The sequence below is a fragment of the Parasteatoda tepidariorum genome, chromosome 9 (genome assembly GCF_982258835.1).
Source record: "Parasteatoda tepidariorum strain Cologne lab strain chromosome 9, Ptep-v5.0, whole genome shotgun sequence".
NCBI classification, from domain to species: Eukaryota; Metazoa; Arthropoda; class Arachnida; order Araneae; family Theridiidae; genus Parasteatoda; species Parasteatoda tepidariorum.
This window is the reverse complement of record NC_141763.1, coordinates 78,945,662-79,089,840: the sequence shown is the minus strand read 5'-3', so window position 1 is coordinate 79,089,840 and position 144,179 is coordinate 78,945,662. Positions and strand designations below refer to the sequence as shown.

Sequence of the window (144,179 nt, the reverse complement as noted above, 5' to 3'; positions counted from 1 at the left end):
TCAGTTCAGTACAATACTTAGTGGAACACCACTTCCGTGTAAAGTAGTTGCCACTTTTTTTGATGCTTAGATACACGGACATTTTTTACAGTTTTTCTTAATATAATGATTATTAATTTATTGTATTGAAAAATTAATTTTACTGACTCTTATGTGTATCTTTAATTATTGTAATTTTAAATTTTAATGTTATTAAATAACAAAAATAGCGACGGCTACTTTACACCAGGTAGTGTAGAAGAACATTGTACTGAACAACTAGATCCAAGAGTTAGATATGGCGCTTTTCTACACCACTTTGGCACAGTGAAACACTACCAATTTGGCTTGAGTTGCACTTTAATACTCTATTATGCAAAGAACTACAGAAAAGCATTTGAAAACTATGCAATGTAAAATAATTTGGTATATAGTTGCTACTTCTTTTGGTGTTGAGGTAAACTAAATATATTTTTAAGTACAGAATAGTAGTTATCGTGCAAAAAATTTTATGAAACTTACAAAATAAGAATTGTTTGAAATACTTAGTATGAATGTGTAAATGAAAATGTGGTAGCTTTTTAAACGAAATGTGTTTGCAATTAAACTATAAATTAATTTTAAGGCACATGAAATTATGTGTTGCCAATAAATACTCAAACGAAAAATTTATTAATAAATAAATAAAACTATATCAGTGAAAATGTAAATGGAAAATGTGTAAATATTTTCATAAACATCAACATCAGAAAAAGCAATGGCAACTATACACCGAAACTTTTTGTAGAGTAGAAAATGTTATTGTAGTTAATTTACGTCGCACTAGGGCACGATGGGCTATTGGAGACGGTCTGGGAAACACCTCTGAGGATGATCCGAAGACATGCCATCCCAATTTTGATCACCTGCTGAGGGGATGGCACCCCCGCTTCGGTAGCCCGACGACCTGCATGCGAAGTCGAGCAATTTACGGTAGGACAGTTTAACGAGGACCAATACCGCACACCCTCGGTCCCTACGCAGACTGATCGTGTAGAAAATGAAAACATTTAATAATTTTAACTAAAAGTTATCAAAATAATAGTATCAAGAATCATAATAAAAATATTTTTGTATCCGCAATAATTTTTGACTGAATTTTGAGTGAGATATGATACATCTAAGAATCAGTCAGTTACTTTTACGATACACCGTAAAGCAAGAATAATAAATTTTAGAGATACATATACACTATATTTCTTAAAATAAAATTAGCTTGTTAATGAAATATTCAAAGACAGAATATTAATGTAAATCTGTGAATCACTGCTAAATATTATAAAATAACTAGGAGGCTTAGCCCCCTGCTCGCTAACGCTCGCCAACCCCCGAGAATTGCTACGCAATCCTACGTGGTTCACGCCGTGAACCATGGCTCGCTGCGCTCGCTCGCCAATGAACACAATGTTCTAGCACAAAGACATAGTATATTATCATCAAGGACATAGTATTTTATCATCAAAGACATAGTATTGTGCTTATGATTTTCAAGAACGCAAAAATTTGTTTTATCGCCAAATGAAATATTTTTTGGTGATCAGCATTATTGAAATCAATTTCTATATTAATTAACATTTGCGATAAAGTGCATAACATTTTAGAACAAAATAAGGCTGTTTTACATACAATAAATTAAAATGCGTGGCTGTTAGCCACGTGGAGGTCACCATGCTGCATTTCTAATCGGGGAGTTTTGATTTTGGCAGTTCCCCTTGCCTACTGCCAATAGAAGTTTCAATTAAATTTTTTCCAAAAAACATTTTCTTCTGTAAAGCTCTAAGAAATTAACACTAAGCATTTAGAATTTCTTTGAAAACACAATTATAGATTTGGCATCTTGGAGCAATTACTGAAAGCCTGTCAAATGACTTAACTCTTGACAGGCCAACATAAAGTTGTCCATGACTAAAAACTTGTTTAGTCAATACTAAACTGATTTTCTCAAAAATCTGACCTTGTGACTTATTTATAGTCATGGAGAAGGCCAGCCTAATTAATTCCTAATTGAGTTTAAATTAAATATTATCATGTTTTTAGGACATGAATCTGAATTGAACAACCTGATAATGCTCACTCCGGTTATTGTTTCCGTTTTTAAAAGCGCTATATGTTGAGCCACCTCATGTGCCATTTGCCATGTGACATTTTTAGCAGCAATCATTGGTCGATTTTCTAGCATTGCCATTCGGGGAGTTGTAATGAGGTTTTTTTTTTTTGGTGCCGTGTAAGAGAAATATATATATAGATTTTAAACAATAGACAGATTTATGAAAATCTTATGAGAACATTATTATTTTTACCATGCAACTAAAAATTACAGTTTATATAAGTTGCTTGACAAATCAATCTGACAAGAAGATTGAAATTACTTGGCAAATAATCAATTACAATTAATCATTTTTATCAATCATTAACGAGGATTGGAGATTAATTGATATTACACTTTACCAGTACACAACCAATGATAGCGACCAGTTAACATGACACCACATTGTCACTATCTGGAAAGGGCACAATTACTCGCCTTCAAACTTCTACTAATTACCAAAAAGCATTTGCTATACGTTTTAAACATACCATACCATCATGTCATACAAGCATTTATTTAAATAGTTTAAATATACAATAATTAATCGCCAAATTTACGGTTCTCAGAGAAACATGACCAATGAATTGTTGATAGATATAAGTTTAATCAATTATTTGTGTTAAAATTTAACTACAATTATTGAAGTGCGCAAGAACGCTTGATTCTGTATTAACTTGAAATGAAACAATCATTTGCGCAAAATATAGAGTTTTTCAACACCAAATTCGGACAAGTATTACACCAAAGTTTTTACAGTTTATTTTAGAATAAATAAATAAAAAGTTAGTATGAGCCTTTTATTTAGAAATCGCCCATAAACATGCGAACTAAATTCGATCTATAACCCTATGTTAAATCAAAATGAATGGAATAGTGTTACGATTCGAAAACAAAAATCATAAGAACTAGGTTAGATCAAATGGCTTAAGCTGCAACTCGCATGGCCCCAAAAAAAGATTACTCGTAATCTCTTCTGCAGGCAATACTGTCAAGCTTCGTTTATTGTTTGGTGTCTTTTTAGATTCTATGATCAGATCAGCTTTGCGTTCTTCTCCGGACCAAAACTTTAAATGTAGCGTAAACCCGGGTTATTTGGACCCAGTTTTCTTGATTTTGTATATATTTCCTTAAAAAACTAATTTATCTAATATCCATTTATTAAAACTGTTTTTCTTTTATTTTATTTCAGTCATTACATTTCTTTTTTGTATTTAATAGTACATAAAATTTAATCTATTCAAGTAGACTTCAGGTTAACCCCTTAACGATCGGTATATTTTAAAGAAAATGGTCATAAAAGTGCCTATTTTTTTATTAGTGCTGCTTGATTAGTGCTGTCATCTAGTTTAAAATAATTTAACTCGCTACAATTACTTTAAAAATATCCTGGTACTGCCTTCTGGTGTGTAAAAAGAGAAATAAAATGTTTTCCGGGCAAAAGAAATGAATTCGTTTTATTCTTATTATCGCATTGCTATTGCGCACTACAGCCCGGAAATATAACGGGAGCGAGAAATAGAGGGCGAAACTTCACCCCGTCATTTTCACGGGAGCGAGAAGGAAGGGGTTAAATAACTTGAACTTATATTTAATTTGCTATTATTAATACAATAAAATTTAGATCGAAGAATAAATTTCCCCTTAATGAATGTCCTAAAGGGAAAAATCCTGTGATTCGCTATATGATTTGAGGTTTGGGCATTATTCAAATTATTTATCAAAAATTTAATTATACGTAAAAATTTACTAAATATCACAAAACTGCATTTTGACAAACAAAATTATGCATTTAATTTTAAAAATAGAATTTTCTGCTCGAACAAAAATTTTGCTAGACACTGTAGACCAGGCAAGTTGAAGAGTGTTACTCTAACCTTCACTAAACTCTGGTGGTGCCCTATAGAACTACATTTATTGCTCTAAAACCTGCAGAATGCTTATGCTTTAAGAAAAATTAAAAAACCATGTCTATTACTTCAACAAACTATTGTCAGAAGCAACTTGAATAATTTTATCTGTTTTGTTTAAGATGACGACCCTAGTGAATAAATGACCCTGAATTAATGTACTTTTGAGATTAATATTGTACCATAATAATAACACAAGTCGTCTAAAAGAGCTTTTTTAGGAGTACGCCATGGTCCATAAATAATCATTATAAAAGCAGTGACTTGTTAATTCTTCTCGTCAATGAAAACTAAGTTTATTGTATGCCCTAAAGAAAAATAAACTGCAGAAAATTTATTTAAAAAAATGCAGTTTGAAGACTGTAATGATTTTGCCAATTCCGCTACAGACTTTTTGAGGCCAATAAATTGTTAAATTATTTCAGTTCGTAAACTACAGTGACTTTGTAGTAGGATCAACTACTACAAAAATTGTACTATAGAAGAAATATTAGACATTTTATGGGGACATCTATCGTGAGCGATGGGAAATACTAGACGTTTTTGCTATTAAGCATCTCTGTGGTATCTATTCCATTAGTGTTAAGCATCTCTGTGGTATCTATTCCATTATTGTTAAGCATCTCTGTGGTATCTATTCCATTAGTGTTAAGCATCTCTGTGGTATCTATTCCATTAGTGTTAAGCATCTCTGTGGTATCTATTCCATTATTGTTAAGCTTCTCTGTGGTATCCATTCCATTAGTCTTAAGCATCTCTGTAGTAGCTATTCCATTAGTCAGGGGCTTCAATTGCAGAGTTCAGGATACTGGAAGCTCTTCATATGTTGAAGAAATGAAAGAAATATAAACGTGTCTGAGCTGAGAATTAATATAACCCTATAACTGAGGTTTAAAATGGCTAAAGGAATGAAAACTTGAAAATAAATGTTGTTGTTTGATGTAGTCGTGACAATGAATTAATTAAGAGGAAAATAAATTATTTCTATTCGCGATCGCAACGAACTATAGGGGGCGTTGTTGTATGAGACGCTTACCTGCGATTTCCATATGAACCGTCATTCAGTTACTCTGGAGACGTCGTTAATGTAGCGTGTAGCATTGCAACGTTCCTTCTTTAATGTGGCTTATTAAATTTAAAAAAGAAAAATGCTTGATATTCTTTCTTGTACAACCGAAAACAAAATGGTATCTCTTTTTATTAGAGAAGGAATATTCAAAACACATCGGAAAAATATTTGTACATTAACAGAAAAAAATATGTATATTCTTATAAGAGTTAAAACCTAATGCCCGAGAAATAGTATTACTTAATGTAATGATATAACATGAAAGGCCCATTTAAACTTTACATTCTATGTTTTAAGAATCATATTAGTTCAAAAATTAAAATGAACAAAAAGTATACATAAGCCTCATAATTTTATGAAATTTAATTTTGTAAACAACGTTTTTTGACAACAATTTTTATCAAAAAATTTCAAGTTTCAATAAAAATCATTATTTAGAAACTAAGAAACGTAAAATAAAGAATGCTGACGAAACAAAAACAAAAAACAATTCTTTTTTGTCGCCATTTTTAGTGCTACGAATATTCGTCTTTGGGATTTGCCAAAAACAAAACAAGATGCAATTTTATTTTTTCAGGAGGGAAATATTTTACCGAAAAAACGAAAATGTACCAATTCCCACAACATAAAACTTTATCTTGGCAAACGTACGTTTTGGAAATGTTATTTCATTTGGAATCTTATTCATCAGAGTTCATATGGCGATATGATTGTTTTGAATCTATGCTAAACTCTATATCGGCTCATTTTCCACCGAAATCCAATTAACTATTTTGATTTTAAATAAAGTGTTTTATTTTATGAACTGTCGCAAAAATTTTAAGTGTAGATTGGCGGCACTTAAAAACCGCCAAACCTGTAGCGGCGGTGGCGTTAATACGTCGTAAGTACCGAATTTTTATTCCATACTTTTCTGAATCATATTATTTCAAACATTGGAGTATACAAGAAGTATACATAAACACAAAATGTTATACCATTTAATTTTTCAAAAGTATTTTGAGAACAATTTTTATCAAAAAATTATAAACTAAAAAACGGAAAATAAAGAATTCTTAGGATAAAAAAAACGATTTTAAGAATTATTAACATTGAAATAAAAACTTTCATATTGTTTCTTTTTTTATTATTCTTATAGTTCTTAATCAGACGTAAAAAACCATTCTGTAGAGAACCATCATCAAATGAAAAAAAAATATTTACAAGCAAATTTTTTATTGTAAAAATCATTGCACTTACCTGATTTATGATTCCCGGAGAATTCCAAAATGATAAGTTCCTTGTTTCTTTTTTTATTATTCTTATAGTTCTTAATCAGACGTAAAAAACCATTCTGTAGAGAACCATCATCAAATGAAAAAAAAATATTTACAAGCAAATTTTTTATTGTAAAAATCATTGCACTTACCTGATTTATGATTCCCGGAGAATTCCAAAATGATAAGTTCCTTGTTTGAAAACTTTATTCTCAAATAATAGATACATAGTTTATACCTTCATTACTTTTAGATAACATACTACACAGCAAAATTTTATAATTGATATGAATTTGAATATGTAGCTAAAAACAGAATAGCTGAATTCTAGTTGAACTTATTCTTTCAAAATTAAAAAAAAACTTACCAAGAAAACGATTTAAATTAATTAAGAATCAGCACAAATGGCACTATTTCAAGTAACTTGGATAATTTTTTATTGTTGTTTTCCGAATTATATGGATACAGAAATATATACTATTCTATAACGAAGAAGAATATGCTATAACTATTACAATTCTGTATGTTCTGAATTCATATTTATTCACTGGAATGACGAAAGCAATGTTGACTTCACTTGAATTCGTAATGAATTGAAGACAGAAGAAATGCATTTTACCTTAATACACACATCTGTAACAGTATCCGAAATCGGAAGTCATCAGTTGCAAGTTTGTTGATAATAGAAATTAAAAATTATTGCGGAATTTTTCTTCAAATGTTTGGCGTGTTCTGTTCCTGAAAGATTTACTAATATTCTGGAGATTTTTTTCAAGTTCTTCGGCCTTTTCCTTAGGGAAATTTTGTTTCTTATTTGCTGCTAAAAAATGGCGTCTGATTCAGTCAATGACTTTGATGGAACTAAATGAAAACGTGATAAATTAATGTCCGATATTTACAGGCTCCCGCTAGACGGCGTACTCGAGCGTTGCGATCGCGAATTGGTTTGTTTTTTTTTTAAAATATAATAAAAAGAAAGTAATTGATTTAGTTTAATTAAAAAAAAGATTAAGAATGATTAAGGATATAAATTTATGAAATTAAAGAAATTTTAAAGGCTAGGAAATATGTAATGCCAATCATGGCATCAAAACATTAAACATGAATTAGTGAAAATTTTTTGAATATCTTTGTATAACGTAAAAACAAAATGATCTAACAAAATTTTCCATTATTGTCGTTGCATTTTTATTGGCCAGAAAATCGCATGGTGAGATCCAGTTTACCCACAATAATTTTTATATTGATTTGCTTGTCATCAGCATAAAATTGATCTAAATCATGAGGGTATTTTTTTCCCATAAATATTTTTAATATTTATATTAATATTAAGATAAATATTTAAAGGTATTCTACCATTACTGTTATTATTGCGGTTTTTATTTTGTTTGTTTTCGAAATTAAGAGTTTAAGATGACTGTTTTTCTTCTAATTATTGTTAGAATAACGTAATTTTACGTTTTATGTTAAGATAAAGTAATTTAAATCGGTGGGATAGACTATATTTGAGGGTGCTCCTTGATTCTTGCCAAGTTGCGATCGCCAAGCTGGGCGATGTTGAAACCCAATCGTGATCCTGATTGGTTTAGATTGTAGCGTTATTTTTAAATGTTCAACGGTATACGTAATTTCAGAGGTCTGTTAGTTCTACGTTAGATACCGGCTGGTAAGGTTACTTTTGCTTCTGGTCAATAAGATCGAAGGTATGTGGGCAGTTATAAAAAGGGACTTTAGATAAAAATGTCACCTACAGTCCGGTACCACAGACGCCATTTTCGTTTCGTATTTCGCCAAATTTATGTAGCGATGGAGGTACACAGATTCCATTCATGATAAATTTAGACAGTATCTAACTGCTATTAGGGAATTCTGTGCCTAAGGATATTCAAGCTTAATGAAGAAGTGAGTTGTTGTTTTTTTCTTTTTTCTTTCTGTGCTTACTTCATTAATTTTTGTTTCGATTCAAAATGCATTTTATTGGGCTTATTAATTTTTCTTATATTGGGTTCATTTCAATTTTATAAAATTTTGGCCGATGTTTTGTTGAAATTTTCCAATGTTTTATTGAAATATCATGTTGTTTTGGCCGTCATTCCTGTTACCACGGTGTTCCGCGCAAACAGGAACTGCGCCAAACATAAGTCGCCGATTTCGCCAAGGGGCACCCTCAAGTATATTTTACCAAATCGGTGTCTGATCTCATTAACCGTTTTACAATTATTATTATTTTTTCAAATTACATTAATATACTATTATGAATTACGGTTAATGAGTGTCATTTAATGATTTAGAAGTTAACTTTCAGCTTGATGCATAAGTTATGAATGAAAAAATTGTATTTAAAATATACATCAGCTCGTTTGGAAAGCAAAAATAATAAATTACTGTTGTGAATTCACCAGATTTGTTATAACAATATACTTTTAATTTTAAAGGTTATTTCAAAAAATTATTACTTAGAAAAATGATTTATGTTCACTAATAGATCTCAATAGTATGATAAGGGAAATATTTAGATGAGGGAAGAGACAGGACAAGTGCTCTTTTTAATACATATATTTTTAGTTGAATAATTTCAACTGTTTTATGGCAAGACAGTAATTATTGAGAAGCAATCATCAGGTTTGGTGAACGATAGCGAACAGGGGGCTTAACTCCCTAGTTATAGTTTAATTTTCCATTTGACTAAACTATTAAAAAGTGAAGCATCAAAGTTAAAGAAGAACTATTAAATTTATTAGAACCTTCAAACAGTTTAGAAATAAATTCTCAAAGTCCTTTTCGAGAAACTCTAGAGAATAAAAGGTGGGAAAAACAGTTTCTATCTGCGAATAATTTAAAGAAAGAACCTAATTGAATTGCTCTATACTAAAGCTCCTTTATTTTTCCCTACGGTGTGTTATTTTTCCCTTTCCCGAAGTTCGGAAACATATTTTTTGTTCCATTCTTAAGACACAAGAAATCTAGAAAGAATTGTGACTTTCGGTAGAAAAAAGGAAAGGAGAACTGTTGTTATATGCAGCATTTCTTTGTCTTTCTAATCAACATATTGTTAGCACATACTTAATTAGAAAAACTACAGAAAACTTGCAGAGTACAACAGAGTTCCGCAAAAAGCGTGAATTTATTATACCTGTAGGCTATTAAAGATCACATTATTTTTTAAGAAGTTTTTTATATAGTAATGAATGTTCTGTTTAAACTAGAAACTTATTAAAAAATATGCATAAATTTATATTTTAATAAATAAACTGTATATTTAATGAGACACATGATATTAGTAAATTTCATAATTAAAACCCTTTTTTAAAAATACTTGTATTTACTCTTTTAAAAACAGAAGACTTTTATATAAATATTGCAATATGGTGTTATGTAAGCAAGTAATCCTTTTTGAGCATTTAAAATAAAATTGCATTCCTAGTAAATGAATTTAGTCTTAACAAATTAGTATTAGCAAGTGTTAAGTAAATAATCTCAAAGATCTAAAGCTGTAGAATATTATTAAATTAAAAACTTCATACATTTCAAAAATATGCAAATTGGAAATAACAGTGGACACGTTTCAAGCGCTCAAACACGGGCACCCATTTTCGCAACTTGCCAGGCGTGAATGAAAAGAAAAAAAGGGATTTGAAAAGTAAAGCAAATTTTCAAATTACTTTTGTTTCTTCTTATTCACATGAGGCAAGTCCTGGAAATGCGTGCCTGCTCTTGAGCGGTTGAAACATGTAGACTATAATATCTCTGATATATTTTTGTGTATTTCTGAAGCAAAAGAAATTTTTAATCTAGTAGTACGAGCTAGTATGTTTCTTTATTTAATATATAATAGAACATATTTGTCATCTTTAATTTGAAAAATTTTTATTTGGAAATTTTAATGAATTTACTAGTTGAAAAAGTGTTTCATCTCAGTTTTTTTTTTTTTTTTGTAATACTATCTCTATGAGAAAATTAGAAACTCCTGGTATGTCTCAAAAAGGTTTAAGTTCTACTTCGATTCTATTTTTTTACAATGCCTAAATTCTAACGCCGTAGGAAAATTGCTGATTCTAAATTTACCACTTACTTTTTTAGATTAGATTTTGCTTCTGTAGTGTATCTACCACGACAAAAATATATTTCCAATTCACGTGTATATGAGACATGTTAACTCGATTCTATGGTGAGGTACCTTTTCATAGATGAAGGTTGACGTTGTCGATCTGACTCACTCCCACATTGGTGACCCGGACGTGATGTTAACATGCCTACCTTGGCAGTAACATCCACAACGATTTGAACAAGCCTATTTTGATGGATGATACACACATTGAACCGTTGACTTGCTATTTGTGACTGCGACATTGACCTCCCCACGCTGTTTTTCTCAGTCCCGATCACAGACAACGTGCAAACGTTGTCTGTGACCGGGACTCTCTGTGATACACTCGACTACTAAAGGCAACTCAGGAGCGACCACGACTGTGAACTTAATGAACTCTAAACTATTGTGATCTTAATACAGCTCTCCTGGCTTTTCACAAAACAGCAATGAATCAACTAGTGGTATCCATTCATCACGAATTCTATCACAGATATAATTCTGGTGGGGGAGTACTGTTGGGTATCTACCACTACAAGAATATATTTCCAATTCACTAGTATATAAGACATTCTAACTCGATTCTATTGTGGGGTATCTTTTTTATAGATGAAGGTTGACGTTGTCGATATGACTCACTCCCACAGATTCTATTTTTCTACGATGCTTTCTTGCTAAACTACTGATTCCTGGACTCAGTAAGTTTAGGATCCATCTTGATTATTTTTTAAACAATGCCTTAATTCTAACTCTGGTGGAAAATTAGAGATTGTTCGTATATTTCATAAAACTGTAATTTGGTTTTGATGTTATTTTTATTATTGAATTATAAGCATAAGCCAGCAATTATCACTGATGTTATCTCTAGAGTATGTGAAAAATTAAATCGCTAAATTTAAAACGATGGCTAACGCTTAACCAAGCAGTGAATTCCATTTAGTTCTCCGCTCATCCCGCTCGAACGGTTTGTTGTAGAATATTCAAATGTCAACAGTCACCTTCCTCGTGGTTTGAACTATTAATATGTCAAGTTTCATAGCTTTCGATAGGATGATTTCTGAATCTATAAGGGACACGCACCTCCGCAGACAATCTTTTTTTATTTATGTAAATTATAATTCTGCTTTTTAAACAATGTCTTAATGCAATACAATTCTTTAATACCCAATGCGAATGATCTCCAGTCCAGGTCAGAACATTTGGAATTAAATTTGATTCTATTTTGTATACAACTCATATTTTAAAATTATATGAAACTTTTTCAATTCAACTGCAACTGCATATTATATAGATTAACAAACCACACAATGTCTATGAAAAATAGTAATAGCTAACCTCTTTCTAAGTGTTTTATAAATCATTTTTGTGCGTTATAGTTTTTCATTCCTTTTTTTTCTTGCAATAAACAAGAGTATATTTGTATTTAAAACCTAATTAATGAGTTAAACTTGAAGTAATGCCATTTCCTTTACGACAATCTTTCAATTTTCTTTTAGAATTTCTTAGAGATTTCTAGGGGCAGAATAATGTGTTTATTATGTTGAAAATGTAAAAGTATCGAAAGCAAAAGTATTTGAGATTTATTATTTTTTTTAAATTTTAAAACATTTTTTAAAAAGATTTTTTTTTTCAAAAATGATATATTCTGATGATCATGTAATGCTCTTGAACTCAAATTTTTTATTTTCAAATCTGCTTTTTTGGAACTTAACTTCAACTTATAATTTAAGCATTAAATTTTGTTTTTGTAGCTATGAAATTTAACCTATCGATATATTATACAATAACAATATAACTAAATACAATATCAATATAATAACAATTCCGAATCATTAATAGTAGTTAGCATCTTTTGAAAATTAATTTCAATACGTTTTGAAAAATATTTATTACGTTTTATTTTTTAAGAAAATGTTTTAATATGTCTTTGAATCTATGTTATTTCATGTTTATTTGAAATATCTTGATACTTAGTGCTTTATAAGTTACGTAAATATATAAAATTATGTGACAAGGATGCGGCAATATATCTTTCAACAGATCGGAAAGATTACAGATCACATTGAAAACTATTACAACTAACTTATCTGTTTCAAAAATCTCATTTTTCCTTTCTTTTCATGTTTTAATTACAATATTTGAATTATTACAATAAAAAATTAAACATATATACGTATTTAAATCAGAGCAATTATTAAAGTTAGCTTAAATGTTAAATTATAAAGTTAATTTTTAATGTTGTTTCTTAACATAATATAGCTCTTACACAGTCCAATGAATTTTTAAAAAAAAGTATTTTTTTTTCTTCTTCTTTCTGATTTATGACAATCTTAATATAAAACAAATTAGATTTGTATTAATTTAATTTCGTGTTTAGATTTTTTTTATTACGTTATAAAACTTCAAAAATAAAATGAATTCATTAAACTAATTAGTAAAATAATAGGAAAGTTATTTGAACTTTATTAATGTTATCTTAAAACTGCTGTGGGGATTCTGAAAACTATCAAAAAATAATGTAACTGTAAAATTGTATGGTACACTGCGAATCAAAAATCTAATGACGCAAATGAACCATTCCTAATTAAATTGAGTTTTAGGAAAAAATAAGAAATCTAACTATGTCCAAGTCGAAAAAATTAAATTGAAACTTTCGCTTTTAGCTGAATTATTCATAAAAGTATTTTTTTTATCATTTTTTTAAAGAAAAAATAGCATGCTCTTTTCTTACAGCTGTTGCACATGGGGATTTTTTTACCAGGTACTGAAGCATGATAATTTTACCATTTTATATTAAAGACGCATTTTCTGATCGAGCCACTGCGTCAGAATATATATTGCTTTTTTTTTAAAGTAGGAATTTAAAATTAAAAGAGATTTCTTTAAGAAAATACGCATGTACTTAATTTTAATTTAGGTTTCATTTACACTTTTAATTAAAAAAGAGTACAATATGATTGGAATATTTTTTTACAAAATTATTTCCGTGTAATAATAAATATTAAGTTACCATCGACGTAACAGAGATTGTTAAAAATATATTTATATCTGCAACAGGACCACATATCTTTACAACAGCATACACTGGATCTATTATTTACTAAAAAAATTAAACCAATCATCTTTACGTGCAAAATTATTTTTGTGTGATAATAAATAGTAAGTTATTGTCGCCGTAGAGATAGTTATGATTACCTATGTATTAACAATAAGACCACATATTTTTACTACTGCATACAACCGATTTATTCTTTACTCAAAATATAAGGTGATCAACCCAACAAAAATTCGAACCTTCAATTTCAGGAAAAAAAAATCAGATGATAAAGTTTTTTTTGCTGTTGATGAATTAATGTACACAGTAACTTATAAAACAAATTAGGTAACTAAGATCTCTTGCTTTTAAACTTTGATTACCCTTGCCTTTTTACTGAAAATAATTCGCTTTGCTTAATTCGCTGAAAATTTTCGCGCCCTACGCTTTGAAAAATATCAACAAAAAAAAGCTCAAATCCAACTAAGTTCTCTCAACATATATATAAGGTACTGTTTGCAGCCATAATTTTTGTCGCAACCGAAACGGAAATGCGTTATTGTGCGTTATATTGGTTGAAGTCGTATTCTTGGCCATAGAAGGTGCCACTGAAAAACAAGAAACGCACCCTCTGCCTTAAATTCGCTTGGTTCCACCAAGAATTGGCAAATGACATTAGAAACAACAAGACATATGTTATTATGACTCAAATCTTATTGCTATTCGTGTATAATACTTCTGAAATTTTTTCATTATTCATTAACTACCAGAATGTATTAAAATTTGTATGTTTCTGGCTTTTTGGAAAAACACAATTTTTTTTAATTTTTTCCGAAGCACTAAGACAATGATTTTGATAAAATTATCAATAAACTATGGTTTTAAAATATGCGATGAATTTCGGTAATGTTATCATGAAAACCTAAATCATGGCAAAGAAGTCCTTAAATGCCTTAAATTTAATCATTAGTTTTTTAACTTTTACTTTTACTAAATGAATGGTAATAAGAACTGAAATTTTGAATATCAGAATTTCCAGTAAACCGTTATCATAAGAGCGAAAATTGAATGGCTTAAATACCGTATAAGGGGGTTTTTATTACCAGAATTAAAGTTTTTTTTTTACCGGAAATGTCATTATTAACATAACTTACAGTAGTTTTACCAGATTTTTTTAATCTGTGTAGAAAAACTATTTTCTCATATAATTTAAATAAAGCAGTGCGTTATAGTAACCATGTAAACAGATAGCAAATAAACTAAAGTAATTTACATACTTTACATACATACTTTTTGTCTTAAATATTTTAAAGAATGAAATGATAATTAATGCCTTATAAAAACTAAAATTTAAGAAAATGAAATTGGAATAAACGGACATTTTAAATTTTATTAGCTTTAATTGGTTTCTGTTACACAATATCTAAGATAATATTTTGCTACACAATATCAGTTAACGTATAATGCATATAAAATAGCAGAAACTGCATAAAAATGGTAATTATTGCAATGAATTTTATTATAATTTTTGATCATGAATAATCTTGACAATTTGAATGATAAGGTATTGAAAAATTGTGGTCAGGCTTAATAAATGGTGTTAATAGGGAGCCGTGAAGAATTTGCCCTTCAAAAAAGAATTTCGAACTTTTAAATGGAGTGCCATTTGATTTTTCTTCTGCGTGAAGAAAAAGAAAATAGAATTATGGTTAGTTTAAGCTGTAAATAAGACATGAATGTATAAACATTCGTGAAAATATTATTATTCATCAATATTCTATACAGATAATTTAATAATCGCTAATCAACCAATCAATAAGTATTAAAATTGATGATATGAATCACCAGATTTTGTTCTGTATTACAGGTTTTAAATTATAATCTGTCTAAACCTAAAATTTACAGGTTATTTACAGATTAGAATCTAAAAAAATTATGATTTGCAATCAATAGACCTGACTATGAAATCTATAGACATTCTTCTACGGATCTGAAGTTAATTTTTTTATTGTTACATCCTCTTGAAAGTGTCTTTTAAATTAAGACTATATTTTTATTCCACTTTTGTGTTTTTAATTAATTTAAAAATATTTCTTAACGTATAAAATTGTTCAAGTTACGAAAATAAAAAAAATATTAAATTCTCTTATTATGAAAAATTTAAATTCTGGAATGTAAGAAAAACAATAAATTAAACTGCTATGATCATTACGTTAACGATGAAAGCAAGAAAAATTCTGATATCATTAGCATGTTGTATGGTAGTAATACTTCTGAAAAAAAAGCATAATTCTATTTACTGAAACCAAAATAAATGGTATTTATACCATTCATTTGATAATTTTTCCGCTCATTTGGTACTGGTTTTCAAAATTATAGTTCGTATTACCACACAATTAATAATAATAAAAAATATAAAACTGAAAAGTAAATTTTACCGAAAACATAGTTTTTATGGCGTGTTCCACCATGATAAACCAAATTTTAAATCATTTAACTAACCGAAACTAATTTTTTAAAAATAATTTTAAGAAAATCGTTTCCAAAATCGTTACCAAACCATTACAAAAGATACCTAGCTTGAACACGAGTCAGATACACGGTAAATTTAACCGTTTCCTTGACATGTGACCATATTTTTTTCTTAGAGTTATTATTTATTTAGTTTTCAAGATAAGCACTCTGTAAATAAGTGTCTTTGCCATAACAATCAAACACCACAAATATAAATAATTTATGTCATTAAAATAAGTATTGTTGTTGGGTTAAAATTGTCCCGAATTGAATATTTTTAATTGAATATTTTAATTAAATGCTTCGCAAACCATTGTTTCTTAAAGCTATAATAAAAAAGAATGCAAACAGTACTACATAAACTGATATTCCACAGTTTTAGTTCAAAAATAAAAAGCATTCGTTGCGTCAAAACACTAAATAAAAGAATCAAACTTTAAGATGTTTTAGAAACTTGCAAACAATTCACAACTAGAGAAAAAGGGAGTTGATCAAATTCCCAACATTCTTCTGCATGTCTGTGTTCTCCCTTTTATTCTATGTTTTAGCATTTATAAAGTTTCATCTTTAAGGAATTGAAGCTATTCACTGTAAAATGTATATGAACATCTGCTGGAAATCATGTATCATACGTCGCGAGGTATCAACAATTAGATGAGTTTCTACAGAGAAGCATTGTTAGATATTTCTCGAGCTGGTAAAATAACCATTTATTTAAATTTTTATTTCGTCATATTGAAGTAAAATAGTCGAATAACCATAAATACGTTGGTATTCAAACTGTTAAATGTGAGACAAACAGCCTATTAACTACTTTCACCTAATACGGTTAAGCAACCAGAATCTGTCAATCTCATAAAAAGAATGTGGTTCAGAGTTCCAGCGTTGGCACTAAAATATTTCCTTCATTCTTTTCAGTACATGAAGAATTTTCAGTGTCCTGCTCTCCCCAATTTGTGACCCTGTGCTATTAGAATATGATAGTCTTATTCACGCATATATAGCAGCTTCATAACGCTGTTGGCTATCTCTAGTGTCCAGTTAAATTTCTTTCTTACTGTATTGAAACAACTCTGTTTGTTAATTGTAAAAAAAAACCGTGTAGTTTTGTTTTTAGTTTTGTTAACCATGCTAGTTGTAAACGTTTTCACGTTTTCAAAACTGTCAAGGTAAAAACTGTTCTTCACCGCAAACTTTACGATTAATTGGATGGACAAACTGATGTCGGTTATTTTATCTTAATTTTAGAACAAAAATTCAAACAGTGAATTAGAGAGATTTAATATCTGATTGGAGAAAATAAGGAAATGAAAATAAAAAAATATCGAAAAATATTCACATGTGACTCGATAATTTTACCGAAATAAACTAATTAAACTTCGTAAACTAGTTTCGGTTTCTTAAATGGCAGGATTCCTAAAACCGGCAATTTTGGTAAGCCATTACCATATAGGAACAAAAGAGTTGCCAAATTAATGGTTTAAATACCGTTTATTTTGGTTTTATTAACCATAATTAGATTTTTTTCAGAGTGGTAGTTTTACCTCAGTTTTTTTTTATCCGTGCATCAAGTGATTCCTACTTCCATTTCGATCATTTTCAATATTATCTTTTTTTTTTTTTTTTTACATTTTTGACAAAATGATTGTGTACAGGAATTCTGAAATTCCTGTAAGTCTATATATGAATGAAAAAATTGCCAAATGAATGTGTTAAATACCTAATATTTTTGGTTTCAGTTAAAACAATTGGTTAAAAGACTTTCAACAGTAGTACCTTTACCATACAGTACTGTAATTTTACCCAAAATTCTCTTCTCCGTGGCATAATTTTGCAAAAAATTGCAAATTTTTTTATTAGCATTGTTTAGTGTTATTTTTACATTCCATAAAGTTATCTCTTTCTACAATCTAACTTCTTTTTTATTTACTAAGCAGTCTTCGTCTTTTAATTTCTTGGCAAAAGTCAGAGTCACATGAACTACAACGAATGTCGTAGGAAAGAGAGGGAAAGGAAAAGATTATTTTTTTACTTGCTGTTCTTTCATAAACACTTCTTTTTTAATATTGTTCTAAGAACAGAAGCTTTTAATCGCAACATAATAAAAAATACACATGTTCTAGAATTACTTTGTTCCATCCCGCTTATCTCTAGAGATTTTCTTACAGCTTACGCCCTTGTAAACTTATGCTAATCTTGAAGAGCAAGTTCTTAACTCATTAAGAGAGAATTCCGTAGAAAAAAGATGAAATTTTTAATTTCGTAATTTCATCCGAGTTAAGTGGATTGAGGATTGGGATTTAAAATGTTTGCTTTATTGAAGAAATAAATAAATAAAAGTATTTTACGAATCTTTCTTGCACCTTTGACAGTAGCAAGCTATAGTAAATCGCGTTAGTAATTGTGTTTTTTGAGTTAACTTACTACTTTCGCTAATAATCATTGATTTTTAAAATTTATCTTAAAAATTTCGAATATAAGAAACACAATTTTTATCCTTTTTTTAAGAAAATACCGTATATTCTCTACTTGTTTTTAAAATAACTGTTAAAATGCTTATTTACTGCGTTTTAGAGTAAACATTCATTAAATCTTTGCATTTTTGAGCTGAGTCTCAGTTTTTACAGGCTATTTTGCCTGCCGCAGGCGTATATATACGATTCGTTAAGCCGATGCGTTAACTGCCCGTAGCATGTATATACGGTTTTCCGAAGTACACGTTGCGCAATGCGCTTTGACATGCGCTTGCTGTAAGTAAAACTACTCCCACACCTTTGGAGTGCAATAGTGAGTGTTTTTTAGAGGATTTCAGGCAAGAAAATAAATTACAGTTGTGCAGTTATTCCTTGTATTTCTCTGAGTAGTACGCGCTTTTTTACATTCCTTTCGCTTTCGTGTCGCTCCGTGCGTTATAGATTAAAAGTTTTTATTTTTATTATTTTTTTTTCTACTGTGTAATGTAATGAAAGTTTAATATTTATCTAAGAGTGGATTAGATAATTATTTCCCTTCACATTCGAGGTCAGAAAGATTGGAAAATGACGTTGCTTTTTTGCATTTATTGCAAAAAAAAATTTTTATTACACTGTTAAACTTCAAATTTTGTATTTCGTTATTTCCTTTTTTTGTGAAAGTCAACAGCTTTTAGATTGTAAAGTGCGCATCTTCCTTTTCTACTGTGCTGACCAAAACTACGTGCGCCTCTGTAAAAACTGGTCTCACTTGGGAGGTGAAACTCGAAATTTTCCTCAGCAGGCTGGGGATTAAGGAACAAAAATTGTGTAATATTTCTTTATTTTTATGTGAAAATATAATATAAAAACTATAATTTTCAATTTCATGGGGAAATATGCCCATAAAAACCATACTTCAAATTGCAAATAAAAAAAGCAATGCTTAGAATATTTAAGTAAGAATACTCTATTAAGAATTAAAATTCCCTTTTTTGTATGGGAAAACTAGATAAAAAATATATTCTTTTAGTTTTCATATAGGGATATACTATTAAACACTGTTTACTTTTGCACAATGAAGTACTTGATGAAAAAAACTATGCTTTTAGTTTTCACGAAGTAGTAATATTTTATTTAAAATATAATTTGTCTTTTCATGTCGAAATATTGCAAAAAGTATACTTATTCCTTTCTTGAAGGAACATACATTCAAAAACTGTAATTTTTCTTGTCTAATATACTTTACAAAATTCTGGAACAAATTACGGTTACAAGTAATAGTACACAGTAATAGCCATTTTTAATACAACATATTGCGGAGCAAAAACTCTGGCAAAGCTTAGTTTTTACAGTAATAATTACCGTAAAATCACTGTATCACTGATTTAAATAATTATTACAGTGAAAATTAATTTCTTATGGTGTTGAGATTTTGAATAAAAAATTTAAAAACCCCCTTTTCATTTTTATGACGATTGCATGATTGTTATTTCTCGTCTAAATTAGAAAAAAATTTGCTCTTTATTTCAATGCAAAAATGCAAAATTAGAAATTATACTTGTCCTTTACAAGCAGGAAAATTATACAAAAAATAAACTTTTTAATTTTAATGAAATAATAGTCTATTGGAAATATATTTTATATATTTCTTTTTATGTAGGAATATGCTATTAAGGCTGTTAAATCCTCTTTTTCGGTCTTGAATATTACAGAAAACACATCATTTCATTTTATTTAAGATTATTAAATCAAAAAATATTTCCTTTCATTTAGGAATACTATATAAAAATTTTTTTTTTTTATTTTGACTTAGGAATATACCAGGTGTGGCCTAGCTCCTTGATAGTCGAGCCATTTTTCAAAATTTAAAGTTTTTCGCCAGCCGCAATTAAATACTTATTTAAAAGGTATTATTTTTTTTGACATAAATTATATTTATTGAAAACATATTAGTAAAAGTACAAAATATGTGCATTGAATTTAAATATTAAAAATTAAACACACTTATTTTACTTCTCCTGATAATTCTTTAAAATTTGGTGAATAATTGGTGACAGCACTTCTCAGTATTTCTTTGAGATGCTGATTAGTTAATACTGATCCTTGTTTGGATTTCGCGAATTTTAAAGTGGAATAAAATGAGTCACATAAGTACGTTGTTCCGAATGTTGAAATAATTTGACAAGCATCCTTTTTTAATTCAGGATACTTCGATTCTGGTACAAATTTCCAAAATTCAGTAATCGACGTCGACTTATATTTTAATTGTAGAGCTTAATACTCTTGCATCTCTATCAATTCTAATTCTCCGGAAGCTTTTCGTGTCATAATTATATTGGAGATGGAAATCTCACCTTAAATTGAACAACGTTGCACTTAGTCTTTCATATTTGTTCTCAGTAATTTAAAAGACATTTTGAAACACATACGGAACGATAATAATTTTTTGAAATATAATTGCACAAAAATGAAAAGGGAATTGGGTATAATATAGCCTACGTCACAGGTTGTGTTGTTCCTACTAAATTTAACCCATGAACGGCATTTTCTGCGAGCCTAACTTCAAGCCACAAATAAACAAACGAAGTGTTCGATCGTTTAAATAGCTGCTCGCCAGATTTTATTGCATTATAAAGAAAAGTTATTGAAACTAAATACAACTAAATAAACAACAACAACTAAAACAAGTAACAACAACTACTAATAACAATAACTAAAAAAACAACAACTAAATTCCATTCGTTTAGCATTGCGTCATATGTTGTTCCTACTAAATCGAAGTAGTTGTGTTTTTTTCATATTATACCCAATTCGGGTACATTTATCGTGAGCCACCAAATAATCCTTCAAAGAGCCGCATGTGGCTCGCGAGCAGCAGGGTGGCAATCCCTGGAATATACCATTAAAACTAAAAGCCGGGATTAAAACGTTGCGTATTTTAGTTTAATGGTATAATGCTACGTAAAAATCTTTGCTTTTCATTTCCTTGTAAGAATATCCCAATAAAAACTATGATTTTTCTTTTTAGGGTGAGACTATTACTTAAAGCAATAGGTGTTTCCTTTTTATGTGGGACTAAGAAATTAAAAACTTAATAAATTTTCTTATGTAGAAATACTACATAAAAAATTTTGCTTCTTGTTTCTTTGCTTAGAAATTGCTTCTTAGGAACTACAATTTTCCTTTTTGTGTAAGAACACTACTTGTTGGACATTATTTTTATGAGGGACAATAAAATCAAAAACTTCAATAATTTTAACGTGGAAATATTGTGTAAAATACAATGTTTTTCATTTTCATGTAAGAATATGCCATTGAAAATTTTTCTTTCTCTTTTCGCGTAAGAATATTACTTAAAATATAATACATTTCATTTTTATATAGGATCACGAAATTAAAAATTATATTAATTTTCATGTAATAGTACAACATAAAAAGTATAATTTTCATTTTTTGTAGGAATATGCCATTAAAAACTATAGTTCCCTTTTATGTGTAGGAATACTGCTTAAGCACTAAGCGATTTATTTTCTTGCGAGACTATAAATTAAAAACTACAATAATATATTTGTGTAGGTATATTACATAAAAACAATGTTTTTCCTTTTCACGTAGGAACAAGCCATTAACAAAGACAAAAAAAAAATTGAAAGCATTCAACAGAAGATGAACTTCTTTCATCTCTTTCAAGAACTTTTACGTGAATTATTCTCCAGAGATAGTATTACAACAAATGTTAACAACGAAATAATCATGAAAAAAAAATAAGCAAAGGGTAAAAAACAGATATATCTAAAGAAGAAACAATTCTTTTGTAAGTCAAATAGCTCCAACATTTTTTGCATTCACCAAGGATACTTTTCTTGGATTATATTGATCTTGAGATATTGGAAAAGTATTTGAATTTTGCAGTCCAAAAAGTTTAGACTGTGTTTGCACTTTATATAAACGTACCATGCGTGACTGAAAAATGGAATAAAAATTGAAACTACAAGTTGACTAGATATTTAAGTAAAGTTTAAGTCATATTTTTAAAAAAATGCATGATATGTGACATTTTTAATAAAATGTGATATCAATATATGATGAAATTTAAAATAAATCATTAAACCAGAAAAAAAATTATTATTTTTTTTCTTCAAAATAATGTTTAACTTTTAAAACTTAATGAATGGGGCACACAGTTAAAAATATTTTGAAAAAAATGGTTATATAACAATTTATTAAATTACTATTTTACCATATTTAATTCAAACAAACAAACAAATAACCATAAAATGATGTTATTCAAACTATCAACCGTAATAAAAATAGTTAATTAACTGTCTTCACCTAATATGGTTAAACAACTAGAATTTTTTCCGAGCCAGAAAAGTCCAGAATATGAAGCCATTTAATTCCATTCATCTGGAAACTTACTGTAGTCGAAAAGGCTAATCTGCCAGTCTTATGTCCGATTACGCAGGGGTTCGAATCCCAGTATCGACGCAATATCCATTCCTTCAACAAATGAAAAGTTTCCAGTGTCCTCTTCCTAATTGGTGACCCTTGACTATTAGGAAATTAAACTCAAAGATGGCAACCCCACTGAATTGATTAAGAGAAAAAGTATAATTTACCCTAATTTTTCCGATAGATGGCGCAACCAGAAAACTCTAACTAAACCGCATTCCACGGCTCATTTGGCAATACACAACTCCCCCACAACTTAACTCCAATGTCCATTACCTAACGAAAAGCCTAGCATAACTTAAATTTCATGTCTAGTTAAATTTCCTTTTTAGGGTTTTTTAACCATACCAGTTGTTAACGGCTTCAAAATTCTAAAGGTAAGAAATATTTTTAGCTGTAAACTTTGCGGTTAATTTGATGCTGTCGGTTATTTTGCCGCAATTATAAAATGAAAGTTTTAACATTGTTTTCAAATCGATAGTTCTCTTTTTCAATTTAACTTTCATAGACTGGCTATCGATTATTCTATGCATAACCTTAGTTTAGTATGTCAAAACTTTACTCATGGGTTAGTTTTCCTCTTATGAAATGCTTTCATCATTAGTTATAAACTTAATTAAATTGATGTTAGTGATTAATGATTAAGTTATTAATAAAATTATTCCTTTTAAATATTCCCCTTTAAAATGATTGAATAGTTTAACTTGTGACTTGCTACTTGACTATTTTATTAAAAGAATTACCTAGTTTTATTGATGAAAAGCATCGAAAATAGGTAACAAGCTCTTTTTTTAATACCTATCAAAAATAAAATTAAAATAACGCAAAGATGATTATTCTTGCAAGAATATCCTTTACTCTTTCTGAACATTTGTGAATGATGGATTTAGACTTAGTCTAATTAAAAAGACATGTTTACTAATTGTGAAATAAGTACTATACAGCTACATACTTCTAGTGCACTACTTTAACATTATAGTACTTTTCTAAATCATAGGTTAATTAAAAGAGATCTACTATTTCATACTTTACTATCCTAACATGAATGTAGTTCCGCTACATACTTAGCTACCATAACAATAACATATTTGATGTTGAGTACTTTAGCTGAGCATTAGAATATCGAAAAAAGTAGTTTAACTTACAGAAAATGTCAAATGGAGTTTTGTTAATAATCATGAATCTTAAAATTAGAAAAAAAAAGATCATTTTGCATTATGTTTGACAAATATATTTAAATTTTAAGTTTTAGTGAATTTATTTTATTTTTTGATGAAAGAAAAAATTCTTTTACGCGTTTATATCGTAAAATATAAACGCATAATCTTTTATATCGTAATATGAAAGAATATTGTGAAAACTTATCCCGTGTATGTATTACCTTAACCAATTATTTGAACATCCTCTCATTTTTAAGCTTATAATTCTCAAAAGAAAGGATAAGTAACTACCGAAATACAGTCATATGGGTAGACTATATTTGAGGGTGCCCCTTGATTCTTGCCAAGTAGTGATCGCGGGTGATCGCCAAGCTGGGCGATCTTGAAACCCAACCGTGATTCTGATTGGTTTAGATTTTAGCGTTATTTTTAAATTTTCAACGGTATATGTAATTTCAGAGGTCCGTTAGTTCTACGTTGGATACCAGCTGCTAAGGCTACTTTTGCTTCTGTTCCTAAAAATTATTACAGTAAATAAGATAAATCTTAAGTTTCTGTACGATTTGAATAACAATAGAAAAAAAGCAGTGATTGACTGGTGTATGAATAAAGGTTTAATTAAGATATTCAAAGAAACAATAAAAGCAGGAAAAAGTAATAAAAAGCAATAAAATAAAAGAAATGTGTTTTTGCAAGACAGGTTTAATTAGTAATAGATATAGATATCCTGTTTATGGGAGTTGTTTTTTTCCTTTTCTTTCCCTGCTTACTCCATTAATTTTTGGTTTGATTCAAAATGGATTTTATTGGGTTTATTACTTTTTCTTATATTGGGTGCATTGCAATTTTATAAAGTTTTGGCCGATGTTTTGTTGAAATTTTCCAATGTTTTATTGAAATATCATTATGTTTTGGCCGCCATTCCTGTTACCACTGTGTTCCCCGCAAACAGGAATGGCGCCAAACATAAGTCACCAATTTCGCCAAGGGGCTCTTTCAAGTATATTTTTACCCAGTATTTTAATTAAAAATAAGTAAGCCTGAAATGGTGTCTGCGGAGTTTGATTATTACCATAAAATCATATGTCACAATATCTAACATTATAGCGTTCCTCTTTAGCAATAAACCATGTTTGTCATCATTATTGCTAGAATTTCTTTAAAAAAAAAGTTTCATATTTTATAAAAATGAGATAAGACAGAAATTTTTCAAGCAGTTTTCAATGACTGGAACATAATTAGCTTATGTTTCACGAGGGGGTTCCAATGATGTAATAAGGAAACAGCAATTTTAGTATTTAGTATTTAATTTTGAATGATAATCAAGATTGAAATGTTTCTAATAATAGATTGTTGCTTTTTTTTTAATTTGAGGAAAAATATGATAAACTTTCTTAGGAATATCGAGTCTCATAACAATTGAAAAATTTAAAGTAAACTCAAGAACTTATCAAATCTAGAATTAGCTTGTAAATAAAGAAATATTAAAAAAATAATAGCTTAATAATAAAATAAGGAATTAATTTGTTTAACTATTAAAAATTTCATCCAAAATTAACGCCATTCATGCGAAAAAATTTCATTTAACTAAAATATTCCAAAATTAGATGAAAGCTTTGTTTACAGAAACCTTTTAGCTATAGACATGTTTCAAATAGCATTTATAAATATTTAATCGTATGAAAATTAAAAATTTAAAAATATTTTGGCATTTGTTTTTTTATTTTTCACAAAATGACCTAATGTCATATTAATATCATTAAAATGCACAAAAACATTAAAATTGTGCTTTTTAAAGTTTCTTGTGCGGATGTTTCTTATTCAATTCATAGGAACTTATTTTAAAATAATTATTTCATCTTCTATTTTTTACCAACCGGAAGAGTATAGTGACAAAATATGTTTCAACTCAATTTTTTTCTAAAAAATTTTATAAAATAGGTTAAGAATATTAAGTTATAAGGTAATAAAAGCTTATAAAATATAAGAATGAATTTTAGACCAGTTAACTGTCGCAATACTTTTCAATGATATTCATTTTGATGATAACCAAAGATATCTAGATCTTTAAATGAAAATATTATATATATTTTTTAATGAGAATGCTCAGACCATAATGACATTAGGACAAATATTTTTTCACGTTACTTATATAGAGAAATATACAACCCAATTTTTTATTAGGCCAGCAAATTAGTTTAAAGCTAATTCAGTTATTATGTTATTAATTGCTTAATATTTCCCATTGGCAGCAAACAAGCTACCAAAACATAGTATGTCCCGTATTTTCGTTCACCTTCACAACCTTGTAATGAGATAGCCAAGAAAGGCGGACTCCTTAAATGTCTTATTACTTAGTTTCGTATTGTTTGGAACAAAGTACTAGTAGAGCTTAGTTTACAATGTTTATGTGCTTTAACACTAAATAAACCTTTTATATTTTAATTCAAAAACATACAGAGAAAAAAAATTCTGAAAAAATTACCGTACTGCATGGTAATGATATTTCTGGTTAAAAGAAAAATCATAATACGGTTAATAAAAACCAAAATATTTAAACCAATCATTTAGTAACAATTTACCGGAAATTCCAGTATTCAAAATTATAGTTCTTTTTACTTCATATTTAGTAAAAGATACGAAACTGAATGGTAAATTTAACAGAATAAATAGTTTTTAAGTCACGTATCATGGTTAAACTACCGACTTTTACTACAATTACAAATTTTATCATTTATTATAAAACTCCATTTCAATATTAATTTGGCCAAAGTCATTACCGAAGCATTTAGTTAAAAATTACCGAGCCTTTTGGTGTTCACATAGAGCTTGAAATATTTATACCTCGTTACCATAGTTACCGCCACGGATCCAGACGAATGGCCAGAGGAGTTCTTACTTTAAACAAACTATAGAAAAACAAACGAAAACTATAGTTTAAAATAATGTGTTAATTGAAATCATGTATCATTTCATGCTGAACTTTAGTCCTTTTTCAAGAGAGCGCCAAAAAGTTTAAAACACTTAATGTTAATTTTACTTTTCGCGTATTTCGCTATATCTCGAGAACTTTGTAAGAAAATTGAAAAAAATACTCACAATTATAAAATTTGTTTATCCATTAATTGTAAGACATACAAATTTTGCATCATTTTAAAGAATGCAATTTTGTATAGCAAAATACAAAATTTGAGCTAAATCGGTCGAATAGTTCCTGAGAAATTGAATTTCAAAAACATTAGATATTTAAAATTATGTTTATTCAGAGGTATGTTTGTAAAGGCATGTTTCTTCTGAGAAAGTATACATTTTTGCGTTTGATTTCGTAACTTAAAATATCGTCTGTATTTATTTTTTAGCCATTAAGTTTGAATTAAAATCAAATAAAATCTAAACATTGCATCAAAAGTTATTCAGAATGGTTTATTTTTCATGCACACTGTATATTACTGTTTAAACTGTTTATACTTTTTTTTACATTCATTTTGAAAATAAATATTTTACCATCAAGCAAGGACTAAAATAACAAAGAGTTTTTGGATTTTATTTGTTATCGAATTATGAAATTGAAAAAAATTATAAATTGCGGCAAAAAAAATTGTTTTGAATTCTGTAAATTGAAGGTTCTCACTTAAAGAATAACTTTATTTAGATATATTTTTCCTTTTTTTTTCTTTCATAGTAAATAGTTAATTTCTTAATTTATTAGAAAAGCATTCACTATTTTTAAGTGATTTGAAAGTAAATCAAGTATTTGTTTGTAATCGTTAAGAAATGTTACCAATATTTTTAATTCAATTTCTGAAAGCTACATGAAGTGAGTTGTTTTTAAGGAAAGTATGCAAGGAATAAGAAAAAAGTAAATAAATTTTTAAAATTATGCACGGAATAAAAATTTAGTAGCTTTCTTTTCTTCGTAATTTTAAAATTGCTTATTATAAGATATATTAATTGACTTTCAAACAGATTTTGAAAAAAGTAGAAAACGTTAATTGAAATTGAAAAAATAGAGAATATTAGTCTTTTTCTGGTGATACTTTTAATATTGGGTGATTTTTTTTCTTTTAAAGAAATTTCGTTTCATAAATAGATTTTTTTTGAGTTTGAATACATTTGGGGATACCAAATGTAATTTTATGTTCCAAACTTTATTTCCAAACTTTTTAAATTTTAATTCAAACTTTTAGCAAATTATAATATATCTCAATGAAAGAAACCTAAAAAACTTCAAACTTTATGGAAAAAATTACTAAAACAACTTTTTGTGTTTATTTCTTGATTTGCTTAATATTAAACATATTAAGTATTAAATGTCTCCTTAAACTGCTATCCTAACTTTCTAATTATTATTCCAACAATTTATCTAATTTATTCATAAAATAAATAAGCTAAATCAAACTAATGTTTTATACATTTTAGACTTTTACTGAAGAATTACATAAAATGTAACGAAATAGACAAAAAGAGGAATTCGTATGTATTTATTTTACTGCGTTCTTTTTTAATTTCACTTTTTTATTTAATAACTGATTCTGTTTTTTTTGTTGTTATTATTTTATTGCTCTATTAATTCTTATTGTTCGAACTCTCCTCATATTGTTTTATAATTTTGTATTTTTTTTTATTCTCCCCCACACAATGAAATTAATAAATTCTTCGTGTATAACAACGTATAATTTAATGATATTAATAAAACTTTTAATTTCTTGGTAAGTTACAAATGTTAAAAATAATATTTTAATTTTAAAACGATATCTTTTGCGAGTGAAAAAAAATTTCAAACGTGATGACAGCGCCCTCAAGCTGAAAACAAAGTAGTCAACAAAAAAGTAATTCACACTTGTTCTATTGACTCTTAGGAGAAGTTGACAAACGCAGACTCTATTGGGACGAGCACTGAAAGATTCTGAATTTAAGTACCAATCCAGATTTCCAATTTTAGCTGAAATGTGTGAGGACTAGTTTCAGCACAATTTAATGAAAGCGCATTTTTTTGCAATTTTTGTTGGATATTCAAAGCAGTAAGTTACTTTAAGTTACTGATTCTAAAAATAATTTGTATCAAGTCATTTTGTTACAAACTTTTATGCGAAAATAAAATTTAAAAAAGATTTCCTAAAGGAATTGACATTGAATTAAAATTAATAATATATTTATTGCGTTGGGAAATCAATTTAATTACATTTACTAATAATAAATTTTTTATACTAAAGATGTACATGTGAAATCCAATTATATATTGTAAAATCCAACTTAAATTATTTTGCGCATAGAAAATACATTAAGATTAATCAAGACAATTAGTGCCAGTATTAAAATAATATGCTAATTAATATTAATATATTTAACTCATCAGATGCAATCTTTCATTATATTAAACATATTTCTTATCATCCAAAAAACCATATAAAATAATATTTTATTTCGTTTTTATTTTGCTCCTTTGCAATCATTATTTATCTCTATATCACAAAAATATAAAGAAAAAATAAATAAATGCTTAAAGTGCTGCCAAATTAACTGTTGAAAAATGTCTAGTTTGTTTATCTCATTCACTCTTAGAAAGAGCTTGATGTTCAATGCTAACCAACAACAAATTAAAGTAAATAATTTCAAAATTCATTTATATAAATTGTTTTACTAGAGCTAAACTAAAACTATTTTGACAATTCTGCTTTTTTTTAATTACCCTGCCTCTCAAAGCGTTAATTAAAGTGTTATATTTTTTTTATATCTATGTAATATATCTCTATGAAAGAATATGTATCTTTAATCAAACTTCATACGTGTTTACCAGAGAACTTTATAAACATTTATAATGTGATTCGTAAAATATTTATATAATAAATGTTTTTTTCTACTTATGAAAACTGCTGTTTAAATGAAATTATTGATTTGAATGATGAATTAATTCCATATTCATAAAGCAAATGTGAAAAACTTAGCATCTTTCATTGAAGAATTATTGTTCCCTTTTCGCATGAAATTGTTGATTATGCTATATTTATTGACCATGTTGAGTTGAAATTCCGAATCTGAATAAGCTAAAAAAAGTTTCCTTTGATCGAGAGTTACGTGATTTAAAAAAAAATTGTCCTTAAATATTATTATCTGTTCATGTTTTTATTTTATTTATTTAAACTTTTGAAATATGTAGTGCCTTCATATTTATAAACCTGATTATAATCAATCAAATATTGCAAAATCTTAATTATATCTGGTACATTCATCTGCGTCTAAATTCATACATGGAGACAAAACTCCTGGTAAAAATACGGTTCTGTACAGTTTTGACATATCTGATAAAAAAAAACATAAATCTGGTTAATAAAACCAAAATATACGGTATTTAAACTATTCATTTGGTAATTTATTCATTCATATAGTAACGTTACCGGAAATTCTCGTTTTTAAAATTATAGTTCTTATTATCACAAATTTAGTAAAAAATAGAAGAAAATTAAATTTATGGTTATTTTTACCACACATTTAGAGGGGCCGGGATAGCCTGGTCGGTAGGGCGCTGGGCTCATGTCCGAGAGTTCGTGGGTTCGAACCCCACCGGCCGAAGATTCAACGTGCAGTAAAGTGACTGATGCACGTTGAATCTGTCGAGTTGCAAAAATCCTCCATGTTCCCATAACAAACCAATACCTCTGGGGGCACTGGATTGTAGATCGATCGTTCTCTGATTCAAGTCAAAATTACGATCTGTGGATGAATGAATGGGTCCGCCCTATAAACGGGTGAGACGTACGGTGTGGCAGAAGTCGAATTCTTGACCATAGATGGCGCCACTTTTCGGTATGATAAAATTACTAAATTTTACCACATTTCTCAAATTTGTAAGAAATACCGTCATTCAGAGTTCCTGTATTTTCTTACTATAAAATTCATTCTTACCGGAGCATGTTACAGAAAGAAACTGATATATATCGTAATTTTTACTGTAATAATTACCTCAAAATCGCCGTAAATCAACAGTTATAAAAAAATACATATTACTATAATTTAATCTATATTGAATGTTGTTACTAAATCTTGCAATATATTGTATCGTAATAATAGCATTAGGGGCTATATATATATGTATCGTAAAGTGTAGAGTTACTGAATGAGAAACATGTTGGTGGTTGCTTCATTTCATGTAGTGTGAAAGAACATTTTAGATGTTTCACTATACCAGGAACAAATTTTGGTTCTTGGTGCAGAAAAATCCTAGGCCCAACACTGTAAATAAGTAGTCACCACTAATTTTAGTGTTGAGATGAATTAATTTTGGTTCTTGGTGCAGAAAAAATTCCAACCCAACACTGTAAATAAGTAGTCACCACTATTTTTGGCGTTGAGAAGTTTTACAGTGCATGTAATCACATTTTTATTTAATTTTTCCCTGTTATAATTTTTTTCATTATTTTTTAACGCATTTGCTTATTAACAACACATTTTTTCATGGGCTTTATAATGAATATAATAGCTTTATTGCAAACACATTTCATTTTATAAAAAAAGAACACTTTTAGCGATATATTTGCACTAATTATGTCAAACAATTCATTTTTTGTCAATTTTCTATAACTACAGTTCATTGCTAAAAATTTTATTTGTAACTAAAAGATTAATCTGTTACAAATACATTTTGAAATATGAGGAAAATAAATTTTAGTGTACTGATATGTAGTTATCGCTCAAAAAATTAATAAAAATTGACAAAATATCGAATGTCTGTAGTTAATGCGAGTATATCACTAAAAATGAGTTTGTTTTTAATGAAATATTTTTGCAATGAAGCAATTAAATTGATTATAAAGCACATTAAAATATATGTTGACAGTAAAAAAACACTCTCAAAAATGAGTAAATAATTCAAAATAACTACAAGAGTGTCAAAGAAAAAAAATGTGAATACATGAAATCTAATGAAAAAAAATAGTTCACCTCAACGCAAAAAAAAAATATGCAACTAATTTTTTTACTGTGTAAGAGTTATCTGTGATGTTTTACTTAAGAGTGAAGTAATTGCAGCCATTTTTGCTGTTAAAATCCACGGAAACTTTTTACTGTGTAGGGGAGAGTGGGGTCAATTGTAACATTTTTTACTTAACTATTTTTAACTAACAAAAAATCCAATACATTATTAGTATTTATTGACAGACGTGTAAAGTAGACTATCCCCTACTAGAAGAAAAATAAATACCTGATTTTAAATATTATTATATTAGTTATTAACAATTTTTGACAGTCGTGCACTTGTTACAATTGTCCCCACTTACGGGGTCAATTGTAACAGTTCATAAATTCAACTAAAACATAGTTCATAAATTCAACTAATACATATTATCATAGTTGTGATATATTTTTTTATTGATCAAAATAGTAGTGATATTTTAGGAGTAAAAATAATAATGAGCAGAGACTTAAAGGGTTAAACTTTTAACTTTAAGGGGTTAAAAATTTTAATTTATTCTGTGAAAGGCGACAAATAAAATAATGCACATGCAACATAATATAAATGCTATAGGAAACTATTGGTGGTTCTTAAAGAGTTAAGTAATGGTTTGTAAACATAAGATTATTTATTTTCAACTGTTACAATCGTCCCTTTACTTATTGTTACAATTGTCCCCAAGACGCCATTTCAGCTTCATTTGTTAAAAACAATGCTAATTAATTAGCAAAACTAATCTTTTTTTATTGAAATGTTAATTAAGGTGTCCATCTACATATTCGGTTACTAATTTTTATTTGTTTAAACAAAACTACTTTGTTACAATATAGTATTCTAATACCAAAAAAAGTACTTGCGTGGCGTGAAAATATCTTTTGCGATGTAACTCTTTCAAAAGTGCATAAAAATGGTTGCCACCAGGGGTGTACATGTAGATTTGTTAAATGCACCTTGTGCGCCACCTAGGAACCAAATCTAGAACCCGACACTCGAAATTTTTGCTCTGTTACAATCGTACACTGTTACATTTGACCCCACTCTCCCCTACTATTTTGCATACAGTTCAGTTGTTGGCCATGCAACCACTAATCAGGTTATTAATTTAAAATTTATCAAATTATTAGTTTAGATGAAGATGTTCAAAAACATATTTAGAAAAAAAATAAAAATAGTTATAAATATGCGATATTAGTCATTTCAAAATTATTGAAAAACATTTAAATAGTTAAAAACCTTGCCATGAGTAGCCGTAAAAAAATTTAAAAAAAAAATCAATAAACAAGTAAACAAAAATATATGATTTTATTTTAAGAAAAACTCTTTTCTGGAATGATACAGAATTATCATTACTGGAACATTGTTCAAAAATTATCTTTCCAACAAAGTCAAAACTGCTGAATAAATTTTTGAATCCATGAGAAAAAAATATTTTTATTTTCTTTATTAAAAGTGTTAACAAATTTAACGCATTTATTTCGTAAGTATCGATTCTAAAGAAAAGAAATAGCTAAAAAGTTATGCTAATTTTCAAATATAATTCAGATATATTCCATTTAAAAAATAACTTAATATAAATGTTTGCCACTACTTATCATAAGAAGACAACAGCTCAGAAGACAGAAGTTTGAGCAAATCCTAGATTTGCTCAAACAGCTTTGTCAAGACTTAGAACCTGCCATATAAAGTGTTTGACCTTCAGAGCGAAAGAAAAGACTTATGCCTATTCTCATTGCTCGGCAATCGTTTCTCCATCTCATCTTTTGGATTGCATGGGTGCCTCTGTGAGGCAACTGATGAGTGATGGAGAGACTGTCCATGACTTGCTGATGCGACATGATCTTCTGAACTTGGTCTAGGGCTCTAGACCAAGGGGATAAACAACAGCAACAACAACAGCTCTTACAAGAACTAAATGGACAATAATCTTTAATTTACTTAAAAAATCTCCAATAACTTAACATTCCAGACAATGCCAATATTACGAACGTATTGTTTGTAGACTTTAAACATGAATTACTCAGTTAAAAATACCGATAATTATGTATTTTATTGTTCTTTAATAAATAGATTTTAGTGTTATTTAGATTTGCTTTATTTTTTATTAACTTTTATAGGTTGAGAAATGTTTCATAAAAACTAAAGACAAATTTTTACGAGAGCTGCGTATTGCAGTACGAGCATAACAGCCAGTTTTTAAGATTTCTTTCTCTGCTAGTCCTGAATATAAATAAAAAAGGGAATAAGATTATTATTACATTATTATTTTAATAAGAATCATAAATATTGATAAATTTTTTAAACCAAATTTATTATGTATTTAAATTCCGTAAATGTTATATCCGCAGTCTTTGAATTGTTCCTTCATATTAAACTTTTAATTGTTTTTTTTTTCAAATCATGAATCTTAATAAAAAAGGAGGAAGATTATTATGACACAATTATTTTAATAAGAATCATAAAAATTGTTCCATTCTTTAAACTAAATTTATTGTGTATTTAAATTCTTTAAATGTTACGTCAGAAGTGATGGTATTGTTCTTTCATATTAAACTTTTAATTGTTTTTTAACCTATACAAGATTTATTAAGTGATTTTTGTAAACTATTGCCATTTTAAATGAAAGGCAATCGGGTATTTTTTTGATCCCATAGAGTGAATAGTAAATCTTAACCAAAACACATCTCTGATGATTGGAAGCTCTTTTCATTCTGACCAAACTATTCATTCTATTCTTCTTCTATACATAATATTCCCTTTAGAAAAGAATAAAAGAAGAGAATAAAACGGAAAAAGCATTCGAACACAAAAGAAATTATTTTTCCTAGTCTAGTCAAATTCATGAGAAATGATTCATCATAGCAAATGGATTATTTCAGAATTTAATAATTGACAACAGTAAAAAAGAAAGATGATAAATTAAGGAAAAGTTTAAATTTTCCTTTTTACTGATTACAATTTAAATATAAAATTAGCCGTAGCTGTAAGTCAGCATATTTGAGAGCTAGAGATTTTGTCCAGCACAACTTGAAGCATAACCAAAAATAAATTAATGTAAAAGAATTCATAAAATGTTTTTATTTGCTCTTTACAATGTAAAATTATCCTTTATTAATTCCTTTAAATTTCTGAAACGCATAGAGAAAACAATCCAAACACAATTTACTAAAAATATTTCACCACCATCTATTTATTAAAAAAAATATATAATTCGAAGCAAACTCCAGGAAGGGATTATAAATTATCAGTACATAATCTCTGTAACTTAATATTTCGTACTTTATTACTTAAATAAATTAGTTCTAAGTATCTTCCCACCTAAATGTACTCTACCAACGGTTACTGAGCTGCAGGTAAAAGTTGCAACTATTTAACCATTTAAGTTCCAAAAAGGTTTTTATTATACATTTCTGTTTATTATGCAATAAGTGTTGTTATACAACATCTGACTAAATTCTAATAATACCAATAAATAATTATGTCATTAATATTTTTATACAACATCTGGCACATTTGACTAAATGACTAAAACATATAATAAAGCATTCTCAAAAGATTTTTTTTTAATTTTATTTATTTATTATTTTTTTTTTATACTACAATTTTATATTTCCAAGACAGTATCACAGAAATAGTTTTAAAAGGATATTGCAGCGAAGCTAATTTACATTTTGAGGTTCGGTTACCACTTTGTTTGCAATACATCAGTTACAGATTTATTTTTGTCGTCAAAATATGTGCTCAGAAAAGATGCTGTTGTTGTTTCATGTTCCCTTGATCCAAGAACGCTAGATCAGCTCCATGTCACTCTAACAGATCCACTAGTCCTCCCAACTCTACAGCACAGGAGCTGTATATATGAGCAGGAGACTCAGGACAAGATAAAAGGCAAGGTGAATAGGCATTTTCCCTGTCGTCGACATTCTTTCAAATTGTAGACAAAACCGGACAATTTCCAATGCACCAATCGTGTACGGCAGGAACTCTCCACGCAGCGTTTGCTTTACCCCTGTGGATCGAAAACATTTTAGGTACATAGAGTCCACGAGAGGTATTTTACAACCGTCGCTGAACAGCCGAACCAATTTTCTGGTTTACGACTACTAATAACAAGCTTAAGCCTGTCCCTCCCCCGTAAGGGGGCATCCGGGGGCACTCCGAAAGTTCGAAGTGAGCGTAACAGTTCAATTACGTAAGCAAACATATTCAAAATTTTCAAATTAGAGTTTTAACAAATAGGTGGAATATTAAATATGAAATCCAGAAAACAGTGCTACTTAGAAATAAACTAAGGAAACAAACATTACAAAGAAAATAAACAGTAACAATCAGAAGAGATATTGACGTCGCATCTTCAGTAGGGGTGCAAAGTTAATAAAAGTAAACAATTTCACATGGAAAATGTAGGATGTTTGTAGCTCAGAAAATAATTATGGCTGGCACAACAGTACTAAAGTTATCAAATTCCAGTAATTATTATTATTTTTTTTAAACAGAAAGGACATGTATATACCATATATAAAAACTCTAGGAACACAAGTGATTAAAATTTTCAAAATGAGGAATCACATAGGGGCAGAGATTTACAAAGCATGAGATTAAAGCTCCAAAAAAAACATTTTAAGAGAAAATTCAAGTAATAATCAAACCATAACAGGTAAATTAATAAGCCGTGATTTAGATGTATTTTTCCTAACAAGAGGCAGCAAAAGGCCATCAGGATTCAGGGAGGTGCCTTGTTACTAAACAATTTTCTTATTATTTCCTCTATTCCCTTTTTTAATTTAGGGTTTGACCAATGCTGCTTTATAAACTCGTAGGTGGTTTTTGAATGAAAAAAATTTCTCTCTAATGTGCTTAAAATTTGTACACTGGATTAAAATATGTTCCCAATACTCAACAAGCTGACAGGTACTGCACAGCTGAGCTCCCCCAAAAAACCTGGCTTGATGTTGTCCATGACAGCCGTGATTAGTTAGGAATTGATTTAGAAAGAAATTCCCCATGATTTTCCTCGTTTGAACTTTCGGGAGGAGCTCGAATGTGTGTCTTTCCTTTGTGAAGCTGTCACTCCATCTCTCCTGCCATTCAATCACTTTTTCGCGTTCCAAAGTTTTTCTTGCAGTCCGCCTGCTAGGATCTTCAAACAGGTCGACCGTTGATCTCTCACAGGCTAATTTGGCTAACCTATCAGCTTCTTCGTTGCCCTTATGGCCTGCATGTGCTTTTATCCAATGTAAAGCGATATTAATTGTGAATTCTTGTTTTATTAAGTGGACTAAATACTCTTTAGAGTTGCTGTTTTCCAAAGCTTGCAGGCTAGACAGGGAATCCGTATAAATTGAGATATTGTCTGTAATTCTTTGATCTTTAATCCAACGAATCGACTGGAGAATGGCCCATAATTCAGCCTTAAACACGGAAACGTGATCAGAGATGCGAAAGGTTTTTCTTTCAACAGGTTCTCCCTCCAGATAGGCCACGAAAGCGCATCCTGTCTTAAATTCATTGTTAACTAAAATTTTTGATCCATCTGTAAATAATTCTAGTCCTTTATAAGTAGGTAAATGCAGTTGATATTTAAGTAAAATTTCTTCAGCCGGATGATAAGTATAAGGTGTAGATTTGGTTTATAGATTATATGTTCTTCTTCATGTTGAAAAATATTATTAAGTTGAGCTTCTATGTTTACTGCCATATCTAGAGGAATTGTTCCAGCAAGTACTTGGAGAGAGTCAGTAGATGCAGTCTTGTATGCCTTAGTGATAGATAGTAAAGAAGTTCTTTCCATTTTTTTCAATCTATTAATGATTCTTACCTGTTGGGAAAACCAAATTTCTGCTCCATATAAGTTGCTGTTTAGGTAGATGAATTTCCGAACATCAGGGCAAACCCCCAGTCGACCCCAGAGATTCTATTTAGTTTAGCTTGAAATTTAGTAACTTTGCTATAGATAAAGTCAAGGTGAGGCAACCAGGAAAGCTGATAATGCAATCTAAATCCCAAATAATCTATGGTTTCCCTCGTTGCAATGTTAGCCCCGCAGAGTTTTATAGTTGGTCGTCTTGAGACCCGATTGGCTTTGGAAAATACAATCGCGACAGTTTTCTTGGTACTGAATTGAAGATTGTGGGACGTAGCCCAATTTTCAAATTTCGTCAAAATCATAGTGGCTTGGGGTCCAAGTCTATCAAGAAATGTTCCGTTGAGAAGTAAAAGGAAGTCATCAGCGTATGCGATTATTTGCTCATTAGATTCCCTTTTCATATTTAAAAGAGTGTTCGCTATAAGTAGCCATAAGATCGGTCCCAGACTTGAACCCTGTGGGACTCCTCTTGCTAGAGGTCTCTCCAACTTCTCATTCTGGATATCAAACAGGATCCTTCTGTTGTCCAAAAAACTTGAAATCAACTTAACTAAGTCATAGGAGCAGTTGCAGGAATTTAATTCTTCTATAATTTTGTTCCATAGGACGCTATCAAAGGCACCTTTGATGTCAAGGGAAATACCCAGTGCGTGATGTTCATTATCCTTTATTTTCTTAGTTTTCTCAAGTAAGGACTTCATAGCTGTGATAGTCGATCTACATCTCCGAAAACCGTGTTGATCTGCATGTAGAATGTTATTAGATTCAAGGTGAAAGACTAATCGATTTGTTATTAATTTATCCAACATTTTCCCCCAAACCGGAAGAAGAGAAATGGGACGATAGTTTTCAGGTTGGTGTAAATCCTTTCCAGGTTTAGGGAGAAGAACTAAAGAACTTTACGACTACTAATGTTCAACTCCGTAGCTTTGTAATTTTGATCCTGATTCAGAAGACAAGGAAACTCTTGGATCAAATATTGAGAAAATTTTGACCTCGTGGAAGACTTTCAGATGGAACTAACCCCCATTTGCGTTACATGGAGACCCAACACGGTTACCCTGATGGCAAAGGAACTCTAACCCATGATCCCTCAACCACTGAGGATATTCCACGTCCGCACTGTGGTCGTTGCAAGCCGGATGAGTACTCGTATATACCAGCCATCGCTGTGAATCGAATCCGGCTCACCTCATTGGAAGGCGAACGCTTGAGCCATCGCGACTCCCACGAGAAGTATTAGAAGGAATGAATAGCACTCAGGCCGGGATAGCCTGGTCGATAGGGCACTGGGCCCATGTCCGAGAGTTCGTGAGATCGAATCCCGCCGGCCGAAGACTCCCCGTATAGTAAAGTGACTGATGCACGTTAAATCTGTCGAGTAGCCGGTCGAGTCGTGTCTGTCGTGTCGATCTGTCGAGTCCTCCATGTTCCCATAACAAATCAATACCTCTGGGGGTACTGGATTGGAGATCAATCGTTCTCTGATTCAGGTCAGAATTACGATCTGTGGATGCATGAATGGGTTCGACGTATGGTGTGGCAGAAGTCGAATTCTTGGCCATTGATGGCGCCACTGAAAAACAAGAAATGCACACTCTGTCTTAAATTTGCTCGGTTTCACCAAGCAGGCTTGCCCTTGTGGCAAGTGGCATTAGAAACAACAACAACAACATTTCTCTTTTCCGCAAGCAAGTCCACCTCCTGGTCATTAAAATAAAAATGACAATAATTTCAGAACGGTGAAGGAATTTCAAAGCCTCTCTGTTGGCAAGAATTTCTAAACTAAAAACCAAACAGGTTGCAAAAGCTGCGACAAAAATTCAAATCAACCACAGATTTAATGTAGACAACGCAATTAAATAATGGAATGTAAATGATTACTTAACAAACCTTCTAAATAACATAGGCTGATAGAAAATACTTCTGAAATATAAATAGAAATTTTGTTCGTTATGGAGTACTTCAAAACAGTTCAATAGTTTGAAGACTGGTTGTAATGTTTTCTATATTTTTTATTTAAATTAGTTATATTTTAATCTGTAAATGTATGTAACTCTCTATGTAAATGTATATACAAAGTTTAGAACACATTCAATTTATAACTTGCATACTAAAGTGATAAACTAAACTATTTTTAAAAAAATTATTAAAAAAAATATATTTTCAGAATATTAAAAATTTATTTATCTTAAATGTAAAGCATCTGATCTTGAAAGCAAAAATTCTAAATAAAAAGGTATTATAAAGATAATTAATTATACTTAATCAAATTGAATTGATGACTGAATTGAACTAATTCACCATATTTTTTGCCATTTGCAACATTTTTCACGAATTTAAAACTGCTTAAAAGCATTTTTTAAACCTCAATACAACTAGTAATTTAAAGAAATATCCTTTAATCTATTTGACTTGTTGGTTTATGTATAATGCAATTTTTTTTTTTTTAAATTAACGAGTTCTAAGCTTTTTATTATGAATACAAACTTTTAACTCTCTTGAAAAGAATGCGAGTTATCTAATTAAATATGATGAAATATTTTTATATTGGCCATAGTCGTGGTAGTTATTTTAAACCTTTTTTTACGTGAATTGCAAAATTGTAAAAAAATATATGAATTGAAATTTCTTATCTCTCTAGAGATCTCATATCTAAATTCGCCAAGGAACTTCAACGCGTGCAGAAAAATATAGTTTTTTATAACCCTAAGAAATCAATATTACATTCTAAGATACATGGAAGCAACAAAGCGTACCTAACTTATACTTTTATTGGTTTTTATTGCACGTAAAAGCCTGAAAAATACACTTGATTTAACCTATTTAAATTTGTTTATCTCGCATTAAAATTTAATATTTTAACTTAAATCCAATAAAGAAATGTGTTAAAAGAATCTTTCAAGATATAAAACGTGTATGTATAGTTTCTAAAACATGATTAATTTAATTAAGTCACCAATAATCTGTATATTGTAGTATATGCAACAAACAATGCACGCCTAACATAAATCGTATCATTATGTACTGCATTAAAAGAGTGGATGAATTTTTATGCTTTTTTTGAAGTTTGGGTTTAACAATGGGAAAGCTTGGGTTTGACAATGGGTTTGAAATTTTAACAATGGGAAAGCTTGGGTTTGACAATGGGTTTGAAATTTTAACAATGGGAAAGTTTGGGTTTGAAATTTTAACAATGGGAAAGCTTGGGTTTGAAATTTTAACAATGGGAAAGCTTGGGTTTGAAATTTTAACAATGGGAAAGCTTGGGTTTGAAATTTTAACAATGGGAAAGCTTGGGTTTGACAATGGGTTTGAAATTTTAACAATGTGAAAAACTCATATAAAATGAAGGATAATGTAATATATTTTATTTGTCCGTAATATTATTTAAATATGCTTTTTTTTGTCTTGTTATGTCACTTGGTACACGGAGGAAAAAATTCTGTTGAAATCACCGTATTATAATGACGTTTCTGGTAATAAAAAAAAACACAATTCTGGTTATGAAAACCATAATACACGGCATTTAAACGATTCGTTTGGTGAATTTTTCCATTCGTATGGTAACGGTTTACCGAAAAGTCTGATTTTTAGAGTTATAGTTCTTGTTACGACACATTTGGTAAAAAATGCAAAACTGTATTGTAAACTTGAAGGAACGAATTGATTTTATGCCATGATCTAAGGTATCATGATAAAATTACCAAATTGTATCTGAATTATCAAATTTCATCTCATATTATAAAACCATATTTTATTGCTAATTTTAATAAAATGACTGCCGAAGAGCTATGGTAAATATTATCGAGCTTATCATTGTTCACATAGAGGAAGGAAATTGAAATTTGTTCGCATATTCGATTAGCTTTGACAGCACTTTTTTTCTCAGTGTGAAACTGAATCTGAAACAAAATCTAATTAGTTCAATTAGTTATCAATCTTGTTTTTTCCTTCTTCTTTACTTAAAAAAATATTTAATTGAATTTAAATTAAGTTTTATCCAACATTGATGGTCTTTTTTTAAAAATTATCCTACTCATTGAAATATTTTTATTGCACTCAATTCGGTCCACGAATTGGTCTGGTTACCCAGTAGTTAGAGAATCAGATAGCAGTCCAGAGGGGACGAGGTTTGATCCTTGACTTTACTAAAACGTACAGAGTACATGTAATACACGTACTCGTAAAATCTGTGGAATCGAAAGTCCTGTGATAGGTTGCTGATGAGTAGGGAAGAGTGGGGTCAATTGTAACAGGGTACGATTGTAACAGAGCAAAAGTTTCGAGTGTCGGGATCTAGATTTGGTTCCTAGGTGGCGCACAAGGTGTATTTAATAAATCTACATGTACATCCCTGATGGCAACCATTTTTATGTACTTTTGAAAGAGTTACATCACAAAAGATATTTTCACGCCACGCAAGTACTTTTTTTGGTATTAGAATATTATATTGTAACAAAGTAATTTTGTTTAAACAAATAAAAATTAGTAACCGAATAAGTAAGTGGACACCTTAATTAACATTTCAATAAAAAAAATTTGTTTTGTTTGTTAACTAGCATTGTTTTTAACAAATGAAGCTGAAATGACGTCATGGGGACGATTGTAACAATAAGTAAAGGGACGATTGTAACAGCTGAAAATAAATAATCTTACGTTTACAAACCATTACTTAACTCTTTAAGAACCACCAATAGTTTCCTGTATCATTTATATTATGTTGCATGTGCATTATTTTATTTGTCGCCTTTCACAGCACAAATTAAAATTTTTAACGCCTTAAAGTTATAAGTGTAACCCTTTAGGTCTCTGCTCATTATTATTTTTACTCCTGAAATATCACTACTATTTTGATCAATAAAAAATGTATCACAACTATGATAATATGTATAATTAACTATGTTTTAGTTGAATTTATGAACTGTTACAATTGACCCCGTAAGTGGGGACAATTGTAACAAGTGCACGACTGTCAAAAATTGTTAATAACTAATGTAATAATATTTAAAATCAGGTATTTATTTTTTTTCTAGTAGAGGATAGTCTATTTTACTCGTCTATCAATTAATACTAATAATATATTGTATTTTTTGTTAGTAAAAAATAGTTAAATAAAAAATTTTACAATTGACCCCACTCTCCCCTTCCGTGGGCACTGGGATTTGGAGAATATTTCCTTCCCCTTAGAAATTTATTACTAAATTAAGAAAGTGGTCTCGCGAATTAGTGGTGCTGCCACCTGTTCGCGAAGTTCTGATCCAAGACGTACTTTCACCCTTGTGGTGCTCTCTTGTCAAACGAAAAGAGCGCTTTTCGGACTGATTCGCAAAAGGCCAATGGCTGGCAAGCTAGTCATAGGTGACTGTCATTAGAAATAACAAGTCTATGAATTTTAGATATTACATTAAGAAAACTTTTTTAGAGTGTTAGCAACTTTTCTTGGTTTTTATTTTTTAGAAGTCATTTCCCAAATTATTGTTAAATAAAAGAACTGTGACACGAGTATCATAGTTTCATAGCAAATTTAAGATAATAGTCAGAAAGTAAAACAACTTCTAACCAACAGCGATTTCTAGGTAATTAACTGAGTTCAATTTACATTGCAATGACATGATAGGTTGCTAAACGTTAATATATTTTCAAGTCCCACTCAAAAGTTCCAAAGTTTCACGAAAGATTTAACATTCGTTGTCGCCATGTTTTTAAATTGTTCTCATTACCAAAGTGCAATTATCCTTCTTGTCTTCTTGTGGTTCTTTACGATTATCGTGAGGTGAGGAAAGAGTCATTAAGGAAAGTTGGCAGAAACAGGAAAATCATGGAATAAAATGAAGTGTTAGTGGTACTTTTTTAAATTCGAAACTTAATTCTTTTAGTTTTAAATTGTTAAGAAAGTTAGTTAAACCAATATTTGAAAACCTGCTCTTACTAGCAAGATTAAATTATAAAATAAATTTACTAATATTTTCATAAATTTATTTTAAAAGATACTAAAAGATATTAAAGGGATAAATAAGTAAGCACATGCAATAATAATATTATTAAAGAATGAGAGAATATGTAAAGTAAAAAAACGATGTATCAAAATTAATGTCGATAAATCTAGTGGAAATTTTTATTAAGAAATCTACCCTTTAAATGCAATTTTAATTGAATGTTTTGATAATCAGTTTCTCTCTACACTGTTAAAAATTCATATCCACGTTGCACCAAAATATTGTTATTCATTTGCTGGCTACATAAAACGGAGTTCAATTTTACCATATTTTGGTATTTTTACTAGCACAAATGCCAGTGGAATGCTGCACAAAAAGTAGTTGTTTTTCAAGAAAATATCTATTTTCTTTCTTTTTTTTTAACTTTTATAGAAGCAGAGGAATATTCCACAATCATTCGGTATTTTTAAAGAGCCCAAATTCTGGCCAAGGTTGCTATTTACCGTAACAAAACGAGAAATCGTAAATAGGCTATTTCACGACTTATACCACTTTATACCGCCAACCAAATTTAAAAAGGCAACATAAGATAAATGAACTTTAATTAATGCAAATAAATTCTTTAACTACCTAAATAAGTGGAAAATTAAAAAGCATGCATTAGTCGTCTTGATACACCGAGTTGTAAAGAAAGCGTGGCGTCGTACGAAAATATCTTTCAGTTTACAGTCACCTACAAAGTTTTGTGTCTTTTACCAAATTTTGGTGCTGTCAGTTGCATAATGGAAGTATTTCTTGCTCCCGCCACGCAATTTATGGTGTAACTTAAATAAAACATCTTTCATTTAACTAAACTTTGGAATAATGAGAAACTTTTCACCAAATACTGGTTAAAGGTTTAGCTAATTTTTTTAAACAGTGTAGTTATAAATCAATCTTAGTATGAAAAAAAAAATCTGGGAAAAGAAATTCTGGTAAAAGTACCTTACTGTATGTTAATGATATTTCCGGTTAAAAAAATCAAAAATAAACACCATAATTCTTGTAACAAAAATCAAAACATATGGTATTCATTTGATAATATTTCCAGTCATGACGTACCGATTTACTAGAAATTCTAGTTTTTTAAAATTATAGTTCTTATTACCACACATTTAGTAAAAAAAAAAAAAAATTAAAAGTAAATTCAACTTTATAAATGGTTTTTATGCCATGCTCTAAGATATCATTATAAAATTAAGAAGTTTTTCGAATTTTATAACATTTCATGGAACCATATTTTATTGTTAATTTAATTTAAAATTATAATCATAGCGCTTCGGTTAAAATTACCAAGCTTTCTGGTGTTCCGATAGAGCCAGAAACATGGTAAATGTTATTATATTCTTGTAATTTCGACCATGCATTTTTTTTCAGTATTTATTTAAAATAACATTTTATTATAAAAATATAGAACTCTTTATATTGTTAAATTAGCAGAATTAAATAACTTATTATGTTCATAAGTGAAAAACAAATGTTATAAGGTCAGTAGGACGAAAAGATTATTAAATTTTCTTAATTATCAAAATATTATATCATAATTATAATATTTTAATAAGGTTTTCTTTTATGTTCTATATATTCCTCTTTATATTTTATATTTATATTAATCAAATTTTTTTAATTAGGTTAAACTTTATTTCATAAAAAGCATCATTTTATTAACAGAAAGAAAGTATTCTGTTTTAGTTGCACAGAAGTATGTTGTTGTTTAATCACCTCTTTTATTTTCGCTTTTATGGTTTATTTAATAAAATTTCCCTTGTTTTGATAATGTAAGAAGATAACTTTTCATTAACAACTAACATCAAAAATGAAGAGTTATGATCTCTGTACCTACTATTATATATTCTAAACTAAGTAATTGAAAAAAAAATAATGTCATGAAATATGAGAATTGGCTCAGGGAATTTAATCTGGTGTTTCATGTCTATTTAAAGTTGCGAAGACATTCAAGTCCATTGGCTAAAATGTATTTTTTTAAAAACGAAAGTATTTCCATGAATCGACCAAAAATAGTTTTAAAAATTTATCTATTTAAAATATAGGAATGGAAAGAAAAGTATAATAATAAAGGGTCTTTTAAAAATTTGCAAATGAAAAGGTTATTTATAAATGAAAATCAGCATTGGCAATTTGCGTAATATTAAATTAACATTAAAGTGGATTTCAAAATTAAATGAATTTTCAAATTTTTTTAAGTAGCAAGTTATAACGAAACTCGATAAGATTAATGTTATTGTAGTGTATATACCACTACAAAAATGTAATTTCAAATCACTAGTATATAAGACATGTTAACTTAACTCTATGGCGGGGTGCCTTTTCATTAGTTATATAAATAAGAAACTATTAAAAAGTTATAACTACTATTTTTTAAACGTGCGCGTAACATTCCTTGATGTCATGCGGTGCAACAAACAGTAGTTACATAATCGAACAAACAGAAGGGTTAATGGCGAAACTGAAAGCAATAAGTTCTTTGAGACCTACACTTTTCAAGGAAACATTTGGTACTGATTCCATTTAAATTGATATTTACGCACAGAAATATAGAACTTTATAATATTCTATTAAGTTAAGATAGTTTCCTTATGAATTGGACAGCCAGATCTCCAGACCTGAACTTTCAAGCGAACGTGTCTAAGACTTTGGAGAGAGTACCTTACAGTCCTTCTTGAAAACCATTCAGAGCCTAAGAAAATGTTTTATTGGAGCTATTTGCTATAGAAATTCTTAAAACTGCCTTGCTTCCAACCTATAACTTTGATATAAAAGCCAGCATTTTAATAAGAATTTACCTTTTTTCCGACCCTATTACCACTTTTACCACATATCTCAAATAAGTGCTACTCATGAGCAAGGGTGTATATTCCAACCGCTAGATGGTTATTTTATTAGTAAGATAACAAATTTTATGGCGAAATATCATTAAAATCTGTTCAGTAATTCCAGAAATAATCAACCATATCCGATATATTTCCCAATTTTTAAACCTAGTGTATATTCATCAAATAATTAATTTAAAGTTCTTAAGCCCGCTAAAGTAAAGAGGCCATTTAAATTTAGCTTCGTTAAAGTTAATGAAGATTACCTCATAAAGATGAAGTCATTTAAACTTATCTCACGTATAAACAGTAAATGTAATGTGCGCTGTATCTTTCTCTGTTGTATGTAGTTCGATTTATTCTTAAAGAATTACTTTTTCACTGTAATTATGCAGAATTCTAACTACCTTTAAATTAGTTTTATTTCTGCCTAATCAATATAAGGATTTTTTTTATTTATTTGAAATGGCAATGGAAATACAAATGTAAAAAAAAATACAAGCGTATCAATCAAAGAAAGACAATAGTAAATGTGATCGAAGACATGCCTTAAAAAGTTCTCTTATGTGCCAGTATAGAGCCGTTTCAGAGTTAGCAGCAAGTAATGAACATCACCTGAACGAGTTTAATAATTCCAATTAAAATAATGGAGACAAAATTGTAAGACATCATTAGAAATTAACTTGTCGCTCAATTATTCTTGGTCAAAAACATTTAACGAGTTAGCTTTTTTTATAATCACAACAATTGTGTGATCTGTGGATAATGTCGCAATATTAATGGAAGAAAATAATTACGCTTAAATTTTATCCAAATAATGGGAAGTCTAATCTAATTAACCAAACCTAAGCTAAACTAAACCCGATAAGAAATTTTTTCTGTGAAATAAAATCTGGCTTTATACTAAAACAATTCGGACTTTTGCAGTGAATATTTATTTTTAATTTTAAAATAAGTTTATAGTTCAAAACAAAAAATATAGCCTAGCAATTATGGAGTTTGTTCAGGGAAGCTAGCAGAGGTAGAGCAGCCTAGAAAAAGATAATGAATTCATATTTTTGCCCTACATTCTTAAATTTTTGACTAATAAAACAATTGTACTAATCATTAATCGTAGCCTCGGTGCCTCAAGGGATAGAGCTCTCTCTTCAAAATGAAGTAACCCAGGTTCGAATCCCAGCGATGTCTGGACGATACGAACTTTACACCCGTCTCACACTGACAACAGTGCTGACGTAAAAATATCCTCAGGGGTTGACGGTTCATGGGTCAGAATCTCCTTGCCGTCAGACTAACACATGGGAGATTTTCGTGGTCTTCCTCTCCGTGTAACGCAAATATTTGCTTGGTCCATCAAGAAGTCTTCCACGACGACGAATTTTTCCCAATACTTGATCCAGGAATTCCTTGTCTTCTGAATTAGTTTTAAAATTACAAAGCTATGGGGATAAACATTAGTAGTCGTAACTTCAGAATTGGTTCATCTGTTAAACGTAAGTTATAAAATAAAATAAAATCCTTGGGCGTATTCTGTAAGTTTAGTTTCAAAAACAAAATAATAAAAATTTCTAAAATGAGCCACGCAACTACGTTAAAATTTAGTTTGAAATAATTTCAATGTATTTACCTTTCATAAATTTCATTTTAACTCAACAATATCTTCAAAATGTATACATAAAATTTCACGCACAACACGTAATTTGAAAAGAGTTTTCAAAATTTCTCTTGAATACATGCTTCAGAATAATGCTGCATCGATATAGAACGTGATCTGATTCGTGTTTATTTCTCCTCAACATGATGCAGAAATATTTATTTTCATGCTCTCTTAAGAGTACTCTAGCTAAGAGTAAATTTGCTTGAGAATAAGTATCTTGTTTTCTTTTTTAATGAAACAGAATACTCTGACAAACTATTAAACTCAATTTCTGAAACTCCATAAAATTGAATGACCTGCATAGCTTTGTATATTAATGTTGCTATGCTACGCCATACGAATTAAAAGAAACTCACGTACCTCTAGAATAGGAACTTAACGAAGCATTCACACATAAAATTCTTAAGCAAGTCAAGTTTGTAAACAATTTAAAATTAATTTGACTGCCGTCATCCCAGATTTTGTTCAGACCCCCCCTCAGTAGTAACTTAAACCACTTTTACTTGATAAATGCTGCTGCTATTTTGAGCTTCGTTGTTAATTTTCATACCACAAATCTCTTGTTGTAGGGATATTTTGGATAACATATTTTAGTAGTGTGTGTCTCTTAAAGATAAACTTAGAAACTTATACTAACATTTTCCTCAATTTCGATATTATTTTATACATTTTTATACTTTAAGTTGTAGTCATTGTAAACATATTTATATAGAATATCAAAATGTCTTTATTTCCACGTTGCAAAATCTTATACAATTCCAAAATAAATTTTACCTTATACCTTCAAGAAAAGTTTTTTTTCGGAAAACAATACAAGACGATGAATAATGAAAATAGACCAGTAATGTAATAATATAGTCTCATAGTTCATTGCGTGGTAAATTTATCTATCTATCTATCTATCTATATATATATATATATATATATATATATATATATATATATATATATATATATATATATATATATATATATATATATATATATATATATATATATATATATATATATATATATATATATATATATATATGTGGGAGATAGTGCAGCATAGGAGTAAATGATGACGATAATTTAACAAACATAACAATTTAATAGAAATAAAAAGATACGTAGAAGGATATAGCAGTTAGCATTATTGACATGTCTCGTGAGAGCTGCCTTCTCGCAGTGGTCTCCGGAATGCATGTGACTAAGAATTAGAGTGTTCTATGGTATAAAGTAAGAGTTAATTATAAATTCGGGAGTTTCCCTTCGGGACTTCCCCTTCTGGTCTTTCTGGCGCCTCTCAATGTCAAGAGGATGATGCAACTTTCTTTAATATTACAAGATGGTAGATCACGCAATGTTTGCAGTTATTACACTATAATACTATAACAACAACTCCAAACTCCACATAATATATATATATATTATATATATATATATATATATATATATATATATATATATATATATATATATATATATATATATATATATATATATATATATATATATATATATATGTAGATAGATAGATAGATAGATAGATAAATTTACCACGCAATGAACTATGAGACCATAAAATATACATCTCATGCAAAACTTTTACCCTACGAAAGCATTTTCTGAAATATTTTGTTTATTTGTGAGATTAACTTTCACGTTTTTTAAAATGTTTAAAATTGATCTGAAATCTACTAAATTTGTTTAATTTATTACCGAAATGATATAAAAATGCTTTTTTGTTACACTTTTTGTGATTACTCTTTATTATAAGGGTAACAAATCGTATAATATAGGGCAAGAATAAAATTATTCGTAAAAATGCATTTTGCTCAGCTTAAGAAATTTGATGTCCTATTTTACATATGGGAATATTAAGCCAACACCATCGTAGTTTTTGTTTTTGTGTTTATTAGCATTTCGGCCTTTTTTGACACTCTAGATCTAAACACATTTATGCAACACTGTGCAGCAATGAAAAAACTATGCAACACTGTGGATGTTAATACATTTATAATGTTACGTATTTATTTAAACTACGAGGCCAGAAAGTAAGTTTCCCTAATTTATGAAAAAAAGAACTCATACTTTCAGGAATGTACTTATTGGCAACAAGTACAGCAATGTTTCAGCTATTTTTCAGCATAGCCACCACCAGAATTGAGACACTTGTATCGTGGAATTGAGACTTTTGTATCCCTCTGTCATAGAACTCTGCCGCCTGTGAATGGAACCAGCGTGTGACAGACGTCTTCAGCTCTTCGTCGTTGCCAAAACGTTCACTGGAAGACAGGAATTTCTTGAGGTGCAAGAAAACTTGAAAATTGCTGGGAGCAATATCAGGGCTGTAGAGTGGATGATCAAGCAGCTCCCAACCGAATTCCGTCAAAACAGCTGCTGTGTGTCATGCCGTATGTGGAGAAGCATTGTCATGGAGGAGCGCAACACCTGCAGTAACCATTCCACGACTCTTGTTTTGAATTGCACGTCACAATTTCCGCAGTGTTTCACAGTAACAGTCACAGTAATGGTAGAAGTCTGTCACACGCTGGCTCCATTCACATGCGCAGAGTTCCATGGCAGACAGATACAAAAGTTGATCACACAAAACGACAAGTGTCTCAATTCTGGTGGTGGCTGTGTTGAAAAATGCGGAAACATGGCTGTACTTGCTGCCAAAAAACGTATTCCTGATAGTGTGAGCTCTTTTTTTTTATATAAATTAGGGAAACTTACTTTGATGCGCCTCGTATATTAATTATAAAATTTAATTTATCAGGTCTATACATTTTTATTGCAAAAAAATTCTATATGAAAGCATTTGAAACAAAATATTCCTGAGAAATACATTTCTCAAAAAATATTATAGAATTTCAGAATCATTTTTAAAAGCCTACCAAAATTACGTTTTGATTAAAAGAAAAAAACTACTAATGACTACTAAAAAACTACTAAAAAACTACTAAATGAAATTTTCAATCTCGTGGTTGAAAACAGCAAAAATAATTTAGTAATCTTGTAATTAACAGACCATATATCAATCTTACTTATTTTGTAAATAAATGAAAATCAATTTTACCAATAAAGCTTTTTTTCTGATGGAACAAACACTTTTGATTTGCCGCCGTCTCATTCATCTCAATATTTCATTTCGTGGGATATATGTCGAAAGATAATATTAACGGAGCTCTTACTTAGAAAGAACTTCAATCGATATGAAACTAGTAATAACTCAATCGCGATTATATATATTAATCGCTATTAAGAGTGATTGATAATGTGGTATGTCCGATTACTCAAGATGATTGGATTGTATGTATTTAGATTATCATAGTTTTTTTAAAGAAAAACTACTGTTTTCTTTTCTTACTTTTAATAAACAAATTTGCTACAGTTTTTTAATTCTATTCACAGTGAAAAATTCAGGAAAAAATTAAGTTATAAAAAATACTGGTACTTAGATTGCTGGTACTTTTTATCGTAAAATATATTTTTACTGAGTCATGTCACGGAACAAAAAATCTCATATATCGTTATATATATAATTTTTAGAGTAATAATTACCAGAAGAACACTGAATGACTCTAATTAAATGAATACTATTGTAAAAATTACAGTTAAAACAAATTTGCTACAGTTTCTTAATTCTATACAGAGTGAAAAATTCAGGAAAAAATTAAGATATAAAAAGTACTGGCATTTAGGTTGCGCTGGTACTTTTTACCGTAAAATATATTTTTACTGGATCATGTTACAGAACAAAAAAATTTCATATATCATTATATATATAATTTTTACAGTAATAATTACCAGAAGAACAATGAATGACTCTAATTAAATAAATACTGTTGTAAAAATTACAGTTAAAACAAATTTGCTACAGTTTTTTATTCTATACACAGTGAAAAATTCAGGAAAATTAAGTTATAAAAAGTACTGGCACTTAGGTTGCTGGTACTTTTCACCGTAAAATATATTTTTACTGGATCATGTTATAGAACAAAAAATTTCATATATCATTATATATATAATTTTTACAGTAATAATTACCAGAAGAACACTGAATGACTCTAATTAAATAAATACCATTGTAAAAATTACAGTTAAAATGGTTTTTACTGATGATTCACCCAAATTGCCGATACTTAATACCGTAATTTGATCCAAAAGTTTTTACAGTGTAGATTGTTTCGACATGGACATAAGGAATAATAAATTAGCTAAGTGCACCAAAAGTCTATAGATTAATAACTTTTGATCTAATGATCGAATATTTAAGTTCTAAAACATTGTAAAGTTTAAATTAAAATGTGTGTAATAAATGTGGGTGGCAATAGTTTAAAATAGAAATCAACTTTATCTTAAAACAAACTTATTTCGACAAATGTAATTTTTTGTTCCCCAAAAGATGGACGTAGTACATAATCTGATGGTCATAATAGTTTAGGTTGAGGCGTCATTGAAAATAAGAGCCCATTAATACAATTTTGTACACATTTAAGAATTATGGTTCGTACTGCCTCTCTGTAGAATTGTCCACTGAAAATATTTCAGGACACTAGTACAAACAATTCTGGAGTTATAAGTGAGATATACAGTCCTTGCCTAAATTATTGGACTCACTCTAAGATTCTATGTAGAATCTTAATTATCAGATGATACTATACAGATTTATTGCTTTTATTCGACTGAAACCGGTTTGCGCTTGTTTACGTTCGTGTATCAATTCGTTAAATTAGACGATATATAATGTAAATTAGACTATTAGATAAATTAGACGATATATTATATAAATATAAGATATTTAATACATCAGGTATTATATTTGTATATTATAATAACTAGACCAAATTATTGGACGTACTGTAGTTTTTTAATAATTACATGCTTTGCACGAGTTTATATGCAATAATTGTATATTTAAACATACATGTAATGGGTTTTTATTCTTATTGGATTCAATTTTTTATTTACTAGGATAGAAGATTTTTTTATTACTTCTTACTTGTATTTATTTTTAACGTATTGCATTACAATGTTAACCAATTGATGCACGAACGTAAACAAGTGCAGACCGGTTTCAGTCGCGTAAAAGACATTAAAGCTGTATAGTATCACCTGATAATTAAGATAAGATAATTAAGAGTATTAAGATAGTTAAGATTAAGAATTATAAGATTTTGCATAGAATCTTATAATTCTTGTCCATAGATGGCGCCACTGGAAAACAGGAACAATTTCACCTCCTCTGCCTAAACAGGCACACGTCAACAACATAGAATCTTATAGTGCGTCTAATAATTTGGTCAGGCACTGCAGAAACATGCAAATTCCTTCTAATATTATTACAGATTATTTTTGGTATTCGAACGGTTTTAACTCTGATTGTTGCAGAAAGTGAACCTTTCTTTGTTTGCAATCACTACGTTTTAAGCATCATTCTGTTTGTAAAAAAATATTATAACGTGATTTTAATTTAGAGATTTCAATTTTTCCAATAAAATTTTTTTTAAATTTATATACATGTATGGTAAAAATAAATCAAGTTTCATTGTAAGTTTCTTTGATTCCCAGTAAAAAGTAACTGAATTACAGTTAACATCATGTAGTTTCTTAGTTTGAGTCTGTTGTATGATCGATATGGACACACAATTTTGGGAATAATTGCGTATAATTGCTTAAAACTAAGCATGGATAAAAATATACCAAAATGGGAAATTTTATGTCTCAATAAATTAACATGACGGATACGTTAGACATAATGAAAATATTCAAAATATAAAAATTCCAGGTTTGTAAAAAAACTACACAATAAGAATTTTAAATATCACAAAACTTTCTTCGGTTTTTACTAGTATATGCCTAACAGTCTCCTAATAAACTGTTTCCTAGTATATGCTCCGAGCAAATTTTTCATCAAAGTGACAAAATATATATCGTCACTTTTTCAAGGAAACGAATTTCATCAAAATTAAAAAAATATTTCTGCATTCCATTTTTTTTTCAAAAGTGATTATTTTCAAACGTGATTTTTTCAGCAAAAAAAAATCTTAGTGCTTTACGCATCTATTTCTTTCTAATGATCACTTTATCGTAGGCACCATATAACCCAATAATGCAGGCATCAAGAATGTATCAATGTCGCCCCAACCATTCACAAAATTAGGTCCGTGGTGGGATTTGAACCCAGGATCTTCCAGGAACAAGGCCAACTCCTTCCATATAGGTCACTGATTTATTTTGTGCAGTAGCTTTATTTTGGATCGTCTATTCTTTGTAGTTTCATCGTTCTAGAAAATCTCCCTCAACGCACTACGAATAGGTTTCAAGTTGATGAAACATTTTCGCCACACATTTGAAAATGCACATTTCGACAAAAATCACTTGATTTCATGACTCTCAAAACTAACGAAACACAGCTTACGGAGTCATCAAAATTGAAAGTTTTGTTTTTGAGAGAGTATAACAAAATTAAAATATTGACTTAGTAAATTGCTTTCTTATTACACGGAATTAAAAATAAATTTCCTGAGCAAACTATATTTTGCCCAAACCATGTTCTTAGGTTTTACTTTGTGATTATATTTTCTAAAGCGACCCAAAATTTGATTTTGATGTATCCAAAAAACTAGACGAAGATCTGTGAATAGCCAGTCAAACATCTAAACTTGCGTAAAAAAATGGAACCTTTGAAAAAAATAAATACATAAGTTTTTTTTCGAAAAAATAAAGAATTCAGATTTTATTATTTTTAAAAACTCATTGATGCGATTATTCATTTCATAGTTTATCACTTATTGCAGCGGATTGTGTAAAAACATAATGAATTCGATTATTTAAGCGTTTCATTCTATCTTTATTCTGATATGCATTCGTATTGGAAAAGGGATCATGGAAAGGAAAAACGAATTTCGGATATCCATTTTTTACTATAATTTGACAGCCTGGTTGGTAGGACGTCGGATTCACGTTCGTGAGAACGGAAGTTCGAATACAGCTGGTCAAAGATTGGTCTTGTAAATGGTTCACTGGTGCACGTGTCGTGTCACAAAGTTCCCCATGATGCCATAACAAATTATACCTCTGGGGGTACTGAATTGAAGATTGATCGTTCTCTGGTTCTGGTCAAAATTACGATCTGCGGATGAATGTATGAATGGGTCCGCTCTATAAACGAGTATGACGTATGGGTGTGGCAGAAGTCGAAATCTTGGCCATAGATGGCGTCATTGGAAAGCAAGAGCAATCGAACTCCTTGCCCTAATGATCAAGGACATTAACCATAACTATAATCTAACGTTTAAAGTTGCAACGTGTTTGTTGGTGACGTAATGTGCCTGTTTGTGACGGAAATTTTGACATAAATAGTATTTAAAGATAACGTACTCATTCTTTGACGTAAATAGTATTTAAAAATAACGTATTCATTCTTTGACGTAAATAGTATTTAAAAATAACGTACTCATTCTTTGACGTAAATAGTATTTAAAAATAACGTACTCATTCTTTGACGTAAATAGTATTTAAAAATAACGTACTCATTCTTTGACGTAAATAGTATTTAAAAATAACGTACTCATTCTTACCTAGTAAAATGCGGTTAGTAAAATATTAAGAAAATAAACGACTTTGCTTACTTACATTTTTACGTAAATGTTCCCTTTTCCGATAATTTTTTTTGCTATAACGTCATTTCAACGTAAGTTTTGACGTACTGTTAGAGTAAATAGTATGTAAAAATAACGCACTTGTTCTTATTGTAAAAAGTGATTGGTCAAATGTTCGCAAAATAGATGATTTTGCTTAAGTATATTTTTATGTCAATTTGCATTTTTTTGGATATACTCATTTTAAACTACTTCATTTAAACTTACATTTTAAACTACTTCATTTTAAACTCGACACTTCAGTTTTACGAACATTTTACGACTGCTTAGTAAAATGTAATGTAAAATATACATATTTTTGACGCAAAATTAATGGTTCTCTATTATATTAAATTTATCTGTTATGAAATAGTCCAAATAATGTCAGTAACAGGCATGGTTACTGAATAGTTATTGTTAAATCGATTCTATAATACATAAGAGAATTGTATTTTACTCAAAAAATGAACTCAATTACCTTTTCAGCAATATGTTATTGGATTACACAAAACAAATAATAATTTATTCAAGAAAATTGTGTAATGCATCATGAGACAAATATATAACCGAATAAAAAATTTATACTGAACAGGAGAAAAAAAAACATCGACTATAAGGACAAATAGAAGAACTATTTCCTTTTTTGCTCCGTCTTCGAGAAAAAAATAACCTATACGCCTCGGAGCCAAAAAAAGAAGACATATTGGCATAAACTGTCAAAGCAAAGAATACGTCTTCAAAGACCTTTCTAGGGAATTCTCGCCAAACCCACACTTCTATGTTTCTGAAAAAAATATATATCATTCTTAATGTATTAGAGCAATTGAAAAAGAATTATCGATGGTTGAAGTTGATTTGATCTAAAGTACTTGTCAAGAGCAATAAAAATATTTGTGTCAGGTTTTGGATTGCCAACCGCGTATATATATATTGTTAAATTGGAAATTTAAAATTGTTGATACTATTGTTTGATTTTTGTACAATGAATATTGAGATTGTGTTTCATATTTGATTTGGCATTAAAGAGAAATAATTTAAATATTTTATATTATAAAAGAAAGAGGGATGAAAGGAGATAAAATAAGGCCAGGGAATATTTATATGGAAAAAATTTTAATTAACGATACTATAGTCAATGAATTTTCAATCGAGATTACTTCATCACTTAAGAAAAGTAATTTTTATTTCTTTATTACTGGACATGAATAAGGAATTAAATAAGAGAAGATTAGACAAGGGATTTTTATATGGAAAGATTTGTATTGTTCACACTAAAATTTAATTTATTTGCAATAAAAATGATTTCATATTTAATGTACCACTAATGAGAAGTTTTTTTTTCGTTTTTGTGTTTCAAACTATTGAAAAAGAATAACAAATAAAAGGAGGGTAAGTTAGACAAGAACATTTTGATATGGGAAACATTTGAGTTGTTGATTTTATAATTCAAATTATTTGCAATAGATTGAATAAAAGATTATTTTGAAACTAATTACAAGTTGGTCCAGTTGCTTTTTAGCGGAAATAGTTGAATTTCTTGCTCTTTTTTCCTATTATACTGAAGAAAAATAAACAATGGAATAATGGCTAATTAGTTATGGTTATTTTTATATGACAAAAAATTGAAATGTTGATATTTCAACTTAATTTATTTGCAGAAAATGTTACTTTATATTTAACATACCACTAAAATGAACTATATTTGTATCTTACAAAGCATTGAAGAAGAATAAAAAGTAGAATATGAATAAATTAGACAAGAATACTTTTATTTAGAAAAAACATTTAATTGTTTATACTATACAGTTTAATTTCTGTGCAAAAAAAATAAGTATTAAGATGATATTTTATATATTTTATATCTAATTATTCCTTTCAGAGAAGCAATTAGTCTATTATATATTGTGAAATATTAAAAGAAACAATGGAATAAGAATACATGAGATGAGGCTGCTGCTAATTGAGAATTTGAATATTTTATACTATAATTTAATTTAATGTGCATTAAAGTCTCGTCTATATATATTGTCTTCATCATTGATAAAAAAAATAAGTTGTCTATTTTGCAATACAAAACAAAAAATATGAATAATGAATGTCTCTATTTATGTGGGCTTAACATCGAATTATTATAAATAAATGTATGAACAATTAATGAAACAAAGCTTTTCATGTTAAATCCATCAAAACGAAAATTAGTTTATGTAATTTGTAGTCCAAAACACAAAATTGGATTAAGGAGCAAACTAAAATAATAATATCAAATAATGTACAACTTGTAACTTGTAATAAACTAAGTTATATATATATATATATATATATATATATATATATATATATATATATATATATATATATATATATATATATATATATATATATATATATATATATATATATATATATATATAAAATTTCGCCACCCACAGATACATAAGCACTCTTAGAAATTCCTCGGAAAAAATAGTTAAGTGACAAGTTATTTTATTGTTATTTCATTATTTCAGCATACTCAAACAAAACAGTCAAATAACCATAAATAAGATGCTATTTAAATTTTTAACTGTGAGAACCGTTTATTAACTGCTTTCTCCTAATACGGTTAAACAACCAGAAATTTTATCGCATCAGCCTTACAGGAGGTGAGAGCATTATCATAGGAAAGCGAGTATTTATTCTCTACTGAATGTAGTTTTAGAGTTCCTGCGAAAATAAACTGGTGTTGAATTTTCTAGCTGATAATTTAACTTTATCATCATTTTATTGCCTGCCCTTCTAAAGTTCATACGATTTCTGATTACATTATAATAACTGTGCAATATTGTTTCCAGATCGGGATAGAACTTAAATCAGGATTTCGTATTAATAAAGAAAAGAAAATTTCGGAAAATGTGGGAACTAATGAAATTATTTTTGGATTAAGGATTATTTTGGATTTAAATAAAAGCTGATTATGTGTTACAAAATATTAATCAAAGCTAATACAAATGTTTTGGTTTGATCAACGAAAACAAAAAGTTTAAAATCAAAATAATACTCAATACTTTAACAAATTTGAAATAAAATAGTTTATGGATTTTTTAATAGGTTGCTCAAGCCTTGTACTGATAATGAAATTTGTTAGTTAATACTTGAAGATTTTTTATGTTTTTTTCTTGCAGTGCCCATGTTTCGGATCCATAAAGTAGGACGGATTTAACTTTAATATCGAAAAGTTTAATTTTTGTTGAATCTGTTATATTTTTATTTTTTCAGAGATTATTGAGAATAGCGTAACTGCTTCGGGTTTTGTTAAATCTATTTACTATATCCTCGTTAGTTCCTCCTTTGTTGTTAATTATAAAAATTAGTTATTCAGCAGATATTCTAGAGTAATTTTCAAAATAAGTAGGGTAATCCATTAAAGTGCCAAAAAATCTTTCCTTTTTTACATTATCTCGATAATCTGCAAATTACCTAGATAATATGAAAATTGCCTACTAAGCTTTTGCTTATGTTAAAATAAAATCTTTGCTGGAACAACAGTTGCGTTTTTGTACCCATGATGTCATAAATATTATCTAGTTATCATAATTAGCATAATTAATCATAATAATTATATCATAAATATCATAATTATTATATCATAAATATCATAATTATCATATCATAAATATCATAATAATCATAATTAATCATAAATATTATAAATCTTAAATCAACATGATATCATAAATATTATCAGTATCAAATGATTCAAGTCAATGCAATCAAGCAGTCAACAAATTAGTTGATAGAATGATCGAAGTAAACTTTAGAATATTGATGATACGGAGCCATTTAATGCGGACATTATGAAGGTAAATTGCGGAAAATCTTGATTCTGCACTTTAACGGATCATTCTGATTAATCTGCTGATTTTTTGGTAATGTTCAAAATAACAATTTTAAAGGTGACATAAATATTTCACAAGTTCGGTTGTGATATTTCATCAAATATTGAAATATTGCGTTGTATATTTGTCAAAGATGTTATTCATATACGTCAAATATTCCCTCATACTTACCAAAAACGTTTTAAGCCTGTTTACTAATAGATTGGGAATAGACCACATAGATACAAATATATAATATAATAGAATGGAATCAGAACAGAAATTAACATCATACCTTTTATATTATAAATCTAATGATTTATGTCAATGCAATCAAGTAATCAACAAATTAGTTGATAGAATGATAGGAACAAATTTTTGAATATAAATGATACGGAGCCCCTTTAATGCAGACATTATTTAGGTAAATTGCCGAAAATCTTGATTCTGCACTTTAACGGATCATTCTGATTAATTTGCTGAGATTATCGTTTGGCATCTTTGGTATTTTGGCTTATTAACAGCTTTAGAGGTGACATAAATATTTCACTGTTTTTGGGTTAATTTTTAAATTCCGTTGTGATATTTCCACAAATATTAAAATATTATATTGCAGCATTTGTCCAAGATATTATTCATATGCGTCAAATATGTCTTTAAGTTTAGAAAAAATTAAAAAGGACTTTTTTTAAAAAATGTTTATTAATAAAATCAGAATAGCATCGTATCTATTAAATAAGTAATAAAGTTGGAAGTTTCAAAAGAAGGCTTCTTTCTATTATATGAATTTCAAGACGACTCTTTTTTTTTGTTCCAAATACAGAAATAAGAGATTCAATAGAATAAATCAACTTCTCTAGTCTTTTCAACACTTCTGTTCAATAGAACGTATTAAGAAAGAAGTGATACCATTGACACTGAAAAATTATTTGAGCAAAATGGATTGAAGTGCTCTTTTTATACTCTTTCTCTGAAGAAAAAGGGAAAATATTACATGTTCTCAAATATTTATTCCACCTTTCAATGGTTCATTAACAAAATAAATTAAAAAGAACTAAAGACGATATATGGATTATCCAAAGAATCAACATTTATTGTTCTAATCAAATGCTTATATACCTTGTTTGTACGATTAGTTTCTTTTCCTTGAAAGATAATATTGAGTATACTGAAGTTATATATAGTACTACGAAGCTATAAGAGGAAAGATAAATGTGGAATAAAGGGGTGTTTAATGTGCTGTAATTCTTAAAAACTTCTATTTTGAGCAGCAATTTTATCAGTGCATTTTATGTGGGTTTAGCTGATATGCACATTTTTTATGACTTACGACATTTAATATAAGAAAGTAATCTGTTAAATTCGATTTTCGTTTCATATTAAACGTTTTTTCTTCATTTTCGTTTAACTTCATTTCGGTAGATTGAAATTTATTTTCCTATAAAAAGAGATTTTGTTAAATTTCATGTTTTTTTATCAACCCGAAATAACTTGCAAAACAAACAATAACTGTAGAATTTTAGTATTAAGAGAAGAATGAAGTATAATTTTATGTGCTAAGCAAAATTGTTAAGTATACCAAAGGGTTATTTACAATAGTATGTGAAAATTAGGCCCTACAAGAAGATGATGAAATGTTGTAGTTGAATGTATGAGCTCAATGCTATTAAATCTTAGACTACATTATGTTTGTTTATGGGTGATTCTCACGAAATATGACAATTTACAGTCTCTTGCTCCAAGATCTAATACTATACTACTAAAAGAACTTTTTTTTAAAATTTTAATAAATAGCATTGCTGTTAGAAATTTAAAATGCCCTTGTTCTAGCATTGACTGTTTTGTATATTTAAAAAATGTAATTGAATTTCAAAATGTCATTTTCCTGATATGTCACAACCAATATTTCCAATAATAACTAGCTTCAAAACTTTCCATAAATTTTTCAATATCTAATTTTTTTTTATCTCAACCATTGTAAGCATTTCTAGAATATATGCGGAGGGAACCTTTGTTGAAATAAATTTTTTCTGTCAATTATTTATTTGGCATAAGAAAATTTGTCATTTTCCTGGCAACTTTTATTTAGTGATTTATAATCAAAATAGATAGCGCCAGCAATTAATATCTTATGTTAATAGATTGATTAGAATACCATCTTATCTGAACATGTTTTATTGCATGAATAAAGAACAAAATTTCTGGTTCAAAACCTATTTTAAAAAATTTTTCAAGGTGTTTATGTTTGATTTGCTGACTCATTTTATTCTAAAAATTAATGTATAGGTTCACGCTTAATTAAAAAATATTACAACATAGTTTTTACAGTGGGTAGTTTGGTTACTTGATTAACTAATTTCGTTCTAAGAACTACTCTATATATGCAACATAACTAATAATTCTTGTCTTATTAAAGATATTACAGCATAGTTTTTACAATGTGCTGATTATATGCTTTATTAACCAACTAATTTGACTCTAATAATTAGTTTATGTATGCATCATAATTAATAAATCTTGTCTTATATTGAAGATACTGCATCATAACTTTACAGTATGCTGATTATATACTTGATTAGCAAACTAATTTTGTTCTAAGAACTAGTGCATATAGGCATCATAATTAATAATTCTTTTCTTAGATTAAAGATATTACAGCATAGTTTTTAAAATGTGCTGATTGTATGGTTTATTGGCAACTAATTTTGTTCTAAAAATTTGTGTATATATACATCCTTAATGATTAATTCTCATAAATCGTAAAAATGATTTTACTGACTTATGTGCAGTATGTACAGTAATTACAGTGTGTAAAGTAACTGGTATCATATTTTGAGGTATACTAAGGTTATTTACAGTGTTAATGCAAATTACTATTTATTTCTTTAAGGAAATGCTTAATTTCCCTTTACTTTTGTCTAATTAAGAAAAATTATTGCCATTCCAAATATTGGTATTTTATATTTGCATGATTTTTAATAATTTGGAGATTTCACACTGAAATTACAGTTTGTGAATATTTTTTATTTAGTTTCGATTTAAAGAATAAAACGTTCGTACGTTAGAAACCCTTCTATTTGTGTAAGATATGTAAATGGTATTCCATATATTTCTCTCTCCTGTTCCCAAAATTTTACAGAACTCAAAACCAGACTGAAATTTTATTTACAAATAAATTTTAGAAAATAGAGAAAATAGTTTGTACGAAACGCTTTCTTTATGGTTTTCTTAGTTTACTGAAATATATCTTTGTATAAAATGTATAAGTATAAGCAAATTCATTGATAAATATTACCATTAGTATCAAAGTCAATTTTCTCCCAAATAAATATATTCAGTGATTTGAAAGTCATTAAAATACTAATAATTATTTTATCATAGGCATCTCTTGGTCAAGAAACAAATGATGCACCAATTAATTTCTGATTCAGTAAAGATGCTTTGCAAGTATACAATTATATGTCACAGGTTTCAATATAAACTATTTTGGGGCCGTCATAATAAGGATTTATGTTTTGCAAGATTAACTTTAAAATTTATAATAGTAAAATTAGGGTGTTAATCGTATTTCCGGGAAGCACAGAGAGGACGTAAAGACGAACTCGCTAGAGGCTTAACAGTTTATTTAATAAATATATAAATAAAGGTGATTATTTTTGTTTTAATAGGAATTACAACATATATTACTTTATTACCAAATGGCATTGATGGAGTCGAGGTTACTCATAAGATAGAGCGCTTGCTTTCCAATGAGGTGAAGAAGACCCAGCAAAGGCTGGTTGATACTAATTTTACACCCGGCTTGCATTGACCAAAGTGCTGACAAAAAATATCCTCAGTGGTAGAAGAATCATAGGTTAGAGTCCCCTTGTTGTTAGACTAACCGTGGGAGATTTTCCTGGTTTTCCTCTCCATGTAACGCAAATGCGGGTTAGTTTCATTAAAAAGTCCACCACAAAAGCAATTTTCTCCCAATACTTAATCCAAGAGCTCTCGTGTTTTCTGAATTGGTTTCAAAATTACAAAGCTACGCAGTTGAACATTGGTAGTAACTCAAAATTGGGTCGACTGTTCAACAACGGTTTTAAAATAGCATTGACAAAATATACAACATGTCTTAGTTTACACAGCATATTTAATTGCAGAACTAAACAATGCTTCAAATTATAGTGATTGTTACGAAAAAGTTAACAGTTGTTAAAATAATGAGAAAACAGTTTCAATATTACGCTATTTATAAAATCAACATCAGGAAAAATGTCTTTAAGACATGCATTAATGAAACATTGTATAGTTTGTCTATGTAAAGAACTCCCCCAGCCATTTGTCTAGAACACTGCCGGTGACTATGACAACGACGTTTAACTATTTCAAGTTGGGGTGTTGGGTCATTTTTTAATAGAGGTTTAGGCTGGAGTCAGCGAGAGGAAGGGAATTAGCAAAGAGAAAAACTCCCCTCTTTGAAATGTGCTATTTCTTGTTTCCAAAGCAGCAGAAGGCCGCAGACTTTGGGGCGAGGGGAGTTATTTCTATATAGAAACAATAAACTATCTAATAGAAAAATAGTTATTTTGAAATAAATCTATATATATATATATATATATATATATATATATATATATATATATATATATATTTAAAAAAAAGTAAAACTTAGAAAAGGGCGTCAGATGAATAACTAGGGAAATTTCTCAAGAAAATTATTCTTTATACAAATATAAGATTGACATAATGCTTTTTAGTTATAAAATCTATATATATATTTCTCTTACACGGCGACAAAAAAAAGCCTCATTACAACTCTCCGAATGGCAACGCTAGAAAATCGACCAATGATAGCCGCTAAAAATGTCACATGCCAAATCTAGCTGAGGTGGCTCAACATATAGCGCTTTTAAAAATGGAAACTGAATTAATAACCAAAATGTGAAGTATTTAAAAATAAAGTTTCGAAAATGAAAATTAAAAATAGTTTTAGAAATTATGCTATACAAGGAATTAACAATCTAAGAAGAATTAAATACATGACATTTTTTTTAACAGAAAAAGTTTACATTTAAAAATTTGAAACATTTTTCGAAATATGACATTTATAAAAAACCTTTTCTTCCAAATCATATTTTTTTCAAAGACGTAAATGTTATTGTCGTCGTTGCACAGTTGTTAACAAAGTTATGCTTTTAGTAAGACATAACTTTATTATATGCATAATCCATAAAAATACGGAGAGAAACTTTAGTTTTAATGTAGTTTATCATTAAGAGAAAATACTATTAATACAGGTAGCTGAAAACGATAAGCCAAATTAGACAAAATGAATATGCTTCTAAGCTAATTAGTTTTTAAATGTCGAATAATTCTGCAAGCGTTAAGCTTTTACGTAAGAGAGGCGATAAAATGTTATTTTATACTATAAGATAAATCAAATTTTGCCATTTTCCTCGTATATGCAGTAACTCTTAACAGTTTTATTACTTTCTTAAGTGATTTATTGTTACTATTAATAAAAGTGTTTTGTAATAAGTTTAATAATTCCAAAGGCGTTGAAGATTTATTGCTCGTTTAATTTCATTAATTTCTAACTCGTTACTATTTATGCTAAGTTTTATACCTCATTTTGTGTTAAAAGCTTTTAAGTTTTAAAAACATGTTAAGAAAGTAATGCACTATGTAATTTGTAAACGTATTAAATTAAACACATAATTCGTCAAATTAATGGAATTCAAGTGAATTGATAAATCATTAAAAATGCAGAAACACTTGAAAAATAGTGAATTGTGAGTTTCTGTCAATGGGAAATACTATTTAAAAATAATTTTTTTTTAAATTTTCTTCTTAGCATAGCATAAAAAAGCTCAAAATTATTGCGTAATTAAACATAAAATTTTTCCTATACGCATTCAAAAATATCTCACAAATTTAATAGTGAATTTCTAAGAATTTAGTAGTATGTGAGATGGTTTCCTTTCAAATGCTTCTTTCGAAAATACTCTACTTTGGTTTCAGATATTTTATTTTTATTAATCTTGCTAGAATTGAACAAAACATTCAGAAAAAGCCATTACGTAATAAATATGAAGATTTCTAAATCAGAGGCTAAACTAGATCAGAGTTCCACTATCATTCAATCAATTTCAGTTTGCACTACTCCTATTGGACGATTCGTATTCCCATAGGGAAAAAACCCGTATTCCTGTTGGTCGCATCTATTGATCAATGATGAGTTGCAAGTAGACAGGTAGGTAAGTGAAGTGACGTTAGCTTAGACATCTCTATTAAAAATCTCATAACTGGATTTAGTACAGTTAACTGGCGGACTGTACTAAGGAGACTAAAACTGAGAGAGAATATCAGAATACTAGAAGTCCAGTGATATAGTTAAGTTGTTGCAATAACTTGAAACAATGACATATCTGTCGATGGCTTTCTTATTAGTCAGAAGATCACATGTAGTATCCAGTTTTCTCAGCTCAATTTCCAAATTTGTTTGGTTGTCATCAGCACGAACTTAACAAAAGTCATAAAGGTGTTGTTTTCCTTAAAATGTTTTGTATTCCTAATTTAAATATATTTTCATGTAATAATAGGGGGCAAAGCCCCCTGTTCGCTACCACTCACCAACCCCCATGATTGCTTCGCAATAATTGTTTTTTTTTTCTTGGCAGAAAACAGTTTTTCTACTAAAGATAAAAATATTCACTTAACATCTATGTACTAAAAGGAATTCTGTTTACTTACGCTCTTGCGCCTATACTTCCCACGTTCAAATATTACTATCTACTAGGAGGCTTCGCCCCCAGCTCGCTAGCGCTCGCCAACCCTCGGAACTGCTTTCGCAGTTCATTTCGGATTGCTTTGCAATCCGATGATCGCTTTACTCGCTCATTGGATACGTTCTTAACGTCTAGCTTTTGTATACTTATTTGAACACTGAAGTTCCGAAAACTTTTCACTGTAGAAAATTCTAAACCTACGCATTTCAATATTAATTTGAAATTGCAAACAGTTCACATATTTTTCCTAATCACACTATTCTAAATTTCAGTTGTTGAGAAAAGTGACTGTTGTAAGTTTTGTTTTAAAGTCTTTCCCACCAGAGGGCTAAAACCATTTGTTGTAAAACAATATGAAATAGTACTGAACGCCGGATGTAAAGCATCGGCTTCGATGAGGATAATTTTGTGAGAAACTTTTTGATAATTCGATGAGAATTCACCCGATTAGACATATGATTCTCACTACGTGCTCTTGCGCGCCGAAGCCTATCGATTAAAACGTATTAGCGTTTTATATAATATAGATTAGCCATATGATGCTCACTACGTGCTCTTGCGCGCTGAAGCCCATCAATTAAAAATGAAAACTGTTACCAAAGCGAGAAAAGAAATATCATCGGTTTTATTGATACATATGTATTAGCGTTTTATATAATATAGATTAGTATTATAAACATTTAGATCTCTTGGTGAACAGAAGAGATGTTTTTTAATTATCATTTTTTTAAATAACATTTATATTCTTAATACATTATATTGTTCAAGCAAATTTGATGAGTTCTCAACCGTAATTTAAAATTTTCGCTAATAATAGCAGTACTGAAAAATAACTTTAAATTAGGGATACAAAAATATTTAAAGGAAAACAATTCGCGATCGCAACGCTCGAGTACGCTCTCCAGCGGGAGACTGAAAATATCGGTCATTAGTTCCCACATAACCATTAGCAATGACGGACGCCATTTTCTTAGCAGCAAATAATAAGCAAAATTTATCAAAGGAAAAGGTAGAACTTCTTCAAAAAACTAATCAGAACATGCCAAACATTGAAGCAGAACACGCCAAGCAGTTGAAGAACAATTTCTCAAAACTTTTTACCATTCTATTACCAACAACATAACTTCCAATTTCATGATCACTTGCTGTTACAGATACTTTACTAGTATTTCGGTAAAATAATTTTTTCTGTCTTCAATTCATTACAAATTAAAGTGAAGTCAACATTGCTTTCGTCATTCCAATGAATAAAGTGAATTCAGAATTTACAGAAGTGTAATAGTAGTTATAGAATATTCCTCTTCTTTATAGAATAGTATATATTTCTGTATCTATATAATTCGGAAAACAACAATAAAGAATCATCCGAAGTACTTGAAATAATTTCATTTGTGCTGATTATTAATAATTTTTTATCGTTTTCTTGGTAAGTATTTTTTAGTTTTGAAAGAATAATTTCAACTAGAATTCAACTATTCTATTTTTAAGCTATATATTCAAATTCATATCTAGATCTTACAATTATTAAACTTTGATGTGTGGTATGTTATCTAAAAGTAATCTGTACATATATTATTTGAAAATAAAATTTTCAAACGAAGAACATTTCATTAGGAATTCTGCGGATTTATAAAACAGGTGAGTGTTATGATTTTTATAATAAAAAATTTGCTTGTAAATAATTTTTTTTCTTATTTGATAATAGTTCTCTACGGAATTTTTTTTTACGTCTGATTAAGAACTATAAGAATAAAAAAGAGAAACATTATGAAAGTTTTTATTTCAATATAAAGAATTTTTAAAATCGTTTTTTATCCTAAGAATTCTTTATTTTACGTTTTTTAGTTAATAATTTTTTGATAAAAATTTTTGTCAAAATACTTTTTTTGAAAAATTAAATGGTATAACATTATGTGTTTATGAATACTCTTGTATATTCTAATGTTTGAAGAAATATGATTCAGAAAAGTATGGAATAAAAAATTCGGTACTTACGTTCTAACGCCACCGTCGCCTCAGATTTGGCGGTTTTTAAGTGCCGCCAATCTACACTTAAGATGTTTGCCACAAATCATGAAATAAAGCACTTTATTTAAAATCAATGTAGTCAATCAGATTTCGGTGGAAAATGGGCCGATATAGAGTTTAGCATAGATTCAAAACAATTATATCGCCATATGAACTCTGATAAATAAGATTCCAAATGAAATAACATACATTTCCTAAACATACGTTTACCAAGATAAAGTTTCATGTCGTGGGAATTGGTACATTTAGCTCCTGAAAAAATAAAATTGCATCTTGTTTTGTTTTTTGTAAATCCCAAAGACGAATTTTCGTAGCACTAAAAAATGGCTACAAAAAGGAATTGTTTTTTTGTTTTTGTTTCGTCAGCATTTTTTATTTTTCGTTTTTTAGTTTCTAAATAATGATTTTTATTGAAACTTGAAATTTTTTGATAAAAATTATTGTCAAAAAACTTTTTTTACAAAATTAAATTTCATAAAATTATGAGGCTGATGTATACTTTTTGTGCATTTTAATTTTTGAAATAATGTGATTCTTTAAACTATGGAATATAAAGTTCAAATAGGCCTTTCATGTTATATCATTAAATTTAGTAAAACTATTTCTCGTGCATTAGGTTTTAACTCGTATAAGAATATACATTTTTTTTTCTGTATATGTTTAAATATTTTTCCGATGTGTTTTGGATGTTCCTTCTCTAAAAAAAAGAGATACCATTTTGTTTTCGTTTGCATAAGAAAGACTAACAAAAATTTTTCTTTATTAAATTTAATTAGCCACAGTAAAGAAGGAACGTTGCAATGCAACACGCTACATTGAAGATGTCTCTAGAGCAGTGTTTCCCAAAGTGTGGTACGCGTACCCCCAGGGGTACGGGACCATTTTAGAGGGGGTACGCGTTCCTATGCGAAATATCTTGCAACAAACGAAATTTTAAAAAAAATGTATTTCAAAACAAAGTTAGTCATGAAAATTTACGATTCCGTATTTTTTAATGGCTACTTTTAGCTGAGTTAACAGTTAATAATTAGTGGTGTCAACAGTCAGTTGTGCTTTTTAATTTTTGTGCAATTTTTTTGTAGTAAAAAATTCATTAATTTTCTTATTAGTGGTACACAGCGTTACGAAAAATTTAGAAGGGGTACACAAAAATCATAAGTTCGGGAAACACTGCTCTAGAGTAACTGAATGACTGTTCATATAGAAATCGCAGGTATTTGTCTCATACAACAACGCCCCCTATAGTTCGTTGCGATCGCGAATACCTTTACAACTTTTGTTAATTTTATGCTGATGACAACCTAAACAATAAGGAAATGAATGGGGGAAAGCTGGATCCTACCACGTGATTTTCCGGCCAATAAAAATGCGCCAACAACAGTGGAAAACGGTAGCAGACCATTATGATTTTATGTTATATAGAGATATATTATCTTATCCTGTTTTGCTATTAATACGTTTTCGATTTTCTTTTCTAAAGTAAACATTTGACTCTAAAAAGAGTTGTTTCTTTATTATAACATAATAATATGATATTGCTTATCACACTATATTTCAAGATAAACTTAATTAAATCGATGTATAAACTTATTTACTGTTTTACGATTATTACTTTGCGGGTGCAAATTACATTAAAATTCTATTATAAATTGCAGTTAAAGAGTTACGTTAAATGACTAAGAAGAGTCGGTAGGACTTGTACCAATAGTACCTCTTTCGATGTACCTTTTCTCAGCATCTGAGCAAGGTACAAGATATTGCTTCAGTTTTTTTTTCACAGAATATTTACATATACATGATTAGACTGTGATAACTGTTACCACATATCTCTGGCAGAAATATTTTTAAAAAAATTGGAACTGAAATCTTTTAATTTTTTAAAGAGTTTCATGATTTTTGAGCAAAAATCTTTCAAAACTCCAAAAGTATAGTCTGTATATGTAAAGAACTCCCCTATCCATTTATCTGGAGTGGTTGCTGTGACTATTATTACGTAGTTTAACTATTTCAAGTAGAGGGATTTAACTCGGGTTGGCGAGAAAAAGGAAATCGTGGAGATAAAGAATCTCCTCACTTTGAAATGCGCAATTTCTTATTTCCATAGCAGCAGACGGCTCTAGACTTCATGGCTCTGGAGACTTCTACTTATAAACAAACTATATTCCTCTTAACGTTTAGACATTATCAGAGCATACAGCTGATATAATCTCAAATATCACTAAAATATTTCAAGGCGGTATCACAAGTAGTTTCTTCGAAAAGGTACATCGAAAAAGATCAGTTTTAGAATTATTGATACATACCCTACCAACTCCCTTGAAGAACTTAATAATCAGCTCCATGCACAATGTAATGCACGACTAAATTGTTTTGAATGTATTAGTCCGCATGGTAAACGTAAATATAAAATTTCATCTGTAAACTCACTAAATTTTTTTAAACTTTTAAATGTTATTTTAATTTATTCTAAGCAAAATTAATAGGGACTATTTTTACATTTTACGAACGAGGGACGTACATTTTACATTTACGGATTTACATTTTACGGATTCAGTCCTTTTAGTCACGTTAAATCACAACTGTTAATCACTGAAAATATTGAACCTCTTTATCTTCATAGCAATCTTAGTACTTGCTTGGATCTTTCCAATGTTAGTTTCCATGAAAGCCTCCCTACCATGCTTGACAAGAAGGACTGTGTGCCTGACTTCCTCAGACAATTGTCCCTGGAAATCATCAATAAAATCCCTCCAAACGACATCAAAATATTCTCTGATGGCAGTAAAATGGATAGACAGACTGGCAGTGGGGTATTTATTGAAACACCTCGAGAGAACTACACTCTTCATCAACGAAACCCCGATTTTTGCTCCGTCCTTCGAAGCGAACTAATTGCAATCGACAGGGGACTAGAGAAAATCTTGAGTGAAGGGCACCTTGGAAATACTTGGATACTATCTGACAGCCGTAGTTCAATTCAACACCTCAAAAATTGGGCCCTCATTGGAGATAAAACCAGTTTTTCGATCTTACAAAAAGTAAAGCTCATTTCCCAACAGCATGAGGTCCACTTTCAATGGATCCCGTCCCACGTCGATATCCACGGCAACGAGTTGGCTGCTACTCTTGCAAAGAAGGGACTAGACCATCCAGTCCCCTCCACCTCAGAGCTTACATACCTTGAACTTTTTGCAAGGCAAAAGGCCCAGAACAAACAAAAGTGGCTGCTTCCACCTATTCACTATTGGTATAAGGCAAAAAGACCGGGACTCTCTCTATCTCTCCCTGGTGACAGGTAAACCAACACCTGCCTATCCCGACTGGCCAGTGGACACCTGAAAAGTCTCACTTTTTCTGCAAATCAAAAGATCTTTCCTCTTTGCCCTAAATGCCAACAAAACCAGGCATCACCTGAGCACATCTTGATCTGTTTAGGGCTGGACTGGAACGATATTCATTCCTCTCCCATTCTGGTTTCGGATTTTCTCAATGTCAACGGATTCATTGATCTGGTCTGACCCCGTCAGACCAGATGGGAATTAGCAACAACAACACGAACGAGACCTCTTTATTATATATGAGGCGAAAATCATTAGTTAAAGACAATGCAAAGTAATAATCAGATCTTAATCATCAACAGACAACAACCATCTTTTTTTTTTCAACAATTTTATTACTCTGTTCCCAGATGCAGTTGGCTATTTATTGAGTAAATAATCATAACGAGTACGATTAAAATATATCATATCGATTCGCAACAATTATAATAGATCTTAATCATGAGGGAATTGCTTGCACTTGGGAGCATTTTTGGGAGGTTTCTTTATCAACAGTGAGTTCTAATAATACATTCTTAGGTAGCAATAATTCTGACAGAAATATATGATAATGATAATAATAAACTTCAAGAAATAAAATAACACATTAAATAAAGCTATTTAAGAAAAAAATTATAAAAGTTATATAAAAGCTTATTTAAAAAACAACCAATAAAAATAAGGTTGAATAAACAGCGTTTCGAATTTTGATAAAATTCCCAAAATAAGGCAAATATTTATCGAAGCATATTTATAAGGTTCATGCAAAAAGTTTATGTCTTGTTCAAGAGTCATGCAAAAAATAAAATTCCTAAATCAAAAATGATTATATTCATAATATAATTTAACATTGCATAATATGAAATTAGAAAGGAATAAAGACAAATAAAGTACTTGTTTGCTAAATAATTTCAGCGAAGAATAAATAGAACATGCAAGTATTGTATCAAATAAATAGAACATAATTAAACAAAAGGTTACATGTTCTTTTGGGAGTGTAGCGAGAATTTTTCCGAATTGCTTACAACTCTACTGGGGAAAACGATGCAATCGCAGTAAATGAAAGCAATATTCCTCTAAGCACATACAAGAAAAATATGCTATATTAAAGATAAACAATTTGTTAGAATTGTTAGTCATTATTAGTTAGGAAAAAGTCATATTACTAACATTCTAAATGATATTAATGTAAGATTGATACATCAATACGCGTAGGCATTAAAAAAGGTAGTAAACAAAGCGGGGACACCAACAAAGTTAAAAGAAAAAACCCCGTTTTCCATCGCTGTGGAAAAAAATATATAGTTATTTTGTTACTAAGTTTTAAAAAAAAACACAAAATTAACCCTTCAAATACAATATTAATGAAGTATCACTAAATGTATAGTTTACTGTTTAAAACGTCAATAAAATCCCTTAAAAATACACTAGTGTAAAAATTTACCTTCTTATATAAATAACAATATTTTCGAATTATTCTTTCTTCCTTTTTTCCTGCAATGAATGTTTAGTAAAAAGAGAATTAAATAAACTATAAACTTTGTGATTCTAGACAGCAGTGGATCCCAAATTTTTCAGGCTACGGAACCCTTTATGATGGACATTATTTTGGTGGAACCCCGACTCAAAAAATTTCATCAACTATTGTAAACTCAACCAAAGATTCGCTACTAATTAAGTACATTTATTTTTAAATCGTTTTGTCAATAATAATTTTAAAAATAGATTTTACTTAAGACTGTCGAATTCACTGATGAAAAGTGGCATTTAATCAAGCTCTTAATTTAATTGTATGCATAAGCTAAAAATAAATTTAAAAAAAAGGTGAATTATGTATCTTTTTATTTGAAAATTAATAATGAACGTTAAATGAACTGTCATACATTTGAGAATAGTTACAAAGAAATATTTATTTATGGTTGATTGTTCGTATGGTATTTCTTTATGGTTATGATAAATTTGACGGAGAATATTAATGAAAATTTATTATAAATGCTGAAAGAAATATTTTTTGTTAAAAAAAATATTCTATTTTTTTCTATAAAATTTTGCTGAAGTAATTTTATAAAAAAAACTGAAATATTTAGCAAGTATTAATTTGTATAGTTAGATAAATATAACCAACTACGGTTTTAAAAACCATAAATGTTTTTCTCCGAAAAAAATTCTAATTGTCGGAACCCCTTTGACTCATCAACGGAACCCTAAGATTCCGCGAAACACGTTTTCGGAACCACTGCTCTATAGACTTAAGACATTATATTTTAGAATATTTCAAACCTGAATATGCATTTTGCTGAAAAAATCTACTTTTCTAAACTAACTCTTTTAAAGAAAATTTTTAATATATATTCTGTAATTATAACATGAACTGGAATAATAATGTTTGGTTTTAAACTAAAGTTTCTTGCTAAATCATAAGAAAATACGCCCTAATGAATATTTATAATGAATAATGCCTAAAGTAATGAAGTTATTAATAATACTCCCCCTTCTGAACACAATTGCATTTATGCTGATTCAGATTCTAGATTCTGCATTTATCATAGCTACCATTATTAAACAATCCGAACTGCAACTAGGCTGTTACATATAACTGTTTATAACTGAATAGAATTTAATTCAAAAACCATTCTCATTAAAAATATTTTTATTATTTATCATTTTTTAAACATTTTATAAAAAAATACATCTAAAAAGTGTATTAGAAATAAAGAAACAGGCTAAAATTACGTTTGATAATTTGCGAATTGTATAAATTTGTTCATATTCAAAAAGAGATTCCTTTTATAAGAATATCAGTTAAATGCATTTTTTATGTTGATCTAACATTAGAAAAAATTTCCTGATTTGACAAATGTTTGTTTGCGTTAATTTGTCAGTATGTTAATGAAGCTTGTGTTAGAGAAATGGAAAAGACAAAGCAAATTTTACTTTTGCAAATTTTATTTGTAAATGTTCAGTTTTACTTTTGACTTAAATGTTAAACTAATTTTTAAATTCAGCAATAAATTGTTTTCTATTTTTTACACAAATAAATCACAATCAAAACGTTTATTGATTGCAGCAGATGTGTTATGTTATCTCTCTTCGTCTCTCTCTCTCTCTCTCTGTATATATATACCTGTATATACTAGAGGGCTCCACCCCCTGCTCACTACCGCATGCCAACCCCCGATAATTGCTACGCAATTACATTTTCGTACTCTTCGAGAACAAACTTTAAGTCGTTTTCCTGGAGATTAGCTGGCAATTTTTCTGCACCAACATCACATAGAGAGAATATGATAGGATTGTAAAATGTCAGAGGAACTTACTATCAACATTATAAACTTATATAAAGCAATTTCAATACAAGCAAAATTATAAACTTATATAAAGCGAGGAAGCAATATTATTTAACACATTACTATAGGGCATTAGCCGGAGATTAATCTCCGTATCCGAAGCACGCGTGGTAGAGCCTAACTCAAAAAGCATAAAGTTTGGTTCATAATAATCACATATAATCGTTTGCATAAATAATCGTGCGGTCTTTTTATAGCTTTACGTAACAAGTGTGAGATTTTTTTTTTTTTTTTTTTTTTTTTAATGGCGATGTTATAATTTTGTTGCTGAGTTAATAAATCTTCCTTCTTATAACCGTAATAGTAGAGTTTTCTTAATTATTTGATTCGAAGTCCTCTGAGTTTTATTTGAGGTCAATTTGTATTTTGTATTTTTTGACATCATTATTAAAAATTATTACCTTTTCACACACATGCGTTCTCAATTTTGATTGGCTGTTTCGTGCGTTAGTAACCAGAAGTCTTCTGTGATTGGCTATGTGTTATCATTCCACTCTCTTCTTATATATATATATATATATATATATATATATATATATATATATATATATATATATATATATATATATATATATATATATATATATATATATATATATATATATATATATATATATATATATATATATATATATATATAGTTGATATTAGCAAAACTGCTTATTTATTTCAGTGTCCTTCAATGCTCCTTTAGAGGTCTTGAACTGAACAATAAATTTTTTGTAATGAAAAATTCATCACGCTGTCCATTTTTTAAAAATCTGAAAAATGCACCTAAATAACTGCTGCTTCTTATAAAACCGAAAATCTTAAATTTTCCCGGAGAGAAATACTATTGCATTAAAAATTTGATCTGTAATTGAAATGCAAGCTGCATTACGCTTTTGTTATGCAAAAAAAATAAGTTCACTCGGAAAATATAGAATTTCGTTCGAATTTGTTAAACGCTTCTTTTGAAATAACAGCAAGAAATGGTAAATATTTAAATCAATTGGAACATTAGATCAAAGTAAAATTTTTCGATAAAAGTATTAATTTTAATGTTTTAAAAACAAGCATTTCTTTGTCCATAAATAAAATTAAACAACTGAGAAACCCATTATTGATATCCCCAAACTTGATATCCCTAAAGTAAAGGGAATAATCTGAAAAATTTAATATTCAAGACAATAGTTTAATTTTTCGACAAAATATGATTACTAATAAATATCATTTTAAAACACTTTAAAATACACTGTTTGAAGACTTTTCAATTTTATAAATTTATTCCAATGTATTACTGAGTAATGCGTAATAAGTTAGAATGTGCACTGTGTAAAATAAATAAATAAATAAAACAGAACAATAGCTTAATTCTTTTTCTTTCATTTTTGCTTTCCCCCCATAGTTCGATTAGATATGATTAACAGAGAAAATGCATTTTTTTGTTTGATTTTGTAATTAAAAATATAGTTGAAAAGAGAGCTCTAACCCAGAAATATAAGTTATCTTATCATTGATTTTATCAGTGCCGTCAAACTATTTTATGAGTGATCTTGAGAATTAACTTTAATTATCTGCATTATACAAATAGGCAAAAATAATTCTCTTTAAATTAAAAATAAATTTTAAAAAATTCTATGACATAGTTTGTTGATTTAAATTATGTTTCAGTCTAAAAATTTATTTTATGACAAGACAAAAATAATATTTAATATTAATTTCGTAATTTAAAACGTTTACAAGGGAACACTTTGTCTATGACACTTAATTGCATTCAATGATCTGAAATATCAGTTATCTTATGAGAGATTTTATCAGTGTCTTTCATCAGGGAAATTTAATCAGTGCAAATTACATCATCTGTAATATTGCAAATTTACTTTATTTATCTGCATTACGCAACTCTTCAAAATAGTTTTCTTTAAATCAAAACAAAATAAAGCCATTTGGAACATAATTTGTTGATTTTAATAACGTAATTTAAATTTCAGCTGCAATATTCATTTTTTAACAAACCAAAAATAATATGCAGAAAAGCAAAAACTAATTAAACAATCAGTGATAAAGTGTTAAAGAAAAATGATCTATACGAAATCAAGCTAGTTCAAGCTGTTATTCATAAAGAAATCTAGACAAAAACTTTGTAGTCATGGATACTTAAAAAAGCAATTGAACGAACTGTGACAGGAACGTCCATATTAGTTAAGTGTAAATAAAGAAAACTGCAAATGAAATAAACAATTATTTTCGAAATAAATATCTCTGAAAATTTTTAAGATTTATTTGAATTAAACAATCTTCATCATAAGAATGTACTTTTCCATAAATTTCTCGCCTGATTAAAATTCCTTTTATCATATATTAATTATATAAAAAACACATTGTTTAATTTAATTTATTTTAACCTGTTGCAATAAATGTGTGAAAATTTAATACTATCTCTAAGTGAATAAGGAGTTAAAAAAATTGCAACAGAAAATCACTCATGTTCAACTCTTTGAAGTATTTCGTTTTCAAAACTGTCGACAGTAAAAAGATCAATTCAGTTTTCTCTTAGTTGAGTTTTGGATAAACTTCCCCAGAATGAAATAGTAAGGTGTTCTTCTAGGCGATGACAGCGCCCCCACTTCTGAAACAACGTGATTCCTTGACACAAATCAACGGAACGGCCATACCGATTTATCCGCCTTTCGTTTCAAGTTGCGGTTGTGGTAACAGTGACTTCTTAAAGACGTGTAATAGCTAAAAACACGAACTGTTGCTTTCAAAAAATTAAATGCAATAATGTGAAGAATGTAACAAAAAAGGTGAGACTATAAAATATTACTATAGTTTTTCTTAAAATAAAAAAAACGCAATCTATTTTTAGTTGTCTTTTTTGTGGATTTTTAAAGGAGTAAGTAAATTTTTGAATTTTTATCATTCAATTTTATTTTACTTTTCTATGCATTAAAAAGCATTTATTTTAACGAAATGTTTAATATTTCTTAACAATATACTAACAATTTTAATCTTATATCTACACTGGAAACTAATCCAATTTATTAATTTTAATAGACATTATAAATAGAAAAAATCAATTTTGCAAAAATAAGTCACAATATATCACATTTTTTAAGAAATCAGTCACAATATTCATCAGAAACTGGGAAACGCCCTGAGCCCTAAAAGTAAATGAAGCAATATTGAGGAATTAATCTTAAACTTTAACGTGAAATAACGTTAAATTCCTTATATCATAAATAATGTTAAAACCAAAATTGTAGAATGAAAAAATTAAATTAACAATAAATAATCTCGTACCTATTTGCAGATTTCGTAATTGAGTTTAATTTTAGTTCCGTTTATAATTATGTATTTAATGAAAACTATATTTAGGCTATATAAATATATACTTTATATTTAGGATAAAAAAAAACTTGTTTTAGTAAATATGTTTTTAATTTTTTTACACATACAATAAGATATGAATATTTTCAGACTGTAACTATTAAGGAAAATAATTAATTTTGTTTCCATTTTTAATAAAAGAGAATTTATTTATAGTAATTTAAAGATGGCACATATTAAGCATGAAATCACTTTAATTCGCTAATGAAACCTACAATTACGTGCAAAAATTTTTGTTTCAATTTATATATTACTTTTTAAAATAGTAAATCTTTTTATATTGCATAAAAATTGATAATTATAAATATTTTATAAAACAATTGGTTTAAATGCTGAGATGTATTCCCTTTTCTTTTTGTATTAATTGATTGCTAGCCACCTTTGGCGACCAGCTTGGTCACCTTTTAAAATTATCTCCCACAACATATTAACTTTACCATGATGAATGAATCGACAACTGTATTTAAAATTTTTAATTCTTCAAACCTTCTTCCAATCTTAACACATTAATTAGTTTTAAACAATTCTTTCCAATTTTAAACAATTCTTTCTAACTCTTTCAATTAACGAAATTCTATCTGTTCCCCTCGCGGAAGACATTTGATTTTAATTTTAACTATTTTCAAGAGATGACAGTGATATTGTCTAAATGCATTGAATGTTAGTATGTATTGAATGTTCTTTATGTATTGAATGTTAGTAATAATTGTCTGTCTTATAGTCAATAAATCACCCAAACTTTCGTAAATATCAGTATGGGGCTTTTTAACGTAGTAGGCTCGCAATAATCCATTTACGTGCTAGGCTACTTATTCACGCACCTTCGAGCCATAACTTGTGTATCATATACACTGTTAGAAATTTGTCAGGAAAAGTGGTTGAATAACAATTTATTAAATAGTTATTTTACCATATTTAATCTAAGCAGTCAAATAACCGTAAATAAAATGGTAATTAAACTGTTAAGATTGAAAAAACTGTTTATTAACTGCTTTCATATAATACGGTTAAACAACCATAATTTTATCGCACCAACTAGAACCACCTAATGAAGCTACTTAGTTCTTTGCAACTGTGTACATATCATAGCCGAGTAGGCTTCTCTGTCAATCTCATGAACGGCAGAACTGAACTTCGAGTCCTAGTGTTGACACCACAATATTTCCTCCATTCCCATCAACACATGAAGAATTTCCAATGTCTGGCACTCTCCAATCCCCGTTTCTCTACGAAAAGCTGAGTTCTTATGTCGAGTTAAGTAATTAAATTTTTGTTTTCTGGTTTTTGAAAAATGCTAGTTGTGAATGGTTAAAAAACCGTATAGTTCTGCATTCATAGTCTTATAACCTTATTTTTTGTAAATGGTTTCAAAACTATAAAGGAAAAAAAATGTTCTTTACCGTAAACTTCACGGTTAATCGGATAGACAGACAGCTGCCAGTTATTTTATAATAATTTTTGAATGAAATTTTAACAGTGTAATATGTATATGCTATTTTTCGAAAAATAGATAATACATCACCTATCATTTGTCGCATGACAGAATACGGCACCATAGCACCGTTTATGCTTAACATTTCTACAGCTATTTGAGGAAGAATCAAAACGAAATCAACTTAATTACCTCGTAGCTATGTTTTTATTTCTTTAAAAATACTAAATTATTATAAATAAATACTTAACGTATAACTTACTATTGAATACTATTTAAATTATTAATCAAGACAAACTAACAAAATAAATATAAATTAATACTTAGCATAAAACTAATTTCTTATTACAACTTAAATTACAACTTAAGACACAACCTAACAAAATAAATAATAACTATAGTGTTTCCAATAGATAGCGAAATGCCCAAGTTTGTGGTGCTACTTAAAAGAAATATATTATTATTGATTATTATCAACAAGTTCATGTAATAATTTGCTTTCAGTTTTTTAAATATGAGATTCTAAAATGTTATTAAGGATTAAGTCTATGTCCGCTAAATGTTTTTAAAAAGCATAATCCCCACCAAAGAACATGTTGAGCATAATTCTTCAATCTGCTTTTTCTTACCCTAACTAGCAAGTACTTAGATTTTAAACTGACCGATAAATTGACCATTTACCAGAAAAAAGTTCTACTTGGGCCTTAAATTAAAGTAGATTTTCACTTATGCTAAAAGGAAAAAAGTTCTACTTTCGCACATAAACAAACTTTAATGAAATATAAAACTTAATTAAATATAAAACTTAAATGGCTACTTGTAGAACTATGCTTTTAATTCTCTATTTTAAAATTCTGATTTCAAACTAAAAGAAATATAATGCGTCGTCTAATTATAACTGTTTTAACAAATTCAGAAGCAAAAATTGTCATAATATGCATAGACTATTAGAAATCCAGATTAAATAGCAGAAAAAAGTACCGGCACTCAGGATGTTGGTACTTAATGCCGTAAAACTTAGGGAACAAAAGATCTGTAATTTTTATCTACAGTAATATCTGTAAAATCACTAAAATTAAAGTATAAAATCTTACGGTAAAATTGGATTCTGCGTTAAATAGGACTTTACTGATTTTTCAAGGGTGTCAGTACTTTTTACCTCAAGTTTATCCGGATTTTTTTACAATGTACAGGTTTGGAAAAAATATGAAGTGTAACTAGATCGCATTCTAATGTGAATTATTATGCATATTAATGTACATATATTATGTGCATATTAATGCATTACGTCAGCTAGGTCAAAAAGTTTATTTTTTGATGCGATACGTACACCGATAAAAAAGTATGGTCAAAACTACTAAAAATGGTAAAATTTAGTGTTCTTCTAGATCTATGGGAACACCAAAAAACTCGGTAACCTTTACTAAAAATCGATGGTAATGATTTTAGTAAAATTAACAAAAATATGGTTTTATAATGTGAGATAAAATTAGGTAAATGTGGTAAAATTTCGTGATATAAATCATGATACTTTAGAACATAACATAAAAATCATTTATACGATTAAGTTAACTCTTCAGTTTTGTATTTTTTGCTTAATGTGTGGTAATAAGAACTAAAGTTTGAAAACCGAAATTCTCAGTTAGCAGTTACCGCATGAATGGATAAATTATCAAATGAATGGTTCCGTTCCAAACATTCGTGTTACATAATTTCCATATATTTTGGTTTCATAAATCAGAATTTAAATTTTTTTTGTTTCCAAAAATGCCATTACCATACAGTACGGTAATTTTACTAAAATTCCTTTCTCGGAGTAAAACTACGTAAATTAAACAAACTTAAAGTACATTTCAATAATTACTGGATTCATTATTTAACTTAGGATTACAAATCTCAGAACGCAAAGATTCTAGGAATCAGAACTCAGCGATATTAAGTCGGATAATTGAAAACCAACTCTGAAATGTGATCTATATTGATGTTTTGCGGCAAATTCTTAAGAAGTCGTATATTTGTAACTCAATTTCTCATCGATTCTACCGATTTCGCTCAAATTTTGTATTTTGCTATGTAAAAGTACATGCTTTAAAATGGTGTACAAATTGTATACCTTTCAATTCAAAATTTGCTTGACTATTATTATATAAAGTAGTAAATATTTACTAAAATTACTTTTTGCATATAATTATCTTTGAATAAAAAAATTTTATTATTTGTGTGCAAAATTATTTTCAAGTCGCTTAAAAATTTCTCGAGATATGGCGAAATACGCAAGAAATAAAACTAACATTATGGGGTCCAAAACTTTGAACCGCTTTCCTGATCAAACTATGGGGATCCTACTTCCCAAATTGCGGCTACTACCTATTTTTGGGGATCAGACATTCAAAACTGTTTCCGATTAATATATTTTCTGATTCTATCGATATAATTTTTCTTCGAATCTGATGAAAAAAAGGTATATTTATTCAGAGAAAGTATGTTGTTTTTTTGTCTGATTAGTAACTTAAAATATCGTCTGCACTAATTAATTAACATATTTGAGGTCATCTCCTCGAACCATTACGAATGAGTCCCAGAACGTGTGAAGATCCGATCATTAGATCAAAAGTTATTCTGAATGGTCCTTTTTCTTGCGCACTGTACGTGGATAAACGAAGAAATTTTGATCTACTTGTGCGTTATTGATTTATGCATATCATACTATATATCATATTGATTTATGTTTACATAATTGATTTATGTGTATCATATTATATAGCATATTGATTTACGTATGCATAAATGATTTATGCGTGTCATATTAAATATCATATCAATTAATGCTTATCATATTATGTATCATATTAATTTTTGCATACATAAATCATATGCAAAATTCATAGAATTAGTGAAAAATTCGTTTCCGCATAGTGATTCTTAAATAAATCTTCAATAGTAATTTTAAAATTTTTACTAATTTTTTATATCCTGACCGGAACTCCTGTGAGTGTAAAGCATTAAGTTTTCTACTGCGAGGTAAAATTTTGGTAACTACTTGTTAATTTCTATGTACATAAATAACAAACTCCCGTAGTTTCATTCACTCTCTATGCATTTACGTAATAGCAAAATATTTTACGTTAAAAAATAAATTGATGAATGAGCAATTTTTTTTTAAAAAATATGAAACTATTGCATTTTTTTACATATATATTTACTTTTTTTTTGGTCGAGGCACATATTTTTTTCATTGTTGTTCCAGAAAACTTGAAATTTACTTGAAAATTTACTTGAAATTAGAGTGATATAACTTATTCCAGCAAATTCAATTTTTACCATATAGAAAAAAGAATATAGCATAAACCAGTGCATGTAAATTTCCCATCACTGGGCTCTGAACTCATTTAACTTGTTTCAAAAACTGACACACAGTCAAATAGACTATCCAAACACTGCGTTGAAATGGTATTAAGAACAAATGTTAGATTTGCAGACTAGAAGTTAGTACATCATACCAAATGAAAAGAAAGCCACCATATGACTTTCTATTTTCGAAATAATTTACCTTAAAAGCTAAATGACACGTTAAAAAATGGCTCACAACCAGGAAAAGAATTCACAAAATCAGTTTAAGTTATGGTTTTCCTAACTCTTAAACGCGAAGTAAAACTTAGATCAAAATCCACTTTGTTTATCTGTTGAAAAAACATTTTATGTTTTGCACGATGATTTTCTTGGACTAAAAATTTCTTCCTAAGCAAAAGCAATGAAGGAAAATGTGTCACAGAACTTTGTTTTTTAATGAGTTAGTTTTATCTATAAGTGACAGAAGTTTCGAAGCACTTTTCCTTTGTGTTGACTTATCTTCGTGTTTCATGCTTTTCAATTACGCTACAAGAGAAAACTAGTTAGAGAAATAGATTTGAAATTGAAAGTACCTACGTTTTACTTTTGAAAGCATTACTATACCTTCACTTAAAGAGAACTAGAAAGGAAAAAAAAATCACGAACATCCCATTGAAAAAAGAGTGCTTAATGTCCCACTTGTTAGCTATACTTACATTTTTTTTCTAATAATTTAAGTATTAATAATTTATTTTGTTTAAATAATTTGTTCAGCATAAAAGAAAAAGTTATTAAAGTATTGGTGTATCAAAATTTTCTTTGTTTTTTGTACTTTAATTTTAAAAACGCGTTGAGATCTCAAACCGAATTTCACAATCTTAATAGTTTTTTGAATGTCAAATATCCCGTTATGCCTCATTTTTCAACAGTATGCCATCTGAGAACAATGTTTCTAAAATGGAAACAAAATTTTTGTTTTTCAATAATATGAATTCTTACCATATTTGAGCGAATAAATGGCCTTTAGCAATGCATTTAAAACCTCATAATTCCATTCTTAAAGCAGCATTTTTTAACATGAACAGATACTACAATATTATGCAATTCTTATAAATGTATACCTAAAAAAAATTTAAATTACATTATTTTGTTTTACTTTAAAAAGTAAAACTCCTTTTTGCATAAAAATCTAAAAAATTTAAAGAATATTTTTTCTTAATTTGAGCATAAAAAAAGTAAACCTTATCATGAAACATTTTGTGTTTTTTTAATCTCATGTATTTTTGAGCAATAGAATATTATGTTTTTACTAAGGCAATCCAATTTCTGATTAGAAAAATATTACCCAATCTAGGAATATTACTTTAATAACAACTTATTAAAAGAAAACATTTTCCACAACATTTCTCCTAATTTAATTTTTAGTTATTTTAAAACGCAAAAAATATGAGTTGTTGTAACTGAACTTTAACTCTATATTTCTTCAAAGAAGTAGTTTTCAAAAAAAATGTTTCTGTAAGAATTATTTTTTCGAAGATTAAATTTTCTATTAAATAATTGAATACAAGAAACTCAATTAAACTAGTTCATTAAGATTTTGTTCATTTCCTTTTTTCAGAATAAACTTCTCGCAAACAGACATCTAAATTAAATTAGGTATTAGGTAATAGAAAACTTCTTTTCTGTGTAAATTTTCATATAAATTTTTCAAAAAATTATGAATTAAAACATAAGTTTAAATAAAATCTTAACCAATTAAGTTTTTTTTTCTAAACATTTTGAACTCAAATATATTCAAAAGCTTCCAACCTCATTACTTATTCACAAACTTTGTAAAATTTTGCTCATAAATCGGATGGTTAGAGATTAAACTTGCAGGCATATACTTGAGAATGAAATAAATTCCAGACGTAATCAAATAATTTTCAAAAATTCAATATTCGTAATTAAATTTCCCTCTATTGTCTCGCAAATAGTAATTTAATAATGCATATAATGTGTGGAAAGTATTTGTGTTTTTACCACTAGTCTGCTAACATAACTTATATTAGTTATATACGGTAAAAGTTATATATTATAATTTTGAGATTTATTTAAGTTGAAATGCAGTTCGTCGATTTTCATATAGTCGCTGTTAAATGTCAGACAACGAAAACGCATTAAATTTTAACATAAAATAGTTTCATTCAATGTACATATCACATTAAATTTAACATTTTAAAACATATATTCTAATGCTATTTGTAACCGTATTTAGTTAACACTACTTGTACGATTCAAAATAAATCACATTTTCTTTGTTTATAGTTAAGGAAAAAAACTTAATTGACTTTATAAATTGTGATAGGGCCCGCTAAGCAAACAAATAGATATAGCAACAAACCTGTTCTTAATATATATTTTTAAAACCCTGAATAAAAGAAATTAAATTTTAAAAAATAGATTTTAGTGATCAAAAATTAATATTTAAGCTAAAAATAAAAATGATAACATTTGATAAATCACTATTTATTTTATAACCATCGTTGAATCCAATTTTTGTTTTACGATTATTAATGTTCAACTCCGTAGCATTGTTATTTTGAACCCTATCCAGAAGGCAAGGGTACTCCTGAATCAAGTATTGGGAGAAATTTGTCTTCGTGGATAATTTTTTGATGGAATTCAATTGCCTTTGCTTTACATGGAGAGGAAACCCAAGAAAACCACCCACGGTTAGCCTGACGGCAAGGGAACTATTTTATTTAATTTATAATCAGCGTTGAAATGCAGACTCAATTCTGAGTTATTCTACTTTCAATGCTCACCTCCGTAGTCTTGTAATTTTGAACTCAACCCAGAAGACTAGGAAACTCTTGAATCAAGTATTCAGCACAACCTAGCCTTCTAGGAGAACTTATTGATGAAACTAATCCACATTTGCTTTGAATTAAGGAAAGAAGCATGAAATCTCGATAAAGGGACAGTCAGAGCGAGCTGGATGAGGAATTCGCAACGACGGGCCATATCTGTTATTCAAAGCCATTTCTCCTCATTGAAAGGCGAGCGCTCTACCCTCTGAGCCACCACAGCTGATGAATTACTATTGTGAAAACTAAATTAAAAACAAAAACCTGTGATTTCAATTCTATGAAACGCAACTTAGGTTGTCCTCTTTGTCCATACCGCTGCGTCAAATGAGACTACTGGATAATATTAAAGGTATTTTTGAAAGAAGCCTGATGATAAAGTTAAAACGTTTTCCGGCCGGCATTTTATTGCCGCATGGGAATTATTGTCATTTTAGAATGTGATCACTTTGAAACAGTCTAGAATGTTCGAAATTCACCTGTATCATCTTACCATGTGACATTCTATATTCTGTACCCACTACAAGTAGAATTTATATCCATATTACCGTCAAATGTCGTCCATATTATCGTCGATCCAATTTTGACCACTAACTAGAGTACTCAAATTTCATCTGATTTTTACTGCTATATGCTTCTTAGAAGCTATAAATTTAGCTACTAAAATTTATCGCCGTAACTGGTTTTTATTTTGCCATTTCGCATGTCAATTAAAATTTATAATTTTTCATAAATGTTGCTACTAATATTTATCTCCATTTTAACGCTAATCGAACAGAAACTAACAGACACAATGTTACTAAAAATGAAAAAAGATACATAAAATTTTTCAATTGCGTCTTGGGAGAAGAAGTTTAAAAAAAATTCTAATTTCTTCCCATCTAATATAAAAAACGTTGATTACATTTTCGTTGTAATAAGCTGCAAACACCGCCGAAAATTTTCCTTACGTCTTTCCAAAATGATGTACTCAATGCTTTTCATTTTCGGTTTAAAAAAATTAAACCATTTTCCCCTTTTAATACTAATTGAAAGATAAAGTTTTTAAGCATTTTATTTTAAATTACAATTATTTCATTTTTTCCAAAGCTCCTAAAATATGCATTATGGAATAAAATTGTAAACAAAAAGCCTCCATATTACTTGAAATTAAAGCTTATCAATTTCAACTCCTAATTATGTCTGATTCTCTAATCATTTTCAGTCAAGCATATGTTTTTAATATTTTTTTCAAAAAACTCATTTGCTAAAGTATGGAAAAAGCAACACATTTAATCAATCTTTTCAGGCTGTCCTGTTACTCGTCATAATATTTCACTAAATTGTTCCTAATCAAATTAAAACCATTAACGAATCCCGCTAGAGTTAGAAACAACTCGAGACATTAAAACATAAATTCTAATGCTAATTAGCTTTTACATAACCTCATTACTGGATTAGTTTTGCACAGTAACGGGTGATGGTCTGTACTATATTTTAAGTATTAAACGGAATTTCCCCTATGTAATTAGATTTTACAGGGAATGCCATTAAGGTTATATATAGTATTTATCTAGTATTAAAAGAAACGTGAAGTGATTTGCTATGATTTCAGAAAGATATAGCAAAGATTGTTAGCTTGTAAGTTACAAAATTATTTAAATACTAATATTACAGGAGGGGCCAACCTGCCTGTGTAAGGGTCAGAGACCTGGTCTTGCATCAGAAGGGTTCTGGGTTCGAATCCCCGACAAGGCATGGATGTTCTTTCATTCTCTGTACTATCTGTCCTTACTGTGGGAGCAACGTTGGCCCACCTAATATGGTGCCCCTGATAGAGTGGCAACAAATCTTCCCTTATACGATTGAATTGTCGAAGGTCAACAAAGGTGATGATTGGAAAAAGAATATTTCAGGAGGGAGTGAAATAAGAATGTTGATGTGCAGTTGACGATTTACTATTCGGCCAAATTAGTTAATTTACAGTTAAGAAAATTAAATAAAAATAATATTTGGAACGTTCAGTCAACGTTCGTCAATGAATCCACCCACCTATTGCAAAGAGCATATCTTCATTTTTCTTTTAATGGTAAGATGGCTTCATAATTTTGATTTCGACCTGACGGTGTGGACTGAATCAGGTCTCCTCCCTCAAAACGAAACACAAAAACTACAACTTTCTTACCTCAACTAAAGTGAGGCTGCTGCAGATTTAACTTTATTTTACTGCGCATACACGCCGAAGGCCTTGTTCGCAGTAGGGATCGAACTTACGAACCCCAGCTTTCCACGGCTGAGCGAGCCTTTCTTTCTCTGTAGGAAAATTGTACTTATTCATGTAAGGTCAAAATAACTCTTAAGGCTACAGTGGACGTTCAAAAAATTTTTTTTTAGTTTTTATGCTACACTAAAACTTTTTTTATAACTTATGTATTCTATCAAGATATGCCCTTGCAAAAATTTTTGTAAAAAATATTTGGACCATTTTCGAGAAATTTAAATTTTTTTAAAAAAAATTTCATCAATTTTAAAATGCTCCCAGCGGCTTAAATTAAAATTTTTATTTATTTTTTTTTAATATTCATTTTTTAGAGATAAATGTTAAAAGCTTTATGCATTATATAGGAGTTTTCCTAAATTTATTTTAAATTTATGACCAAAAAACAAATTTTATGTAGATTTTTGTTTCAAAATAAAGGTCGTTAGGTACATGAAACCCGATAACTCTTTTATTACTTGTTATAAAACAGAAACAAATGCATAAACTTAATCTAATATACATATAAATAACTAGAAAAAAATTTCATCTCAATAGGATGAAAACAAAGTCGACTGGAACATTTTGAATACGTGAAACGTAACAAAATTTCAATTTTGAGAAAAACAGCTTTTTGTGTAAGAAAAGGGGTGTGGCTTCATAATGTGAAAACGAAACTACCCTATAACTTCTCAAAAAATGACGAAATTTAAAAAAAAAAAAATTCAGTTGAAGAAGCAATGAAACAAGTGTCTAAATATGTCCAAAAAAAAAAACCGAAATTTTTATCAATTTTTGGCGATATAAAGGTCTACTGTAGCCTTAATAGTTCACACCAAACACACGAAGGATTCTGCTTCTTTCATGTTATGGTTACCCTCTTCATTTTGATTAAGTAACAATATGACAAATGGGAATAGTTTATATTTTATTTTATTGACTAAAATAAGTTCTATTGAACCTAAATTTTAAATTTAAAGCTGTAAGTAAAATAAAATAAAAATAATTCCCAAATATTATTTAGCTGTTAAATAGATAAAAAAAAATCCGTGTTGCTACGTGAAGGTTGACGTCGGAGGAAGTAGAATCCCCAAATGTATTTAAACTGTTCTAAACTTTTAGATTTCTGACAAATTTTACAACTGAATTTAATAATTTCAGTACTTTATTGATAGAACGTGAATGAAAGAGAAACTGAGGAATAACCAAAAATCAGTTTCAGCATTGCCACCAGGATAAAAACTGTAAAACAATTTCATGTCTATACTCTGTCTATATTTCAAGTCAAGAAAAAACCCTTATCCCTTTGGAGAGACCCTGCTTGCATCGAAATGCACGCTAAATGGATGCCAAGCTCCAAGCGTGAATGAATATCAACATCGCCAACTCTTGAAACGACGTAGCACGGCCTTCCTTTTACTTATAAAAAATAGCACGAATTAAATTTCTGTCCGACGAGTTTAACTTTTAAAAGCATTTATATTGTAAGCATGATTATATAATTTGATGGCTAAGAAAAACGAAACTATATGTAGTCGCGAATAATTACTTAAACCCTATACCCCAATGGTCTTTTCTTAACTAGCACCTAAGTTTAGTTCATATGTCGCATGCGCGTGTTACCGAATATATAGATAATAGATCAAATGGAGGAGGGTTTAAGTGCAATTAGGTGAAAAATATAAAACGAAATTTATCTCTGCTTGATTAATTATATTATTCCCGATTGCTATTAACATTTAATGTTAATTTAAATTATTATTCTTTTATACATATAACACACTTTTGCTAATTAATTTCAATAAAATTTCATTTTGTCCTACAATCGATACCTATTTAAACTACACCCATTACCATAATACCAGTAGTGCATATTGCCAAAATTAATTAAACATCATTGGCGAGAAAAAAAAATAATATGGTGCATTTTTTGCATTTCTTCTAAGCGAATTGGTGCCATTTCTCTATTAATTTGGCTTCAGAGTAGCTTTCACGTGTAGCTTTTTTTAATTTCAGTTAGCATTTGTTATCAAACTTAATTAATCATCATTGGCATCAATAACAGTTTGGCAATGTTTAACGTTTCCCTAAAACGGATAGGTGACATTTCTTCATTAATATTGCTTTTAACATAGCTTTTTTTCTAAAATTTAAATGACTAATCATTGCCAAACTTAATTAAGAATGAATAACTTCAATAATAATGTGGCGATTTTCGACGTTTTCCTACTAGATTTAATGTTATTTCTCTATCAATTTATTTTTCTAGAACTTAGCTGTCTTCTAATTAAATTATTACCCACGAAGAAATTTAATTAAGTATCATTTACGTTAATAAGAGTATGTCGAATTTTTACGCTTCTCTCACATGAATAAATACTATTTCTCCCTTGCTTTTCAATACATAATTTATAATTTTTTTGATTTAAATTACTTTTGATTTTAAATTATTTAGTTTTATCGATTCACATTTTAAAAGCTTAACTATAAACAAAAGAAACATGTGGCTCCAAATAACATTAGAAATCTAACTTGGTGACTTAATCCGCTAATGATATCATGTTCATGCTGATGATTGCGTGTATCTAAAATAACGAATAAAAAAATAATTAAATATTAAAGAACGTGCAAAAACGCCTTTTTTAATGAGAATTTTAAGCATATCACTGATATATTCTTTAAAATATTTGAAAGGGAAAAGATCGTCTGCAGTCTCCTTTTTACCAAAGGCGAGTTCTAAGCTAAAAAATAATTCAATTTTTCAAACGGCTCTGAACGAACTAATTGAAAATATCGAACAAATTTCAGAAACGGGAGCCCCTTGCAGTCGTTGTCAGAATTTCAGGAGAATAGAACAAATGGTTCTGGAGTTGTCAAAGCGATGCACACAGACGAATTCTTCATTTCATTATTATAAATAAATGATAACTTCAGAGAAAAATAAATTGCATTTGATCATAGAATTGAATCTGTGCATGTTACCAAAACATAGTTAGAATCAAGACAGTAGTTACATTAATGCAAAAAAGCGCCGTTGGTGACAGTTTGATTATTTTTTGCCATTTCTTATGCTGTTTTTAGATACACGTGAACTTCAAAGCTCAAATTTCATATTTTTTCTAAATATACTTTATTAAAATTACAAGATTATATGTTGATTATTCGAATAAATAATCATAGAAGTAGGGGAGAGTGGGGTCAATTGTAACATTTATTACTTAACTATTTTTAACTAACAAAAAATCCTATATATTATTAGTATTAATTGACAGACGAGTAAAGTAGACTATCCTCTACTAGAAAAAAAAATAAATACCTGATTTTAAATGTTATTATATTAGTTATTAACAATTTTTGACAGTCGTGCACTTGTTACAATTGTCCCCACTTACGGGGTCAATTGTAACAGTTCATAAATTCAACTACAACATAGTTAATTATACATATTATCATAGTTGTGATATATTTTTTTATTGACCAAAATAGTAGTGATATTTTAGGAGTAAAAATAATAATGAGCAGAGACCTAAAGGGTTAAACTTTTAACTTTAAGGGGTTAAAAATTTTAATTTATGCTGTGAAAGGTGACAAATAAAATAATGCACATGCAACATAATATAAATGATATAGGAAACTATTGGTGGTTCTTAAAGAGTTAAGTAATGGTTTGTAAACATAAGATTATTTATTTTCAGCTGTTGCATTCGTCCCTTTACTTATTGTTACAATTGTCCCCAAGACGCCATTTCAGCTTCATTTGTTAAAAGCAATGCTAGTTAATTAGCAAAACTAATCTTTTTTTATTGAAATGTTAATTAAGGTGTCCACTTACATATTCAGTGACTAATTTTTATTTGTTTAAACAAAATTACTTTTTTACAATATAATATTCTAATACCAAAAAAAGTACTTTCGGGGCGTGAAAATATCTTTTGTGATGTAACTCTTTCAAAAGTACATAAAAATGGTTGCCATCAGGAGTTTACATGTAAATTTATTAAATACACCTTGTGCGCCACCTGGGAACCAAATCTAAAACCCGACACTCGAAATTTTTGCTCTGTTACAATCGTACCCTGTTACAATTGACCCCACTCTCCCCTACCTAAAACAGTCAAAAACCTTCATTTTGACCCTCGTAAGATAAACGTCAATTTTTGAAGTATCATGACTGTTTTTGATTTTATAAGATTTCAAACCTTGAGAAAATGATTAGTGGAACAAAAATTGTGGTTCACTGGGTTAAAAAAAATTTCACGCAATAGTTTCTGTTAAATTATATGGCATGTTAGATTCGGTGTTCTAAGTAGCTTAGTTCTTAATAGTTTAAGTAGTAGTAACTCAGTAGTAGCAAATTCGTTAATGAGTCTGGAAGAAAACAGGTGCATCCTCATTATAAATAATCATTTATGTTAATTAAAACACGAATTTATCACATGATTAACAAGCCATATAACTTTGACTTCAAGTTTTCATTTTCAACTGATATAAAATCAAAGAAAAATTATGTTTGTTTTTATTTGTGCACATTTAAAAATGGTCAACTGTATACTCTGGGAAAATATACTCTGGAAAAAGTATAGGGCTCTAAGTGTGGATCCACACCAAAACTCCGAGCACAGCGCGACTGCAAATATTTTTTTCTTCAGTAAAACTTGCTAACAATTTTTTTTCGTTAAGAGAAATGTCCACATAATTCAGATTGAACACATGGATAAGAGTAAACTTTCTCCTATTTTCAGTATCTCTTCTTCGTCATGAAATTCATCTTTTATCCTGCAAAATGGAAACAGAACACTTAATGTTTAGGAGCAAAAGAAAAAAGAATGTCATAATTTTGAATAGTATTTATGTGAATAGACTTTCAGGTGACGGCATAAAATAGAAGCCAAGCTCTGCTATAATAGAGCAAATGTTAGCACACCATATGCTAAGGAATTATTCTACAAGATGTGAATCATGCTGATGGCTTGTACTTTTTTTTACTGCGTTTCTGATTTTGCTGTCCTCAATACTTGGATACTTTTCAGGAAATCTTTTGTCCCCTCCCATAATTAAGCAGAGTGGATTCATTCTTGTGCTTATTGAAGAGCTACGAAAAGTGTTTTGCTCATAAGACAGTTCCAGATTCGAAAAATTCCGTCTCTAAAATAAAAGCAACACACTTTTCAACTTTTCAAAGGACATAATAAATCTTCTAAAAGATATGAAAGATGATAAAAACCGTATTGTCAACATCTTATTACCATTTTAACGTCACACAGATATACTGTATGCTTTCGATACTGTATGCCTTCGATTTAAATAATTATGAACTACATTTTAAAACCTGTGTGCTACACATATAGTTTGTCTACGTAAAGAACTCCCCTAGTCATTCGTCAGGAGTAGTGGTGGTGACTATGGCTACGAGGTTAAACTATTTCAAGTAGAGGTGTAAGGTCATCTTTTAAAACAGGTCTTGACTCAGGTCTGCGAGAGAAAGAGGTTTCCCTATTTGAAATGCGCTATTTCTTATTTTCATTGCAGCTGACGGTCTCAGACTGACTTTAAGGCGAGGGGAGTTTTTTCTTTAGACAAACGATAATTATATTTGTGTCTTACGTTTATTTCCGTAAGACTTGTACTTCAGCCAAAGAATAATTTTTTATACAATCTTATAATGTCATTACGGGAATAAAAAATTTTATCTCCAAAAACCCTTATATATTTTATGTATTTTTAACCATATTCATCAATTAAATTTTTTTTTACTTTGGAATAACATCAATTTCTCATAAGGGTCAAATGGACCTTAAATGACGATTTTAGGTATGTCCAAAATCGGGCTGTTCTAGTGTTAAATTAATTAGGCATCATTTTGACAGAATCATCAAAAATATAAATATTACACTCCGGTATCATCTATGGAAGATAATTTTTATGATAGGAATGATATTTATATTCAAAACTTTTTACAGCTAAACAACAGAATACACCCGAGTAGTTCGACGTTGATCACTTCGAATAATAATTTTGCTTTGATAAAAGGAAGATATAAGACAAAATACTGTTGCGCTTGTAAGATTATGAAGAAAAATTAAAACTATATTCCTGCGAGAAATTACCTCTTTGTTTATTACTCATTAAAACTAAAATAAAATTTAATTAAATTTTACTAAAATAACATTTAATATAAAAAACTAAAACTAATATAAATTTAAATTAAGTTATACTCTATAAAAATGTTTTACATTTAGTGAGTTTATTAGCAAATAGCATCTGTCCTGTAAGAATTAGCATATCTGTAAAAAGGTAATAATAATCTTGCATCACTAAAACCTTTTTAATTTAATTAACACTTTCACGAAAGCTCCATTGCCGAAGGGAACTTTAAAACATTCTCATATATTATAAAAACATACCTTGTTAATTAATTTTAATTAATTTCAACAATATCTTTATATGATGTTTATTGAGCATAAAATAACTTAAAGCATCTTTCTTTCAACAAGAACTTTTTATTACTTTTACCCCAACTTAATAACTTAGTGTCAGAATTAATGTTAGAAAGACTATAGAGTAAAAGAAATAACTACCTAATACTAGTTTTATCTGAAAACATTTTTGAGTATACTTAAGTTTATGGTGCATTAACTATTATGAAACATAACAAATTTGGTTTGCGATAAATTGTGATCAGTAAAGAAATATTTTTTGTATTCCCCAGTTCGGATTAAGTTCCTAACTCATCTATTTCTAGTATATTTTTAGCAAACGAATAGAAGATATGGTATTTGAAATCTTACATTATTTTTTTTTCTTAATACTTGATTGGGTTTTTCAGGAAAAAAACGTAACTGGTTTCTTTGTAATATTTTATGTACATTTTTAACTAATGATTATGGTGGAATTTCATTTTTCCTATTATTTCTATTTCTCCCTTAAAAGATATTGATAATGTTATTTATTATAATGATCATGGGCGTTGCCAAAGTCATTAACAGCTGGTTTTAGGAAATCGGGAGAAAATCAGTAGGTCGTTATTTGTGTTTCATAAAAAATTATCATATACTATTTCTGAACAATCATATTACTAAAATTACGCTATTAGAAATTTTGGAACTCATTAAACCCTAATATTGTTTAAATTAGAGTAAAAGCATGATCCTAATTTGTATCATTTAACCATAATTCACCTGAATTGCACCATACTATCGTTCAATTTGATTAGAAACATAGTTCAACTTAACAGTAAGGTATCTCAAAGTTCACACAGTGTTATGGTTAAAGGTGTCGATATATTGGTTCAACGTTGATTCGATTATTATAAGAGTGTAGATTAAATGGTGTCACTTTAAAACTAATAAACGGAAATGCACATAATCAGTTACAGAAAATAAATTATTATTTTGATTCGGTAATTAATTCAAATAAAGAGCTGTAAATTTACGATTTACAGTGGTTTATAAATTTATATCTTTCTAATAAAAGAACCCCGTATGGTTACAAAAATTATGATCGGTTTTCATACACATTTGTTGGAGTCTTAATAAGTTGTCAAATAAAAACTATCAATAAAGTATCAACTAAATTTATTGTATTGTGAAAGCTAGTTTAACTTATACAATAATTTGATTCACAGTATAACCATATTAAAGTCGCAACAAGTTTGAATGATATTAAACGGGGAAAACATTTTTAGTAAATTTACTGTATTGTATCGCCACTGGCAATAAAAATAAAAATATAGGCCATTTAAACCATTAATTTTATAATTTTTCAGTTCATATGTTAACAGTTTACCGGGAATTCTGGATTTTAAAATTATAATTCTTAGTACCAAACATTTAATAAAAAAATAAGTAACTGAAAAGTTAATTTATCTGAATAAATGGCTTTTATGCGCACTCTAAAGTACAATTATAAAATTACCAAGATTTTATCGCCATTATAAAACTATATTTATAGTTGATTTTACCAAAGCACTTCGATAAAAATTAGCGAGTGTTTTGGTATTACCATCGAGCAAGAAACATGGTTAATTGTACCATGTATTGGTAGTTTCAGCCATACTTTATTTTTCTTTCTGCATGATTCAACACGTTTCGCAATTGTTATCTTTTCTTGTGATTTACTAGTCGGAATTCCAAGAACTACGTTGAAATTGTGACCATAAGGGCTGAATTCGGATATGCTATGAGGGAATAAGTACAGTCGATAAATTATGAGTCGGATGCTATTCCAACACAATTTTTACTCTTACGGAAACTCAAAAGTCCCGTCAATAGTTGTTAAGGTATTTGTCCAACTGAGACACTAGTCGCATAATGACATGCTGGTAAAACATTTTTGCTGCTGTTTGAACCAGTTCTGCACACATACCTTGGCTTTTTAAAGAGTTCCTAGCAATGCCTTTTTTGCGCTAATCGAAGATGTTTAAGTTCCGTGGGAACAGATCTGGACACAAGACTGGGTGTCTAAGGACCTACTATTCGAACATCTGCATAAGTATCTTTATTGTGGAAAAACAAAATGACTGCAAAAGAAAATTTTACAGGATTTTATCGCCTTTTTGAACTTTGTTAGCATTTTCAAGTGCGGCTGAACATTGACACTTGATTCATCCTTCCAGAAATTTGACAAGGAATGGTCTTTTGTTACTTGTCCCGTCTTTATTCATTTCTTTTAGAAACGGACTTGTAGATAGGCAGTTATCATTTCTTAATCATTGCATGTAGGAAAAAAAATGTCACCAAGTGAGAGAGAAAAAAAATCTTTTTTTTTTGTCACACCAGCAACTACATTCCAATCCCGTCTCCATTTTTTTCTAAATAACATAGTTTTAATTTGCTACCCTGTTGCGTTTGTCAATTGCTTTATCTAAAAATTAGTGTTGTTAATAGGGCTGCGAAATTAGACAGATAAACACCATTTTTTAATAAAAACCAAACATTTACTTCTAGATAACATAATTTATACAAGTAACTATGGAGAAATTGAATTTGCATCGTAAAAGGTTACTGCTACAGGCTTTACTTTTAATAATTCAAAAAAAAAAAATTCAAAGTAATGCACATTACTGGCTGAAAACGAGTTCTGGAAATATTGTCATTATCGCAACGAGTACAAATAAACAACCTTACTTTTAATGCATTTTTTTAAACTTTCTCCTAGTACTTTAAACAGATATATACTTGTCAGCATTGATTTTATGATTTTATCTAATATCTTTCCTCCGACACGATTAAGGATTATGTTCATACATTTAGCTTTATCATAAAACGCGTAACATGATTCTTACATTTAAACTTTTTGTAGTTGAATTATTCTTTTGTTTTTAAAGCAATTTGTTGTCTGCAGTTGCCCGTTTGAAGTTAATTTGTTTAGAAAATTTCATGGTTTCATTTTTTAATGCATAAACCACTAAACATGTCAAATTATTGCTATAGCAACTGTAATAACGCGAAACATTCATTTTTAACAACAGTTTAAAAATGAATCGATAATTTTCCCAAAATATGTATACTCTTAAAACTATATTCATTTTGCAGTTCGATTTTACGTACAATAATGAAATTGGTATTTATATTCAATCTAGAAGTAATTTATTTGAAATTTACTTTTGAATTAATCATAAATTCAAAACTTGTAAAATAAATAAAGTTTTATTAACAAATAGGATTATGATATTTTTAATTTTATGATAAAATAATTTTATGATAAAATAAGTTTATGATAAAATAATTTTATGATAAAATAAGTCAATGATAAAATAATTTTAGGATAAGAACTAACTCGATTAATTTGTAAAATAATACTTAATATTTATTATATACTAATTAGTGCTAAATGGTATTTTACAATATGCATGGAAGTAAATTGTGTTAAATTTTCTGAACTGTATGGTAATGATATTTCTGCTTTAAAAAAAGCATAATTCTGGTTAAAGTTATTGAAATATACGGTACTTAAACCATTCATTTGGTAACGGTTTATCCAAAATCTTGGTATCCAACATTTTTCATTCGTACTACCACACATTTAGTGAAAAATTCAAAACTAAAAATTAAATTTAACTGAATAAATGCTTTTTATATGATGCTCTAAAATATCATGATAAAATTACCGAATTTTATGATATTAACCAAATTTTTACACACAATAAAGCCATATTTTATTTTTAATTTTGCCAAATTCATGACCAAAGCACTTCGACAAAAAAAATTATCGAGCTTCTTCCCGTTCCTATAAAGCCAGAAACACGGTAAATTTTACCATACTCTGGTAGGTAGCCAGACTTTTTTTTCTCTATGTGAAGATATTGGCTTAATATTATTATCATAACTCTTGCTTTATAAAATATGAAGAACTTTTTGATGTAAAATTAGAAATTCGTTGAGTTATAAAAATTGTTAGTTAAATTAGTTATTAGATAAATTAAAATATTATTAGAATAAAAAATACATAACTTTAGAACATTCTTTGACGCTTCAACCCATGATGGATTTTGACCTCCCTCAAAACACATCTCTCAACATTCCAATTCTCAGCTTCATTTTTTGTAAATGTATGACTTTTCAACATCAAATTCGTCTAGCTTCATCAAACTATAACTTCATTGATCCTTCAACTTCACCTAGCCATCGGGTTTTTTTTTTCATCGCTTATCTTTCCAGATATGCTACCTTCCATTTCCCTCAAAGGAAAAAAAGAAGAAGAAGAAGAAATAATAAATAAAAATAATAAATAAAATAAAATCATTTTTCTTACTCTTGGCCTCGACCATTCTCAAAAGTTGGCCTAACCACTGTCATGTTGTTTGCAATACTTTTATCTTTATTTAACTAGAATTTTAATACATAAAATAGTTTATTTTCATACTAATAAAGCAAAAACGTTATTGGTATGCTAATGAAGATTTAGTTTTGCTTTAAATATTTATTTTTCTTAAAATTAACATTATAAAAATTTGTTTTCCTTTTTGTTTAATTTAACTAAAAATCTTATACACTAAGAAATTGCATTGCATTTATTTATAAGCCAATCAACACAAAAACAGCATTCTGATTTTCTTCTGTATTTTTCTGTGTTGGGTCATTTCTCTACTTCTGTTTTAATTATATTTAATATTTTTCAAGCATATTTTACTTACTGTTCAAGAAATTTTGAAGCCTAATACTCTTTAGAACAATCAAAATTTTAAATAAACTGTTTTTGACTGAATTTGTATCTACACTATGACAAAAAGATATTAAACAAATAAAAATCTTCTTAGTAATAAAATAAAATAATGCAAAACATGTTATTTTCCTAATTAAAATGACTTCCAAGTACTGCAATGTTTAAGACTTTTTTCCCAACGTTATCGATTAATTACCCAGTTTTAGTAATATCAAAAATTTCCAATTCAAGAAAAAATAATATTTTTGCTAAAACTGAAAAGTAGGAAACTTAAACCAATTTCATTGATTAAAAAATTTTAATTTACGGAAAATGAAATAGCTAAATCCAAACTAAGATGGGATTCTTCTTTGGGCTACACATTTATAAAAAGACAAGGGTTGTTAAGTACTAATAATTGCACAGAAATGGACATACTATAATTTTGACTCTATATACAACAGCCTTTCTCAAAGTCGTTTTGAATTTCGACACTGGGGAAGGTTCTTGCCCATTTTTGAACCTTTTTGTCTATTTTCGGTTCAAAACTTATATCCATATTTGTTCAGTTATCAGTCTTTATTCACGTCTTTTTTCTACTTTATTAAATATGCAACAATTTTAAAATCTTACTACTGATTGAGTACAAATTTCATTTCTCCCTTAATGAGAAAAAAAATGCCTGGAATTAATTTGATAACTTTTATCGCTTACCCTTTTTAATTCTACACTACGTAGGGAAATGTATAGTACTTTCAACACTGTAATAAATAATGTTTATATTTTTAAATCAATGATTTCTTCGATGGAACTCAAATTTCGGATAAAATAAAAACAAACATCAAAAACCAATTTCTCCAGTGTGATCGATACTAAATAATATATATAATATGAACATAATTTCTTCAAACCACAGAAAGTAGATAAAATTAAATAGCCATTAAAAATTTAAGTTCGTTAATAATAATTATTAATTAAGCTTCAATTTTGAAACAAATAAAAGCATGTTTCTCTGAAACAGTACTTTTTGATATAATTTGGATAAGAATAAAGACTATAAAATAAGATAGAATTTAAAATAGAATGGAGACTTATAACTTCTCTCTAGCTGTTAATAAACTATTACTATACAAACTAGTCAAATAAACTATTCTCCAAATTAAAACGTCCTTCAAAGGTTGTAATTGATTACGTGACTTCTTTCACGTAATCAATTGACTACTCAATTTTAGTGGCAGCGAAACTTTTGAACTCAGAAAAAATAAACTAACCTACACTTAAACTCGAAATTCTAAAGCTTCTTGCAATTTCATGTCTAAAAGAGAGTAATTTGGTGACTAAAAAAAGATTTGAACTACAGAAAATTCAATAACTAAATGATGTGTGTAAACAATTTAGAAACTTACTGTTGACTGAGTCGAACTTTTATTTTTCACCTAACGTGAGAAATAACACCCTGAAAGCACTTTTAGAACTTTTATTGCTTATCTGTCTGAACCCAAAATTCTTGAAAGTATCGTATAACACCATCCGCACGTAGCAGTTGTTAGTTTTTGTTGTAGGGTTTTTGTTACCATAAGCTGCAGAAAACAGCCGGATTTTCAATAGTAATGTCCTGAAGATCTATTTTTAGTTGCTAAATCGAAAAGAAGATATTTATTTTTGTCAAGAATGGGATATAAAAAGTTTTGGTTGTTTTACCCTGGAGGATAAGAGGATTTGATATAAAAGAATCAACAGATATGTTATATAATTTAAAGTCCTGCGCATTATTTCTTTTTCAAAAATCTCTTTATTTTTCGACTAACAAAATAAATAAGCAATGAAAAGTATAACGGTATATAGGAATTCTTAAAAATTTTTGATAAACGTACACTGCTTATGAATGTTTAGAACTAATATCGTCATGGATGAAATTTGAAGGATGGATATGATAACTCCAACAGCTTACAATTTTACATTGACTTAATATTTTATCGTTTACTACTGTTTTACTGAAATATATATCTCTTAAAGAAATCGCTAATTCATATTGCTTAAAGGACTAATATTACTTAAAGAAATCGTCTTACTCTGAGAAGAAAAAGAACATTGTCAAAAATACCAGAAGACGGTAATATTTGACGTATTTCTGGCTCTATAGGAACACTAGAGTTCGATAATTTTTAATGAAGCTCTTCGATACTTATTTCGATAAAAATAGCGATAAAATATGGTTTTATAATATGAGATAAAATTTGGTAAATGTGCTAAATTTTGGTAATTTTATCAGGATAGCTTAGACCATGTTTTAAAAATCATTTATTTGTTTAAATATACTTTTTCGTTTTGTATTTATTTCTAAATGTGAGGTAACAAAAACTATAATTTTGGAAACCTGAGTTCCCGGTAAACCATTAGCATATGAATGGAAAAAATACTAGATAAACGGTTTAATTATGATTTTATTAACCACAACTATGGTTTCTTTTTACCAGAACCGTCATTACCATAACGGTAGTTTTACCAGAATTTCTTTTCTCCGTGTATGCTCGGAAAATATTAAAAACTTTTTTAAATTGTTTTATAATAAAGGAAATAGTCGAAAATTAGCACTATTATGAAGTATGAGTATTTGCATGAACCATGACATCGCAGAACACGGAAACATTAATGGTGAAAATTTGGTTCTAGTGTTGGTAGTCTTAAAGGTTGGTTGAAGACGAATTAAAAGGAATCACCAAATCACAATTCAAACCGTATACTTAGCGTAGCTGGGGAATAATGTGTGCTCAAGCACAGGTTTGATCCACTATGATTTTTTGATAATTGGCTCATTGGTTCCAATAGAAATATACTGCAACTAAATAGACGAAATGTTGCAAGGACTTAAAGAAAAACAACTTCGATTAGTCAAAAGATTCTTGGTCCCCTGTCTTATTGCATGGTATTACCAAATCCCACTCTAGAAAAATAGCTATGGCAAAATTACATGAATAGGAATTGTCACAGCTCAAGTTGAAACCCCCAGCTCAAGTTTGGGCTTTTTCACTGAAAACTCCCACTCGAAATCTTGATAAAATTTTCATTGGCGTTTCTAATACATTTGAGCAAACGCATGGCTCAATTATTAAATATGTCAAAATTATAAGGTACAAAACAATCTGCTATTTCTTCTTGACATTTTTCCTTTATGAGGTTAACAATAATTGTCAAATGACTTTATTGTGGCTGCTTTTTCATATTTAATTTTTGGTTTAGTCATCTTAGAGTTTCAGACGGCACTATACCAGACGTTGTCTGTCGTTCCTTGATGGAATAACCTGAGCGAAATTTGATGAACTTACAGCGTTTAAATGATACAGTGAAAGATTAAGTCAAGTAAAATATTCTGTAAAAATATTGTCTAACAGAAACGATATTCATTGAATGTATTTTATCCGATTTATATATCAGGTTAGAGTGGACTCAAGCTCTAAGAGATTTCTTAAGCTCGATATTTCTCGGGGTCAACTGGGCTTGGATTAAACTTCTTCGAGCCTGGGGTAGCTCAGACATCTAAAAGCGAGCTATAACTTATCTGAAAAATTCTTGATTATTTTCTAAATTCGAACAACTTTTATACAGGAAAACAATTTTATTTCAAATTTGCTGTAAAAAATAGACATTGAAAAATTAGTTGACTCTTCTTGTCTTCCGGATTTCTATCCCCCTTTCCTGAACAACCCGCCATTTATATGAAAAAAGTGTGGATAAAATTTGGGTACATACTCCGATGAATTAAATAATTCCTTAATATCTGAAAGCTATCTGCTAACTTCGTTTTTCCCCAACTAATGCCACATTCTGTGATGTAATATCACTCATATTTGCTTCTACCTTAATACGGTTATAAGTTGGGCTGTGTTATCGTTTTTTTTCTAGCAATCTTATTATAAAATCATAAACTTAAAAATTTCATATTTACCAATTACTCAGGCATTAAAAGAAAATACTATTCTTTCTTCTAGAGTCCCCTTCTGAAAAAATATAGTTTTATCTGTAACGTTCATAGAAGTTGCTTTTATAGAATTAAAATAATTTATATTCGAAGATCTAATATTACTCAAATTTGCTAATACATACCTCAATAGGGTGATAAGTTGAACTGTGATATCGTTTTTTTTTTCAAACTGCGTTACACGATAGTTGAACTGGAATGTAATACAATGTAATGCCTTACTGAAGTTTCAGAAAATTTTCAGCATTTTATGGATTATCAGAGTTCTTTGGTACAAAAAATTATTTGGTTAACCAGGCCCAGGATTTGACACTGAGCACAAACATCCTGTGTCAGAAGCAAGGGTTCTATCGTTTACTTTTTTGTCCACAAACAGACAAATCAGATAAATTTGTCAGATATATTAAATAAATATGTCAGAAATATTAGATAAGTGTGTTAGATATATTAGAAAGATTTTTTAGACATCAGAAAAATATGTTGGGTTAAATAAGTCTTATAGAAAGAAAATTGGCATTATATATTTTTAGGCAATAAAAAAATTTTAAAAAAAAGTAGAGAAAGGCTCTTCTTTCGCTGTGATCCATTCTAAAGACAAAACGCCCCTTTGTCTTCTGAGTCAGCTCTTAAACTAAAGTCATGGAAGTGAACGCAATTTTCCAAAATCCACTTGCGTAGATAAACTTTCTAATCGACATTCCCCTGTAAAATCAAACTACACTGTAAAATCAATACTACACTTCCGGATCTAATTACGGTAAAAAGTATTTGCACCATTGGTTTATTATTCATAAAGTTTGCTATGAACTTTTGCACTGCTATTTTTATATTTGCTTATATTTATTTAATTACAGTGATTCAGTAATTTTTCCAGTAAATATTGCTGTGATAAATATCAACGGTATATCAATTTTTTGTTCCATGAAAAATTACCGTAAAATTAAAATTTTCGGTAAAAAGCACCAGAACTGAGTGTATCTAGATCAGGAATTTTTTACTGTTTAATAGAAAGAACATATTGTTAAATAGTACAAAAACTCGATTTACAATTTAGTCAGATCAAGAATTTGATAGGCTTAACCGCAAAATTTTGAAAAACATTACACTTCTACTACATAGCAAAATAAAATTATCGAAAACTCCTTCAGTAAAAATAGTTGAGTATTTACTATTATCTACAATTCTTTTTTACTGCTCTTCCTTTAGAACTTTTTTATGAAATTACTTGAAAGTTTCAATTGAAGATACATTTCAAGCCATTGTCGAAAAGTTTTTTTCAGTGTGTTTGGCAAGTTTAAGAATGAGATTTATAGTTTTTAGGGTAGATTTATGAAAGATTTCGAAAAGGTCAAAGTTATTATCTTTGACATTGTAGGAAACTTTTGAAAAAATAATATCTTGGTTTCCGGTCTTGTAAATTTTCAAGTGCAGCTTATAGATATTTCTTAAAGATCTGCATTGGATTTTTTTTTTAAGTATTATAATAGAGAATTTTATTTTGTTTGACTTGAACTTTTTTTTCAATCCAGGATTAAATGGATACTGTTTTACAAAAAATCCGTTATTTGATACAGATATTAGTCTTTATATCTTTTAATATAATCTCTTTGATTAAGAGGATTATTTTTTTAAGTGACTTAGTTTTTATAAAATAGCAACGCAGCATCCAACTTTAATTTACGTAGAAATTTAGAGATTTAGGATATCTCCAACAATTAAAAAAAAATTCAAAGAATGGATAGAAATTTGGTTAAGGTAGTCATCCATTTACAAGCAATAAATTTATAATTGTCTTAATTCTTCATATTTTAAAGAAGTTGGTTGGTTCTAATGCCACTTGCCACACGGGCAAGCCTGCTTGATGAAACCGAGCAAAATTAAGGCAGAGTGTGAAATTCTCGTTTTTCAGTGGCGCCATCTATGGCCAAGAATTCGATTTCGCCGCACCATACGTCACACCTGTTTATCAGGAGAACCCATTCATTCATCCACCGATCGTAATTTTGACCTGAATCAGAGAACGATCGATCTCCAATCCAGTATCCCCAGAGGAATTGATTTGTTATGGGAACATGGAGGACTTTGCGACTCGACAGACTTTTAACGTGCATCAGTCACCAACTACACGGGGAGTCTTTGGCCGGGGTTCGATCCCACAAACCCTCGGACATGGACTCAGTGCTCTACAGACCAGGCTATCCCGGCACTAACGAAGTAAATAAATTATTAATGAATTACTATATTAGTTTATGATACAACAGAAAGTTATCAAAATTTCCTCTATTTGCAAGTTAATATTGTACATTAAAGTTTGAGCTAGCAATTTATTTATAAACCGGTATATAAGTAATATTTAAATTAATATATCTACTTAAATTTAAATCGAAATACATTTTTCCATATTTTAGTTCATTTCTTGGCACATATTTGTAATAATTCTTTTTAAGAAATTTATTTGCATAACAATCTAACGTTAACCTAGGAAATCCCTGAATTATTTCCTCCCATTAGTAAATCCCATACTCAATGGTAATAAAAACTTAAAATTTAAATAATTTATAAAGGGTATGTTGTATGATACATAGCAATAAATAAACGAATAAAGAAAAATAAAATAAAACAGGCCACGTTGAGACGTAATATTTTAGTGTTAATTGTTTTTATCTGTTAGCAAAGAAAAGATGTTGAACTTCATTTGTTTATTTATTTTAACACAGGCATGTATCAATATTCAAACTATGAATGTATGTCAATGCTAAAATACTTAACGGTTTGTTTTGATTTATCAGTATAGCAACGTATAGAGTAATATTTCTTAGATTTTTTTTTTTAAAAAATAGATTCAATTTGTCATTTTACAAGCATTTATGAAGTAATACAAGTCTTATGTATATTCTATTCCACTTTTACGTAATGAGGCCTCTTATTTCCTTCACAATTCTGACATCTTTCAAAAGTTTTAAATAGAATTTACTTCAACGGTAAAAATAGAATTTAACTTTATGTATTTCACTTCTCTACTTTAACAATGGGTAGAAAAAATAAAGAAGACAAAAAAGTGATATCTTTTGCAGAAAGTTCAGATCAAACGATTTTTCAGATTCAAAGCTTTCAAAAATCGTTTGATCTCAAACTTCACTAATGATCTCTTGGTTTTTGGTGTTCATATTTGCCTCTTTTGTCTCAAGTTATTGAGATATACGATTAATTTAGTTCCAGATATTATATTAGTATTTAAATGAGCTTCAAAAAACTGAGCGGCAGATATGAATAAAAGTGAATTTCATGACAAAACTAATAAAACTTTTTATAATAAAGGAAATTTGTTTCGTAAACTTTAACTATTTCAATAACTAGTTTTTTCATTAAAATATAATGCTTTTTTTTCAAAATTGTTTGTGCTATTATGATAGAATTTCACACGACTTTAATAATCAATGTTTTAAAATTTTGATTATTATTGTTGTTCGCATCGAGTACAGTTCAAGATGTTTTTAGCAAATATTTGAAAATTTATATTTGAAACTTATTTTTAAAAAAAACATTTTTCATTCATTTACTATTTATTATTAAACATGAAAATTATTAGATTTTAAAACTGTTTTTAACAATAAAATTAATTTTTACTATAATAAAGTGAGCGTGTCTTGTTGAGCAAAAAAATTAACATTTAAATTAATCATTTCTTAACAATTATAGCACATATTACAAAGTTTAATGTAATTTGTTAGTTATTTATATTTTTTGAATGGATAATTGAAGAAAAGTTTTTAATACATAATTTTATACATAATACATAATTTTCTACATAATACATAATTGTCTACATAATACATAATTTTATACACAATACATATTTTTATACACAATACATAATTTTAATACATAATTTTTTTCTGTATAATTTTAAGTATTTTAGTTCTATTAAAACGTCAATCAAAATGTGATGCAGTGCTATAAGTCTTTATCATCTATTGTTTGATTTTATAAGGAAAAAAAATCTGCTGTAAACGAATAGATATTGTAAAAAATACCATCTACGTCTTAGTTTTTTTCACAAATCACCAGTTAAGATTTAACGTTGAAAAGAATTTTGTGTTAGACAGCAATATAGAAACAAGCTTTTTTTTCACCCAATTTATTTTATGAATCTTCCACAACAATAAGAACAACGTAATTTCCGGTACAGCAGACCGACGTGCTTCTCACTTCCGGGATTGAATTTGTTCACCAAAAAGAGGGGAAAGATCCATGTAATGATTACAGAATGAAAAAAAAAGTTACACGACAAATTTTTCACTATTTTTGCTTATATACAGGATAAATGAAAAAGATCGGATCAATTTTGAGAAGCAATAAAACCTTAAAAATATAGGTATGGGAATATGTGGGTTTATAGATGTGTCATATTTATATATGTGACAAAACAAGTAAGTTTGATATTTAAAAAAAAACATCTTCCTTGAATCGTTTTATTCATGTTCACTATTTTCGTATGTCTTAATTTAATTTTATGTTTTGCTGAATTTTTTGGTGGCATTATAGGATTCGTGTGTTCTCTGGATTTTCCTAATTAATATTTTTTCTGTATTTCTCTTCTTTTTTTTCTGCTTTTTTTTTGTAAGGATACCGTAAAATCCATTTTTACTCAAACATTTTACGGAACAAAAAAAGATCTAAAATACCGTAATTTTTACAGTAATAAATACCGTAAAATCACTGACTCAATCGCTAAGTTAATAAATATTGCAGTAAAATTACAGTATAGTATTTTAATTTAAAAATAGATTTTACGGATGACGCACCCAATTTCAGCCGGAATTTCTTACTGTGTAGCGTTTTCCTTATTTACATGCCTTGATTCTTAGAGTAGTAAAACTTCTTGTATCTTTGCTTTATATACATTTCGATGGGTTATGGTAAAAATTGGTACTGATAAGAAATATAGTTTTGTCTAAGAAACTAACGGATTCTAATTTGTCGAGGAATAATGAGCTAACAACTAATCTAAATCAATCTCAATCAAAGCTCAATTTTCCTGTTTTATTAATAATGTCATCTGACTTGCTTTCCCTGAAGATGAGTCAAGCTATTTGGTTGCAGGATAACTGATTGAGCCTGCATTAAAACTTTAAACTGGAAAAACTTTATAAGTTGCTATTTTTATGATAAAATAGCCAAAATTGGAACCCATATAGCATGATTATATGACCAAAATTGGAACCTATACAGAATCAATGTGCATAGAAGCAGCATAAGATTTCAGAAAGCAGATTGCACGTCTTTTTTACTTCAGTAGATGCTGGAAAAACTTTGTACGCTACTATTTTTATGATAAAATCGCCAAAATTGGAACCCATACAGCATGATTATATCACCGAAATTGGAACCTATAACGAATCAACTTTCATCTTGCTAACTAACATATATTGCTTTTGTTTATTTCATTTGCTACAAGCTGCCTAAATAATCACAAAACAAATAAAAATTATATAAAATTCCAAACTTAATTTTTTTGTTCACTTTAAAATAACAGTTGACTTGCTTAGCCTAAAAGCCATAGACTTAATTCAAAAATTGTTCATACATTGATTACCAACTTGGGTTTATTTAAGCTGATTGTATATCTAAGTTTTTAAACTTAATGTCATAATATACATTACGTAATATTTCGAGCTTAGTAATTTCATTTAATTCTTAAACAAATATTTATTACTTTAAATCTTTGCTCAATATAAATAACCTTAAAATCTTTTTCTTTCAGAAAAACTGGTAGCAGAAATTATATAATTGTTCTTTTTTTTTTGTGGCTTGCTAACACTTTAATGTAAGTGTTAGCAAAGTAAATGTTTATCATAAATTTGTAACGTCCATCAAGTTTTATGTACAACCAAAACTTTTTTAAATGTGGCTTATGATTTTGCATTGTATTTGGCTCGACTTATGCTAAATCGTGAAATAATGGAAATCTCTTTTTCATGGAATGGCAACTTTTTCCCTACACTATTTAAGGAGCATTTTATTTCACAGATCACAATGGTCATTTGCTTCCTTCCTGGTTGCCCTTTTATAATAAAATTTATAAACTGAAAAATATCATCTTTAACAATTAATTAAGTTTTAAAGGAAAAGAGTGTTGTTTCTAATGGAACCCCCTTGTGGAAAAATATTGTATTTGCTAAAGCGTTCATAGAAGTTGCTTTTATAGTAGAATAATAACTTATATCCAAAGACCTTATATTTTGCTACTGCCTTAATACGGTGATGATTTTAACTGCGTTATCGTATTTATTTAAACTGGATTACACTATATTTGAGCTGAAACGTGATTCAATAAAATTATGCCTTATTGAAGTTGCTGCAAATTTTCACCATATTAGGGATTATCAGAGTTATCAGGTACAGAAGTTTAATTAGTTGAGCAGCTCAGGGAATTAGCAGTAAGCACGAGTATACTGCGTCAGAGGCAAGCGTTCCATTGGTTATTTTCATGGCCGCGAACAACAGATAAATCAGAGAAATTTGTCGAATATACTAAATAAGTTTGTCAGAAATATTAGATAAGTATGTTAGATATATTAGACAGATTTGTCACACATCAGAAAAACATGTTAAGGTCAGATACGTTTTATAGAGAAAAATTTGGTATTATATTAGGCATTAAAAAAAATTCAAAAAAAGAGGTCTCTTTTGCTCTGATCCTTCCTAAAGACGAAACGTCCCTTTGTCTTTTGAGTCAGATTTTAAACTAAGTAAACTATATAAGCGCAATTTTCCGAAGTCACTTTGCGTAGATAAGGTTACTGATCAACACTACCGTGTAAAAAACTGCGGATCAAATTACGGTAAAAAGTACAGGCACCCTGGATGTATCATTCCTGAAGTTCATTTTAACGTACATTCTATTTTTACCGTAAAATTTTATACCATTATTTTTACAATAATAGTTATTTAATTTCGGTAATTTAGTAATTGTACAGTAAATATCGTTTTAAAAGATTCTGTATATCAATTGTTGTGACATAAAATTAAATTTTTCATTGAAAAGTACCAGTGCTCTGAGTAATTTGATCCGGAATTTTTTACAGTATAGAAGAAGAAAACATGATGGTAAACAATACAAAAACGTGATTTATGATTTAGTGAAGTCACGAATTTGTTAGCTGTAATCGTAAAATGTTAAAAAATATTCTGTTCTACTAGATAGCAAAATAATATTATCGAAAACTATTTTAGCAAAAAGAGTTAAATGCAGCTATTATATTTTATTCCTTTAAATTTATCTACATTACATATTTTCTAGCTTTGTAGTTTCACTTAATTCCTAAATATATATTTAATACTTCAATTCTTTGCTTAAAAAAAGTTCCTTAAAATCTTTTTTTTTTCTTCAGAAAAACTAGTAGAGGGAATTATATAAGTGCTCATTTTTTACATGCTAGCACAATAATATAAGTATTAGCGAAATAAATTTTTACCATAAATTTGTAACATCCATCTTGTATGTTCCACCAATTAATTTTGAAACATGGCTTTTATTTTGCATTATATTTGACTCGACTTACTGTAAATCGCGAAATAATGGAGATCTCTTTTTTGTTGAAAGACAACTTTTTTTTCCTTCACACTTCAATGAACTTCTCATTTAGCAATCACTTCTCATTAAGTCATGGTGGTGGATCTAAATGTTTGTAACAATCTTATTATAAAAATTATAAACTTAAAAATATCATCTTTACCAATTAATCTGTCTTTAAGAGAAAAGAGTATTAGGAGCCCTCCTTCCGGAAAAATATTGTTTTAGCTAAAACTTTCATAGAAGTTGACTTCATAGAATAAAAAATATTTATATTCAAAGGTGTGTTTACTTTTAATGTTTTGCCAGAACAACTTATCCGGAATAAAATAATTCTCCACCATCAACAACAGCCTATACTGCATAATAATTTTATACTATTCTGTTCGTAATTTCTCGTGAAAAAATTTTAAATCCCAATTTATTAAATTGTTATTTTACCACATTCAACCAAAACAATCAAATAACCAAGCTGTTAAGTGTGAGAAAAAACGGTTATTTATTGTTTTTACCTAATACGGTTTAACAACCAAAATTCTATTCATCCTAAGTAGGCCACCTTTATGAAACCATTTTGTTCCATATAGTTAAGTAGATACTGTAACTGAGAGGGTTAATCCACAAATTATAACCGGCTGAACAGGACCCAAGACAATTAGAATACGAAACCATTCACGCATAAATGGTGAAGACCCCACAGAGCTTTAATGTCCAGTTAGGAACTATGCTAGTGGTAAATTGTTCACAGCCGTAATGGTAAAAACATTTTCCTGACATAAACTTTATGGTAAATCGGAAGGACAGACTGCAGCTGATTATCACAATTGTAGACTGAAAGTTCTAACAGTGTGTAAAAAAATATTTAACGTATATGAATACTAATTTGGATGGATGTATAATGTAATATTTTAATATTTCTTGAAATATCACAACTCACAGTTGAAAATAGTGTAATACTTATGTCACTAATAAATAAGTTAATACGCACAATACTTAGCTAATTAGTAGAATAACCAGGGTTATGCTACGTTAAAATGCGGAATCAAGTTTTTCGGTAATTTACTTAAGTAACATTCAAAATTAACAGTAAAAGTTAAGTGTGTAGAAATGTAAGGTAAAACATTATTGCTAGTCATAAACTCCAAAATTGGATTGTCTGTTTAGCGACAGTTATAAAATGCAAGGTAAAGAAATGTTAATATCATAAACATGAAAATTCGAACTGCGTAATAATTAAAGCAATCTTATTATATGTTTTAAACAGTAACAAAGTAATAATAGCGTATATTTTTTATCAAAGAAACATGAAACAAATTAATTCTCGACGCAAACACAATTCAGTTTCTTTTCTCGAAGCAGCCAAGCCCACACACAAAGCAATACATTTACCGTTTTCATTCATAGTATTCTATCCACGCTATCAAACTTAAGCAATCAGACAAAGACGAATACCCTGATTCCTGGAATAATTGATGAAACTTCTCCGCCGCTACTTGAGCGTATTTCTATCTACGAGTGTTGACACGGCGTCAGTCGCGTGTTCATTGAGTAAATTTCTCGTCTGCCGCTTACTTCTTGACAATAGGTTTGAAGTTCTAGGGAAATGAGTGACTTTTGTCAGTTGAGAAAGTTTCTAGAAAGTCTCTTGAATGATGCTGAGCTTAGAATCCCTCTTATTCAATTAACGAGTACGTTTGTTTAAGCTGGTGGATACTCAGCATTGTTCTGATAGCTGATTCTCTATTCACGTTTTCTCTCTATTCCTTATTCACGTAGAAAATTGTTGTTGAAAAATGTGTTAGCTCAGATTATTCCAAAGGAAATTATTTAATGATAGAAGCTTTGGAAAATATTTGTTATTAACTACTTAAATCCGCGTTAATCAATTAATGCAATGATACGCAATTCAGGAAGAGCGTTATAAAGATAAGCAGGCATAGAAATAATAAGTTAGGTAATAAAATTAGACTTAAAAATGTGCTTTTTTAATTAGAATAATAGTTAGACAAAATATTATGAGTAGAAGATTTAAAAGGTTTTTGTGTTTTAATCCAAAAATCAAACGAAAAAAAAAAAGCTAGTCGTCTAACCAGATACTCTCAGTACTAATCCTCTTCGTTTAGTAATCGGAAAAAGTTGCACGATTTAACGCGTCTGGTGTTAGGCAAATCGAATGAGACTGAATTTGTAACGATAAAACTCTAAGTTTTGAAGTTATTATAGGTTGTTGTTTTTTTTTAAAAAAATTGCTACGATTCGCTTTTATCTATTTACTCATCTGACTTCAATATCTTAGACTAGTAAATTTTTATTTCAAATGTTTTTTTCTAGCAAAAGCGTAATGAAAAAAGTCTATTTCAGAATTTTCTTATGTATAAAATATTTTATTCCTTACTTTTACTTACTTGCAATTCTATCGCTATCCAAATGGGAGAAGTATGGTTTTTTGGTGTAATTTTTAAATGCTAACCAAAGTAGATAACCTCCTGATAAATAGTTGTGGAACAAGTCGATTGGATTTTATGAAACTTATTACTTGTATTTTACTTTATATTCATCGTAACGTAAGTATAACTCAAAGCTTCGACAACAAAAAAAAGGGGAAAAAACAGGAATAAACGATACATTATGCAAACACTGCATGATATATCATGTATTAGTATTTTACTCTTAGTAACTAGTAAAACATTTCACATTCATGAATTGAGTCTACGGGGCCATGGGAAAGAAATAAAAACATTTTATACCATAATTGCGTAATATAAATAGTGAAATAAATATATTATTACGAAAACCCATCTAAGATCTATATTATTTATTTTATAGACATTGTCTGTGGTTTCAATCGATAGTATAGCTAGAAAAAGACACAAAAACAAAACCTCAATTGTAAATATAGCAACGTCAATATTGCAGAGAAATACAACTGAAAAATACTTATTTTCTACTTATAACATTTTTTATATTATTGCATAAATTTATTACATAAATACTACATAAATGTTTGAACTATTCGACCTATTAAATTGTGTTTGAAAGCATTCAATTCAGTATAAAAATACATAGAAAATAATGCTTGTTTGAGTTCGACCAATTTTAGAAAAAAACAATTAGCTCTTCTGATGAAGGAGTTTCATACACCATAAGAAACCCCGGATTGAATTGCAATAAAAAATACCGGCACTCAGGAATCCGGTACTTTTTCCACAAAATCCATATTGCCCTGAGCATGTTACGGAACAAAAACGGTTATGTACTGTAAATTTTACAGAAATTATTACTGTAAAATTACTAAAGCACTTTAAGTAAATAAATATTACTGCAAAAATTGTGGTTTAATATTTTGTAGTAAAAATGGATTTCATGGTAAATAGGATTTTATGAAAGAGGCACCCAAAGTAACAATGCTTTATACTTTAATTTAATCCAGAATTGTTTACAGTGCAGCCAAAAATCCCAAACCGACAATACAATTGAAAATAATGAAATTGTATCGTGCTATATGTTAAAGCTGATACAAAAATGATTCAGTACTAAATGAGAAGGGATGGCTAAGTTATTTCAGGATCCAAAAATTTGTTTTTATCTGAAAATAAACTTCATCTAAAACTCGAATGAATGGATGTATGAATGGGACCGCCCTATAAGCGGGTGTGACGCATGGGTGAGTCAGAAGTTAAATTCTTGACTACAGATGGCGCCACTGGAAAACAAGAACAATCGCACCCCCTCTGTATTTTGGCCAAAGACAGCAATAACATCTAAAAGCTGTAACTACAAATAATAATTTTGAATGATGAAATATCTGGTGCAAATTATCAAGCAAACACAAAAGAACCTGAGAGTTGCGGAAACTGTATTTTAGATAATAATCCGCCTAATATGAGAGTTCTTACTACTAATATTTCGTAATAAGTTAATATAGGATATGGGATGAAAATAAAGAGAAAAAAAATTCGGGTAAAATTACTGAACTGTATGACAATGAGATTCCAGGTAAGAAAAAAATCTGGTTAATGAAACCAAAATATTCTGTATTTAAACCATTCATTATGTCATTTTTCCGTTCATATGGTAACGACCTACCGAGAATTATGGTTTTCATATTTATAGTTCATATTACGACACATTTTGTGAAAAATTCAATACAGAAAAGTAAATTTAACGGAATAAATGGTTTTTATGCTCTGCATATAAATCATATTTAAAGCCAAAATTTCTTTTTCGTGTTCCCATAGAGTACTGAATAAGTTAGTATAGGATATGGGATAAAAATAAGGAGAAATGAAATTCCCATATTTCGTGTTCTCCGAAGCACAGCCAATTTTATAATATACTGGTAATTGTGATAAATAATCATTTTTCTCAGTATATATATATATATATATATCCTTAGATTCTCTCGTGATATTTTGATATTTATCAAGGCATTACTAGAGAATCTGAGAATTAGGAGACACGCATCTCTCTGCAGATTTCTAGCAACCAGAGGGTTCTTATTACAGAAAATATTTTTGAATAGGTAAAATATCCAATACAAATATAATAAATATCCATATCAATATTTAAAATATTAAATTTATTCGAATTTGTCATATTTCAATTAAACTTATCCATGTTTATATCTGGAATAAATACTTACCAAAGAATGGAATATTCTTTAACTATAAATGACAGATCCATACAAAAAGTAAAATAAGCATCGCTCATAACGTAAAGAAAAGACGGAAATATTCTTTAGTTATTTTCTTCTTACGCCCTATTTCTTTAAAACTTATTTTAAACTAGTTTAGATTTTTGCTCCATAAAAAATTTTCCTGAGAACGTTTTGATAGAACTGAAAATATTGAGCTGTCTGTCATCTGAGCCAGCAAAAATGCTGTTGCATGCATTCTTTTTATTGTTCGAAAATTTATTGCTCCCAAGTTCAAATATTAACTCATACATAGAATTTTCTTCGAAAATTTCTACTTGAATTGAGAATTTTCTACTAGAGCCCCGATTTTACTATTATTTTCCTTTAAAATACAACTAAAACAAGTGTAAAGTTGTTGTCTTTTAAAGAAATAGGTTTATCGATGTTTTGTGACTATACTTTTTAGCTCGAATAAAAGTATATTTCTGTTATAGGAAAAAGCAGGGAAGCAAATTGCAATCCATTAAGAAATTATACTTGTGCATGCGGTCTCAAAACAGATTAAACTTCTTTTTTTGCGTTGGAAATGAGGAGTTGAATAGTGCGCAATAGGCTGTGAGAGACGAAAACTTTTAAATCGAAATCTTCATATAATCAAATAAACTATGCTATAGTTTATGTTATTATTAATTTATGCAGGTAATATAAATTGAAGCCGTGCTTTGATTTTAGAGAAGCTTTTAATAATTTTAGCAAGAAAAAGGTGTTTTAATTAAACTGTAGGAGAATAAAATCACCGGTTCTGATTTATAAATACTGTCGAAAAAGAATTAGTTATGTATCGGAAAGAGTTAGTTATATATCGAAAAGTGTTAGTTGTATATCGAAAAGAGTTAGATATATACAGTCGAACCCCGATTTAACGAATTCATAGGGACCGAAAATATCAGTTGCTGAATCGAAGATAATTCGTAATATCGGGAGCAAAATTAAAAAATAAATTAACCTTATGAAAAATCTGAACATGTTTAATAATCAAAGACACAAAATTTATTCAGGAACATACTTTTTACTCAGGAATTTAAAATACAGTGAATGATTGCAAGATGATTAGTTTGAAATTGTAAAACATTTCGTGAGTAAGGTTTGCTTATTTCCTTGATTTCTTACTTTAAAAAGTTTTTGTAAAGTCATGAAGAGAAGAAAATACTCCTTCATTTACATCTTCCTGCATTAGATAAATTTTCATTGTTTCCAAAACGTGCAAAGCATCAGAAAAAGTAACAGCCTTCACTGGAGATTCATTATCATCTACTTCTGTGCTGTCGCTATTCATTGTTTCCTATAAATCTACTTCAATAACTTCACTTTTTCTTCATTTTGTATTATTCAAAATTATTTTTTATTGTTTGTATTATGAATGAGTGAAAATTATAAATGAGTGAAAAATATTATATTTACAGTTTTAATAATTTATGGTTATAAAATACAGAATGAAACGCCGATTTCTTTTTTGCGTTCCCTTACAAAAGGTGCTTTTGAGGTTTGTTTCAGCTTGGTTTGAGGCGTCAATGTTGAGTTAAGGTTTATTTAAAGTTGATTTAAACAAGCTTAAAAGATCAATCTCTCAAGGTGTGTAGTATAAAGTTGTTGGAGCTACCAGCTTAGAGAGGTTTTTTTTGAGGTGTAGAGGCTATTTTTTTCTACACTGCTAGCAAATAGGTACAGTTGAGGAGTGAATTATTTCACTTAATTTTAACTAAAAGTATTGCTGAGTTATATATGAGCATGATTTTGTGAGGTGTAAATTAGGTTTATTAGTGAGGTTATTTTTGATGCAAAACATAACCTTATTTTCTACCTCAGGAGTATTTTTTTACATCTACCAATCTCGAAAAAACCTCAAAAACACCTTACATTTTTGTAAGGGTTAAAGATAAAATATTCCAAACACGGCTCGCTTCTAAACAATAATTTTTGAAATGTACATTTTTTTGCAGTTACTTAGATCTAAGAGAAACAATTATGCGGCATTGAAATATCCCTAATTTACAAAATCAGTTATTGATAAAATTTTGAATGTGAATGAAAATAAAAATTCAAACCAAATTTTTTTAATTTCATATTTAAGTACAAATACAATTCTGAAAATCTAACAGACTTTTTCAGTTTTACAGTTTATATAATTTAAAAAATACCAACATATATGTATGTTTTAATTAGAGAAAAAATTTTTTAAAAATAATACAGGTGTTCCATCTGCGTCAAAGGGTCAAACATTTTTTATAATAAAATATCATATATCATCAATATCACCATAGTTGAAGAACCAAACTAATTAATTATTCATTCATTCAAACATAATAAATGCACCTATCAATCGTTAGCTTCAGCCGTCAATTCTAAAATTCTTCCATATAAATCACCTTAACGTAATTTATCTAGTCATTAAACAACGACGAAGAGTTTTGTTTTACTATTAATTATCTTTTATATTTTAGGAATACAAATGGTTTTGCAGAATATTCTTTGTTATAGTGGAACATGATGAGTAAAATCAGATCTAAATGGATGCCTTGGATTCTCTTATTTTCTTTAAAGATTACATCGTAAGTAAAAGACATATTTAAAACTGTTGTTTTGATATTTTATGCATAACAAGATGAAATATTACACGCTTACTATAGTCTAGTTAATGAGAAAATATTTCTCGCAGGTTGGTTTGATCCGACTTGGGCAAAAAAAGGCAATAAAAATTAAATATAATGGTCATCTTGTATGATCAAAACAATGAAGAAATTAAAATCATCAGAAAGCCAATTTATTACAGATGACTTTTGCCAGGAACCTTCTTTTTAAGTTTCAAACTAAAGCAAATTGATCTTTGATGTTCTTTATCTCTCTTTTCGCTCTGATCTTGTAATGGTCAGTGTTGCCAGATTAAGGGTTTTCCCACTAAATTTAGGGGGATTTTTAATCTTCAGTGGGTACTTTTGGGGAATATGTTTTTAGGGGTTTGTTTTAGGGTTACTTGCGAATTTTACTAGTTTCATTTTGGTTACGTTGTAATATCAAATTTTATAACAGAATGTGTGAGATGGTAATATGAAAATCAATATGTTAAACCAAAACAAAAACATTAAGATTTAATTTTAGAACTTAACCCCTTTGTTGAATTGCTCGATCAACCTGTACGTTTGGTGAATTTGATTTCAAATTATTTAAAATTTTTGATGTGCATGGTTTAAAAATAATGCAAAAGGATAAAGAAAAAAAGAAGTACGTACAAAAGTACAAGAAAGATTGGGAACACGAAAAGCAGTTTAAGAGTAAATTAATAGTAGATACAATTGGTCATCCTTTTTTTTAATTAGCAGCACATTACTAATTTGCTGATAATAAAATATTAAAAAGTATTAAAGCAACGTTTTCTGTACATTATTTAACTTTTGTACTATTTTTTAATACTTATACATTAAGTTAAAAATTTTGGGGTTTTCTTTAAATTTTTGGTGGATTTTACAACGCTATCTGGGGGTAAACGGTTATCGGCACCTGGCAGCACTGGTAATGGGATACCTGCGAGTGATGTAGTGTGAATATCTCGATCCTGATTGGTTGTTGAAACGTGACTTTTGCTTACGTTCACAACTGTTCTTTTCATACTGTTTCGAGTAAGTCATGCCCGTCAAGTATCAGTTCTCTTTAGTAACACATTCTAAATTCTTTCACAAAGATTTTTTTTCCAAATATCTCAATTCCTTCATTATATATTTACACCGAGACTTAACACAGAAACAGGCACGACGCCATGTGGGACAAAAAAAAACTAATTATGCATCAAAGTTGCCAGGTACACAAAACAAAAATATATCAATGTTACACTAAAGTACTAAAACAAATAATAAATCTAAGTTAAGTAAATGAAGTAGACGAGAAAAAAATTATGTTTCAACTAATTCGATGTGCGACACAGCTTTGCATTTAATTAATTTTCTAATTAACATAATAAATTAATTAACATTCTAAACTTATGTAAAGAAACAAAGCTCATCTTTAATGCGCCATTTTGCTGAAAAAGATTAACTGGCGCTGACGTCATAGATCACATGGGTGGATATGGGAGGAATTCTTCTTCTTAAAGTGCACGTATCTAATTATTCGTCAGAATTTTATAATTTTTTATTCATTTAAAAAATAATTTTTGTCTCTTAATGTGCATATTTATTAACTTTATTTTTTATACAGATTCAAAAAATATATGCTAATGATAATTATTGCATTTCACATTTTCTAAAAAGAAAATATGATAAGAATAGTATTAAAATAGTTTACTATGGATTTTGTATTAGTTATTTATAGATACTCCAAAGAAACTAACAATTTTTCTTGTGCTTTTGTTACAAAAGAAATTTCAACTTTTAAGTAGCCTTTTGACTGCCGGGTTTTAGGGCTATCAAAATGTATAGTTTCTACACGACAACAGAGTTCTTTAATGCTAAGTCCTTAAGAAATATTCCAAGTAATTCTAAAAGAAATACAAACTATAATAGGCTCATATTCTTAACCTTCTTTAGGTCAAGCATAGAAATTTTATACAATGTGGTACTATTCCATTGAAATTTCTATTAATTACATTCATTAGGAGGCAAAAGTATTTCGTGCATGAAAAATAATATTCTACTTATGAAAAAAAAAATGTTAGTATTTGCACCATTGGCCAAAACAATGGACAAACTATTTAGTTGAACGCTAGCTTTTTTTAATGAAATTTGTTATATTTTTATTTCATTTACAAAAATTACAACTTTAATCCATCATAAACAATGATTAATCTCAAAGAGAATAAATATACATTTTCAAAAGTCGAATTTATCATCAACCATTTCAAGTTACGGAACTAGAATTCGAGATCGCAACGCTTGAGTACGCCCTCTAGCGGGAGCCTGAAAATATCAGGCATTTATTTATTAAGTTTTCATTTAGTTCTATCAGAATCATTAGCAGAGTCAGACGACATTTTCTAAGCAGCAATTAAGAAGCAAAATTTCCCTAAGGAAAAGGCCGAAGAACTTGAAAAAACTTGTCAGAGCATTGGTAAATCGTTCAGAAACAGAACACGCCAAACATTTGAAAGAAAATTCCTCAATAATTTTTAACTTCTATTATCAACAAACTTGCAACTGATAACTTCCGATTTCGGGATCGCATACTGTTACAGATGTGTGCATTACTGTAAAAAACATTATTCTGTCTTCAATTCATTACAAATTAAAGTGAAGTCAACATTGCTTTCTTCATTCCAATGATTAAATGTGAATTCAGAGCGTACAGAACTGTAATTCTTCTTCTTTATAGAATAGTATGCATTTCTGTATCTATATAATTCAGAAAACAACAATAAATAATCATCCGAATTACTTGAAACAGTATCATTTGTGCTGATTATTAATACATTTTTATCGTTTTCTTAGCAAGTATTTTTTAGTTTTGAAAGAATAATTTCAACTGGAATTCAGTTATTCAGTTTTTAAGCCACATATTAAAATTCATATCGAGATCTTACAACTATAAAATTTTGCTGTATGTTATGTTATCCAATCTACACCTACCGCCAATCTACACCTAAAATTTTTGCCACAAATCATAAAATAAAACACTTTATTTAAAAACAAAACACGCTCAAAATTCAAAACACTGATTTAAAATCAAAGTAGTGAATCGGATTTCGGTGGAAAATGGGCCGATATAGAGTTTAACATAGATTCAAAACAATCTCTATTTTCTTTCACCTGATGCTGCCACCATATGAATTCTAATAAATAAGATTCCAAATGAAATAACATTTCCAAAAAGTACGTTTACCTAGATGTCATGGGAATTGGTACATTTTCGTTTTTTTGGCAAAATATTTCGCTCTTGAAAAAATAAAATTGCATCTTGTTCTATTTTTGGTAAATCCCAAAGAGGCATTTTCGTAGCACTAAAAAATGGTGTCTAAAATCGAAGAACATATCATTTTGGAATTCTCCGGGTTTACAAAGCAGGTAAGTGTTGTAATTTATAAAATAAAAAATTTTACTTGAAAATATTTTTTATCTTATTTGACGATAATTCTCTATAGAATGGTTTTCTATGTCCGATTATGAATAAAAAAAAACATGAAAGTTTTTTATTTTAATGTGAAGAATTTTTAAAATTGTGTGTGTGTGTGTTTTCTTTTTTCTTCTTTTTTTTCTTTTTCTTTTTTTTTTTTTGCTTCGTAAGCATTCTTTATTTCACGTTTTTTAATTTCTAAATAACGATTTTTATTGAAACTTAAAATATTTCGATAAAAAATTTTGTCAAAAACCTTTTTTAACAAAATAAAATTATACAAAATTATGAGGCTTATGTATACTTTTTGCTTATTTTAATGTTTGAGGTAATATGATTCTTAAAACTATGGAATGAAAAGTTGAAGTAGGCCTTTCATGTTATATCATTAAATTTAGTAAAACAATTTTTCAGGCATTAGATTCTAACTCTAATAAGAAGATACATATTTTTTCTGTTTATTTAAAAATATTTTTCCTATGTGTTTTGATGTTTCCTTTCTAAAAAAAGAGATACCATTTTGTTTTCGTTTGCATAAGAAAGAATATCAAACATTTTTCTTTTTTAAATTTAATAAGCCACAATAAAGAAGGAACGTTACAATGCTACACGCTACATTAAAGACATCTGTAGAGTAACTGAATGACTATTCAAATAGAAATTGCAGGTATTAGCCTCATACAACAACGCCCCCTATAGTTCGCTGCGATCGCGAATAGTTAAAAAAGTTCTCAACAGAAACTGCTTACTCTAATTGAATTATTAATAATTTATAGATGGCATTAGAATCCTTAACAATAGTAAAGAAAAAAATGAGTAAAAAGTATACCTCACAGTGTTAATGAGAAATAATTATTGCTATGGTGCGCTTAAGCACTTTTGGTCAAAAATGGATTAACGAATAATGAAATCGATTTCTAATTAGCAAACATTCTTATTGGATCAGCTGCGACCAGTTTTCCAAAATCGCAACAATCAAATGTTTAAATTTAATTGCTTGTTTTATATGGACATTTCTTTACTTATTATAAGTTACACTGACATATGCAGGATTTTATGCTTGTTACAATGTTGTAAGCCCCTGCTCAATATAGCTCAATTTAACGAATGATATCACAATAATTCTTTGAAGGTTACTGTGGAATTCGAACCCGCTTCCTGCCCGTTACACTGTAAAAAATATCCGTTGTTTTGCGGTATATTTATTGGTTTAAAGGTTTTCTGATCATAAAACAATTTTTCTTTATTTTTCACCCTTATTACAAACGAGTTTAAACCGTCAGTTAAAATTCTAGTTTTCGTCACACTAGATGCGTTCCGTGATATAACTTTATCTTTTCTCTAAAATTTTTACGATTATTATCTAGACTTGCTCTTACCTTTTAGCTATTACTTTACAAATTTGAGTCGCGTACATATAAAACTGCGATTCAATATTTTTGTCCAAATTGATACAACATTGACGCAAAATTCACACTATCACTATTTCATGACAAAACACCAGAGCCGCAGTGGTTCAAGGAACAGAGCGTGCACCTCACAATGAAGTCCTCCCGGTTCGGTTCCCAGCGATGACTGGTAGTTCGAAATTCTGCCGACGTGAAATGTTCATGTCTGAATTGAGTATAGATTTACTGTGTAACTTTCAGAGAGAAGACTTGTTCCCACATGATAAAAGTCTAATGAGGCAACAGATTTATTTTTAATTGTTGTTATAAAAACTTGCTTTGTTACGATAAAAAAAAAGAAAAAATACAATCTGATTACAAATTTTCTTCGTAATTCTTACGGAAAATACTTGTTTTTGTACGGTAAAAAACCGTTGTTTCTACGAATTTTCTTCGTTAATTTTACGTTTTTGCAGAACAAACCCAGCTACTGGCTTAAAACAGTAAATTTTACAGTATTTTTTACAGTGTACGAACGGTTTGGCTGAATGGTCAGTCATGGAGGCCCCTGTGTATACTGCATTTTTTTATTAAAAAGTTTCAGTAAGAAATTTAGTTGATGCGAGGCTAGAAAATATTTTCCCCATGAATAAAAGTTCATTATTGAAACTTTTTTTTTCACATTAAATCGTTTTGTGTAAAAAAAATTATTAAATCATTTGACTTTTATAAAGTTCTTTTTTTAACATTAATCATAAAAAAGAAGGATAGAAAACATATCCATTCTTCTGTATAGAATTAAAAAACCAATTGAATTTTTTCAACTTTTTAAGTACGGAAACGATTTATTTTTCAAAAAAAATATTGAGAGAATGTGATAGAGGTAATTTTTTAAATAAATTTACGACTAATTTTTTTGTAATTTGATTTTTTACTGATACAAATTTTTATTTGAACATTTAAAGCTAATCAAACATATTTTAAAAAGAAAAAAAAAGCTTTTTTTGGGTTTTAAGCAAGAATTAAGATTTTTGCTTCACTTTTTAGTTTTCAAACCATTTTTTTTTTCGACGTAAAAAAATAAGGATTAAATAAGTGGAAAATCTAATTTAAACAAGCATCCGGTTTCTCTTCATTATTATTGCTTGTGCTTTCAATTCATCAAGAATAAATTTTTTAACTACATTAAAATAACTTAATTATCTTTAGAATAATCTCGACTGTAATTTAACGAATTTATAAAAAAAAACAGCCTCTTCAAACATCCTTCATTACCACTGAAGTATTCTTCATTCGTTGTAGTTTCATTAATTTTTTATGATAAATTTTGCAATGAATGTCTTCTCGAGAGTCAGCAATTTATTTTCATCAAATATTCTCTCACGTGACTAGTTTCCTAAAATAATATTTGTTCTAAAGAAAAAATATGAAAAACTTTCTTGGAGAAGTTTAAAGTCTCTGTCTAAGTATTTCTAACATTTATTTGATGCGTCAAGGCAAATGCTAGTTAAGAACGAATGCATATTTAATTTCAAATTTAAATATAATTTTAAAACAAACTTGCAATTAATAAAATATGTATTATTTTTTATTAAACTTTTGAATGTATATAAATTAAATATTGCATCTTTTTTATGGGAGGTTTTTTACTAATTCTGTAATTCAAACTAAACTATATTTTCAAAAATCAATTTTTGAGCGTAATTCAACTCCCTATCTTAATTATTTTTACGTCAATACTTTCTAAATAATAATTTCAAAAAATACGCAATTTTTTTCACAGTCCGAAATTTCGACTTTTTTAGTACAAAATTAATATATTTTGTAACATTCAATTTAAGTTAGGTCAGCCTTTCATTAAAAGTTAATTTTTTATATACTTATTTATTTTCTAAAAATAATGTTTATTTTATAATATGTGCCTTATATGTAAAATTTTTTAAAATAAATGTTGTAAAAAAGAGCTATGTTTTAATTTTTAAAAAAATGAAATTTTAAAATATCATTGCAATTGTTTAAATTTTCACTATTTTTATTACAGTTCGTGTTTCACATAAATTAATATTTTATGGAAGATTTTCTCTAATTTTAAACTTGTAATTAAATTATATTTAAAATATCAATATATAAATGTAATTCACCTTTATAAACGAAATTATTCTAGGTAAATACTTTTTAAATTATAATTCTTAGATCTAATTTTATTTTTTATTTATATATATCTAAAGTTTCTAGCTTACTAATTTTTAATATCATTTTTTAACTAAAATTTCTTGTAATATCTGTCTATTATTTTTATAATCATCATTGCAAATATTCCTAAGCAGAAAATTTTCATCTTTGTTTTTTTTTAGGTTAAATAGCTTAGATTTCAAAAGTATTTTACCTGATAATCCAGATGAGTATGATAATTTGCAGCCTCCAAAGGAAAATGGTAATATATTTGTTTGTTTTCTATTTATAATATGTTACATACTGTGTTTTAATTGGGTATAATATAGCCAACGTCACAGGTTGTGTTGTTCCTACTAAATTTAACCCATGAACGGCATTTTCTGCGAGCCTAACTTCAAGCCACAAATAAACAAACGAAGTGTTCGATCGTTTAAATAGCTGCTCGCCAGATTTTATTGCATTATAAAGAAAAGTTATTGAAACTAAATACAACTAAATAAACAACAACAACTAAAACAAATAACAACAACTACTAATAACAATAACTAAATAAAGAACAACTAAATTCCATTCGTTTAGCATTGCGTCATATGTTGTTCCTACTAAATCGAAGTAGTTGTGTTTTTTTCATATTATACCCAATTAGCTTATTTTCTCGTTTGCGGGGGTAAATTTTACACTTAAAATTTCAATTTCTTTTCCATAATTTAGATCACTGGAATCTCTGTTGTAGCAACTATTTTTTGATAAAAATCCTAGTCTGATCCTGAGTTTCCTGATCTCTAAACATTCTATTTTTTTTTCATGTTTATTTTTTCTCCGAATCAACAAAATTTTAAACAATATATTTCAACCTGATTTCTTATACTTGGTCAATCATAGATATTAAAAGAAAATTCTCTAGGAAATTTTTAAGAAATAAAAAGCCAAAAAATAAGATTTAAATTTTCAAAGATCATGAAGTGATTCCTATATATATACTGACTGAATTACATTATTTTTTATTTGTTGGAAAATTTTGCATAAAATTTTAAATTTTTGCATAAAATACGCGAATTTCAAGCTAAGTTTTGTGAAAAAAATTAAGATCTACTTTGCAAATACAAACTCCATAGATAAATTGTGTGAAAAAGTAAACTTTGAATGTTACCTTTGTAACGCAGAATTTTAGTTAAACATATTTTCATACTTTTTTCATTCTTTTGTATTATTTAAAGTCAAAATAAGTGGAAAATGTTATATTTAGAATTTGAATAATTTATGTTTGTGAAATACGGCATGAGCCGCAGGCGCCTTTTTCTGCGTTAAAGCTAGCATCTTCCAAACAATAATTTTTCAAATTTGCACTTATTTTCAGCTGTTTAGGTCTAAGAGACACAGTTATTTATCATTTAAACTTCTTTAATTTACAAAATTAATTATTGATAAATTTTTGGGTGTGAACAAAAAATGTTTTCATACTACCTTTTATGAGATTTATATTTTGATACAAATATAATTCTCATAATTCAACAGATTTTTTCTAGTAAATATTGTATTCATTTTTATAATTGAAAGATACCTAAATATACTTTTTCTTGTAATTAGAGCAGAGGAAAACAGAGGAAACAGAGGAAAATGTATAAAAAAAGACACAGGCCTCTCATCTGCGTCAAAGAGTTTCTCATATAAATTACTAACTTAAATTTTATAAAAATTCAGCATTTTGAAATGTTCGTTAAATATAGAAATCTAAGCTAAAATTTCAAGAAAACGCAGAAATTGTTCAGGCTATTATTACACTAATTATTTTCAAAACATATTATACTATTATAATAATTTTTAACATATACGAGGACTGTTTTTTAAGTAAGGGCAAATTGAAAATAAAAACCAAACGAAAGAAAATTTTCATGACGCAAATTTATTTTTTGACTCTACATACGTTTCGTTTTTCTTTTTTTCCAAAATAGTTGCCAAGTTTTCTTAAACACTTATCGTAACTTACAACTAGATTTAGAATACCCTCATCATAGTAACTTGCCACCATAGGTCACTACCGTTTTCACGTTTTAGTCCTCGTTGTACTGATTGTCCATAAAATGATATTTGAAACATCGAAAAAGATGATGAAAAAAAACTTAGCACAAGGTCTGGGTAATTTGAGAGGCAGTACATAATTTCCCAGCCATAAGAGTACAATAAAGCTCGGGACTGAGCTGTGGAGAGACTCATTGCTATGAAGTAGCAAAATTTCCTGTCAGCATGCCAGTAGGAAGCTTCGTAAACTTCACAAATCTGCCGGTGAATGTATGCAGCTGACAGGTTTTTTGTCGACTAAAAACGCACCACTGACAGTACCTCATACGCGGTGGGCGATTTCTTAAACTTGAACATTTTAAAGATACAGAACTGTCCGTACAGTTTATCTACACAGTTGTAACTGAACACAATTGCACCCAAGAAATACCAGGACACGACGCAAGCACTCGTTGTGACGTAAGAGTAACCTATTAGTGTAATCAACAAAACGACCCTTACTTAAAAAACAGCCCTCGTATTATACTAACTTTTAACAAATAATATATTAATTTCTAATATTATATTATATTATAAATTTTAAACACATTAAAAAGTAGATACATGCTGCTAGGATTTTACCCTGCAAATTAAAAAATATCTGAAATAAACTACTACAAAGCGGGCTAAAATTTTTCTGAAATGCATAAAAAATTAAGGTTTTATTTTGTTAATTTGTAATGATTTATTAAAATATCTTAAATATAGATTATACAATAAAATTAAAGTCATCATAAAAACATTATAACTACGTTTGATTAGAGATATTTATAGTCGATTTTATGCCCCATCATTCAAACAAATTTTTTCAGAACATGAAAAAATTCGAATCTAAAAAATATTTCAAGATATCCAACAAGTGCATAAAAACATCTTGACGTTATAGGTATATCTCTTATGACTTTTTATATAATATATACTATCTATTTTAAATATATCTATTCACTCGTCGGAATGTTGTTACTATTACAATCTTATTTCAGCTTTTCGTAGTTTGAAATTTCCGGAATGCTAAGGCAATCGAATGAATTCGTCGAAGTGGAGATAATACTCCAAGTGAAGATTATTTTCCCAGCGTAAATGAAGTGAAAATAATTCCCTCATTTTAACTCAGAAGTCACGTGAACTGAACAGTCTATCGTGAAAAGGACTGACAAACTTAGACCCTAGACTTCAAAGTTTATCATTAGGTTAGGCATCATATATATATATCAGAATAAAATCTTTTAATTTAAAAATTAATTTTAAATTTATTCAAGTTATAGACTTTCTCTCATTGTAACAGTTTGTACGAATTTTCCCATTTGGGATAAAAATCTGTCTTTTTATTAACTTGTTATTTTGTAATTGTGTCTATAAAACGTAAATACTGCTTATCAATTTTAAATTACGATCTTTTTAGCATTAACTTCACAAACAAAGAATGTTTTTGTTCTGGATATTGTAGAATATAAGATGCAAATAATACTTTAAATATTGCATTAAAGAAAACATTTTCCCTATTTACCTAAGCAGCCATACGTTTTTGTTGTCAAATATAATTATCAAAATAGCCCTAGTAATTTATTTTACGTTCATACTCATTATCAATTAAAATTTGATCAAATAACTAATACCTTAAGATTATTAAGTATAAATAAACGTTGAACACTAAAATTCCATTCCCTTTAATAGTCTGATCCGCTACGGAAATAAAATTAGAGTCTACTTACTGTAAAGTTACTACGTTCTAATTAGTGAGACCTTTTAGAGTATTATAGTCTCAAAAATTGACGGGTTAGCTTTCTGTACGATATAGGTTAAAAGCGTTAATTACAAATTTTGCGATTAAGTAGGATATAACGTCTTGTAGACATAAAACAGAACACTTAAAATGTGTGTTTGTTCTCGATTTTCAAGAGAAAATATTATTTAAAATTATTATTCAATATTCAAGAGAAAATATTATTTAAAAAAATTGATTAACTGCATGAAAGGAAAACGCACATACACATAGAAAACAAAATACATTTCGACATATATAATAACTTATTAAAGTGAAACAACCTATTGAATCAAAACTTAAGGTAGGGAGCCAAAAATGGCTTTGCTTTGAAGATTTTTCCTAATTTTCTGGTTAAGTCTGTGATTCTGAAAAAAATTTTGTAGCATCTTACACCTATCTCTAATATATATCACGCATACTTTTAATTGTAAAATAAAATTTCATTTATTTTATAGTACAATTTCAAAATTGTAGCTTCTGCGCCTAAGGTTTCCCACAGGTTCCAAAGATGAGTCATATATTGAAATCACTTGTTCACTTACTCAAATTATCCTTAGAAAAAACATTTGGACTGGCAAACGTCTTTTAAAAAGGCACTTTAAGTGTCTTACTAATAGGAACTAAAGTTTCCCGATTTTAAAAAAGATATTTGTTCTTAAAGTGTATAATTTGTCTATTGATTTTACATTGATAATTCTTGTGTGAAGTCACTAGCGATTCTTTTAATTTTTGTTACTGAGTTAATTTTTTCAAAAGGATTAACTATCAAGAGTTAAATAACCATACTAGAGTTAACTAACCTAACCCATAACTAGTATAAAATACCCAAATTTACAAGAAAATACCAGAATCGACCACAAAAACACTCATAACTACCAGGAAAAAAAATACCGGAAAAATTACTTTAAAATACAAACAATACAAAAAACTTGTAACAAAATATCGCAAACTCTACTAAAGTGCAGAGAACGTCAAAATATAATAAAAGTTTAAAAAATACCAAAGTTCCACATTTGCTTAAAATGAAATAAATCAATTGGCATTCAATTCAATCCTTCCTCTTTGAGAAATAACATGCTACGTAATGATTTATAATGAACTCTTTTATAGATTTCTCGTTTGTTTCCGAAGGTGGCCCCTGTGTCCCCAAGGTGGCACCGGGGTAGCGACACCTTAGGAACATGCATATGATCACCATTTGCACGACTTAAAACTATTAATCTGATAGATTAATTAGAATTAAAGTAATGTGGTTAAAGAAAAAGAAATAAGCTTTCAAAGTTCTAAGAATTTAAACACATATAAATTACAATATCTTCTCTCCCGGAAATTAGAACTACAACTGCAAAAAATTAAATCACCTCATACAATGGAGGCCATTCTAGGAAATATATTCCAATTCAGCCTCGTGCACCTCAGATACAAGATTTACAATGCAGCAGGGACGTCTTATGATTCAAAATAAATTATAAATTTAATTTTACTTTGGGGGTAGGGCTACGTTAGAAGCACTGACCACCTTTGGCTTAACCACCTTATTTGATCAAAACATACTAAATTTAAAAAAGAAATTAATAATTTTTAGTGACTTCCTTGGGCCCAAAGAGCGGAAAAGTTTCTTTATCTCAGGGTTCTCATTTTTATATAATTTGCAATCGTTACAACCGTAGTTAACAAAATATTTAAACCAGGGCGCATTTCTTTCGAAGCCAAAGCTTCTCTGTGGATCATGCAATGTGTCCAGACGCATTGAGGCGATTTTTTACAAGAGCTTGTTACTTTCGAACCTTCCGGATATTGAACGAGCACCATCGGTGCATATTCCGATGCAATTTTTGCATTCTATGTGTGCTTCATTCATAACTTCATTTGAAATAGCATAATGCTAGCGCTGTTGTTCTAAGTTCTGTTGATTTGCAGAAAAGTAGTTTTACTACTAACATATTATCACAAAATCAAACATAGGCAATTAAATGAGCATCTTTATTATGCTTCATCAAACTGTATTGAAAACATTTTGTCACGCAACATCGAGAAAAGCTGACACTACATTTCCAGCTGTATCACCAATTCGACGAGCAACAGTATCATTTGAAAGAGGACTGTAATTCTTTTGAAAAATTAACCCCAAACATAGTTTCTACAATCTCAATTGCTGCTGGCTTTTACTTTACTTTTGTTTTGGCAGTTAGTTAAAAATATTTTAATTACAGAATTCAAAATACTCAATATACATTATTGTTGTATATATTTTACTGTAAGTGGGGGGCGCGATGAAAATTATGATTGAAAACTGGGCCGCGAATACTGAAAGGTTGAGAACCACTGCAGTATGATATTATGAAAACATAACCGGTTATAGTTTCAGTGTTTTGAATATTTATTATATTACTGCTTTTTCATGCTGTTAAACACTTTTGTTTTCGTTTGAGTTTAGATTCTTCTCCCACGATCGTTGAATTCCATATCACTGTACTCAGTATAGACTCCATAGATGAGGGCTCAATGGTATGTATTTTGATGTTTAACAACCTTTGATCTGTAAAAAATATTATGAGCAACTTTATAAGTATTTCTAATGTTAGTTATCTGAAAATAAATCAGTAATTTTAAACTCAGTAAACTGCAAAGAATTGTGAAAGATAGAGTTAAGGTTTAATTTTGAAAATGTTCATTCTTTCATGCTTTAAACTGTTACAAAATCATGCCTGTAATGAAAATAACGTTCTATTTCTGAAGGAATACCAATCGCAAGTTGTATTTCATTATCTATCTTAACATTGCATAACAAACTAAATGTTCTGTTATGTTACTGATACCATAGCAGATCTTTTACAATATGTTATTCCACTATTTTAATATATAGTTAAAATTTTAAAGTAGGTCATCTAGCACAATTATTTACGTTTTTTTTTTTTTTTTTTGGTATTTATCCTTCATAACATTGCGAGAAAAGTAATAAAATTAACAAATTAACAGTACGATACAAAATAACAGTGTACCTTTACAGAAGTAATCGAGTTACATCATAAAATTAAGGCCTACTATCGCAATTTCAAAAGCACAAGAGAAGTTTCCATTATGATTAACTTTGAGTAGACTACATGCGAAAACCACAAAAAAGGGATTTTTCGATATATGTTTTAGATTGTTATAAAGTAAAAGAAACTCCTCATAAAAAATTCTAAGCTTATCTAAAGTTATTTTATCTCTTTTAAACAAAGTTGATTTGAAATTTTAAAAATACCACAAATCTTTTATTCTCTAGATTTGAAGGAAAAATAGTTCTAAGGTAGTATAAAATGAAATTGTAACAGCCAAATAAGAAATCAAGAATTTTATCACCCTACATGGAAAGACATAAAAAACTATCTTATTCTTGTTGACTCTGAAAAATGATAGTATTGATTTTGACTTTGCTCTTTCAAAAGTTCTTGGAAATAAAAAATTTCGCAAATATTGGAGGAGGAATCTTGAAATTTCATGAAATTTCTATCCGACATTCGGCCAAATATAAGTTTTCTCAATTTCAGTTTTCTGTATAATTTTGTAATATCAGAAACTCATACATTAATAAGCAAGCATTTTTCTAGTATAAAATTGTGGTAGCATTTGTATTTGTAGGTGAAAAAGATAAGTTTCTTTTTTATTCTGAAATGAAATAGTTATAAAAAAGCATTTTCGTAAGATCATATAAAAATTAGAACCATAAGTTTAATTTTTTTCAAAACAATATTCGCAGTTAGAAGCTTTATTTGTAATAGAACTGAATGTATTAGAACCGTCCTAAACTCTTCAATTTGATATATTTTTCAATTTGAAAAGGTTTATTTTATTGATTAATTGCTGTTAAGATTACGTCTTCACTTGCAATATGTGCGTGCATCTATGAAAAATTTTCAAAATATAGTTAAAGTATGAAAAATAGAAGACAGTGTGGTCTAAGTTACCACACAGTGCGGGGTACCATAGTCAACTGTAAGAATTCCATATTTGGCACTGGTGAAAGGGTGACAAAGCGTAAAATTATGCTTACATATCACGCTAAAATCATTTATTATATTTTATAATTTTATAACCGTCGTTGAACAGCCGACCCAATTTTATGGGTTTACGACAACTAATGATCAACTCCGTAGCCTTGTAATTTTGAACCCAATCCAGAAGACGCGTGAAATCCTGGATCGAGTATTCTGCAAAATTTGCCTTCGTAGGGGACTTTTCGATGGAACTAACCCGCATTTGCGTTACATGGAGAGGAGGACCACGAGAACCTCGCATGGTTAGCCTGATGGCAAGGGGACTCATGATCCGTCTACCACTGAGGATATTTCACGTCAGCACTGTAGTCAGTGCAAGCCGGAAGGGTAATTCGTATGGAACAGTCGATGCAGGGATTCGAACCCGGTTCACCTCATTGAAAGGAGAACGCTCTATCGCCTGAGCCATGACTGCTCAAAATCATTTATTAGGTAACAATATAATAAATCTATCTTTTTCTTACATTTTTATTTCAGGAAGTTTTGATACTAAGTAAAATTAAAACGATCACACCACAGTTTTAATCTTTTAAATATATCATAATAATTGTCTTTTTAATTCATATAATAGTTTATTTTATTGTTTGAGCAGCCGGCCCAATTCTGAGTTAACAACTAAAATTGTTCAACTTAGTAGCCTTGTAAGTTTGAACCGAGCCCAGAAGACAAAAGAACTCATGATTCAAGGACAAATTAGCTTTCGTGGAAGACTTTTCGATGGTACTAACCCGTATTTGCGTTATGTGGGGAAGAAAACCTACAAAAAACCTTCACGGTTAACCAGACGGCAAGGGGATTCTTACCCATGAGAATATTTTATCACTGATGATATTTTACGACATTACTGTGGCAGGTGTGAGACGGCAGCAACCAGCCACCGTTTGAATTCAAACCTGGATCGCTTGATTGGGAGACGAAAGCTCTATCTTCTGAGCCACTCCGGTTCACCCAATAGTTTAGGATTAAACTAACACTATATAAACCACTATTTCAAACTCTAGTCATCTCGCTCGCCCACACTTAATCCAAATGAAAACCGCTCTTGAATCTCAAAAATATAACATGCCTAAAATTCAACCCTACAAAAATCTAAATTATGTTGTCTTCACAAAAACAAAGTCATGTGTATTTCCATTAGCTTTTCAGAGAGAAATTAATGTCTGATTTTTCTAAAATGTCTTTTATCATTACCACTCATGAAAATATTTCTTTTCACTTCAAATTTAGGCGACGACATGAGAAAAAGAAATCAAATTCACTTTGAAGATGATAGTTCACATTTTACAAAACCATGCTTTTTTTTAAAAAAAAAATTGAGCAGCTTAAATAGAAGATGTGTGGAAATTCATGATCAGTCAGTAATACATGAAAGAAAATATTAAAACCATTCTCCGCTGATGTTTCTGCTATTTTTAAATGTTTTGGAGACATATCAGAAAATTTAATCGGATTAAGCACTTTCCGTTGCGAAATTTTCAAACTGAGATAGTTTATTTGTTTTGTTTGTTTTTTTTAAAAAAATACTTGAAACATAGGGACAAATTTAGCTTCTTGAAAATATATCATTTTTCCATTTGTGATTAATCATATGTTTTTATGATGGTTAAGAGTTAATAGTTCTGTAAATAATATAAAAATAAAACAAATTTTACAAAAAAACAGTCATCAACTTAATGATTTGTTCACTGATTTGGCTTATGATACATATTCGTACCATTTGATTTCCTTAATAAAGTATTTTCTCCCACACGTAACTTTTTTGTGTCTCGCTGATTGTAATTTAAAGCATATTTTAAGAATAATATTACCACATTTTATAAAATTTCTATTCTTGTCCTAAACTGGGTTAATAAAGAATGCACGAAAGTAAGTGCTAAATAAGTATTACGTTAGAATAAGTAACATTTTAAAAATATACAAATTGTTAAGCTAAAAATACACTGCAAGCAATAATAGAACATTCATTTAGGTTTTAAATAAGGTGGTCTTCAATGGAAAATGAATTTTCGTAATCAGCCTCTTGTTCATATATGCACTATGTCTTGAGGCATGGTAGCTCAGGAGATAGAGCTGTCGGCTCCCAAACAGATGAACCATTTTAGAATCCTAGTGTTGATTGGTCGATAAAAAATATGCTCCCAGCTCGCACCAAGCACAGTTCTGACTCAAAATATCCTTACTCTTTGATGAATTATGCGGTAGAATCCCCTTGCGCCGGACTAACTGGTCTTCATTTTTAAAAATATACTTAATGCTGTCTGACTGATCAGCTTTTATCATTTTTCTTATGTATACTTAAACTGGATTATTATTTGAAATAATGCCATAATAAAAAATTAACTTTTTAGCAGACATGTAACACTGAAACTTACTTTTCAGACGTATGTCGCTGACATATTTATGTCACAAAGCTGGAAGGATCATAGACTCCATTTGCCTGAAAATATGACAGCTAAATATCGCTTACTTCCTATTCACTGGCTCAAAGATATTTGGCGACCAGATGCGTTCTTTAAAAACGCCAAAAGAGTCATTTTTCAAGATATGACAATTCCAAATCACTATATTTGGCTTTACAGAGACAAGAAAATTCTTTACATGGTTAAGTAAGTAATATTTCTTCATGAAATGAATTTCTTCCGTTTCCTTCACATTATTTTCATTTGCAAGTTAGAATTTTAAGAGAAAAATAATTTCCAAATCTAAGAAAGATATTTTAAATATTAAACCACAAAAAATTTTACTAATAATTATAATATCATTTTGTAATGATTGTAAAAGTTTTATAATTCTTAGAACCACAATAATGAAAAGTGGATACGTCAGAAATTTAGCAGCAATTATAGAGCCACTTAAGAGATATTAGGAAAAGTACGAAAGGAACATTGCAGATTTCGTATAACTATTTAACAAATTCGCATGGCAGCATTTAAAATGAGTTTTAAGTCGAGCTGAAGACAGATATATCCCGAACGGAACAACGTGTAGAAGTGCAATTTTGCTGAAGGTCTTCGCAATAAGGGCATTCAACTGGGCTATCAATACTATTGAACGTATCTTGTAAGAAATTCTCGTGAATGCCAGGCATTTATATCCTATATTTCAAGACCAGAACAAGCAAACCCGTATGTCTGTACAATTATGCTTTATTTTGTTCCGAACGTACTCACCTTTTACCTGACTTTACATTCATTTTAAATGTTATCATTTAAAATATCATTTTAAATTCATATTCATTTTAAATGTCATTTTAAATGTAATTTAAATGATTATTACATGATTATACTTAATGATTATCAAACAAATTTTCTACCTGGCATGTATTTTATGGTTTCCTCCATTCAAAAGTACACAAAAATACATATAGTTTATTATGTAAGCATAAAATTAATAAAGGTTTTTGCAAAATATTGTTCGAAACTGAATTAATAATAATGAGGTTCAAAAATTATTTTTTACTAATTAGTTCAAAACCGAAGAAGGCTATGAACAAATATTTTATTCCCAATTATGAGACTTGTTGTCATTACTGCACTCTTAACTATGATATCTAATAAAAGAAAATATTTATAAACATCGATTTAGTTTTCTTCCTCTAAATAAACTGATTTTGATGTCTTTAATTCCACATCTATGACCATACGTTTTTGACAACGAATAATTAATATCATATTTCTTTCTAATTTCGACATCATTGAAATACTTTGATCATGATAATAATAATAATAATAATAATAATAATGATATATATATATATATACATATATATATATATATATATATATATATATATATATATATATATATATATATATATATATATATATATATATATATATATATATATATATATATATATATATATATATATATATATATATATATATATATATATATATATAGTCATAGACATTCAAAAGAGCATGATTTTGCTCTCATTTTAAGGTTTGGTACAATACTACAATAAGTCATGCTTCGCCCAAAAATATTCTTTTTCATTAAATTGCTTCTCAATACAGTTTCCAGATAGGTAATGAACAAGTTTCCGAAGCTTTCACTAGATAAAACCAAATACACAGAAAAACCAATAATGCGCTAAGCAAAGTTCCTAAGAGCAATTTAAATATGCGGCTCATCGTGGTTTTGACCCAAGTCCTACAGTTTTTAAATTAATGAACTATTTTCTATAATAGTTCTATTTATGTCTATTTTACTAGGTTGACTTTGGAACTTTCGTGCGCAATGAAATTTGAGTCGTATCCACATGACACACAGATGTGCAGTCTCAAAATTGAGAGCTGTAAGTGCTGTTAAAATTTTTATTATTGCATGTTATTTTTGTGCCAATATTTTTAATTTATTTTTCTTTAGTATAGAGTACTCGTTAGTAATTATTTCGAAAAAGTCAATTAAAGAAAAATGATAGGTGATAAAAATGAGCATCTTATTGCATTTCTTCTAAGGATTCTAGTTTCTCCGAATATCAAAATTTAATTACTAAGTTCCTTTGCAGATGGCGTGGCTGACTTTTCTTGTTAATAAGCATTTAAAAAAGTCAATTAAAATAAAAACTATAAGTGATAAAAATGTGCAACTTAATGCATTTCTTCTAAGGATTCTAGTTTGTACGAATTTCAAACATGAATTACAAAGTTCTTCTGTAGATGGCGTGGTTGGCTGAAAAATATTTGTGTGTTTGCTAAGATTGAAATCTGTATTTCCAAAGCAAGATGTTTCTGTATTGGGAGTTTCAAAAATATGACGATTTGAAAGACTCATAAAGAAAAAATTGAAGAAGAAAATAATGTTTAATTTGCTTCGTTTTGCCTTGGAAACCAGATAATACAATATCATCAAATTTGCATATAACTTACAGGTTCAATTGCTGATGCAACTGCTATATCCAAACTATATTTCTGTTGCATGTCAAAACATTTTAACTGAAACATTTGAACGGAATTGGTCTTTATTTTGCCATCTGTCTGCACAACGTTGTTAAAAATGCGTTTATTTTAAATCAATTATTTTATAAAGAAATTTTTAAATTGGCAGCACCTTCGTTAATAAATTTGTAAGCAATTTTAGAACTTTGTAGCTATAAATTTCTGTTAACCAAATCAAAATGCGGCAAGACTTTCACTTTTGTTTTCTTCTTTTTCTATTTGATTTTTAAATCATCTGACATTTTTGGAATCTCGGGAATTTCTTCTGTTAAGATATGGTTAAATTTCATGAGTTTCAAAGCGTATTGTAAGATGATGTTCACAATACATAAATTAAAGGATATAAACCTGGATTACATTATTTTGCACCAAACTAAATTTAAATATGTAAGAGGGAAAAGTGTAATCAATGCATTCTACAGTGAAGAAAAAATAAACTGTATTCTAAATTATAACTGTTATTCCTTAAAAAAAAAGAAAGCGAAAAAAACAGTTGAGTTAATGTCACTAAATACTTCAGGGTCGTGAAACATATATTTATCTATAAAAGATAAACCATTTGGTGAGATTGTTACACAATGATTTCATACATTAAATTTAATTTGAAAAAAAACAATGCACTGTAAAAAAATTCTGTATCAAATTGCAGCATAAAGTATCGTCACTTTGGATGCATCATCCGTAAAATCCATTTTTACCTTAAAATATTATATCTTAATTTTTACAGGAACATTTATTTCATAAGAGTGATTCAGTGATTTTACTGTTATTATAACTGTAAAAACTATGGACTATCAGGATTTTCTGTTCCATAACATGTTCCCGCAGTGCATTTTACTGTAAAAGTACGAGCAGTACCCTAAATGCCGTCACTTTTTATCGTAGTTTGATCCAGAATTTTTGGCAATGCCTAGACAAAAAATTATTTAACACTTTATATTAAAATAATGACTAATCATAAGAAATAAATATGAAATCGTCTTCCGTGAAAAGAAAATTGAAAAACCTGCACATTATTTGTAATTTTATGATTAAGTGTAGAAAGAAGTTACTAGTATTACGGATCATATGAATTCAAATTTACGACATTTATATTTTCCATACTTAAACATTTTTGCCCACACGGCTGTGTTATGTTATTATTTCTCTTAAATGCCACCTAATTATTTCCCTAACAAATATAAATTTCAAATAACCATAAAAGTGTTAATAACGTGGCTTGTAATTGTTTCATAATAGGCCAATTTATTATATTTCTAGTATCATATACAACAGATGACCTTGTATTCAAATGGGAAGATCAGACTCCTTTAGTCGTTGATGACGACATAGAGCTTCCTCAACATATACTCACTAATACAAGATTAGGAGACTGTACTAAGTCTTATTCTACAGGTAATGTGTTGCATAACTAACTCATAAAATAAGATTTTTTCAGTAAATAAGAAAAATTTAAGTAATAATCTTTTCTAAATGAGTAATTAGTACTTTTAGGAACAACTGTCATTTTCAAGTGAATAAATAATTATGTTAAGTAAATATTATGTTCCATGTTTATGCGAATTTTCAACTAGATTAAAAAAAAAATTCTCTAGGAAATCCCAAAATTCATGTAAAAGTAATTTAAACAGAAAACACAGTTCATGATTTTTTTAATTGATTCATATAGTATGCAGTATACAATTATGTATAAATTAGTATTTGGTGTAAAAGAATTTTATGTTTTTTTGGCCCATTCGCACTCTTTTGTAAAAATTGGCATAAATAAGATAAATATGATTAAAGAAATTTGTGTAAATGATGCTACATCTTAAATAAATGCAGTTGAATTTATTGATATAATACTCAATTTTTATCTTAAGCCTTCTTGGAAAATTTTTGGTGGAACTAACCCGCATTTGCGTTACGTAGAGAGAAAAACCATGAAAGCCCGATAGAAAAGGGATATTCTAATGCTTTATCCGTCTACCACTGAGGATATTTTATGTCAGCCCTGTCGTTTTAAGCCGAGATCAGAATTCGTAACAACCTGCCACTGCTTGGATTCGAACCTAGGTCACCTCACTGGTAGATGAACGCTCTATCCGCTGAGTCCTCAAAAGCACATTGTACATTTTTTCAATTCAAGGTGACATGCATTATAACTAGCTTCTATCCTAAAAATCTTTTGCACATAATATCAATTATAAACGCATTATTACACACTATATTTGAAATAATAAGGTATTTGTTATTTTGAATTGATTTTTTTTATTTTATATGTTTTTATATGATTTTCATAAGGGTTTCTTTCGTACAGGTAACTTTACCTGTATCGAAGTGACCTTCACTCTAAAGAGACGTTTAGGCTATTACCTGTTCCACACCTACATCCCTACTTGCCTCATCGTCATTATGTCATGGATTTCTTTCTGGATTAAAGTAGATGCCGTTCCTGCCCGGGTCACACTCTGTGTCACATCTTTGCTCACGTTGTCTACACAACACGCTCAGTCACAAAAATCCCTTCCACCCGTTTCCTACATCAAAGCCATCGACATCTTCATGTCCTCTTGCACTGTTTTTGTGTTTCTGTCGCTCATGGAATATGCGGCTGTCAACATCATAGTCACCAGTGGAGAGAGCAAAGTTGCAAAAGCCAACAGGAAACGCTCAAGTCTAGGGGTAAGCTCAGTTTCGTGCAATTTACCTGTAAAGCAATTTCTTCTAGGTACCGTTGTCCTGTAAAAAAAAATGGGTAAACTTCGTTTTTACAGTGAACCAAAATTTATTCTGCACAATCAAAATTTATTCTATCCTGACAACGACTGACCTCAGAAAGAGCAATAAATTCGAAAGTAATAAATTCTTCGATACATTTAATGCTTCTCTGTAATCAAAAAACTTTTTATATTTTTCAGGATGAAGCAGCCCAGGTACCGAATGGTCTTATGGGAGCAAAATTAATACCCATAACTTCTGATGGGCAAAAAGCCGCTTTGAGAGTGGATAAATTATCTCGATGTGTCTTTCCATTTGTGTTTGTCGCTTTGAATATTTGGTACTGGTGCAACTTTGTCTACATGAGCTAAAGGAAAGACCCGGATGTAAATAAAGAACAGTTTTAATTTTCTTATAAAACGGCAGACCCAAACTTTTATTTTTTTAAATATACTTCAATTTTTCGAAAAATCTTAATGTAAATAATTGTACTTAATTGCTTGTTCTTTAAAAGTAAATAATTTCACGTGACAGATTGATATAAAGATAGTAGGAGCAGGTTTTTGATAGAGAGAGTGAAACTAAACCAATGTAAGGAATTACAGCATTGAAGTAGCTGTATGCACTTAATTTCTAACTTTGTTTTTCTGGCATTGATTCTAAAAATTATATTTGACGAGTTTTGTATGAAAAGTTTACATAAAAACTTGAAAATGAAATAAGTAAGGTACAGTTTTAATGCTGTTTTTTTTTTTTTTAAAGAATTGACTATGCTGAAGAGGTTTAATTCTGTGTATGAAAAAGAATATTAGAAATCTGTCACTTTTAGTATTTAACCTACATATTAAACTTACCAACTAAGTTTCATATTTTTAAAGAAATAGCTCCTTTATAAGTCATTTAACTTTACTGCTAAGTCTAAATTTGCAAAAACAAACCAGCAAAAGAGGAAAAAGTAAAAAAAAGCTCAGATAGAAAATACCAAAAAAAAAAGCATTTATGTGACATTTATTTGGTAGCATCGAACTTTAGCTTTTTTTCTTCTTTTCTTAGAAGAAGATAAACTTTCTTTCCCCAAATTTTATACGAAGTTTTTGTCGGGAAATTTGTCGGGTATTTTTTTGAACTGAATTACCATGAACGAAATAAATTTCTCCTCTTTAACTTAACCAAATGTTATTTTTATAATTTGAGTCAGCAGAGGTAATCTCTGACTTGACAGACAGAAAGAAGACAAGGGGGGCCGCGGCAGAGGGTCAAATTCAATAGAGACAAACAATCACTAAGGACACTAAAACTTTAAATCAATAATTTTCCTTATGGAAATTTTTTAAGGGGTAAATATTGGGACAGTTGAGGAAAACATTTTAGAAGGATAAGAACAGCAGTTTCCAACATAATTAATAATGAAATTCTAGTTCATTAAATTATAAATACTTTTACATTTAAGAAAAAATAAGAATATTTTATTTAAAATAATAATTTTTTGCTGCTTAATTTGCGCATGCATTTGCAAAAAAATTTATTTAAAATATGTATTTAAATTTCTGTGAATATACAAGTTAATTCAAAAATTTTGCAAAATTCCTTTGCTATAATTTTGCTTAGCTTAAGGAATGGTGCTTTTATCAAATAACAAAATCATTCACTAAAAATTATTGGAAAATCGAAAAAAGTAATTCAACTATAACTGGAAATTATTTTAACTGATTCAGAAATGTAAACACATAATACTTTTATAATACCCACTTCTATCAGCACGATTAAGTTTTTTACACTGTATAATCACGCAACGCTTCTCTAAATTATGTATAAAGATTTAAATAGAAATATTGTTCAATAACTAGTTTTTATCAAAACATAAAATAGAATACAAGAAAGAAGTGACTGATAAAAATATCATTCCTCTCTCTGTTTCAATTATGTAATTAATTATTACTTTTTTACAAATCCTATGTATTAATTTTTAGTTTTCTGTTTGAAAATAAATATTACAAGATCTATAAAACAAGCAAACAATCTATTTCTGTTTTAAGAGTTTATGGATAACCACAATATTAAAAGGAATATAGACACTTTACGAAAAATAAATTACCTCTAATAAAATTTCTTTTGATTTAGCCAATGATAAAATTTCTAATCATAAATGATACTGTTTATGATTTTACCTTTAATTATTAAACTACATAGTTAACGTTTCGTTTGAAAGTGTAAATATTATGCCTATCTTTAAAAAAAAACGTTGCCTTGAGCACTGAGAAAAAAAATAAGCTCAAAACTACCAGAAGGTAGTAAAAATTATCGTGTTTCTGGCTCTATAGAATTAACAAAAAGCTCAATAATTTTTACCAAAGTGATTTTGGTAAAAATGTCAATAAAATGTGTTTTTGGAATATATAAAAAAATTCGGAAAATGTGGTAAAATTTGTTAATTTTATCATAATGCCTCAGAGTATGGTCGATAAACCATATATACTCGGATAAATGTACTACTCAGATTTGCCTTTTTCACTAATTGTGGGGTAATAAGAATTATAATTTTAGAAGCAGAATTTCTAGAAAACCGTTGATATATTAACAAAAAATTACCAAATACTATAAATTTTGATTTTATTAAGTAGAATTATTTTTTAACAGGCATGTCATTACCATACACAATGATAATTTTAGCAAAGCTTTTTTCTTTATGTGAAAAGATTCTAAATTTAATAAATGAATATATTCCTTTCCTTGTATATATTTTTATAAATATATTTTTTCCAAATATTTTTTATTATAATTAATATATTTTTTCTTCTAAATTTAATAGATTAAAATTTTAATATAATCCCAATCTTTTCGTGTATTTATTTAAAAGAAAAAATAGTTTAGGAAATACTTTTAAAATTAAGGAGTAATTAAATAAAATAAGGAAAAAAAGTTTTTTTTTTTAAAAAATAATCATTTCTGACTTAAATTTTCAAATGTACTAACACAATTTAAATCTCTCCTTAACTAAAACTATCGAAAAGTTGGTAGTTTTTCCAACTTAATTTCGTTCAAAAATAATGTTTTGAAATAAATAAAAACACAAACTTCTAAAATTCTATACTTTTAAATAAATTAAGTGATTTTGACAAAGCAATCAAAGTAATTTTGACAAACTAATTTTTACTAAGCAATTAAAGCAGTTTTGGAATTTTTTTTTTATCAG

At 28.8% G+C, this 144,179-nt stretch overlaps 2 protein-coding genes across 4 annotated transcripts; one reads left to right on the top strand and one right to left on the bottom strand.

Moving 5' to 3' along the window:
- Positions 1-28,875: 28,875 nt before the first annotated feature.
- Positions 28,876-142,641, top strand: LOC107443275 (glycine receptor subunit alpha-2). 3 transcript variants are annotated; one of them, XM_071186510.2, is made up of 9 exons: positions 28,876-29,060; positions 118,323-118,430; positions 125,660-125,739; positions 131,741-131,811; positions 135,723-135,949; positions 137,561-137,643; positions 139,547-139,681; positions 140,586-140,950; positions 141,187-141,952. In XM_071186510.2, exons 2-9 carry the CDS (start codon positions 118,366-118,368, stop codon positions 141,355-141,357), a joined length of 1,197 nt encoding a protein of 398 aa, XP_071042611.1. In that variant the 5' UTR covers positions 28,876-29,060; positions 118,323-118,365; the 3' UTR covers positions 141,358-141,952. The 3 variants fall into 3 exon arrangements, with proteins under 3 accessions (XP_071042611.1, XP_042900511.1, XP_071042610.1); XM_043044577.3 differs by lacking the exon at positions 28,876-29,060 and adding an exon at positions 77,922-78,058 and having other exon boundaries at positions 141,187-142,641; XM_071186509.2 differs by lacking the exon at positions 28,876-29,060 and adding an exon at positions 77,923-78,147 and having other exon boundaries at positions 141,187-142,349.
- LOC147804265 (uncharacterized) lies at positions 33,646-37,775 on the bottom strand. The gene is made up of 3 exons (XM_087151481.1): positions 37,677-37,775; positions 36,881-37,482; positions 33,646-33,847 (listed from the first exon to the last, which is right to left on the bottom strand). Exons 1-3 carry the CDS (start codon positions 37,773-37,775, stop codon positions 33,646-33,648), a joined length of 903 nt encoding a protein of 300 aa, XP_087007607.1.
- Positions 142,642-144,179: the final 1,538 nt, after the last annotated feature.

Coding starts and splice junctions, on each gene's coding strand:
- LOC107443275 (XM_043044577.3), top strand. CDS start 118,366: ATGATGAGTAAAATCAGATCTAAATGGATGCCTTGGATTCTCTTATTT. Junction 118,431..125,659: donor TTTTCTTTAAAGATTACATC/GTAAGTAAAAGA, acceptor GTTTTTTTTTAG/GTTAAATAGCTTAGATTTCA. Junction 140,951..141,186: donor GGAAACGCTCAAGTCTAGGG/GTAAGCTCAGTT, acceptor TATATTTTTCAG/GATGAAGCAGCCCAGGTACC.
- LOC147804265 (XM_087151481.1), bottom strand. CDS start 37,775: ATGGAAAGAACTTCTTTACTATCTATCACTAAGGCATACAAGACTGCA. Junction 37,483..37,676: donor CAATTCCTCTAGATATGGCA/GTAAACATAGAA, acceptor AATGAATTTAAG/ACAGGATGCGCTTTCGTGGC. Junction 33,848..36,880: donor AGTACCTGTCAGCTTGTTGA/GTATTGGGAACA, acceptor CCCTTGGTCTAG/AGCCCTAGACCAAGTTCAGA.